At 47.6% G+C, this 110,925-nt stretch overlaps 2 protein-coding genes across 6 annotated transcripts; one reads left to right on the top strand and one right to left on the bottom strand.

The window, feature by feature from the left end:
* Positions 1-11,648: 11,648 nt before the first annotated feature.
* On the bottom strand, positions 11,649-25,435 carry CDK9 (cyclin dependent kinase 9). 2 transcript variants are annotated; one of them, XM_040404962.1, is made up of 7 exons: positions 25,065-25,435; positions 22,347-22,428; positions 21,511-21,601; positions 17,174-17,340; positions 14,143-14,314; positions 13,430-13,578; positions 11,649-12,487 (listed from the first exon to the last, which is right to left on the bottom strand). In XM_040404962.1, the coding sequence occupies exons 1-7, from the start codon at positions 25,154-25,156 to the stop codon at positions 12,125-12,127; spliced, it is 1,116 nt and encodes a 371-aa protein (XP_040260896.1). In that variant the 5' UTR covers positions 25,157-25,435; the 3' UTR covers positions 11,649-12,124. The 2 variants fall into 2 exon arrangements, with proteins under 2 accessions (XP_040260896.1, XP_040260895.1); XM_040404961.1 differs by having other exon boundaries at positions 17,174-17,352; positions 25,065-25,434.
* Positions 25,436-25,531: 96 nt separating this feature from the next.
* SH2D3C (SH2 domain containing 3C) lies at positions 25,532-81,944 on the top strand. 4 transcript variants are annotated; one of them, XM_040404957.1, is made up of 13 exons: positions 25,532-25,609; positions 32,278-32,730; positions 49,265-49,793; positions 60,293-60,332; positions 72,429-72,557; positions 72,650-73,086; positions 73,347-73,471; positions 73,556-74,094; positions 75,261-75,376; positions 76,324-76,495; positions 77,939-78,050; positions 78,928-79,134; positions 80,354-81,944. In XM_040404957.1, exons 2-13 carry the CDS (start codon positions 32,691-32,693, stop codon positions 80,527-80,529), a joined length of 2,622 nt encoding a protein of 873 aa, XP_040260891.1. In that variant the 5' UTR covers positions 25,532-25,609; positions 32,278-32,690; the 3' UTR covers positions 80,530-81,944. The 4 variants fall into 4 exon arrangements, with proteins under 4 accessions (XP_040260891.1, XP_040260892.1, XP_040260893.1 ...); XM_040404958.1 differs by lacking the exons at positions 25,532-25,609; positions 32,278-32,730 and adding an exon at positions 33,996-34,161 and having other exon boundaries at positions 80,354-80,529; XM_040404959.1 differs by lacking the exons at positions 25,532-25,609; positions 32,278-32,730; positions 49,265-49,793 and adding an exon at positions 56,979-57,120 and having other exon boundaries at positions 80,354-80,529.
* The last annotated feature ends 28,981 nt before the right edge of the window (positions 81,945-110,925 follow it).

Here is a 110,925-nt window from a genome sequence, read left to right as displayed (position 1 = left end):
TCCAGGACATCATGGAACCAGTCGTGCTACCATCATTCTTAGCGTGGACACACACAGGATCAACATCAGGAGTCATGATGTGGGGCACCATTAGCTACCATGGTCGTTCTCATCTGATATTCATGGAAGGAACACTGGCCATGATTTGGTCTCTCCAGAACATCATGGAATCAGTCCTACTTCCAACAGGATAACACCCGTCCACACACTGCCACACTACAAAATGTACTCTTCAGGGTCTCCAGCAGCTCCATCACCAGATCTCTTCTCCATCTAGAATATCTGAGACTGGATAGGGTGACGGATCTCCCAGGCACAGCAGAGGACAACCATCTTGGCTGAATTAGTTTGTAAAATATTTTATTGTACATATCATAAAGAATGTCATACTTTGAGGACAAAAATGGCTTCATATTGTGCTTCCGCACAATGCAAGATAATATTGACATCTACATAGACAAATATCAGTGAGTTTATAAAGCAATAAGAAACAATTAACATTAACATAAGACAGAGAATAAAGTCATATCGATTGCATCGTATACCTTCTTATTTATATTCCTAGGAGTAAATCACTATATTCGGCTGAATATCTCTTAATGCGGAAGACAGTTACATATACATAGCAGGATTGGTCCAATTTAGGTAAAATCTCTTAATTTTTTCCAAACCCCCCAAACTCTGTCGAACAGAGGAGTGTTATTAATCTCCCAGTGCGCTATCTGCTCTAACCTGCACACTTGATCACAGCGAGCCATCCATTAAGGGATAGTAGGCACACTCCTCGACTTCCAATTTGAAGCTATGAGGAGTCTGGCCACTGCTAGGAGATGTTGTTGTAGGCGGTTAGTATGTGGAGAGTGGCAATTTGATGGTCTTAGGCCAATCAGACAATGTTGTGGTGAAAAAGGGAAGGTCTTATCCTGCAATTTGGAAATGATATCACACACTCCCTTCCAGAAGGGTTCTATTAAATGACAATCCCACCATATGTGTTTGAACGATCCTTCAGTGTCGAGGGACCTCCAACACAACGGCGAGGAGTCGGGAAAAATCCTGTGCAGCTTTGCAGGGGTGTAGTACCACCTAGTGACCATTTTTAAGTAGTTCTCCTGCAGTCGCACACATCTGGATATTTCGTTGGTTTGTGATAAGAGTGTTCTTATTTCATCTGAAGTAAACGTGGTACCCAGGTCTTTCTCCCAACTCTTGAAAGGGGGAGCAATTGTTTGAGGAGATTCGAGTAGGGAGGCGTATATTTTGGAGATTTTTTTGCTTGGTTCCCTCCTCCCCATGGACATACAGTGGCGGAAATAATTATTTGACCCCTCACTGATTTTGTAAGTTTGTCCAATGACAAAGAAATGAAAAGTCTCAGAACAGTATCATTTCAATGGTAGGTTTATTGTAACAGTGGCAGATAGCACATCAAAAGGAAAATCGAAAAAATAACTTTAAATAAAAGATAGCAACTGATTTGCATTTCATTGAGTGAAATAAGTATTTGAACCCTCTAACAAAAAAAGACTTAATACTTGGTGGAAAAACCCTTGTTTGCAAGCACAGAGGTCAAACGTTTCTTGTAATTGATGACCAAGTTTGCGCACATTTTAGGAGGAATGTTGGTCCACTCCTCTTTGCAGATCATCTCTAAATCCCTAAGGTTTCGAGGCTGTCTCTGTGCAACTCTGAGCTTGAGCTCCCTCCATAGGTTTTCGATTGGATTAAGGTCCGGAGACTGACTAGGCCACTCCATGACCTTAATGTGCTTCTTCTTGAGCCACTCCTTTGTTGCCTTTGCTGTATGTTTTGGGTCATTGTCGTGCTGGAACACCCATCCACGACCCATTTTCAGTTTCCTGGCAGAGGGAAGGAGGTTGTCGCTCAGGATTTCACGATACATGGCTCCGTCCATTTTCCCGTTTATGCGAATAAGTTGTCCTGTGCCCTTAGCAGAAAAACACCCCCAAAGCAAAATGTTTCCACCCCCATGCTTGACGGTGGGGACGGTGTTTTGGGGGTCATAGGCAGCATTTTTCTTCCTCCAAACACAGCGAGTTGAGTTAATGCCAAAGAGCTCTATTTTGGTCTCATCAGACCACAGCACCTTCTCCCAGTCACTCTCTGAATCATTCAGGTGTTCATTGGCAAACTTCAGACGGGCCTGCACATGTGCCTTCCTGAGCAGGGGGACCTTGCGAGCCCTGCAGGATTTTAATCCATTGCGGTGTAATGTGTTTCCAATGGTTTTCTTGGTGACTGTGGTCCCTGCTAATTTGAGGTCATTAACTAACTCCTCCCGTGTAGTTCTAGGATGCTTTTTCACCTTTCTCAGAACCATTGACACCCCACGAGGTGAGATCTTGCGTGGAGCCCCAGAGCGAGGTCGATTGATGGTCATTTTGTGCTCCTTCCATTTTCGAACAATCGCACCAACAGTTGTCACCTTCTCTCCCAGCTTCTTGCTAATGGTTTTGTAGCCCATTCCAGCCTTGTGCAGGTCTACAATTTTGTCTCTGACATCCTTGGACAGCTCTTAGGTCTTTCCCATGTTGGAGAGTTTGGAGTCTGCTTGATTGATTGATTCTGTGGACAGGTGTCTTTTATACAGGTGACTAGTTAAGACAGGTGTCCTTAATGAGGGTGACTAATTGAGTAGAAGTGTCTAACCACTCTGTGGGAGCCAGAACTCTTAATGGTTGGTAGGGGTTCAAATACTTATTTCACTCAATGAAATGCAAATCAGTTGCTATCTTTTATTTAAAGTTTTTTTTTCGATTTTCCTTTTGATGTGCTATCTGCCACTGTTACAATAAACCTACCATTGAAATGATACTGTTCTGAGACTTTTCATTTCTTTGTCATTGGACAAACTTACAAAATCAGTGAGGGGTCAAATAATTATTTCCGCCACTGTATGTTCAAAATGAGTGGGGGTATTCCGGACCTGTGATAGTCTCCCTGCAGTGGCTTTTAAAATGTGGGCATATTGGAATTGGGTTAGATTCCACCTTGGCTGAACTACAAGTCCAAGATGAAAGAGCATCTGTATGACTGGCTTCCTGCATCGCAGCAAGGGGAGATGCCACCCAGTATTATGACCCTGTCGCAAAACCCAAAATAAAGAGGGCACCACCTATAAATCCAGCAGAATACAGGCTGCTCTTTACAGGAGACTAATATGTAAAGCAGCAGATGCTATAGTAATAACAATATCATAGGAAATTATGCCATTAACTCGCAGGTCATACCTCAAAGCCAGATTCCATCATTCAAGAGGACACAATGTGACAACAAACAGCAATCCTTCGCAGTATATTGTCACTTGAATGACAGTCCCAGTGTATAGACTAAGGCAAAGGTTCATGACACGAACCTTTAAACCAATAAAACACTCAGTTTTAATATTTCCAGAGAATATTTGAGAAAGCAAAGCACAGAATTCAGTGGTCAGGATTCAGTGAGTACCTCGGCACATCACACGCCCAGCCTTTACAATGCACAGTATGTGTTTATAAGTCTCCTATGTAGATATAATCTGCTATCTGCACGTCCTTTGTATTTGTGGAAGTTTTGCATACAATGGCCATAAGTCTCATTCTGTACAAATAAGGCCGGCCTTACACTCCTGATCCTCTCATGCACATGCATGCTTGGCCAAAGCAGGCTCAGAAGTAAGAGGGGAGGAAGCCGCTGCTGGAGAACATAATGGTCAGGCAGCTGCAATCCAACTTGCCCAATCCTTATCTCCTCTGACATCTGCTGTTAGGGGAGTCTGGAGAAACCTATACATATGAGATGGTTGGCCAGACCCGCCGACAAACATCTAAAGCTAGAAGATGACTGTATACAACAAGCCTGGAATTGCTGTAGGGCTATATTATAGGAAGAACAGTGCCACCTTAAAGGGGCTGTCCAGGATTTAATTTTTTTCCACCACCCACCCAGCAGTACCTGTGAAGATATCAGGACTTACCTTCTCCACGCTGCTCCATATCTCCCAAGCTGTCTTTACTGGACTCTGCATCAAAATCTACATGTATCATGTGGAGAAGTGTATGGCCAGACCTCCGGGACGTCAAGCAAACAGGACACAGGCAAAAGAGACCAAGGACCCACAGAGAACTTTATTACAAGTATACTGTAATAAAAGCACATGACAGTAAGCAGGTTAGGCAATAGTGGTAGCACTGCCACAGAACCACGTGCACTGGAAGACCAGAGACAAAACCCACAGAGTGCAGAGCCAGTGAACCCTGTTCTTCACAGAGCCCCTGGTGGTGGGGATGAACTAGGTGGAGGGCTCACTGGTTGCACCTCTAGGAAGGTCCCGGTACACTTCGTGCCCCTACCTGCAAGGAGCCACGCTAGTGCAAGCACCAGCAGAACAGACGACAGAACTGGAACCCAAGCAAACACAGGACATGGAACAGACAACAAGATGAACGGGAACCAGCACAGAAGCAGATGCCTGGACCCCAAACCGGATGGAAGCATGGCGGTCTCAGGCAGAGCTGCACACAGACTAGAGATACTGCACAGACTAGAGTTTCCCCCTCTCACGAAGGCAGGACAAAACACAGGAAGATAAGGAGAAGCACTGCAGGACAGACAAGAACAGACAAGGATCAGAAGCAGTAGGTACTGCCAGGCAGTGTCACGGTCCCTCCAGTGACAGAGAATTGAAGATCTGAAAGACTGGCTGCATGTTAGGTCATCTGACAGCCTGTTTTCACTTGTTGCAGTGTTGTTGGTAATGACCACACCTCTTGTCTCAGGTGTAGCTTGTGGTCATCACTGCTCCCCTATTTAGTCTGGACTCACACTTCATACCATGCTGTTGATATTATCTGCCTGGAGTTGGAAGAGCTGGTGTGAGTTCCTCATCTGTGTTTCTGCTCATCCATTTTCTATTGAAGATAAGTGTACTTCCCTTTGTATTTGGTTGTTCCCATTTGCTAGTTGTTTACTAGGCCTCAGGGAGACGCTGGTTCGTTCATCTGGGAAGGAACCAGTAGTCTCAAACCCTATCACTACTCCTAGGGCTTTCCAGGGCCTAGGTTTCCGGTGTATGAATATTCCCACCTTCAGGGTCTATTCATACTGACAGGAGTCAGGGCTAGGTTTAGGGTTTCCTAGGTGGTTACCTCTTCCCTTTCCCTAGCCGTGAGGCCTAGTTTCTGGTCATTTTCCTTCCGTTGTCATTCTGGTGTTCCTTCACCTACATTGTGACAGGCAGGACATAGGATAGACTACAATCAGACGCAGTAGAGCACTGCCAGGCCATCAGACGCAGTAGAGCACTGCCAGGCCATCAGACGCAGTAGAGCACTGCCAGGCCATCAGACGCAGTAGAGCACTGCCAGGCCATCAGACGCAGTAGAGCACTGCCAGGCCATCAGACGCAGTAGAGCACTGCCAGGCCATCAGACGCAGTAGAGCACTGCCAGGCCATCAGACGCAGTAGAGCACTGCCAGGCTATCAGACGCAGTAGAGCACTGCCAGGCTAAACAAGAAACAGACAAGGATAACCTAAACATCATACAGGACAGGTACAGATCAGACAAGGACATAACACTAAACACTATCACAGAACAGGTACCAACAACAAAGCATTACCAGTTGACACTACAAACAAGGGCAGATAGGAAAACCCTCCCTGGGTCAGCAGCAAGGGGCTGCACCCAGTAAGGCACTGTACAGAAGATAGACTGACCACAAGCCCCACAGCTCACAGGTAGAAATAGCTGCATTATGAGGGCACCTGATAAGCCACACCCAGGCACAGATCAGGGGACGTTAACCCCATCGGAACAGGAGTACAGAACCACAAAACACACAGGCTGCAGTACAGGATGTTGCCCCTGGCAACCAGCAGCCAGTGCGCCAGAGCACAAACAACCCGTGTAAGGCTACTTTCACACTAGCGTTTTGGCTTTCCGTTTGGGAGAATTTGGCTGAAAATGAGCAGATAATATTGCCCGAAACACTTCAGAATCCATCCTGCTGCTTTTGTCAGCAGTCACATCATCAATAACTACAAGAGAACCAGTTCCATTGGCAGCCATACATGCCCACGCCATGACACTACCACCACCATGCTTCACTGATGAGGTGGTATGCTTAGGATCATGAGCAGTTCCTTTCATTCTCCATACTCTTCTCTTCCTATGACTCTGGTACAAGTTGATCTTGGTCTCATCTGTCCATAGGATGTTGTTCCAGAACTGTGAAGGCTTTTTTAGATGTCGTTTGGCAAACTCTAATCTGGCCTTCCTGTTTTTGAGGCTCACCAATGGTTTACATCTTGTGGTGAACCCTCTGTATTCACTCTGGTGAAGTCTTCTCTTGATTGTTGACTTTGACACACATACACCTACCTCCTGGAGAGTGTTCTTGGTCTGGCCAACTGTTGTGAAGGGTGTTTTCTTCACCAGGGAAAGAATTCTTCGGTCATCCACCACAGTTGTTTTCCGTGGTCTTCCGGGTCTTTTGGTGTTGCTGAGCTCACCGGTGCGTTCCTTCTTTTTAAGGCTGTTCCAAACATTTGTTTTGGCCAGGCCTAATGTTTTTGCTATCTCTCTGATGGGTTTGTTGTGTTTTTTCAGCCTAATGATGGCTTGCTTCACTGATAGTGACAGCTCTTTGGATCTCATCTTGAGAGTTGACAGCAACAGATTCCAAATGCAAATAGCAGACTGGAAATGACCTCTGGACCTTTTATCTGCTCATTGTAATTGGGATAATGAGGGAATAACACACACCTGGCCATGGAACAACTGAGAAGCCAAGTGTCCCATTACTTTTAGTCCCTTACAAGTGGGAGGCACATATGCAAACTGTTGCGACTCCTACACCGTTCACCTGATTTGGATGTAAATACCCTCAAATTAAAGCTGACCGTCTGCAGGTAAAGCATATCTTGTTTGTTTAATTTCAAATCCATTGTGGTGGGGTATAGAGCCAAAAATGTTAGAATTGTGTCGATGTCCCAATATTTATGAACCGGACTATTTTGATGTACTTAGAATTTTTTATTTACTCAGTTTATTATTTTTCGAATTTATAGTAGGGTATCTAATAGACCCACCTTAGGGCACCTTATTTAGGTGCCTTGCATATCTGTCTTCAGGGCCATCCGAGGGCTTGCAGGAGGTTCCTGAATACAGGTTCGCCCCCATCGGGGCGGCCATTCCATTCTATAGGCAGGGATCGATAGCATAGGATGAGAATCAGGGAAAGGTCCCCCATCAGACCATCACCCTCCTGCCTAGACATCTGCCCTATCCTGTTTTGTGGAATACGAATGACTGCTGAGTTTACACAGCCTTTCTTTTGATTTAATATTTCTTTTTTGTTTTGCATATTTTGTGTTGGGTAATTTTAGCGCTTTAGGGCTATGTTTTAATCAGGGTGGTACTCTGTGAATACTCCATACTTGACTTTATACTGCCTTGGCACACTGACCCTCTGACGGGCTACTGTCTTAGCTGTGATTCCAGAAGAGATGTAAGCCAGAGAAAAAAATGACCTAAGCTATCTGGCTAGTGAACTCTTCGAGGCCGCCTTACCCTTATTTATGCTAAAAAGGAAACAAAAAGCACGGAGGACTTCTCCAATCCTTAGGCATCTCCGAAAGGTCCGGACAGTGGCAACTTATTTCTTTGGATTCCTGGGCTTATCAGAAGTGCTTGAAAAGTAATGAAAGCTAAGGATACCCAGATGGAAGCATAGGGAATCTAAAAGCTAACTAGAGGTCCGAACCTAAAGGAAAAAGGGGTCGGGTCAATAACATTCTAGGAATTTTTAATACCGGACATTATACTTAAATCTAGCATAATCTTATAAGAGAAATCTCAAATGGGTTTCTCATCAAGGGTTTATCAAAATAATCGTAACAGATTATAACAAAACATCTTAGAGAAGTACTTATCTTGACAAGGAACGACCAACTGAAGATGATTGCTGAACACCGATTCCTTTGGTGCAGAATATATTGCGAGACAGATGCTTTGATCCAAGATCCACTGGAGGCCTTGTGTTACATCTACCAGAAGAACTTTAGACGTCAAAACTCCTTCCTGGCAATCTGGTTCTAGGCTAGCGGTACCTTAAAGGAAAACTGCAGGTCTCCCGCTCCAGGGACAGGAAACCACTGAGGTTGGAGAGGGGCTCCACACCTTTTTATTCTGCAGGTTTCCTGTCCCTGGACACAGATCCTCTCTCTCTCTCTGTGGTGGGGGAAGAGAAAAGTAGCCTAAGGCTCCATTCACTCGTCCGTGGTGTGTTGCGGACCCGCAAATGGCGCATCCGCAACACACCCGCCCGGCACCCCTATAGAAATGCCTATTCTTGTCCGCAAGCTGCGGACAAGAATAGGACATGTTCTATCTTTTGCGGAGCTGCGGACCTGTAGATCGGGGCCGCGCTCCGCAAATGCGGATGCTGACAGCACACTGTGTGCTGTCCGCATCCATTCCGTCCCCATAGAAAATGAATGGGTCCGCACCCGTTCCGCAAAATTGCGGAACGGATGCGGACCCATTTGCGGACGTGTGAATGGAGCCCAACACTTACAAACAGAGAAGCAACACAAAGAGAGCAAACATTCACAGGCAGCAGTTCACAGAAGACACTGCAGCCAGCACGCAGCCCCAAGCAACCAGCCTGCAGCCAGCCTGCACAGACACAACTGTCACAGTGAACCGCACTGTGACATTGTGTATCCGACCTTAAAGGGGTCTTCCAGGAATAATGACCTATTCATGGAAGGCTTCTAGCCTTCATCGCACATTGAAAGATTCATACTTAACCGTTCAGGTCCTGGGCGCCGGCTTTCATTCCACATCTAGTTTTCTTTGAATAGGGGGAATGAAAATGGCCACCTGCGCCACTGCAGCCAATGCTGGGTCACATGCCGCTTGGGGACCCCTGAAGCTAGTCATTGGCTGCAGCGGTCCATGCCCTGACCAGAAGAAAAGGAGATGTGGATTGGAGGGCAGCACCCAGGATCTTTCAGTAGGCAATGCAGGCTAGGAGCCTTCCATTAAGGCCCCATTCACACATCCGCAATTCCGTTCCGCATTTTGCGAAATGGAATTGCAGACCCATTCAATTATATGGGGCCGCACGATGCGCGGCCCGGCTCTGGAAATGCAGACCCGCACTTCCGGGTCCGTATTTCCGTTCCCGAAAAAAATAGAACATGTCCTATTCTTGTCCGCAATCGCGGACAAGAATAGGCATATTCTATTAGTGCCGGCGATGTGCGGTCCGCAAAATGCGGAACGCACATTGACGGTGTCAGTGTTTTGTGGATCCGCAAACCACGTTACGGATGTGTGAATGGAGCCTTAGGCTACATGCATACGACCGTATACGTTTTGCGGTCCGCAAAAAAAAAAAGAAAAAATGATGACGTTCCGTATGGCATCCGTTTTTTTGGCGGATCCATTGTAATAATTTCTAGTTTGCGGACAAGGATAGACAAGAAAAAATAAATAGGACATGCACATATTTTATTTTTTGCAGGGCAACGGAACGGACATACTGATGCGGACAGCACACGGTGTGCTGTCCGCGTTTTTTTTGCGGACCCATTGAAATGAATGGGTCCGCATCCTATCTGCAAAAAAAACGGAACGGAAACAAACAACGTTCGTGTGCATGCAGCCTAATAGTTAATTATTCCTGGGAAACCCCTATAAAGAGGACCTTTAAACCCTTGTTTTAATAGCCTCATGCATTCCCCGTATAAGTTATGACTGAATTTAGAAGTTCTGAGTGAATTGCTAGCAGTCTGCAGTACGGGTACAGAGGGGCGGTAACCAGTTGGCGGTGGGGTGTTCCTGCACAGCCCGAAAATGGCAGCACTGGATTGATAAAGCGAGACAATGCAGGGTCCAGCTCCTGGCACATCTGCTGATCAGGTGTTTGAAGAGGCCACAGGGCTTTGTGAACGCTTAGGACAGTGACATCACTGCACATCGGTCACATGGCCTGAACGGGGCTCAGAAGGGTTCAGGCAGCCCCATGGGCATCGGCCCACTGGGAAGTTTCCCTGTAGATTCTATGGTCAGTCTGCCCCTGTACGGCGCTGTGCTTGGCAAGAGGTAAGACTTCCGCACTTCTGCTTAGCTTTAGCTACAAACTTGGCAATAGCATATCCAGTGCACCTGTATTGTGTTAACCAACACTGGCTGCACGCCTAGACTTGGAAGCAGCAGGGTGGCATTGATTTGCGTGCCAAGGCTTTGGCATAGATATCTTCATACCTGATTTTTTTTTTATTTGACTGTCATCTAGTGCCAAAATATTGTTATTACATTAGGCAAAAAAAAAGGTATTGCCTAAAGTAACAGCTACGCTGACAAGGTCAAGCCTGTAGTTAGTGAAGTACCCTAAGGCTGGGTTCACACGGGCGTTGCGGGTGAAGTGCGGGTGCATTGGGGGAAAATGCACGATTTTTCCCCGTGAGTGCAAAGCGTTTTAATGCTTTTTGCACGCATGTGAGAAAAATCGGCATGTTTGGTACCCACAGAAGTTCGGGTTTGGGATCGGTGTTCTGTAGATCATATGATTTTTCCTTATAGCATGGTTATAAAGGGAAAATAATGGCATTCTGAATACAGAATGCATAGTAAAATGTCAATTGAGGGGTTGCGGATGCTTGCGATTTTTACGCAGCCCCATTCACTTCTATGCTGCGATTTTCACGCAACGCACAAGTGATGCATGAAAATCACCGCTCGTGTGCACAGCCCCAAAGAAGTGAATGGGTCCGGATTCAGTGCGAGTGCAATACGTTCACCTCACACATTGCACCCGTGCGGAAAACTCGCCCGTGTGAAAAAGAGCCCTAAGAGTTTAAGGCCGGTTTCGGCAAAAACGTCCAGGTGACCGACATTTCCTGGACTGGCTGCGATTCCTCTAATCCAAGCTGACAGCATTATATAGTGATTTATGATGCAGCAAGTTCCTGCTCGACCGCAGGTCCTGTACTGTACTGACGAGAACATTTGGCCTACTGGACAGCAGACCCGTGGTCACGCAAGAACTCACAGCATCATAAGAAAAAAAAAAATAATCACTATGATGCGAGTTCTGCTCAGACAAGACACAGCTGTCCCCCCCTAGTAATAAAATGGTACAGATTTCCATAGCCATTATTCTTCTGCATGTGTTTAACTTGAGAGATCAGCAGCTTTTGGCTCTCCAGCCGTGATGGAACTACAACTCCCAGCATGCACATTTACTCGGCTGTTCTCAGAACTCCCATAGAAGTGAATGGAGCATGCTGGGGGAATTGCAGTTTCACCCCAGCTGGAGTGCCGGAGGTTGCTGACCCCTGGTTTTACCTATTGACCACCACACTACTGGTCTGAGACGACTATAATACGGTTGCATTTTATTGTCTGTAGGACAAAAGGTTACGCCTTGGACCCCCCGTGGTTTTATTCACCTAAACCTAATACCAAAAGGTTCTATAGAGATCCAAATTCGATTCCAATTAAAGGGTTTCGTATGTAATCTTCCAACTAGCAGACCCATAGGGTTATGGCGCATGAGCAGGTCTGGAATCCCCCCCGGGATCTCAGACTGATTTTAGGTGAAGGACAATGATGTACAACGACAGGAGTAGTAAGAGGAGACCGTTTAATAGTACTCTCCCTACATACACACAAGTCATACCTATAAAAAAAATGATAAGGTAATAAAAGATCAAAAACACTTATCAAGGCAAAAAACGGTTTCTTCTCATGCGTATGACATAATAGGCAGTACCCTTAATGGAGAAGATCTCCTCCACTACAAAGAGTCTATGGAACATGAATAGGTAAGAGGAAGACTCGTCCATTCACACCGTGCAGATCAGCTCAGGGTGGCACACAGTGCCAAGGTGCTAATCCTTAAGATAGACTTCCATGATACAGGAAAGAGTCCATACCGGCTGCGGGGCATGGTTTACTCTGCATGAATCCGGGTGGCGGATCAGTCCTAGAAATGAGCTACATGGATAACTTAAGACGCTTTCGATGGGCGACTCCTTTCTACAGGCAGCCGACGCTTTACGGCACAGATCCTTCCCATCTCTGAAGTGGCCACCTACCAAAAATGGCGGCTTCAAAACACCCGTTCAAATTCTGATTGGTTTGTGGCAGGGTTCCTTCCCTGATTGGCTGGTTGCTGGGGCATGTGACCGCCTCTTCTTCTCGGAGGGGCCAAATATTCAAACATGGACTGGTTGTGAGTGGAAAGCATGTTTTTCAGGTCAGAAGGCATGGGGTCGGACCAGAAGAAGTCATGGTTGAGCGCGTCGTCGCTGTCGATTCTCTGGGCCGGGTCCAAGACGAGTAACTTGTCTATGAGGTCTAGAGCGTACGCGTCCTTCACATACGCCTTTAACCTTTCCTTTACTTTCCTCTTCTGACCTTTTGGCAGCTCCAGCTTTTGGTAGAGTTCATACTTGTCCACGTTTGGCCATACCTGTAAATATCAGAGTGGATGTTACTGGGGTTTCAGAAAGTAATGCCATACTCTACCCCCACACCTAGAAGCATAACACAAAGGTTTTCTTAAAGGTGCTGCCATCAGAGTAGCCCACGTCTAAAATGGCTGATAACAGATTACATTGACCTGTACATCCAATAGAGAAGTTACATTTTAAAGGGGTTGTTCAGGATTTTACTATTGATGGCCTATCTGCAAGACACCACCACGCCAATCCGTAACTGCACAGCTCAGTGCACTGCATAGTGGACAAAGCTGGTAACTGCAGCGCCGCTGCCATTCACCCCAATGGGTGCAGCGCTGCAGTTGCCAGCTCTATCCACTACGCAGTGCACTGAGCTGTGTAGTTCAGGTGCGTCGGACCCTCGCCATTCAGATATTGATGACCTATCCTGTAGATAGACCATTAAAAGGGTTTCCAGCATTTTTGTACTGATTATCTATCCTTTGGATAGGACATCAATACATGATCTGTGGGGGTCTGACACCAGCGACCCCTGCCGATCAGCTGTTTTGAGAGCCCCTGCCTTCTCGCAGCTCACCAAGCACAGTGCCATACACGGTATAGCGGCTGTGCTTGGTATCGCAGCTTAGCCCCTTTCACTTAAATGGGGCTGAGCTGTGCCTAGGCCACGTGACACATGAACGTGACGTCACTCTGCTTAGGAAAAGCAGAGATTGTCAGGGCTCCCGGGTGTCGGATCCCCACCGATCAGATACTAATGACCTATCCCGAGGATAGGTAATCAGTATAAAAATCTCAGAAAATCCCTTTAAGCGGCGTATGTACTAAAGCTATACACCAATGTATGAAACATCCCTCAGTGCAACATTTCTGCCATTCTACGAGGGACAGTCCATGATCAGCCCTGGGTTTCCTGGGACATTAAACCTCCTCCTACAGCCGACAATACTGACCTCGGGTGTGATGGAGCCGCACAACTGGCTGATGAGGGTCAGCTGATGCTGCTCTGTATTTCCCTGCATGATAGGGCTCCTGGTCCACATTTCTGCCATGATGCACCCACCGCCCCACAAATCAATGGGTGGTCCATAAATCCGTTCACCTAGGGAGAAAAATAGGAACGTTTACTAGCAGCCAGCGCTCCGACTGCTGGGACCCCAAAATCATGAGGACTTGTCAACCCCCCTGGAAGGGAGCGGTGGCCGAGCATCTGCACTGAGCTCCAATCACCATCATCTATAGGACTGCTGTACTCGGCCTCATAGAGAGCGACTGGAGCAGCAGCGCTCATGCTCGACCTGCCGATCCATTCAATTTGGGCAAAGGGACCTTTTTTTTTTTTTTTTTTAAACTGTAGATTTGTATTCGTAAATAAAAAAAAAGGTAGATTTTCAATGACACAGAAAAAGGAACAAAAAAAATGGTACATCAAAGCTTGGGCACTGGCACTCAGCGGACCACCGAGATAGGAAGAGGTACAGAATCCGCTATTGCAGCAGTACAGATCCCATAGCTATGACCAAACATTTGGGACGTCCGTTCTTGCGACTAGAAGGTGTCACAGCGGCTGGACGCTGATCAGATACCGAGCCCCCATCTTGTGGATAGGTTTGTATTGTGGGAAACCATCTTTAAAACCTGTCGGGTTAACGGACAGACCACTTACCGAGAAGCAGCTCAGGGGGTCGGTACCAAAGCGTCACCACGCGGTTGGTGTATCTGTTGGGCTGGCTGTTTTTGGCAAGACTGAATGCCCTCGCTAATCCAAAGTCTGCAAGTTTCAGGACCCCGTCTCTGGTGATCAGCACATTGGCAGCTTTCATATCTCTGTGAAGGATCTTATTTTTGGGAGAGGAAGGGAAATAAAAAGCAAAGAAACCTTATTAAAAAAAAAAAAGGGCAACCATCAAGGCATAGAGCACTTACTAGTAAACTAAACCCCAAAAAAAAACACTGCACCCTTTAACCCCATTCTCCTCCCCCCCCCCCCCCCATAGTGCATAGTCAAATCCAACAGAAGTCAATAGGATCTACTGGGCTGTCCTAAAGGGATTCTGTCACCAGATTTAACCCTATTACGCTAGCTGACATAAGTGATGTGCTAGTGTCAGCTAAACCTACCTCGCCTATATTTATTTTTAAATCAGAATCATTTTTATTGGTTATTAATAAAATACAAATTTGTATACAATGACCAAGATCCTGTCAGTCCATCCATCAAATTGACCACACCATACTGAATCCATCGCTACGGTAACCTCAAGTCAGCGTAATATAAGTTACATAGACAGAAACGTGATGTTATGATACAGGACAATACAAAATTACTGTTCAATAACTACTTAACATCTTACCAACCTGCCCTCCCCCTTGCGTTGCCCTGTAGAGAGATAATTATGTCCTTTTTTAATTTATTAATCAAACCCCTCAAAAGGGTCATGTCGATGTAACCTAACAGTAAATGGAGCACACGATCCTCACTAGTACATCGCTTGAGCGAAGGTAAACGTCCCATTAAGGACAGTCCCTCGTCGGTGCTAATGACGCCAGGTTCCCGGTTTCTCGCCAGCCCTTCCATATGGACAGGAATTAGTTTGGACATTTTCTCTCGACATAGACCCCTCTTTGGAAGCGTAGAACTGTATTCAACCTATTTCTATATTCCTGTTGGTTGGGAGGCTTACCCCGTGTCCAATGCCTAGTGATTAAAACCCTGGCCTGGAACAACATTCTGCGAATACATAAAGAGGTTTCATCGTCTATTCCTGGGGAATCCAGTATGCCCAACGCACAGACTGTGGGGTCATTGGGTAATCTTATCGGAGTCGTTACAGCTATGATGTCTCCTATCTCTTCCCAATTCTCGGCAATCCCAAACCCTATGAAGCAGTGTCGCTTCTGTTGCTCCACAACGAGGGCATGTGGAGTCCGGTCGTACACCTATTTTAAATAGAAGTTTGGGGGTTCTATACACTCGGGGTTCCAGTCTGAGATTCGTTCAGTGTAAGACTAGTAGTTAAAGGGAACCTGTCACCGGGATTTTGTGTATGGAGCTGAGGACATTCGCTGCTAGATGGCCGCTAGCACATCCACAATACCCAGTCCCCATAGCCCTGTGTGCTTTTATTGTGTAAACAAACACTACTGCCTAACCGGCTACGAACCACTCTTGTCCCAGACTAATAAAACATAACTTTAACTTTTTTTATCTATAAAACTGGTGAAAAGATATTTTGTGAGCTATCTAAAGGGTTAAGAACACTGTGCCACATGAGAAATGCTGTGAATGCAGGGTCGGTGAGGGTGTATAGGTAGGCGGGAGTGCACCGACACCGCCATCCCAGCGGTATGAACAATGTACTATGCTGTGCCTGATGTCTACTTGGCCCCCATATCTGGGGTGTAAGCACCAAAGTCAGATAAGCCTAATGGCAATACGGGTTATCACGTCGATCACATAGGTTGCAGCAATAACTCAATTAGGGTCCAGCAGATTAAAACCTAAAAACCGCCCCCCCAACATGTTTCGCCAGCTATTCTGGCTTCATCAGGGGTATCGGGCAGACTTGAATAACGAACGCTGGTGAGAGCATTTATCCTCTGCGCTCTCACTGGAGAGCCTGATCATACTGGACCTCCTCTCCTAATGACGCCACTAACCTGTCATAATAATAACGACTACAACGATAGGCTACAACTAACTAGTTAGATCCAAACCCCCTTCGGATTGGTGCTTTCTCTCACAGGAAGTGAGAGCGCAGAGGATAAATGCTCTCACCAGCGTTCGTTATTCAAGTCTGCCCGATACCCCTGATGAAGCCAGACGTAATGTCCCTGAAACCTGCCAAATCCTTGAATTTTGACCAAACCTTGGTTAAAAGGGAGATTGTGGGAAGTTTCCTACTTATTTCCACCGAGGCAATAGGCGCTCTTTGTTTCATAATGTGAGCAACAATATCGGCTGAAGGGTCTAAGTCAGTTGTTTTAATCCACCCTCTAACATGTTGTAGTTGTGCAGCTATAAAGTAGGACCATGGGTTCGGGAGGGACAAGCCGCCCTCTTCCTTACTTTTTTTAACTCGCCTACTCCTACTTTTATCTATGCCCCGTTACACCAGAAATCTAACTTTTATAATATGCCAATTAGCCTCTAGGAGCGGGGGGGGGGTTGTTGTTCCTGCTCTTAGAGGCTCCGTTCTCCCACCTTTGTCGCCTCCCTCCAAGTCCTGACTGCCAGCCCTGTGCTCTGGTGAAATCTCACGCCGTTCAGTATTCTGCGCAGGCGCTGTGAGGGAAAGACGCTCGCAGGCTGCCAGCTTCCTCACCAGACAGATGCGAGCGCGGCCTGGCCCTGTCAATCAGGACTTGGTAGGAGAACGGAGCCTCTAGGAGCAGGAACAGCGCGCGCCCGCCCCCCCCCCCCCCTCTCCTAGAGGCTAATTAGCATATTATAAAAAAGTTAGATAAAAGTAGGAATAGGCGAGTTAGGTTTAGCTGACACTAGCACATCGCTTATGTCAGCTAGATTAATAGGGTTAAATCTGGTGACAGACCCTTTAAGTTGCATATACACTCAGACCGAGCAGGCAATTATCGGGAAGGGGCGTCTTTCTGATAAAGGCCTGTGCGCCATTTACACGCATTGACGGCTCCCATCTTATAGCGCCCCCGCGCAGGCGGTGTAGACATGGGCTCACCTTGTTCCTGTGGATGTAGTAGAGGCCGTTGAGAAGCATCTGCATGACTTTCTTGATCTCGGACAGGGTGAACTTGACGTGCGTGTTGCTCAGCAGTCCCGCTAGGTCGTGCTCACAGAAATCAAACACCAAGAAGATGCTTCCTTTGTATCTATTATACTGGTTCGCTGTGGGAGAAACTAGGTGGGCAAGAGAGTCTCGGAAAGGTTCTGGCACTCACAGCAGAAGCATAAACACAGAGCATTACTTAAAGTGGACCGGTCGCCTCTACATGCGGCAGAGAGGCCACGCCAGTAAGTGATGGGCGACGCTCTTTACCGTACTGGGAGGGGACAGATGCACTTTATTAAACTGTAGAACAACTAACCAAGACCAACATGTTCTTCCTACGGGGTGGGGGAGGCTACTATGCATCAAGTCGTTTTGTTCTCCATTTGTTGTGCAGTTTAGGCCTCAGGCACACCATCTTATCTATTGCGCGGTCCGCAGATCTGCCAAACGTGGGTCCTGGCCGTGAGCATGCCACCAAATTCCAGTAGAAATGTCCTGTTCTTGTCCGCAAAACAGACAAGAACAGGAGACGTTCTATCTTTTTCGCGGGGCCATGGACAGAACTAAATGCGATGTCCGCAATGAATGGGTCCGCTTGCGGCCCGCCAAAAACGCGGACCATATATACAGTTGTGTGCATGAGGCCTAAACACGTTCCTTCAACAGCATACCGCCATCACAGGCGATATGTGAGGGGCCGGGGGGCTCTGTACAGCTCTACATTGAGCATTTTACATCTTGGTCTTGATTAGGTTGGTTACTGATGTTAACCCTCTCAGTGCCAGGACGCAGAGGAACACAGAAGGCACAGACACCCGCAACCCATTAAAATACAACTACCCCTAAAAGAGAAAGTCGAGCATCGGTATTACACCTCTTTCACACGAGCGTGACGGATCGGCTCCGGGTGCGTTCGGTGAAACTCGCACCATTTTGCAAGCAAGTTCAGTCAGTTTTTTCCGCGCGGGTGCAATGCGTTTTGATGCGTTTTTCACGCACGTGATTAAAAAAAACTGAAGGTTTACAAACAACATCTCCTGTGGCAACCATCAGTGAAAAACGCATCGCACCCGCACTTTCTTGCGGACACAATGCGTTTTTCACTGAAGCCCCATTGACTTCTATGGGGTCAGGGCTGTGTGAAAAACGCAGAATATAGAACATGCTGCGATTTTCACGCAACGCAGAACAGATGCGAGAAAAAAAAAACTAAAAAAAAACACTCCTGTACAGACCCATTGAAATGAATGGTTTCGGAGTCAGTGCGGGTGCTATGCGTTCACGTCACGCATTGCACCCGCCCGGAAAACTCGCTCGTGTGAAAGGGGCCTTAGACAAAAGAGGTCAGTCGGTGTAAACATGCAGATTTAACAGGACAATACAAAGGGTTAAATCCACAAGACAGAAAGCATTCAGCGTCTTTAGGGCAGGTTCACATTGAGTTTTTTGGAGGAGCTTTTCAGCTGAAGCCAGAAGTGGATTCAAAAGGAAACATAAAAAAGGGAGGACTTGTACTTCTCCCCCCCCGCTGGACCCGCTTCTAGCTGTGGCCGAAAAACCTGTAGGAAAATCTGCCTCAAAAACTCTGTGTGAACCTACCCCAACGTTTCGCAGCCTCCGCAGTCCGCAAATCTAAATCCTCATCTACACACGCCTGGTACTAAACTTGTTGGGGATATTCAGTGCGGAATAGGCACCTAAAATCTGCAACAGATCTTCTACATGTGAGTGATTCTGATGACACAAGAGTTAAAGGGGTTCTCCGGGACTGGCTACTCTGTTCCAAGAACAGCGCCACACTTGTCCACAGGCTGTTCGCGGTATTACAGCTCAGCCCCATTCACTTCAAATGTAGCTGAACTGCAATACCGGGCACAACCCATAGACAGGTATGGGGCTGTTTCTGGAATAAAGAAGCCATCTTTTCCTAATCCTGGAGAACCCCTTTAATTTGCACCCACCTTGAAGTGGCATTTTAGGAGAATGAAAGTAGCAAAAATACAATTAAAGGGGTTCTGCAGTTTGTTTAAACTGATGATCTATCCTCTGGATAGCATCTGATCAGCGGGGGTCCGACACCCAGGACCCCCGGCGATCAGCTGTTTGAGACGGCAGTAGTGCCACGGCCTTCTCGCCATTTACCGCGGGCCCAGTGACATCACGACTAGTATCACTGGCCTGGGCGCGGCTAAGCTCCATTGAAGTGAACAGAGCTTAGCCCCGCCCAGGCCAGTGATACTAGTCGTGATGTCACTGGGCCTGCGGTAAACAGTGAGAAGGCCGCGGCGCTCCAGGAGCGCCGCTGCCTTCTCAAAATGCTGATGGCGGGGGTCCCGGGTGTCGGACCCCCGTCGATCAGATGCTGATGAGTTTAAACAAACTGCAGTACCCCTTTAAAAGGATTTTCCAGGACTGCTCCAGTTAACCACCCTACTTCATGTCATAGTGTCTAAATCCTGAGCCCCCCCCCCCCATCGATTAGGGGAGGCAGAAGACGATGGCTGTGCCCCGGCATACGGATTCATAGAAAGTCCAAAGATATTTTAAGAATCTGTGCACCACTCATATCACTCTCCCATGAGACCAAAGGCAAAGCGGCACACAGCACTCAACTTCTGCTCCCATGCTCTATTAGTGGGGAACTCCCAACATCTGGACCCCCCCCCCCGCTGATCAATACATCTGCCATATCCCTATGTCAGGTCGGGGTGCTGGGGAGCAGTTAAAGGGGTTTTCTCACTTCTGCAAGTGGCATTTATCATGTAGAGAAAGTGAATACAAGGCACTTACTAATGTATTGTGATTGTGCATATTGCTTCCTTTGCTGGCAGGATTCATTTTTCCATCACATTATACAGGTGAAACTCGAAAAATTAGAATATCGTGCAAAAGTTCATTGATTTCAGTAACGCAACTTAAAATTAGAATTTTGTGAAAAGGTTCAATATTCTAGGCTCAAAGTGTCAGACTCCAGTCAGCTAATTCATCCATACCCCCTGAGCAAAGGGGACCTGAGATTGTGACTTTGGGGTTTCATAAGCTGTAAACCATAATCATCCAAATTATAACAAATGCTTGAAATATCTCGCTTTGCCTGTAATGAGTCTCATATGTTAGTTTCACCTTTTAAGTTGCATTACTGAAATAAATGCACGATATTCAAATTTTTCGAGTTTCACCTGTACACTCGTTTACGACCCCCCTGCAATCCATCAGTGGTGGTCATGCACACTATAGAAAAAAAGTGCAGTGCTTTTTCCTATAGTGTGCACTCACCACCACCGCTGATAGATTGCAGGGGGGGGTCGTAACCTTGACAACCCCTTTAAGAATAATGTATACTAGGTGCCTAGGCATGGGGTGTGTGGATATTTTAGGGATAAGCCCTTTAAAAAAAGGTAAATTCACGCCGCCATTTGCAAAGTAGGTCCCTCAACTCAAGGAGGTGAAAACGCTCAAAAAGAAGGGATGAAATCTCAGGTCTCAACTTGTCGAGGGGTTTGGACCTGAAGACCTAGGACTTCTTTCGGCTACGCTTCCAGCTCCTTGGCTACAGGGTCCTAATTTGCTAAATACCCAGAGGCATCGAAGTGATTTTAATTATGCGGATGCACCTCTTTGGGCAAAAAATTAAATAATGGGCATTGCTGAGGACGAGATAGACAGATTTGGTAGGTACTGGAGGCGGCTTTGTGCCAGGTTCCCTTTAGGCCTGTAAATTTACTATTAAATGTACGTCAATTTTTGGCGTATATCTGTAGCAAAGTGGATTTGCGGCTGAATCTGCGACTTTCCCCAGGTCTAAAAGAGGGGGCATGGCGTGAGTGGGGGCGGGCTGGCCCATCTCATTTATAACATTTTCTATGCCCGTTTTACGCATAGAAAATGATCTAATTCTAAGCCAGCAAAGGAGATGGTGTAGATTTAGGCCGGCGGTGGATGCGCCTAGGTTATGTAGAGGGCGGTGCCTCTACGTAACTTAGGCGTATCATGCACCAGCGCAAAGGGTTTTAAGACCGGCCTCTAAAGCGCCAGTCTTAATACATGACCCTATAAAAACTTAAAGGGGCAGTTTTGCAGACTATGACTAGTCACCCAGAATTTCATTTTAAGATATTTTCTAGAGGAAAAAAAAAAATAGAAAAACCCCTTTAACTGCTGGCACTGAACAGGGTCTATAGCATCCAGCCAGGGACCGCGCTCGCCGGCGTCCCCCTGCTGCCAAGCACTTAAAGCATGCACGGATCCCGAGCACCGCACGTTCACATGCGCAGAATACTCTGTACCTTTTGTCCTGCAGATCTCTATGAGGTTCACGACATTTTCATGTTTCAGGAGCTGAAGAATTTTAATTTCACGGAGCGCGGTGATCGGGAACTGCGGAGAAAAGAGGATGGAAACTATTAAAAGGGGTATTCCCATCTAGATGATATACCATAAATGTCCGACGGGTGCTCCTATCTCAAGAGCAGGGCCGCGCTGTGGAGGGAGAGCAAGCCCTGAACGTGCAGCTTTCTGCAATCACCGCTGAAAGTATAGTCGAGCACGGTATCGGCCATTTTCCGTAGCCCGATAGTGATGGACGTGGACGCAGCGTGCTCTCTATTCCTGAGATAGGAGCAGGTCTCAAAGGTGGGACCCACACCTATCGGACGTTTAAAGGGTTTGTCCGGGATTTTACTTTTAAAGTCCCACCCCTAACAGAAGGGCCTGTGTAGAGACACATACTTACCTGCTTCCCTTCACTTGGTTCTGACTCCCGGCTTCTTTGCCCTGCTTTTAAAGGCCTGTCTGACATCCACATGTACAGGGTCACATGCGCCACGCCGGCCTAAGCAAGGACATGTCACTGCTGAGGCCAGTCGCTGGTTGCAGCGCACGTGACCCTGTCCATGCGGACATTGAGAGGGGGACCTGAAATTCAGTGTTGTAGGGAGCAGGTTGCTCTGGCTGGGGTCGGATTTAAAAACAAAAATCTGGACAACCCCTTTAAATGTCCTATAAGTGCAGCTCCCACCCCTGGCCGCCATCCTCACAGGGAGTGAAGACTAAGATGCAGGCGGCCGACCATAGACATAGGTCAATAAACGATGTGGATCCCATACTGTTACCCTCCACTTACCCCTTCCTTCTCATTTTCCATCAGAACTTTCTTCAGCGCCACCTTCTTCCCCGTCTGTCGATGTTTGGCCTTGAAGACTTCACTAAAGAAGAAAGACACCAGAAGAAACAGCGGGTCAGCGAGCTCCGGCACTTAACAGACACTTAGATAGTAAGCCCCGCCGAGGGGGCAGAAGTTACAGAATCTAAGCACAACTACAACTCCCAGCATGCCCCGACAGCCAGAGACCGGAAGTTGTAGTCCTGCAGGATGGATTAGGCCGGTGTACACTGTTCTGATGACTTACACAGAAGGTTGGTTCCCCGTCGGTGGCCCGCATAAACATGGGGGCGACCAGCTGTCTGTCAGGGGACCTGATCTTTCGAGCGGGCGTCTGGACAATCCCTTTAACCCTTTGGCGTTGAGGCCTATTTTCATTTTTGCAGTTTGGATTTTTCTTCCCCACGTTCCAATAGCCATAACTTTTTTATTTTTTCGTTCACCTCTGGGACCCGCACCTACAACGAGAATGGAGCGGGGAGAGCTGTGGCTGGTTTCCCGGGGTCCGTCCACCACCAAGCGCTGCTCCCATAGAAGTAAATGGGAGCGCACCGCGAATGCGTGGCCCCTGCTCCTTATCATTTCTATGGGGCAGAGGGAAATAGCCAAGCCAGCGCTCGGCTACTTTCGGCAGCCCCATAGAAACGAATGGAGGGCGGCTGAACAGGCGCAGTGCGCCCTCCGTTCTCGGTGTAGGTCCCAGAGGTGGGACCCGCACCTATCAGACAAGGCGGGCATATCCTAGCGATATGCCCCCATTGTCTGAGATGGCAAAACCCCTTTAATATTTCGGTCTACGGAGCCGTATGAGGACTTTGTTTTTTGCGAGGTGAACTGTATTTTTTTTTATTGATCTGTCTTTTTGATCACTATTTTAAATTTTTTTTTTTTGGGGGGGGGGGGGGGGGGGGGGGGGGTGTTATTGGTTTTTATTGTTTATATATAAAAGTGGATTGTTAATTGTGGCACCTGAGGGGTTAAAGGAAGGGGGCAGCACGTTCGCCACTTTCTGTACGATACACCTGCCGTGTATGGAGCGGGCCTACTCCCCCTGATCCTGATGTTAAGACATTAATATTATATGATATTTGGAAAGCCCCTTTCAGATATTTGTCCTCATTAGCAGCAGATGGACTTGCTGCCAAGACCTTTTTGTATTACCGTATTTTTCGCTTTATAAGACGCACTTTCCCCCCCCCCCAAAAGTGGGGGGGAAATGGCCGTGCGTCTTATAAAGCGAATACTTCGCTGGCCGCTATGCTGCACAGCGCGGCCAGCGAAGTATCAGTGACAGTGTGGAGGGAGGAGGCGGAGACACTCATGGCGGGGCCCGGTGCAGTGACTCTACTCTAATACACCGGGCCCCGCAACTGTTAAACATTCAATCTGATCTATGTCTAATAGTATATGCTCTGTACGGCTCTTACTGTAGTACTGTAAGTATAGCGCAGACCGGCATCTCCCTCGGTCATGCGCCGCCTGCCCGTTCATTCATAAAGTGAGATAAGCAAGCAGGCGGCGCATGAGGAGGGAGCTGGAGTGGACGGCGCATGAGGAAGGAGGTGATGCAAGCGGCGCATGACCGAGGGAGATGCCGGTCTGCGCTATACTTACAGTACTACAGTAAGAGCCGTACAGAGCATATACTATTAGACATAGATCAGATTGAATGTTTAACAGTTGCGGGGCCCGGTGTATTAGAGTAGAGTCACTGCACCGGGCCCCGCCATGAGTGTCTCCGCCTCCTCCCTCCACACTGATGCATCTGATAAGGGATCTGTAGATGACATAAGTGTAATGCACAGATCCCCCCCCCCCCCATCAGTGTAATGCACAGATCCCCCCCCCCCCCCCATCAGTGTAATCCACAGATCCCCCCCCCCCCATCAGTGTAATCCACAGATCCCCCCCCCCCATCAGTGTAATCCACAGATCCCCCCCCATCAGTGTAATCCACAGATCCCCCCCCCCCCCATCAGTGTAATCCACAGATCCCCCCCCCCCCCCCATCAGTGTAATCCACAGATCCCCCCCCCATCAGTGTAATCCACAGATCCCCCCCCCCATCAGTGTAATCCACAGATCCCCCCCCCCCATCAGTGTAATCCACAGATCCCCCCCCCCATCAGTGTAATCCACAGATCCCCCCCCCATCAGTGTAATCCACAGATCCCCCCCCCCATCAATGTAATCCACAGATCCCCCCCCCCATCAATGTAATCCACAGATCCCCCCCCCCCCATCAATGTAATCCACAGATCCCCCCCCATCAATGTAATCCACAGATCCCCCCCCCCCCCCATCAGTGTAATCCACAGATCCCCCCCCCATCAGTGTAATCCACAGATCCCCCCCCCCATCAGTGTAATCCACAGATCCCCCATAGTTCAAAAGCTACCAAAAGCACACCTTTTGGTTCAAATTTTTTTTCTTATTTTCCTCCTCAAAAACCTAGGTGCGTCTTATCATCAGGTGCGTCTTATAAAGCGAAAAATACATACAGACAGACACACACAGGGACAGAGCAGAGTGGTCACCCATGGCAGCCAATCACAGCCCTGCTTACAACTGATTTCATCCCCTCTGCAAATGAGAGCTCAGCGCTGATTGGCTGATACAGATCCAGCACGGAGCACAGTCTGCCTCGATAATCTATCCGACCCGATCCCGGTTTCTTACCCGAACGTCCCCTGACCGATCTTGGCCAGCCGCTCGTACTTCGAGACCTCATCGCAGAACGGAAACTCCAGCGAGTCGTAGTTCTTCGCCATGGCCGGGGTTGAGGAGGACGAGGGCGGGGGCTCAGATCCGGACAGACCGCGAGAATCCGTTTCCGGGCACAGGCCGCCGACCGCCGGCCTCTCCCGGTGCTGAGCGGAGGAGTTCAGGCTGGAGGCCTGTGTAAGCTTCTCAGACAGATAGAAATGAAGGCGCTGGAGACGTCTGCCGGGGACACCGCGCTCCGTATGAGACCTCTGGCTGCGATTATGGAATGTATCCTGGATGTAGAAATATCTGGAACGTATGGAACAGAGGCGAGCGGAAGTCGGGCAAATAGGAAGGGCGGAAGCGTCACCGGAAGAGGATGGCCCGAGGCGTAGGGACGTGACGTAACAGAATACACATATTAGGGGCGGGGCGCTTCGTGTGATGGTGCGGGCTAGAGTGTAGGGGCTCCTGGGAGGTGTGACGTCACCATGTCTGGTGTGGAGCAGGTCTGCTAGGTGGGTGTGGGTATGCTGTGCCCCACACACAGTATACTGCCCCCTGCTGTGCCCCACACACAGTATACTGCCCCCTGCTGTGCCCCACACACAGTATACTGCCCCCTGCTGTGCCCCACACACAGTATACTGCCCCCTGCTGTGCCCCACACACAGTATAATGCCTCCTGCTGTGCCCCACACACAGTATACTGCCTCCTGCTGTGCCCCACACACAGTATAATGCCTCCTGCTGTGCCCCACACACAGTATAATGCCTCCTGCTGTGCCCCACACACAGTATACTGCCCCCTGCTGTGCCCCACACACAGTATAATGCCTCCTGCTGTGCCCCACACACAGTATACTGCCCCCTGCTGTGCCCCACACACAGTATAATGCCTCCTGCTGTGCCCCACACACAGTATACTGCCCCCTGCTGTGCCCCACACACAGTGTAACGCCTCCTGCTGTGCCCCACACACAGTATACTGCCTCCTGCTGTGACCCACACACAGTGTAACGCCTCCTGCTGTGCCCCACACACAGTATACTGCCCCCTGCTGTGCCCCACACACAGTGTAACGCCTCCTGCTGTGCCCCACACACAGTATACTGCCTCCTGCTGTGCCCCACACACAGTATACTGCCCCCTGCTGTGCCCCACACACAGTATACTGCCTCCTGCTGTGCCCCACACACAGTATACTGCCCCCTGCTGTGCCCCACACACAGTATACTGCCTCCTGCTGTGCCCCACACACAGTATACTGCCCCCTGCTGTGCCCCACACACAGTATACTGCCCCCTGCTGTGCCCCACACACAGTATACTGCCCCCTGCTGTGCCCCACACACAGTATACTGCCCCCTGCTGTGCCCCACACACAGTATACTGCCCCCTGCTGTGCCCCACACACAGTATACTGCCCCCTGCTGTGCCCCACACACAGTATACTGCCCCCTGCTGTGCCCCACACACAGTATACTGCCCCCTGCTGTGCCCCTCACACAGTATAATGCCTCCTGCTGTGCCCCACACACAGTGTAACGCCCCCTGCTGTGCCCTACACACAGTGTAACGCCCCCTGCTGTGCCCCACACACAGTATACTGCCCCCTGCTGTGCCCCACACACAGTGTAACGCCTCCTGCTGTGCCCCACACACAGTATACTGCCTCCTGCTGTGCCCCACACACAGTATAATGCCCCCTGCTGTGCCCCACACACAGTATACTGCCTCCTGCTGTGCCCCACACACAGTATACTGCCTCCTGCGGTGCCCCACACACAGTGTAACGCCTCCTGCTGTGCCCCACACACAGTGTAACGCCCCCTGCTGTGCCCCACACACAGTATACTGCCCCCTGCTGTGCCCCACACAGTGTAACGCCCCCTGCTGTGCCCCACACACAGTGTAACGCCTCCTGCTGTGCCCCACACACAGTATACTGCCTCCTGCTGTGCCCCACACACAGTATACTGCCTCCTGCGGTGCCCCACACACAGTGTAACGCCTCCTGCTGTGCCCCACACACAGTGTAACGCCTCCTGCTGTGCCCCACACACAGTATAATGCCCCCTGCTGTGCCCCACACACAGTATACTGCCTCCTGCGGTGCCCCACACACAGTATACTGCCTCCTGCTGTGCCCCACACACAGTGTAACGCCCCCTGCTGTGCCCCACACACAGTATACTGCCCCCTGCTGTGCCCCACACACAGTGTAACACCCCCTGCTGTGCCCCACACACAGTGTAACGCCTCCTGCTGTGCCCCACACACAGTATACTGCCTCCTGCTGTGCCCCACACACAGTATACTGCCTCCTGCTGTGACCCACACACAGTATACTGCCCCCTGCTGTGCCCCACACACAGTATACTGCCTCCTGCTGTGCCCCACACACAGTATACTGCCTCCTGCTGTGCCCCACACACAGTATAATGCCCCCTGCTGTGCCCCACACACAGTATGCTGCCTCCTGCTGTGCCCCACACACAGTATACTGCCTCCTGCTGTGCCCCACACACAGTATACTGCCTCCTGCTGTGCCCCACACACAGTATACTGCCTCCTGCTGTGCCCCACACACAGTATACTGCCTCCTGCTGTGCCCCACACACAGTATACTGCCTCCTGCTGTGCCCCACACACAGTATACTGCCCCCTGCTGTGCCCCACACACAGTATACTGCCCCCTGCTGTGCCCCACACACAGTATACTGCCCCCCTGCTGTGCCCCACACACAGTATACTGCCTCCTGCTGTGCCCCACACACAGTATACTGCCTCCTGCTGTGCCCCACACACAGTATACTGCCTCCTGCTGTGCCCCACACACAGTATACTGCCTCCTGCTGTGCCCCACACACAGTATACTGCCTCCTGCTGTGCCCCACACACAGTATAATGCCCCCTGCTGTGCCCCACACACAGTATACTGCCTCCTGCTGTGCCCCACACACAGTATACTGCCTCCTGCTGTGCCCCACACACAGTATACTGCCTCCTGCTGTGCCCCACACACAGTATACTGCCTCCTGCTGTGCCCCACACACAGTATAATGCCCCCTGCTGTGCCCCACACACAGTATACTGCCCCCTGCTGTGCCCCACACACAGTATACTGCCTCCTGCTGTGCCCCTCACACAGTATACTGCCTCCTGCTGTGCCCCACACACAGTATACTGCCTCCTGCTGTGCCCCACACACAGTATACTGCCTCCTGCTGTGCCCCACACACAGTATACTGCCTCCTGCTGTGCCCCACACACAGTATAATGCCCCCTGCTGTGCCCCTCATACAATATAATGCCTCCTGCTGTGCCCCTCACACAGTATACTGCCTCCTGCTGTGCCCCACACACAGTATACTGCCCCCTGCTGTGCCCCACACACAGTATACTGCCCCCTGCTGTGCCCCACACACAGTATACTGCCTCCTGCTGTGCCCCACACACAGTATAATGTCCCCTGCTGTGCCCCACACACAGTATACTGCCCCCTGCTGTGCCCCACACACAGTATACTGCCTCCTGCTGTGCCCCACACACAGTATACTGCCTCCTGCTGTGCCCCACACACAGTATAATGCCCCCTGCTGTGCCCCTCATACAATATAATGCCTCCTGCTGTGCCCCACACACAGTATAATGCCCCCTGCTGTGCCCCTCACACAGTATAATGCCTCCTGCTGTGCCCCTCACACAGTATAATGCCCCTTGTGCCCCACACACAGTATAATGCCCCCTGCTGTGCCCCTCACACAGTATAATGCCCCTTGTGCCCCACATACAGTATAACGCCTCTTGATGTGGATGTGCCTTGTACACAATATAATTCCTCCTGCTGTGCCCCTCACAAAGGTGACTAAAAATTACAGAAAGGAAGAAAGGTGCTTCTGCATTTGTATCCACTAGAGGGTGCTGTGTCCAGCATGACCAGTAACACGACTGACAAATGACATGAAGATGCAGAATAATCCCAGTAGGAGCCACAGCAGCAGCACACAATCACGCTGGGAGAACTTCTTCTATTTCATTATAGTTGGATTATACTCACTAAGGGCTCATGCACACGACCATTGTTGTTTTGCAGTCTGTTTTTCACGGATCCGTTGTTCCCTATCTGATTATTTTTTCCCCCTCTGATTTAAGTCCTCTTCCGTTCCGTTATTACACAAAACATATCCGTAACTTATTAATCACCAAACAGATGAGCAATATGGGCTGGTCATAGCATTTCTACAGTATGGATTCGCGAAATACGGATTAGGGATCGACCGATATTGATTTTTTAGGGCCGATACCGATAATTTGTCAACTTTCAGGCCGATAGCCGATAATTTATACCGATATTCTGGGTATTTTTATTTTTGAGAAAAAAAAAATTTTTCCTACACAAATCTGCTGAAAATTAATATGTTTATTGTTAACGTGTATTATTATTTATTTAAATCTTTTTCATTTATACTTAATATTTTTGTGTTTTTTTTTTTTACTAACTTTTAGCCCCCTTAGGGACTAGAACCCTTGTCCTATTCACCCTGATAGATCTCTATCAGGGTGAATAGGATCTCACACTGTCCCTGCTGCTCTGTGCACACAGCAGCATGGAGCTGAACATGGCAGCCAGGGCTTCAATAGCGTCCTGGCTGCCATGGAAACCGATCGGAGCCCCAGGCTTACACTGCTGGGGCTCCGATCGGAGGAGCAGGGGAGAGGGGATCCTGTGGCCACTGCCACCAATGATTAATACTGGGGGGGTGGGCTCGGGTGGGGGGGCACACTGCGCCACCAACGTTTTTACTATTGGGATGGGGGTGGGGGGCGCACTGCGCCACCAATGATTAATACTGGGGGGCTTGGGGGGGGGGCGCACTGCGCCAGCAATGAAGATAAGTCTCTCATTCATATACAGGAGGCGGGAGCTGGCTGCAGAATCACATAGCCGACTCCCGACCTCTATGAGCGGTAGCTGCGATCCGCGGCACCTAAGGGGTTAACTACCGCGGACCGCAGCTGCCGTTCATAGAGGTCGGGAGCCGGCTATGTGATTCTGCAGCTCCCGCCTCCTGTATATGAATTAATGAAAGACTCATCTTCATTGGTGGCGCAGCGGCCACAGCCCCTCCCCTCCTCTTATGTTCTATCTCCTCATTGGCGGCAGCAGCAGCACAGGGGGAGGAGACACTGCTTCCTTCTCCCCTGTGCTGCGGAGGGAACACAGAACGCGCTGAGAGCAGCGCGTTCTGTGTTCCCAATATGTTATCGGTATATCGGCAAAATAGATGCCGATACCGATAACGTTCAAAATCCTCAATATCGGCCGATAATATCGGTAAAACCGATAATCGGTCGATCCCTAATACGGATGATATATGGATGTGTTCCGTGTGCGTTCCGTATTTTGTGCGGACCCATTGACTTGAATGAGGCCTCGGACCGTGATTTGCGGACAATAATAGGACATGCGCTACTTATTGGCAAAAGGGAAATACGGAAACGGAATGCACACGGAGTACCTTCCGTTGTTTTTGCGGACCCATTGAAGTGAATGGTTCCGCATACGGTCCGCAAAAAAACCCGGAACGGAAGCGGAAAGAAAATACGTTTGTGTGCATGAGCCCTTAGAGTCATGAAAGAGGACAGACATGCAAAGTCCCTGATGATGGTAACCTGGGCCCAATTAAAAGAAAATAAATCCTTGCCATTCCCGCACCACTGCCTTATTCACAGCGCCTGTAGTTTCCCGCCAGACGGGAAGTTGCTTGGTCCTGTGACTGCTGCAGCCAATCGTTGGCCCCATGGGTGATGTGCTAGAATGGCATGTCACTGCTAGGCCGGACAACACCTTAAACTAGAATTAAGTTTCCACTTTAAATTATTAATTTGCATATTTTAATACCATCTAATAATATGCTATAAATACTTGAATATACTAGAGCAAGGGGCCCCTAAGAGCATGTATGAATAAATCTCTGCCTGAAACAAAGAGGGCTGTTCTGTTCCCATTACTTACAGAGAACAACACGTGATACTCTCTTGTGAAAGCAAGCGCCGATTGGTTCCCTTGGTGGATATGAGATGGTCCAGTCTTCCTGGGGCCACTGCTCCTGGGCCAGCCTTCCTGGGGTTGCTGCTCCTGGTCCAGTCTTCCTGGGGTTGCTGCTCCTGGTCCAGTCTTCCTGGGGCTGCTGCTCTTGGGCCAGCCTTCCTGGAACCACTGCTGCTAAGCCGGTCTTCCTGGGGTCGCTGCTCCTGGTCTAGTCTTTCCAGGGCCACTGCTCCTGGGCCAGTCTTCCTGAAGCCTCTGCTCCTGGGCCAGTCTTCCTGAAGCCTCTGCTCCTGGGCCAGTCCTCCTGGGGCCACTTATCCTGGGCCAGTTTTCTTGGGGCTGCTGCTCCTAGGCCAGACTTTTTGGAGCCACTTCTGCTAAGCTAGTCTTCCTGGGGTTGCTGCTCCTGGTCCAGTCTTCCCGGGGACACTGCTCCTGGGCCAGTTTTCCTGGGGACGCTGCTCCTGGGCTAGTCTTCCTGGGGCTGCCGCTCTTGGGCCAGCCTTCCTGGAACCACTTCTGCTAAGCCAGTCTTGCTGGGGTTGCTGCTCCTGGTCCAGTCTTCCTGGGGTTGCTGCTCCTGGTCCAGTCTTCCCGGGGCCACTGCTTTTGGGCCAGCCTTCCTGGAACCACTGCTAAGCCAGTCTTCCTGGGGCCACTGCTCCTGGGCCAATCTTCCTGGGGCCGCTGCCCACAGGCCAGTCTTCCTGGTGCCGATGCTGCTCTTAGGCCAGACTTCCTGGAGCCACTGCTCCTGGGGCTGCTGCTCCTGGGCCAGTCTTCCTGGGGTCATTGCTCCTAGGCCAGTCTTTAAGTGCAAATATTTAGTGTCATGACATGGATAGGAGTTCTAGTATAGAGCGTACAGGTCACCTGCATTCAGGGCCGCAAAGAAGGGTGTAGGACCACAAAACAGCCGTTGCCTGGACCACCTCACTGTCCTCTTGACCTGGTTGTATTTTAAGGATTGTGGATGTTCCTGTATATTGACTTGATAATGACTTGGTTGCGTGGTGGTGCTGACCTCATTCTGCCTTGTAATACAGGGTTTGCTCAGAAGCCTCTATTGCTATCTGTCATCTGTGTAAGCCTTCGGTCAGCCTCTCAACTTAGTTTTCTTATGTTTAAGATCTTACAGGAAACCGACGAAAAGCGGAAGTGAAGATCTACACCAAGCCTTGCGTTAGGTTCTACAGATGACTTTAAGCGAGCCCTGTGCACCCAATACAGGTATGTAGTGTAGCATCACTGATCTACTGAGATTATCTACAAGATCACCACCCAGGAGGCGGAGGAGGTACTTCAGGCCATCAAAGGAACCTTAACACCTTCCAGATAAACATCTTTCTCAGAATTGTCCTCCTCCCTCCATCACAACCCATCATGTGGTTAAAGAGCTCTTCACCAAACCGCAGAGCAGTAGGCCTGATAGTAGTGGAAAGAGGCATGGTGCTGTAGAAGAGCCAGATGGTGACAGCCGCGTGCAACTAGTGGAACGGATGTGAGACAGCCAGCATCTTTGACTTTGCAAAAGTGGATGAAATGGGCGACGCTGCAAAGAAGCCGAACTCCAAAAAATTCAGTAAGTACACTTCATTATTTATAGGCATCTCTATTGTCACTTGACAACAGGACATGTCTCCTATGGGAGGTGACACTAAGCCTTTCCAGAATCCTGAACGGTTACCAACAAAGCCTGCAGTGGGGTAAGAATCGGGGTAAGTATCTTCACCCGTAGGAACGTCTACCACCATGCCGTACATTGGTTTGCAGTTTGCAAGGGTTCTGTTACATGGGTCAGTCGTTTCAGAGGATTTGACTGGAGGATGAATGATCGTTATTATGATCGTTCTTCCCTCATTCAGTTTGCAAATTGTCAGCAGCAGAACCATGGTTACACAGGGAAATGTGCCAACAGCAATCGAGGATTTATGGAAGAGGGAATCCCACAATGATTAACGTTCACACGTCAGAGACAATGTCTGCATTTCGTCTGGGTTTCTGTTTTTGTCCTCCATGGGATTTCCATAGCATCTCCTACCGATCGTCTTTGAAAACTACTGACAGAGCACCGATGCCACCCATGTTCCGTCTGTGGTTTTCTCTGACCCATAGGCCAAAACGGGTGTGGGTCCACAACATGGACCACAGTAGTGCATTTGTCAGTGGACAAACAAGGATGTGTCAATTAACGCACTTAAAGGGGTTGTCTCATCTCAGACAATGGGGGCATATTGCTAGGATACTGTATGCCCCCATTGTCTTATAGGTGCGGGTCCCACCGCTTGGACCCACACCTATATCGGGAACGGAGCCCCGCAAAGTGGTGGCTGGAGGACTCCGGTCTGGCCACCGCTACGCGTTCTCGCCATAGAAGTGAATGGGAGCGCACCGCGCATGACCGGCCGCCGCTCCCATTCACTTCTATGGGCCCGACGGAAATAGCCGAACCAGCGCTTGGCTATTTTTGACAGCCCCATAGAGATGAATAGAGGGCGGCTGCGCGTGCACAGTTCTCCCTCCACCACTTTCGGGGCTCTTTTCTCGATATAGGTGCGGGTTCTAGCGATATGCCCCCATTGTCTGAGATGGGAATACCCCTTTAACTCAATGGACACGTGTGCTGTCCGTGGAGAACACAGGTAGGGACACACCTGTAATTCATAGACACATGGGTAATCCCTAATATGGTGGTCCAGCTGGCCTAAAGCAAGTCACCCCACCAATCAGCTGCAGAGGCTTGTTAAAGTGAACACGTCGCCCAAAATTTATTCTGCCAGACTGTGACACATATCCTTTTTTTCTAATTTGTTTTTATTTTCTGATTAACAGCATTTAGAGAAGTGCTTTACAGCAGACGTCATGGGCCATAGGCACAGTGGTCCGGAGGGGACTCTTTGACTTCAGCGGGAGAGTTTTCTAGGCATGCTTTGTGACCCGTGCAGGGAGGGGGAGTAGATAAGCTGCGATATCACCTATTGTAAATGATGGATCCTGTGTTATTTATGCTGAGGTGATGTCTGTCATTGGAATCTTGCCTGTAATGATAAAGAGATGACTGCTGAAAAGGGATCTGTACGGACCAAGAATTGGCGCCTATTATTAGGCTTGGTGGCCAGTGCGAAAAGCTGCAGGATGGATATTTAAAAATAAAATCGCCAAAAATTCTTTCAAAATATGTTCACATTAAAAACTTGTTTTAAACAATAAGTTTTTTTTATAGCACATTCCCTTTAGGCCCCGTGCACACGGTGTGCTGTCTGCATTTTTTGCGGCCCCATATAAATAAATGGGTCCACATCTGACCGCAAAAAATGCGGATCTGATGCAGACAAAAAATATGGCCGTGTGCATGGTAGTCCCATGCAAGGGAACCTTTCTTTGTAGATATGCCCTCTGTAGGACATGCGGACAGGGGCTGTCCAGTTGGGGTCGTCCCTTTAAATGGATTTCTGCCACATCCAATCAGATCCATTGATAGTCTTGTTCAACACTTTTGATCTCTTGCGATAAGCGTCACCAGAGCTCTCTGGTAGCTGATTATCACACTGGTTTACTGGGGGTCTTCCCCTGGACTTCTGCTAGTGTCGTTTTGACTATGCATCGTCACGTATCGTGACCTCTGAGCAAAATCAAGACGATCATTGTGTGACCGTTCTGCAGGGAACAGTAGAGAAACCAAATCACTGGGTAGAATTTCCATCTTCATCATGAGTGAAGTGAGATCATCAGGGAAAGGCCGCAGGCACACGACTGTATCCGTTTTGCTGTCCGCAACTCCCGGATCTGCAAACTACGGATGCGGTCTGTGTGCAATCTTAATTATTTTGTGGACCCATTGACTTCAATTGGTCTGCATTTTGCGGACCAGGGTATTTTGGGAGATGTTTTTGCACCCGCATCTCCGTGCTGCGAAAGATAGAGCGTGTCCCCATCCTGACCTGCAAAATGCAAACCCTTTGAAGTCAGCAAGTCCACAAAAGAATGCTGCTCGCACACGGACCGCATCCATATTTCGCTAAACGGATACGGTCGTGTGCATGAGGCCTAAGGACAAGGGTATTCCATGTCCTTATCCTCCAGTATATGGTATTCAATGGAACATGCCACCCGTTCCGTACGCCTCTGTATGAGCCCACGCACATTCAGTAGCTCATTCCCCCTCACACGGTGCACGTGGAGAGAGGAAGAAGCTGCTGCCAGACTGACAAGTGATAAACTGCTGGTGGTGCACAGTCAATGATCACACTACCAAAGTGGTGCCCCCTTTATTTGGGTTCTGCAGCAGGGTATATGATGAGGCAGGGTCGCATTAATACCGGGTGGCATCTCCTATTGCTCTGCTGGCATGGTACCAGACATACAGATGCTGGATGTCCTCCTGTGGTCATTCCAAACGCTTTCAGCCCATAGGTCAGTCAAGGTGGTTGTTGGCCGCTGTGCCTGGGAGATCCGTCTCCTCATCCAGTCCCAGATATTCTCTGTGGGGGAGAGATCTGGTGATGGAGCTGCTGGAGACCCTGAAGAGCACGTTGTTTCGCTGGGGCAGTGCGTGGATGGGCGTTATCTTGTTGGACGTAGGACCTGTTCTATGATGTCCTGGATATACTGAAGGCTGGTCAGTGTTCCCTTCACAAATTCCAGATGCGAACGACCATGGTAGCTAATGGTGCCCCACACCATGACACCTGGTGTTGGTGCTGTGTGTCTCGGCACTATGCATGAGGGCAGTAGATGCTCTCCAGACCTCCTGCAAACTCTGATACCAGGCAGGGCTGCACCACTAATGAGGCCAGGTGAGGCTCAGGCAGCACCAGGTGAGGTCAAGAGGAAGGCAGCAGAAGGGCCATGGGCAATGAGCGCTTTCATTGTGGCAAAGGGGTTAGGTTAAGAAATTGGCATTGGGGGGTTGGCGCCGTTTCAGTTTTCGCCTCAGGCAGCAGAAAGGCTAGGTGCACCCCTGGTACCAGGGCAGAACCTGCTTTGCATCCAAAGCTAGGCGATACGACCAATGCTTCGCATCTGGGGCCCAGTGCCTAGGCGTGCTCGTTGTGCCCCCGCCTGCATCCCACATGCCACCGTGTAGCCCCAGAATTATGGGATAGAGTTTATTCTTTTCAACAAGTACACTACTAGCCAGATCCACAAACCTGAAAAAAAACGCTAATATTTTACCCGCTGATCGGCACCAGGAAATAGTTATTTTATAAAATTTTCAAGAAATACAATAAATTGCTTTGATAGAAGGCAGCCCCCGTATCCCCCCATCCTCACGGAGCGCTAAGTGCATTGATTTCTTTCTACGGAGAAATATTTAGACGGGTATTTTCTGCAGCGCTGGGCAAAGTGTAAGCAATATAAAGGGGCAGGATGTCGGAGTCCGTCTAATCGATTCCTGTGTAAAACCATCAGCGAAACCCTCGTGTCCACGAGGCCCCTGTGGTCACGTCTGTAATGTTATCTGCCGCACTTATTGTGGAAATACGGAGCTCTCTAGGGGGTCTCCATGATGTATCCATGTGCATGGCGCCCAAAGTAAGCCAGATTTTTTACTAGGCTTGAGATATGGGAGCCTTTTCAATAACTTCTAATCTATGGGTGGCGTTATAACCTGTGGGTGCCAGACGCACATCGCCCATAGGCTATAACTGCACGTTTCACACTTGAAAAGCTCATGACGTATCTATTAAATAGATGCCAATCTAGCTTATGGGTGACAGAGGCCACTGTTGGGTATCATCGTAGCCCCCATTTAACATAATATTTCCCAGCAAATATACCTTAAATGGAGATAAAATATGTAATGTGAACAGGGCCTATGTGCCGCCTGCTTTATCCAGATTTTGGTGTGGATTGAAACGCAGCAAATCTGCCCCCCGTGTGGTTTCATCTCAGACATTGGGAGCCTATCACTAGGATATGCCCCCAATGTCTGATAGGTGCGGGTCCAAACTCTGGGACTCGCACCTATCTCTGCAATGGAGACCGCAAAGAGAAGGAGAGCGGACCGCGCATGCGCAGCCGCTCTCCATTCATTTCTATGGGAGTGGGGAAAATAGCCGAGCGGCACGCTTGGCTATTTTCGGAAGTCCCATAGAAACTAATCGGAAGGACACTGCGCAAGCGCGGCCACCGCTCTATTCACTTTTATGGGGGTGACATAAAATAGCCGAACCAGCGCTCGTCTGTTTTCAGAAGTTCCTATAGGATTGAATGAAGGGCGTTCCAGTCGCCTTCTCTTTGCGGGCTCCATTTTAGAGATAGGTGCGAGTCCCTAAGCGTTTCCGTTTAGTCCTCATGCATTCTGAATGGAAAGAGATCCGTTCACGATGTCTTCCGTTCCGGCAGCATTCCATTTTGTGACTGGACACAAAACTGCTGCAAGCTGCGGTTTTGTTTCCGGCCATAAAAAGGGGGGGAAAAAAACGTATCCGGCACTGAAAACAACGTAATATATTTAGTGACAGAACCGTTTTGATTTCACACAACCGCATCCTAACGGAACGGATGCACCCTGATGTGCAAAATCAAAACGGATCCGTTTAATTACGGTTTTGAAATCGGATCTCAGTACCGGAAAATAACAACGCAAGTGTGAAAGTCGCCTGTAGCTACACATCGTACTAGTACTGCATGCGGCTCGTAGGAAAAGGGAAACCATCTATCGACCCTTTGAACATTGTGGTTTTGGGTGTTGATCTGGGTTCCCACTTCGTCTTGAGTGAGAACACACACACCAGTTCTCCATTCCCACCCCCGACCTGTGAACAACGCTCAGCTTCCCTATTTCTGTCACTTTCGGGAACTAGGTCAGAAAATTCATTTGTGCTAATTATATCTTTTAAAGGGGTTGTCTCGGATATTGATAGCCTATCCTCAGGATAGGTCATCAATATCTGATCGGTGGGGGTCCGACTCCTGCCACCCCCGCCCATTAGTTGTTTGAAGAAGCCGCGGCCTCCTCACAGCATAGCGCCGTACATTGTTTAGTGGCTGTGATTGGTACTGCACCTAGGCCACATGACCACTGAACATGACGTCATTGTCTTAGGAAGAGGCCACGGAGCTCACGGCCTCTTCAAACTGCTGTTCAGCGGGGGTGCCGGGAATCGGACCCCCCACCGATTAGATACTGATGACCTATCCAGAGGACAGGCCATCAATATCAAAATCCCAGACAACCCCTTTAATTGTCACAAAATATAAGATGACTTCGGTCAGCTATGGAAGATGAAAGCTACACTATAATTGGTTGCTATGGGCCGCAAGGTTGGCTCTTAGACATTTGAGGCCTAGTAACCAGTCCTTGCGTATGAAGCCTGAGTCCCTTACATTGGTGTCAATTTTCATCCATCCGTAAGGCTGCGTAGACATGCGAAAATGGTGGCACCCGTCAGACGGACATCCCAAATTAATAGCTTTGTATTTTTAAAAAAAAGGGGAGTCCTCATGAGCTCAAGCTGTAGTGGCGCCGGGATGCTGCGCCCGTACCTGGTCTGATGGGGCGTAATGCGTTACAAAAAGGGTTGGGGATCTAGAAAAAGGGGCGTGTCCCTGCAAGGAGTTTCATAGGTAAAATCCACATCATTTACCACACCAGCAAACTGGATGAGATTTTAGAAATCTCATCCACACGCTGCGGAGGAAACTCAGAAGGGGAGATCAAAACTGGTGTAAGGGAAAAGTGTCTTAGTTGCCCCTAGCAACCAATCAGATTCCACCTTTCATTTTTCAGAGCTCCTTTGGAAAATTAGAGGATCAATCCGATTGGTTGCTATGGGCAACTCAGTCAGTTTTGCTAAGTTCTCTTTTTTGTGTTTTCGGGGTCAGTGCCATTTTGCGAGTGCGCACGCAATTTCAGTCAGTTTGGTCTGCGATTGCGTTGCGTCGTTCAGTTTTTTTTTCGCGCGAGTGCAATGCGTTTTTCACGCGCGTGATAAAAAACGGAAGGTTTACAAACAACATCTCCTAGCAACCATCAGTGAAAAACGCATTGCATCCGCACTTGCTTGCGGATGCAACGCTTTTTTCACTGAAGCCCCATTCACTTCTAGGGGGCCAGGGCTGCGTGAAAAACGCAGACTATAGAACATGCTGCGTTTTTCACGCAACGCAGAATTGATGCGTGAAAAAATGTACACAGACCCATTGAATTGAATGGGTCAGGATTCAGTGCGGGTGCTATGCGTTCACGTCACGCATTGCACCCTCACGGAAAATTTGCTTGTGTAAAAAGGGGCCTAAGGGCACAGGTATAGTGTAAGTTATGCCAGATTTCGCTGCGTTTCCACACCAAATCATCCTTCCATCGGCGCTCGTTTGCATCGGCCTGATCTCACAGTCTGAACTTAGGTGGAACAATTGCTTCCGCCGTCGTTCCTCCCATATGTTTTATTGGTTATTGGCAGTACGTCCCTGATTATTCAGGGAGATTTGCTGATGATAATTGGGCATATCTCACCCTGATGCATGATGCCCTTCAGCCAGCCAACGAACACTTGCTCGTTTATCAGTCGATCGGCGGCTCGATTATATTCCTATGGATGCTCATTCGCGATAATTGGCCCGAAAATCGCCCAGTCTAATAGGACCTTTAGTAAAGCATCAGCTCATCTAGCCGCTAAATAAACGCTGACAACCCAAGGTTTTTTATTTTTATTTTAGAAGAAAAAAAAAGGGTTTTTAATAATTATATTATTTTTTTTTTACGCCACACCAGCGGAGCGGACCCTCTGGCGCGCTGTAAGTGAATGTAATTGCTGTTTTGGTAGCTCAGCTGCCGCCGTCTTGAGTACATGGTGTGGAGCCTGCTATCTTCATTGGGGGTTAATCACCTAATTGTCTGTGATTGCCCGCCTCTGTATGGCGCTGATGGACTATCAATGTCCTCTTCTTTCTCGGAGCGGCCTTTTGTTTTGGGCGCGGGTGTCGTCTAAATTCCGAGCACCAATTTGTCTTCTGACTGACTGTAAACATATGTAAATGACACGACACCCTTATCCCTGAGGATATGAAAAATGCTAATTACCGGGTGTCTGCAAGTCGACGAACCCTTATTACCATGCGCTGATAACGGGCGCACGTGGAATCCATTCATGCGGGGTATTCACTAGACTTGGCATCCTGCCCTTATTGTAACACCAAAATATTTCCCCTCACCGACTTTACACGGTAAAAGAAAAGTACCTAGGATATTTCCTAAAGGCAGGATTTCCTGACAACCTTTGTGCTCCTTTCGTTTGTCTGACAACTGGGAAGCCCGGAGTCAACTCTCAGACCCAGATCACCTCAAGCATGTGCATCCTCTCTGGGGGCTGTATTACCCCTGTAACTGGTGCTAATATGTCAGCCCCAGTTACTGGAGAAAATGTAATGCTAAATGACCCCCAAAGGTCTTGTATGGCCTTATGGGGGGCACAAAGTGTAAAAAAAAAACAAAAAACGCCACCACACTCCACAATGCAGCTTCTAGCTGAAGCCCTGGCGACCCTAACTCATGCATCCCGTATATCAAAATGACCATTATAGAAAGGGGAAATATTTTAGTTGCATGTTTGACTATTAATTATATTAATAAAAAATAAATAAAAACAGACTCATTTTTCCCCTTTTTTTTTTTTTTACATTTTTCCTTTTTATTAAAAAAATTACTCAAATAAAAATGGCAGAAATAAAGCCCCATGTATCACGCAAAAGGCACAACAATTATTTAACGGTACATAACCAAACGAAAAAAGTTATGGCTTTTAAAGATGTATTTAAAATGAATGGAAAATTCGACTGGTCAGGAAGGGGGCTAAATGGCCCGGTCAGTAAGTGGTTAAAGGGGTTTTCCAGAGTTCAATATTGATGGCCTATACTTAAGATAGGTTATCAATATTTGATCAGTGATGGTTCGACTCCTGGTACCTCTGCCAATCAGCGGTTTGAAGAGGCCACGGCCTCTTCCTAAGCCAGTAATGTCACATTCAAGTGAATGGGCCTGGGCTGCAGTTCCAAGCATGGCCACTATACAATGTACGGCGCTGTGCTTGGTGAGCTGTGAGGAGGCTGCAGCGCTTACTGGAGCACCACGGCCTCTTCACACTGCTGAGTTTGCGGGTGCCCCACAGATCAGATATTGATGACCTATATTATTATTATTTATTATTAAAGCGCCATTCATTCCATAGCGCTGTACATATGGAAAGGGGTATACATACATAATACAGACAATTGCACTGAGCATGAACAGGACGAGTTACAGACTGGTACAGAAGGAGAGAGGGCCCTGCCCGTGAGGGCTTACAATCTACATGGTATGGGAGAAGGACACAGTAGGTGCGGGTGAAGTTGGTCATGGCGGTATAGAGGCAGCAGGGTCACTGGTTGTAGGCTTGTCTGAAGAGGTGGGTTTTCAGGTTTCTTTTGAAAGATTCCACTGTAGGCGAGAGTCTGATATGTTGGGGTACAGATTTCCAGAGTATGGGGGATGCACGGGAGAAATCTTGGAGGCGATTGTGGGAAGAGGTAATAAGAGGAGAGATGGAGGTCTTGTGAGGATCGGAGAGTGCGTGTGGGGATGTATCGGGAAAGTAGCTCAGAGATGTATGGAGGGGACAGGTTATGGACGGCCTTGTATGTATTTGTTAGTATTTAGAACTGAATTCGCTGGGCAATGGGGAGCCAGTGAAGGGATTGGCAGAGGGGAGAGGCAGAGGAGTAACAGGGTGGGAGGTGGATTAGTCGAGCAGCAGAGTTGAGGATAGATTAGAGGGGTGCGAGATTGATAGATGGAAGGCCACAGAGGAGAATGTTGCAGTAGTCTAGGCGGGAGATGATGAGGGCATGTACAAGCATTTTCGCAGACTCAAAGTTTAGGAAAGTGCGGATGCGGGAGATGTTTTTCAGTTGGAGGCGGCAGGTGGTGGAAAGGGCTTGGATGTGCGGTCGGAAGGAGAGGGCAGAATCCAAGGTCACTCCAAGGCAGCGGACTTGGTTGACCGGGGAGAGTGTGCAGCTATTGATCGTGATAGATAGGTCTGTTGGGGGGGTTGAGCAAGATGGGGGAAAGATGATGAGTTCTGTTTTTTTTTTCTCATTCAAGGTTTTATTAAATTTTCCAAGGTTAATAGGACAGAAGCAAAAAAGCGTATCTGAACATACAGCATGTGGCAATAAGTCGAGAACAGTCAAATATCAGAAAATATCAGAACATATTCAGTAAAAAACAGGCATTGGGAGGAAGAGCATACAATGAAGACAGCAGGGGGGACACACGAGGGGAAAAAAGGGGGAAGGAAGAGGGTGGGGAACAGACACGAGCGCTGATTACAGGTGTGCAGCCCGGAACTCACTGGAGGTGTGAAACGTCTCCCATGGGCTCCACGTCTTCACAAAACAGGCGGCGGCCAATGGGGAAACGCAGATGAGGTCCTCCATCCTTTGGTGGAGAGCAATTTCCTCAAACCACTCCATATCAGTAGGGGGGGGGGGGGGGGGGACTTCCAGTGGCGGGGAATGACCCTTTTGGCGGCTTGGAGCATATATTTCAAGAGGGAGACCATATAGGCTGGGATGGTGAGGTCGAAGTTGAAGGTGTTCAAAGGTATGCCTGGGGCGAATGGCGGAGGGTTCTAGCATGATGAATTCTGTTTTATCCATGTTAAGTTTTAGAAAGTGAGAGGAGAAGAAGGAGGATATGGTGTAAGTGTAGATAGAGAAGAGCAGGGGTCCTAGGACAGAGCCTTGCGGGACACCAACAGAGAGGGAATGATACGAGGAGGTGGTGTGAGAGTGGGAGACGCTAAAAGTCCGGTCTGTGAGGTATGATGTGATCCAGGAGAGGGCCAGGTCAGTGATGCCAAGAGATGAGAGAGTTTGTAACAGAAAGGAGAGGTCGACAGTGTCAATGGCAGAGTACAGGTCAAGGAGAAGGAGGACAGAGTAATGTTTTTTGGTTTTGGCTGTTAGTAGGTCATTAGTGACTTTGGTGAGGGCAGTCTCAGTTGATTGGTGGGGTTGGAGGCAAGATTGTAGCCGGTCAAAGAGGGAGCAGGAGGAGAGATGAGAGGACAGTTCAGAATGGACATGTTGCTCAAGTAGCTTTGAGGCATACGGAAGAAGTATTGCTTGTATGTGGTGAAGTGATCCTTAGAATGGGATTTCTCCCATCGCCGCTCAGCAACCCTGGAAGCTTGTCTGAGTTTTTTGGTCAGGTTGGTGTGCCAGGGTTGTCTGTTGTTTTTCGGGTTTTGTTGTGTGTGAGGGGGGCAACAGTGTCCAGAGCTGTACTTATTGTGGTGTTATTTAGGGTGGTGGCAGCATCTGGGTCTTGGAGGGAACAAATGGTAGAAAGCGACAGAAGAGAGTCAGAAAGCAAGCGAAAGTCGAGATGTTTGAAGTTCCTGTGGGGTTGTGCTAGTGTGTGGACCGGGGGAGCAGCAGAAGAGACCAGTGAAGAAAAGGTGAGTAGGTTGTGGTTGGATAGGGGGAGAGGCGAATTAGAAAGGTTAGATAGGGAGCAAAGGCGGGTGAAGATCAGATCCAGAGTGTGACCATCTCTGTGGGGGGGAGCTGAAGACCACTGCGAGAGGTCGAAGGAGGAAGAGAGAGATAAGAGTTTAGAGGCGGATGATTGGCAAGTGTCAATAGGGATGTTGAAGTCACCCATGATGATAGTGGGGATGTCGGCAGAAAGAAAGTGTAGGAGCCAGGTGTTAAAGTGGTCAAAAAAGATGGTGACTGGGCCTGGGGGGTGGTAAATGACAGCTGCTTGAAGGTTGGAGGGAGAGTAGATGCGAACAGAGTGTACTTCAAATGAAGTGAGTGTAATGGAGGGTGGCAGTGGAGTTGGGCTGTAGGAGCAGATGTCTCATAGGAGAAGACCAACTCTTCCACCATGTTTGCTGCTGGGGCGGCGGGTGTGAGTGAAATGAAATCCGCTATAAGAGAGTGCAGCAGAGGAGAAGGTGTCAGAGGGTGTCAGCCATGTTTCTGTGAGACCCAGAAAGGAAAGTTTTCGAGAGATGAAGAGGTCATGAATGTAGGAGAGTTTGTTACAGACAGAGTGTGCATTCAATAATGCTCCTGCAAGAGGAACCAAAGGAGCAGGGGTCAGAGGAATGGTTATTAGGTTTAAGGGGTTTCAGAAATGTATAGAAGGAAATTTGTAGTAGGAGGTAGAGGTGATAGTGGGGATTTCCTGAGGGGGGCCTGGATTTGGAAAGATATCACCAGCAGTAAGGAGAAGCAGAGAAAATGATAATAGGTGAGAATAAGAGAGGGCAGGAGGTATCTGTGTGTGTTTGGGAAGGAAGTGTTTTACATTACCAAACAGGTTTGTGCAAGCGGTCAGATGAGAAGGTAAGATGGAGGGAGAGATGAATAGTTCCTTGCTGGGTGAATGGATGTGGGGGTATTGCAGGAGGTTCGAGAAAAGTGGGAAGAGTAAGATGAAAGATTGAAACATTGTTTGCATTAACTATTTCTGTAATTACCTTTGGTCCCCATCTGGTATAATTCGGTATGTGCACTTAAAGAGTTGCACTTGAAAGATGTTGCATGAAAAGACCAAGGTCTGAAAGGCCTAAGGACTTAGATTTATCCCACTCAGTGTTCAATCAGGTGTGACCAAGAGGGGAGAGGGCTACATATGGCCTAATCAAGGGAGGACCAGATACAGGGGTGAAATAGCCAATGTAAACAACTACTGAGGGGATGAGAAGGAAAGATGAGTGGTGTGGACAATATCAGACTCTGGAAAAGTTGGGTGCAGCAGTTAGGTTCAGTGCAGACATACCAGGGGATAATATTGAAAAAAGGTCATCAGTACTCCTAGAGCATTTCCCTCTAAGTAAAAAAAAAAGGGAATTTTAATTATTTTGCGCCATTTCTTAGTTGGATATGATCCTGGAAAAGCTGCGTGACCATTAAAATGATTGCTATAAGAGTTTTCACAGAGATCCCTCACTCCTATAGCAACAGGACTGGCTCCAGGTCTATGTTTCTTCTAGAAACAGCACCACAACTGTCCAAAGGTTGTGTGTGGTATTGCAACTTAGCCACATTCTATTGAAAGCTACAATACCAGACACAACCCATGGACAGATATGGCGCAACCATTTGTTTCTTGGCCAACAAAGTCATAGTGCCCCCCTGTCTATCTGACTCTCAGGCTGACAAGCATGGGGCATGAGCCCCTCAAAGCAGAGTAGGCTTTGACACTTGCCCAGGATTGCCAGGTGCTGATGCCAGCCCCGTGTATGACTGTATAGCTAGACAGGTGTGTATGTCAACCAGTATGTCACCTGTAATATACAGTAGGGACCTAATGTATATCATGGGTGGGATTTTATTTTTATTTTTTTTAGAAGGAAATGTCCTTTCCATGGGTTTTCTGTTCAAGCAAAGAGCACCTCCTACTCTGTAGGACTCACTGCGACCAATTGACTTCATTGGCTTCTGCTGTAATTCCACATTTCCTCTGTAGTGTCACTGCTGAGGAGATGTTGACACACTAGGAGTTTCCCCCCAGGCCCCCAGGGCCCCAGCAATCAGCTCCTGCTTTATGAAAGGGGGTTGCAATGACCCGGAGAAGAAAACAAGAGACCTTTTGTCACTTCTAACTGGTTGAGTTGTCTCAGTGTTAGGGAGGGGCGCACTGTTTTTGGGTCTGCATCAGAGGTGTAAGGGTCCATTCACACGTCCGAAAAATGGGTCTGCATCCATTCCGCAATTTTGCGGAACGGGTGCGGACCCATTCATTTTCAACGGGGCCGCAAAGGATGCAGACAGCACACCGTTCCGTGGCCCCGCAAAAAAAATAGAACATGTCCTATTCTTGTCCGCAGCCGTGGACAAGAAAAGATATTTCTATCATAGTGCCGGCCATGTGGGGTCCACAAAATGCAGAACGCACATGGCCGGTGTCCGTGTTTTGCGGGTTTGCAATTTGCGGACCGCAAAACAGTTGTGGACGTGTGAATGGACCCTAAATTGAAGCTTTTGGGCTCTAATGTAATTCTGTATAAAGGGGTGTACACAGATCTCATAGGGCCCCATTTAGTATGACCCCCTTTTGCCCCACTCAATTTTCTAGTACGCATGTGACAAGAACTCCTGGTCAACGCTCCAGATTTCTGACAAATTTATGTGTTGTTGTTTATTTTTTAAGTAATAAGAAATTTTAATAAAAAAAAATTGTAATAAAAAAAGTCGCCCTCCCCCTCACCCATCTGACGTCTATGTCGAAAAAAGTGGAATAGATGCTTCATAAATTTGGCGCTCATCCTGACACCAAACAACTTACAAAAATACCTTGATAAATCTGTTTCCCTTCTATTACCAAAGCTGTCTGCCTGCAGCCACCACTAGGGGGAGCTCAGTGCATGAGAATGTATGCAGTCACCATTTACTGGAAGCTGAAATAATCTCTTTGCATTGTACTCCCTCTAGTGGTGGCGGACAGACGATGTTGAGGGAGAAATTAATTTTTACCCCACATCCTGTTCTCCCAGGAGATAAGCCGTCGTCGGAGGTGTCTGACAACAGCTCTCTCCACATGTGGCCAAACCGAACATGTATGTGTATGGGGGAGTCGAGACACATAGCTGTCGGTCAAACATCATTTAGCTGGCCAGCTTTATGGGGTAGAGGGGTCATTTGCCCCCTTTAGGTACCAGGGCTGGGTGACCCCTATAGCTTTGCCCCTGGTCTCAATCAGTCTGCGCATTAATACACTGATAAGAAAATCATTAGCTAGAGGACAACCACCGGACGGCCATATCTCATCTATCTGCACCACCTAGACCCTGCATTCAGTACCTCCAGGCAGCAACATTTTAATGGGACCTTCTAAGGTCAGGTTAAGGTTGAGGAGGTCGTACAGGTTACAGTGGTATTGATTTGGCTTCACGCTCTGTGACTGTAGATATGCAGAGAATCGGGCTGTAATGTGATGATTTGGAGGTTTCTGTGCTCCTTGGGCCCATCACCATAAATTCAGCCTTCTCAAGGCTCACCTAACTCACCCGTGGCCATACACAGAGGGCAGCAGGCGGAGGGCGGCCGTGGGCCATTGCAAAAGAAAACATCTAAATTGTGATTAGCAAAAAATTGCAATTATTTGCCACATTATTTTTACCCTAAAATGAGTAAAATTGGCTTCTACCACCCTTTCTATGGTTTGCCCTACTCGTTATGCCTTATGATTGCTGCCGTGGCTTCTCCGTGTCCTGCCCACGAACACGTGCAATATCTTCCTGCTGTACCCCACTGATAGGCTCTGCCTGTAGTGTGGAGATGATCCCTCTTTTTTAGTGTTTCAGTGTTAGCAGCATTGCTCGCCTTCTCATAAAAATCCTATAATTTTATACAGTGCAGCTACGTCCGGATGTATGGAGCGAACATCCTCTGACGGCACGGCGCGCCGACAGGCTCCAGACCCCGGACTGAGTGCACAGGAAGCAGTCTCAGCTAAGTGGCTCTTAAAGCGCTCTCTACCGATCAGTCAATCAGTCAATTCCCCCACTAATCAATCATAAGGATAGCCGTATACCGAAGCAGCAAGGTCACGTCTCTGTATGGGTCAGATTGTCCGAGAGGTCAGCAAATAGTCATGTGACCTAAGGGACGCCATGACGTATAAGGACCATAGTTCAAATGTACTATTTATGTGACGATATCTCTATGACATGAATGTGTCTGAAGCTGCCCGTACACATGACGACTGTCTGTCCCGATCCTCCTATGTATATGCATGCTCGGATCGACCAAGCATGCATGTGTTGTTATGTTATCTCTATGACATGAATGTGTCTAAAGCTGGCCATGCACATGACAGCTGTCTCTCCTGATCCTCCTATGTATATGCATGCTCGGATTGACCGAGCGTGCATGTTTACTGAATGGGGAGACAGCTGCTGCCAGGCACCTCCCCAAGAAAAAAAAAAAAGAAGCCCCACACACATTAGATGGTCGGGTAAACCTACCAAAATCAGCAGGTTCAACCAATATAGTTCTAATGTGTAAGGCCGGTTAAAAGGGTTCTTCTCCCCTTTGGACAGTATCTACTTGTTAGAAGAGTTCTTAACCATAAGCAGATCATAGAGTGTCCCCCTAATCGGACCTCTAGCAAGCAGATGTAATCTGTGATTAAACCTGCCATGTAGTGTTCAGTTTCCCTGCAGCGCCTCCGCAGAGGAAATGAGGCATTACACAGTTCTCATTCAAATCAATGGACTGTCTGTGTAATGCAGGGCAGGACGGGTCCTCCAGAGACCCTCTTTGTAAGATCTCCACAATCTTTTCTGGTCCAAGACCCGCATGGTCAGATTAACCGATACCAAGGGCCACAGTAAACTTATAAGGCTATCCTCATGGTTTAACAAAAAGGGGCATTTTCATTTTCAGGTAGGAGAAGCTGTGTGCAATGTTAGGTGCTGAAACGGCCAAGGGTTTAACCATTCCCACAAAACTATAATGAAGATAGCCACATGCATGCTCGGCCACCTCTTGACCTCATCTACTCCTTTGTGGAGTGCCACACAGGTCAGGAGACCCCTCCATTCTGCTATGATATAGCGGTGCCAGAGATGGTCACACAGTGCATCAGTAGTTACCCATACCTGCCATGTACCAGTCTCACATGGATGATAGACAAGCATATTTCTGACCAGAATGGTGGTGTAGACTTCATGTGGTGCCCTGGCCGCAGGTTGTGCCCCATGCTTGGATTTTATACCCCACCCCTCGAGTTTCTTATAGAAATGAATGAGCCTGCCCTCCCTGAATTCATTGGGCGCCGATTGGCACCAAAAGAGGTAGCATTTAGAGTAGGTTCCCATCCTAAAGAGGTCACCTTGCCGTGGTGGGTGGTCACAAATGATTTTGGTGAGTATAGCATTAGTCCATATATTGTGTGTAGAGTGCTGCTGCATCGTGCTGGATACTGTTGAAATTATCTATTTCTAGATAAAGATTGAGAAAGTTTTGTATATTTTTAGGAACATTTTGGCTGGTCGCACATAAAGGGAAGTGACACTTCTCCTTTATTGTCCCAGTTCTCTTGCGTCGCCGAACTTCGTTCTATATTACGTTTGCAATAATCCCGATAATTGTTTTCTCATTTCTTGCAGAATTATTTAAATTCAATGTGTTCGGTAGCCTGAGCAGCCTCCCCAGGGCTTTCCGCAGAAGAGATTCTCAAAATCCAGAGGCAAGCAACAATGGCAGCTCGGACCACGTCTTTGAGAAGACGCAAGATGACCTCACCACCTTACCCAGGAGCCCTACTTACGCCAGGTCCAGTGACATGTACAGCCACATGGGGACCATGCCTAGAATCAGCAAAAAACTCTCAAAATCCAAAAAAGAGAAAAGTAAGGGCCGAGCGTCCACCATGGCATCGTACTCCGCCAGTGACCTGCTGGATGAAGGCGCCAATGAACTGATAGTGGTTCCCTCCCTAAAGACGCAAAGAAAGACGGAGGAGACTGCGTTACAAGATGGCGTGGGAGACCAGAAAGAAGATATCATAAAGGATGACTCCACGGGACGTCCAAGTGACCCCGGTCCTGACAGCCTAGAGGTGACACCAGATGTCCTCCATCAAGATATAGCTGAGGAGAATGAAGTGGTACAGAGCAAAGAGAGCAGCGACGAGAGGTAAGAGCAGAGGTCTCCATGGTGGAATAGTATCCTATATTCTATTACTATTGATGGCCTATCCTCAGGGTATGATCTGTGGGGGTCCGACACCCCGCGCCCCTGCCGCTCAGCTGATCTGCAAGCAGCTCTGGTGCTGGACCTCCACAGCTCCATCTGCTGGTTGTCGCAGTGCTGTTCCCATTGAAGTGAATGAGAGCAGCCCTGCAGTAACCAGCTCCATCCACTACACAGTCGTGGCATTGGTAATCAGGCCGAAACGCTTCTGTGCGGTACCTCGGATTTTATATACTGGATTTTATATATTTTAATAAAGATAGATTTGTTCTAGAACAGGGATTCCCAACCTACTGTTGCAAAACTACAACTCCCAGCATGCTTGGGCAGCCTACAGCATTGCCTGGTGGGAGTTTCTAGTTTCGCAACAGCAGGAGGGCCACAGGTTCAGCATTCCTGTTCCAGAAGATCACTGGAATTCTTCCTCTTTTTACCGGAGCCACTCAGGTACAGCGGATGTAGCGGGGTGTCAGAACCCCCACCGGTCCTCAGGATAGGCCATTAATAGTGAACTCCTGGAGTGCCCCTTTAAAGGCCCAACCACATGGGGGCGATGAGAGTGCAGACAATTACACTTTCAAACACTCGTGTTTCATTAACCCATGTAAAGGTGCCCATTGTTGGGTGCGAGGTGTATATATAGGGCTAGGACAACAAACTCAATCCTTTGGGGTCATTTCATTCATCTACAGAACTCCGGCTATTGTGAAACTACAACTCCCAGCGTGCACACTTGCTCAACTGTTCTCAGAAATCCTATAGAAGAGAATGGAGCATGCTGGGAGTTGTTAATTCTTAACAGGAGGAGTGCCGAAGGTTGCTGACCCCTGCTTTGCAGAATCTATCTAGCGGGGATTATCTAAGCCTGGACATACAATAGCTCTTCTCAGAAATCTTGTAGAAGAGAATGGAGCATGCTGGGAGTAGTAGTTTCCCAACAGAAAGAGTGCCGAAGGTTGCTGACCCCTGCTCTGCAGACTGAGATTATCTAAGCCTGGACATACACATACAATAGCTGTTCTCAGAAAACCTGTAGAAGAGAACGGAGCATGCTGGGAGTTGTAGTTTCACAACAACTGGCCCCTGGTCTGCTTGCACATACACATGACTGACAGCTATCTCTCCCGATTCCTCCATACACATGCGTGCTCAACTAGGCCAAGCATGCATGTCTACTTAGTATGGAGACGGGATGACGCTGATGCCAGACTACTCTTGCAGTGGCTTATGTCCTTGAGAACAAAAAGATTGGGCAGTTGAAATCCAACATGCCCGATCATTATCTCCCGCTGAATCTACCATCAGGAGACAGTTGGGTGGCCCCTCATAGACATTAAACAGTTGGCCAGTCCTGCTGAAACGGATGGATGATTTATAGCAGCTTCTCACCCGGTTCTGGGTGGGGTGCACCCTAGGAAGACATAACCACAGAGCTGACAGTTGTTTTCGACGACACGGTGATAAAAGCCGAATCTGCCCCCCCCCCCCCCTCCATATTACCACATCCTGAGAGCACGCCACGCAGGAACCAGAACTAGGAAAAAGTGTGCACCACCCCGCATCAACACTTGTGTAAGGGACATGCGAGGGGAGGGGTCATTTTAACTATATCTGCTTCTGGGAAAGCTGAGTGGCGGCCCTGCAGAGTCTGACACTGGTAGAACTGATTGGATGGTGTCACACTGTGCAGGGACACACCCTCAACTGGTAACACCCATCTGGACCTCCACTGCAAACTGCTAGCAATTCATTACTAATTTCTAGCAGGAATAATAGAGGAATGACTAAATAGATGCTCCAGAATTGTTATTTCATGCGGAGTACAAGCTGTTACTAAATCGGACATGTTAGCAGAGGCAAAAGGGTCCTCTTTAAATATCTGTGAAATTCCATGTCGGCACTGGACGAGCTCCAGGATGCAAAGAATGCTCCTCGTCCTGCATGTTTCTATGGTGTGGGAACTGTCTCCTGTGGATTCTGGTGTAATATGGTTCTCATGTCCAGTGCTTTATAAAGGGGCCTAAGTGGCCTTGACCTACACATTGCACAGTGGTCTCCATGACATTAGGGGAGATGTGACACCGTAACCTGCTGCCTCAGCATCTGAGTAATGTGGGCTGGAAAGTCACAAGCCGTAGGTGTGAGACCTTCACATTCAAAAACATTATAACGGAGGTTTACGATTTCTACTCTCTTATCCGCCATCTTGGTTTTGGCCTGTTCATCCAAATGCCACGGATGGAAGGGAGGGCACTTACTGTACAAATGTGGCAGAATCACTGCGGCGATATACGGGTAAGTACTGTCATTTTTATGCAAACGTGGCAAAGCCAACAATTATCTTGTGTGTATGGTGGTCCCCCGACTCCCCACGTCAGTTTTCGGGGGGGATAGAAAGACCAGGCATGTTGGATTTCAACATGCCCAATCCTTCCTTTTTTTAGAAGACAAGCTGCTGGCCAAAGGAGTCTGGTAGCAGCTTATCCCCCTTCCTATAAAAGCACATGCATGCTTGGCCGTGTCAGGCATTCATGTGTATGGGGGAGTTGGGAATAGCTATCGGCTGGCTGCTGCTGACAGTGATTGGGCCCCAGCGGCAGAACACAGGAGCAGGGGCATATCCGCATTGCCATCTACACAATGTGGCATGAAGATCTACCCCGTCCTCTGTATAAAGAAATACTAGATAGATATGACATGATTCAACAGGGGGCAGTATTTTTGTGCAGTGGTAGTTTATCCTGATGCCACTGCCATCCCATCAGTCGCACATCTCAGGTGGCGGATCAGGATTATTGACCCAGGCGTCTGCTATGATTACACTAGGGTGGACATGCCATAGCGCAGTGTGGACCGACACAAAGGAAATGTGTCCTGTGTAACCCAGAGCTCAGAACCAGACTGCAGGTTAGATTAGCGGGTGTGTCCTTCTCCAGAAATACTGCCCGTCTTCTTTGTGGGCTGTGTCTGCAGCTCAGCAGCATTCTATTAAAGGCTGCAATACCAGACTGGACCTGTGCACAAAAGTGGAGCTGTTTCAGGAAAAAAAGCAAGTTCAAATCCTGGACAATCCCTTTAAAGGAGGTATCTAGAGATTCTATCAAATATAGTGCCTGATACACAGTCATACACAGCGATACACAGTCATACACAGCCTGATTCACAGTGATACACAGCCTGATTCACAGTGATACACAGTCATACACAGCCTGATACATAGTAATACACATCCTGATACACAGCCTGATACACAGTCATACACAGCCTGATTCACAGTCATACATAGCCTGATTCACAGTCATACACAGCCTGATTCACAGTCATACACAGTCTGATTCACAGTCAGATACACAGCGATACACAACCTGATACACAGTCATATACACAGTCATACACAACCTGATACAGTCATTCACAGCCTGATTCACAGTCATACACAGCCAGATACGCAGTGATACACAGCCTAATACAGTCATACACAGCCTGATACACAGTCATGCACAACCTGAAACAAAGCATGATACATTCATACACAGCCTGTTACATTCATACACAGCCTGATACATTCATATACAGCCAGATACACAGCCTAATACACCGTCATACACAGCCAGATATACAGTGATACACATTCATACAAAGCCTAATACACAGTTATACACAGCCTGATTCACAGCCAGATATACAACCTGATACACAGTCATTCACAGCCTGATTCACAGTGATACACATCCTGATACATAGTGATACACAGTCATACACAGCCTGATACATAGTGATACACAGTCATACACAGCCTGATACATAGTGATACACAGCCTGATACACAGTCATACACAGCCTGATTCACAGTGATACACAGTCATACACAGCCTGATACATAGTAATACACATCCTGATACACAGCCTGATACACAGTCATACACAGCCTGATACACAGTGATACACAACCTAATACACTGTCATACACAGCCTGATTCACAGCGATACACAGCCTGATACAGTCATACACAGCCTGATACATAGTAATACACATCCTGATACACAGCCTGATTCACAGTAATACACAGCCTGATTCACAGTGATACACAGCCTGATTCACAGTGATACACAGCCTGATTCACAGTGATACACAGCCTGATTCACAGTCATACACAGCCTGATTCACAGTCATACACAGTCTGATTCACAGTCAGATACACAGCGAGACACAACCTGATACACAGTCATATACACAGTCATACACAACCTGATACACGATCATTCACAGCCTGATTCACAGTGATACACAGCCTGATTCACAGTCATACACAGCCTGATTCACAGTCATACACAGCCAGATACGCAGTGATACACAGCCTAATACAGTCATACACAGCCTAATACAGTCATACACAGCCTGATACACAGTCATGCACAACCTGAAACAAAGCATGATACATTCATTCACAGCCTGTTACATTCATACACAGCCTGATACATTCATATACAGCCAGATACACAGCCTAATACACCGTCATACGCAGCCTGATACACAGTCATACACAGTGATTTACTGTCATACACAGCCTGATATACAATGATACACAGCTTGATACAGAGTGATACACAGCCAGATACACAGTCATACACAGCCAGATACGGAGTGATACACTGCCTAATACAGTCATACACAGCCTGATACACAGTCATGCACAACCTGAAACAAAGCATGATACATTCATACACAGCCCAATACATTCATATACAGCCAGATACACAGCCTAATACACCGTCATACACAGCCAGATATACAGTGATACACATTCATACACAGCCTAATACACCGTCATACGCAGCCTGATTCACAGTCATACACAGCCTGATTCACAGTCATACACAGCCTGATTCACAGTCATACACAGCCTGATACACAGTTATACACAGCCTGATTCACAGCCAGATATGCAACCTGATACACAGTCATTCACAGCCTGATTCACAGTGATACACATCCTGATACAGTCATACACAGCCTGATTCACAGCCAGATATACAACCTGATACACAGTCATACACAGCCTGATTCACAGTAATACACAGCCTGATACATAGTGATACACAGTCATACACAGCCTGATACAGTCATACACAGCCTGATACACAGTCATACACAGCCTGATACATAGTGATACACAGTCATACACAGTGATACACTGTCATACACAGCCTGATATACAATGATACACAGCTTGATACAGAGTGATACACAGACTAATACAGTCATACACAGCCTGATACATAGTGATACACAGTCATACACAGCCTGATACAGTCATACACAGCCTGATACACAGTCATACACAGCCTGATACATAGTGATACACAGTCATACACAGTGATACACTGTCATACACAGCCTGATATACAATGATACACAGCTTGATACAGAGTGATACACAGACTAATACAGTCATACACAGCCTGATACACAGTCATGCACAACCGGAAACAAAGCAGGATACATTCATACACAGCCCAATACATTCATACATAGCCTGATACATTCATACACAGCCTGTTATATTTATACACAGCCTGATACATTCATACACAGCCGTATACATTCATATACAGCCAGATACACAGCCTAATACACCATCATACACAGCCAGATATACAGTGATACACATTCATACAAAGCCTAATACACAGTTATACACAGCCTGATTCACAGCCAGATATACAACCTGATACACAGTCATTCACAGCCTGATTCACAGTGATACACATCCTGATACATAGTGATACACAGTCATACACAGCCTGATACATAGTGATACACAGTCATACACAGCCTGATACATAGTGATACACAGCCTGATATACAATGATACACAGCTTGATACAGAGTGATACGCAGTCATGCACAACCTGAAACAAAGCATGATACATTCATACACAGCCTAATACATTCATACACAGCCTGATACATTCATATACAGCCTGATACATTCATACACAGCCTGATACATTCATACACAGCGTGATACATTCATACACAGCCCAATACATTCATACACAGCCTGTTATATTCATACACAGCCTGATACATTCATACACAGCCTGATACATTCATACACAGCGTGATACATTCATACACAGCCTGATACACCGTCATACACAGCCAGATATACAGTCATACACAGCCTAATACACCGTCATACACAGCATGATACACAGTGGTACACAGCCTGATACATTCATACACAGCGTGACATAGCGTGATACATTCATACACAGCCTAATACACAGTGGTACACAGCGTGATACATTCATATACAGCCTGATACAGTCGTACACACCTGGTACAAGGTCTGCTACACAACATGATCCACAACCTGATTCTGCTGCTTGAAAAACAGCCCAGAGTGTCAGCAGTCCTTGCGATATCTAGCCATATTGAGCCATTGCATGCTGTCAGTACACGGCTTCCAATACTTTCCTATAAAAGAAAATTTGAAAAAAATTGTGAATTTCAAACTCCCAGGAATGCTGGCAGAACACGATTACACCTAAATTATGTCAGTGCAATGCACACAGTGGTGTTCATGGTGCCTGGATTCTGCTTACAGTGCCCGGGGTGTAATACTTCCACCAAGGGTTATTATAGGATAACCCTGTAATATTATATATTAGGTAATTGTCCTTTGTGCAATTTCCTACAGTCACCAAACCCAAGTCACTCAGACTTTCACCTAGTTTCCCATTTCCTCATCCATCTTGCCATGCCTCCATCGACACTACAATAGACAGAAGCGTAGGATTCGTGACTCTGCATTAAGTTGCCTCCAGAGCTGCGCACCAGGCAGTTAGAGATGTTTCTTTCCAAAACTGTGAGGTTTGTCCGGGTCTATCGTCGCCAGATCTCCGACCTGAATCATTTTCTTTCAAAATTTGAATCTCACCTCTGGGGACTGTTCTTTTCCTGTCTATGTGCATTTGGGGAGGAGGCCCTGGTGATGCCCTGAGCATGCTGATGACCTGGAATTCCTTCAGTTGCCAGAATGTAGAGGAGCCTTCCCCCTTGTTCAGCTGTACATTCCATACAGGGCAGCGGAGGGAGGGACGAGCCAAGGAGGAGGGAGGCTGGAGGGGTCCAGGACTCACTTTCCCAGGTTCGCAAACAGTCGTTGGATGCTCAGGAGCTGACAACTCATCCCTCTGAGATGAATTTGGATTTCAGAGCCATGACGGAAGTGGGGAGAAGATGTTACCCCATGGGCTACTGGTAAGCAATCTGGTATGGTGAGGAGAACGTTGCATACTGCCATAGATCCGATATACGTCTACGAGATCGAGACGGACCACGAGATGTAGCAGAGCTGACCTCCAGATGTAAATAGTGTCCCATATAACGGGCTCAGCTCTGCTACATCTTTACTGTAGCGTGAAGAACATCTCACCGGAGAACTGATCTCATACAGGAAAGTGACTTTGTGAGGTTATCTTATGGGATTATTATGTCATTTGTATGGTTCTCTTCTACCAAGGTGTCAATCCTTTAGATACGGATGACATGGGTGGAAAAATCGCCATGATTGGTTGACCTGCGCTGACCATGGATAGCTGGTCATTCATGGTCAATGGCCAACACACCCAACCGGATTTTGGTCTCTGAAGTTAGTTGATGGCTCCACATATATAGTATATACCGTAGTGTCAGTCTCATTGTCCATCAGCCCAAGGACAACCACCGAAGTACAAAGGCCAGGTATCCGCTGGGAGTTGGATTCCCATCGTTTGCACACCTGCCAGAAAGAAACGCTATAGCGGACCTACCCCCTTGTCATTGACACAATGCCCCTCTGTTATTCCTACATGCCACGATAGCTACCCTCACAGCTCGCACCTCCGTTCTCTGGGATTCCCTCTTTCCCACGAACATACTTATCTCGCCAAGATCATCTGGTTCCAATTAAAATTCTAGTTATTTATAGGGAGGTCGCAAACCCCCTGACAGAGCGGTGATCTCATTCTGGGCTTTGTGTGTAATGGGATTTACTGTGTCAGCACAGTACTGTTCCCGGTACAGACAATACAAGTCTGAAGACTTGGGAACCCGGGAGTTTAAAGGGGCTCTCTGCATACCATATGGCACAATCCTTATCTGGAAGCAATGCTGCATGTTCTCCTTATACCACCGCATGGACTTGGTCCTACTTGTGCGGTAGGTAGAACCTGGAGGCGGTAATCTGATTACCTACTACTGTGCCCTGATACAACTTACCTGCCAGGTAGATCACTCTAGGTGCAAATTTAAAGGGGATATTGGACTATTGTCTGCAGTAATACTACAGATAAGGAGTCCCGACCTCAATTTTTTTGACCCCTCTTCCCCCCCGCCATCAGCTCTGAAATGTCCGGACAACTGTACTGACATAATGGAGAGGACTCCTGTGTGTATGCAAAGGAGTCCTGACTATGGCCTCATGCACACGACCGTGGTGTGTGTTTTGCGGTCCACAAATCGCGGATCCGCAAAACATGGATGGCGTCCGTGCGCGTTCCGCAACTTGCGGAACGGCACGGACAGCCTTCAATATAAATGCCTATTCTTGTCCGCAAAGCGAGGACAAGAATAGGACATGTTATATTTTTTTAGCGGAGCAACAGATGCGGACAGCACACGGAGTGCTACCCGCATCTTTTGCGGCCCCATTGAAGTGAATGGGTCCGCATCCGAGCCGCCAAAACGGCGGCTCGGATGCGGACCAAAACAACGGCCGTGTGCATGAGGCCTAAGCATTGCTTTGGGAACTGACAGCAGGGGGCAGTAGTAAAATAAAAAATAGCGATCTGGGCTCCATGTTTTACTGCAGATAATAGTCCATGAACCTGGTGACAGGTTCCCTTTAGTGGTCTGTAGTAGGAAATTGTATAGACTCCAATACAAGACCACCCAAAAAAGTTATGCATAGAGGAGGACTGTCCTTGGTTTGTTCCCGGACTTCCCTTTTAACATGCATGCTCAGCCAAAGCCAGAGACTGTTAATACAAAGGATCGGACATGTAAAATCCAATATGCCCCACCCTTGACGTCTGCCATAGGCAAGCCCTCGTACACATCAGGCTGTACCCGTATTGGCGCAGGAATATTTTCCATACATGTAAAAATCTATATATATTTTTGCATCGCCCTTTTATCGTAAAAAGAGAGAATATTAGACTGCGATGCACCCTTGTTGGTAAACTGAGAATGTCTACCGACCATGGACATCAGCCTAAGGGGTCCCCCCCAAAGTAAGCCGATCATTGGGTGTCCCGCTGCTGGGACTCTCAGTGATCATCTGTGTCCTGAGGGGGGGCGGCCGGGCAGCAAGTGTTTAATCTCCTTGCAGCACCCCTACAGGGGAAATAATGTATTACAAATTTCTTATTGATGGGCTGTTGGTGTAAAACACGAGCATGAACGGAGTACCCCTTTATGCACCCAGAATTCCCTATAAGTTTTTAGTTTTTTTTCCCCCTAAACCAGACACCCCCTTTAAGATCTACGGAAAACCAATGTGCATAATGCCTATGCTGTTAGTGCAGGTTCTCCTTTAAATACCAGTTTACCTACACTATAACGTATAATCCATTACTGGTTTAGTCACAGCCAGTAATAGCCTAGCCCAGAGCTGCATTCACAGTTCAGCAGGCTTCAGAGCAGAAATCTTTTGCCATTTTTTTTTTCCTTTGGTGATTTGCAATCTGGTAAGTGTCCTCTTTATGTAGTGAACAATTCTATTTGGCCATAGACATATATCTATTGGCCAGGACTCCCCTAGGCTCGGCATGCTATAAGACCCCCGTTGAACCCCCATATGCCGCCTAATGCTTGTTCATAGGTACGACATGTGGATATATATATATATACTCTGTGCACGCAGCCGTCATCGTGACTCAGGTAATAAGCCTGTGTACGTGTAAGTTATTATTTTCCCCCTCTTGACATTAGAGGATGCAGGGACATCAGGGAGGAAGCCTTCCATTGTCCACATTCATGGATGAAGCATGGTGTTTCCTGCCCATCGCCTCCATCCAGGAGGAGTCACACCCTGGTTCTTGACCCTTTAGTGATTCACCCCGGCCCGGAAACCTGACTGAGAACAGAACATCCTCTGCCCTCCTAGCCGAATGGGTCCGCAGGGAGATCCAGAAATGGAAGAGCGCGTAGAGCGACAAAAAAGCAAAATGGCCGATTTCCTGCGGGGGAATCACACGTTGGTTATTATCTCACATGCAGCCCAAGGATTTCATGATAGGGTTGAAAGTTTATCATGAAACTTTCATATACTGTATTATTTATTATAAACCAGCTGCAGTACCAGATATGGCCTGTGGTCAAGAGTGGCGCTGTTTCTTAAAAAAAATGCACTATAATTTTTCCTAATGTTTCTTCTCTCTCTCTCTTGCAGCACTTGTAATAGCCTGGATGGTGGAAGTGAGTACGTGAAGGTAAGGATCGGTCGGTCTCTTATCACCATATGTTTATCCCGTGTCCGCCACCCGGAGGATTAGCAGCTCCCAGTATACAGTCAAATGATATCGATGCTGCAGACAGCATTATCTGCGTTCGGCCTCATGCACACGGCATACGTATTTTACAGTCCGCAAACCGTGAATTCCTTCCGTGAGCATCCCGCATTTACCTAGTTGAGCAAGAATAGGACATGTTCTATAATTTGCGGAACGGGGAGCACGGATGCAAACCGCACACGGATGAGGCCCCGTAGAAATGAAAGGGTCCTTGTGCGATCTCTGATTGGACCCAAAATACGGTCTCCTTGCATGAGGCCTTATACTGTAAAGGGGATGTCCAGGATGTTGCAAAAAAAAAAAAAGAAGAAAAGCGCCACCTTTGTCTGCAGGTAGTTTGTGGTATTGCAGCTTTAGCCCCATTCTCTTCCATTGAGCTTCAGTTTGCAATACCAGATGCAACCCCAAGGGGTGGCGCTGTTTTAGGACGAAAGCCATGTTTTACCGATCCTGGAGAATCCCTTTAAGTTGGTTCACAAGGATCGGATCGTTATATGTTTATATATCGTCATATTTGTTGAAGCTTGGGGTGTACATTGAAATGGGGGGTGCCACAGCAAAGATTACAATGGTGCTGATTAGCGCCATCCTATCCATCCGGACCAGGAGGACACGATGCTTCCTTGACTAAATCTCCTCTCAAGGCCAAACCTTCCAAAGTGGGTGAATCTAATGGGGCTCTCCCCCGACAGAAGGATAGGCCAGGGTACAATGAATCTTATCATGGCTGATCCATTGTTCCCCAGGGGCATAAGCCATTGCCAGAGGTGTCTCCATTGCCAGAGGTGTCGGCCGAGTCGAGCATGTATGTGTACGGGGGAGTCGGGTGAGATACCTGTCACTTGTCCCCTTCTAACAAGTCCCATTGCAATGAAGCCAGGATGCGGGTGGTCTAGTGCCAAATTATGCTTCCATATGGTGTAGATGCCCCAGTCTGGTATGGTGGGGAGGGAGCGTTGCAGAGGCGTTGTCGGATGCTCATGCACTAGGGTCTAGAGGAAAAAGCTGGCTGAAGGAGACCGTCAGATGGTCAGGAGACACCGTCTCATGTGCAACCCCAACAAGGATCTGACAAAGATGGAGGTGAGAAAAGATGTTGTCAGACAGGTCAGAGGCGGTCGGTCACAGCTTTGAGTTCAAGGCGAGGGCAAGTCATGGTCAAAAGCCAAGGCTCAAGAAATGTTGGACCCATGCATGTTCAACAGCTATTTTTCCTGAGCCCCCCCCCATACACATGCATGCTCACTCTGGCTGAGTATGCATGTTTCGTCAATGGAGAGAGGGGAGTAAACTGCTGCCAGAAGCTTCTCCTGAAAACAAAAGGGTCCTTCTTCCCACAACAGCCGCTATCGCCCTAATATACGCCAGGCGAATTCACCTGCGGCGAAATAATATATTAAAGGAACTCTCGGGATGAGTTTATATTGTGTAATGCTAAGCGCAGGGTCTGAGTGGGCGGAGCAACGCGTACGTCTTTGATGTTTTCGAATCTGTGTCATGCTCCGCCTCTTCATCTCCTGCACTAGACATAACACAGTCATTTACTAAGAGCGTCATTTTTTGGATGACCTTTTTAGTCCTTTTTTTTTACGCAAGCTTTGCTGCCGGAGGATGCGCCTAATTTATGACGTTGGTGTGCGTCTTGTTATAAATTAGATGCATCTTTGGTAGTCTTTGCGCCTGCCGTAAAATCTATGCCCTAGTAGGTTTTATCTCTTTTTCCTGACGTAACTTTGCCATAGCAGGAATGACGGCTCTGGCACGCCCCCGCCACTCTCTCCACACTCCTTTGTCTCGAAAGGCGGGTAAAAACGCCAATTCTCATTTACCAACAGTTTAACGCTTCTTTTTGCTGTAAAATTGTCGTTTTTGAGACTTTTTAAATGGTCGTGCGCCAATTTTACGCCAAAGAGAAGCATAAAAATGTTGGTCAATGACCAACTGGGTTGTCCGGGTTTTTAATATTGATGACCTCTCCTCAGGATAGGTCATCAGTATCGTATTGACGGGAGTCCAGCACCCAGCAGCACCCTCGTCGATCAGCTGCTTGAGGAGGCTGCGGCGCTGGATAGTGGCAGTTCTTGGTATTGCAGATTAATCCCATTCATTTGAATGGGACTGAGCCGCACCATGTGACCGATGAACGCTCACCAGAGCGCCGCAGCCTCTTCAAAACTGATTGGCGGGAGTCGGACCCACGCCGATCTCACATTGATGATCTGTCCTGAGGATAGGCCGTCAGTATGAAAATCCCAGACTACCCCTTGGGGAACCAAATTTCTAACAGTGTATAGGTCAGGCATGGCCAACCTGCGGCTCTCCAGCTGTTGTAAAACTACAACTCCCACCATGCCCTGCTGTAGACTGTCCGGGCATGATGGGAGTTGTAGTTTTGCAACAGCTGGAGAGCCTCAGGTTGGCCATCCCTGGTATAGGTCATCCTCCGGTTGAGAGGTTAGAGCGCTGCAGCGCGCGGCCTGAGAGCTCTCTTCCGCTCATCCCCTCGGTGACACTGAAGATGAGAGCTTCGCTCTGTGCCGCCACATGTCTGCTCGCATTTGTCGCAGCCTCACAGAATAGAGCATCTGTCAAGTGTATCTGGGCCAATGAGGACAGACACTTGTCTGTAGACTTAACCTTGCCAAGAACTCGGCCCTGTAAATTTACAAGACTTGGCAACAGGCAGAGATGCCGCCTCTCACAAGCTGCGGGCACATGTATAGAGGGATATCGCTGCTCTACTGTTTGGGTACTATATGGTGGTAGAAAGTTGACTGTATATGGCAGCATTATCTTAAAATGTGTTGGCTGACCAGCCCTGGTCCTAACATTGATTACGTGGCTGGTTCCCCGGAAAACTACAGGGGTTATATAGGGTCTGCAGCGCCGCAGGTCTTGGCACAGAGATAGAAGGGCTGCACTGAAACCCCCCCCCCCCCCCCCCCCCCAAAATATCTCACTATTGAGTATCTGCACTTGGAGTGCATGGCATTGGGCACCGGGGCGGGCATACCATGTGTGCAATCTGTGCAGCTATAAAACAGGTAAGGCCCTGTTCACACTGCAGATTTAGCAAAGGAAAAAATCTGTTTCTGCTGTGGGTTTTCAGTGGGAATGCCACGGAGCTCCAATGAATTGTGCCAGCTGACGCCCGCTGCGTCCCTCCAGACACCATGCCAAGATAGGACGTACTCATTCTTGGTGCGGTCGCAGCTATAAAGCGCAGCTGCATGTAGTGCATCGCACATTGGGAGGCAGATTTAGCACAGCTTCAACTGGCAAAAAACCCTGTGTGAATGGGGCCTTATAGGGTGCCCAGTGCCCACTGCCACCTTAAAGGGGGTTATCCTATGAAATATGAAAATTTGGACTTACTTACAACCAGCCCTGTACCACACATGGATCCGGAGATCTCCCCGTTCATTGCTCCAGTTGCTCTGCTAGATTTATTCAAACTGTCAGCTCAGGGGCTGTGTCCTTTCTCAGGGGACATGTCCTTTCTGCTGCAGCTAGGGGCAATTGAAGGCTGGAACTGAGCGCGTGCTTCCATCTCGATGAGCAGGACAGAGAAATTAGAAAAAGAACAAACAGCAGGTGGCGCTGTACAGATAGAGTTCATTGAATAACTCCGATACAAAATTTTTAATTGCATGCAATTACAAAAGTATTCAGATTCAGGTTCAGGTTCTGGTGTGAAAAATGTTAAATATTTTTCATGGGACAACCTCTTTAAGAGCAGCTTCTCACTATCAGACTCCGACAGGCGATGTTCCTGTCCGCGTGCTGCTCGAGTCTGCACAGACTACGCCGACGGCACACAGACCGCATTGCAATCGAGGGGGGTCATTCACACATCAGCTTTATAATCCAAGTCTTCCCAATGCTGCGGTGCAGTCGGAGATTTCCTCGGACTGCACCCATAGGACTCGGAGCTACCAACATGTCATCGGTTGGCCGCGCTGCGTCGATAAAACACACAGCGTCTGAATACAGCCTTAGGCCTCATGCACACGAACGTATTTTCTTTCTGTGTCTGTTCAGTTTTTTTTGCGGAGCGTATGCGGAACCATTCATTTCAATGGGTCAGCCAAAAAGTTACTGTGTGCATTCCATTTCTGTATGTCCGTTCTGCAAAAAAGTAGGACGTCATCTGTATTTTTTGCGGATCCGTTTTTTGTGTACAGCAAAATACATACGGTCATGTGCATGAGGCCGTAGGCTCGTTCACACGACCGTGCCGTTTTTTGCAGTCCGCAAATAGCGGATCTGCAAAACACAGATGGCGCTCGTGTGCCTTCCGCATTTTGCGGAACGGAACAGGAGGCCTATTATAGAAATGCCTATTCTTGTCCGCAAAACGGACATAATTTTTGCGGGGCCACGGAACGGAGCAACGGATGCGGACAGCACACAGAGTGCTGTCCGCATCTTTTGCGGACCCATTGAAATCAATTGTTCCGTTAACGGACCGTATGCGAAACGCAGAAAACGGCCCGTATACGGAACGCAAAATACTTTCGTGTGAACGAGCCCTTGTGCTGCCCGTTGCCGTATTGCGGACCGCATTTGCGGATCCACAATACATGTGCCCCGTTCCGTGTGCATTCCGCATCACGGATGTGGACCTATTCACTTCAATGGGTCTGCAAATCAGGAGATGCGGAACGAAAGCACTACAGAGTGCTTCCTGGGGTTCCGTTCCGTGCCTCCGCACCGCAAAAAGATAGCACATGCTCTATCTTTTTGCGGAACGGACGGATCGCAGACCCATTCAAGTGAATGGGTCCACGATCCCCATGCGGCTGGGCCACGGTCGGTGGCCGTGCATTGTGGACCGCAATTTGCAGTCCACAGCACGGGCTTTACACGGTCGTGTGAACGAGCCCTTAGGTTGCAGATTTCATAGGTCGCAGTTTCTGGGGAGACATGTAAGAGAGGAACTGTATGATAAACTGGAAGAGGAAGAGACCCACACAGTCTCATTACACGGGGACCCCCGGTTGTCTGTCCTCCTGCTGGACCCCCTCAGAAAGCCTTCGGGTCATAGGTGAATAAAAGGATCACGCCCCCAATACAGAGATAACACTGTCCATGAGAGATAGATCGTAAGCATTCTCAACTAATATATTATAATTTTGTCCATTTACACGCACCAATAATCACAAGTAAAAAAAAAATACTCCATGAAAATGCCCTTTAAGTGACTATTTTCTTAAAGGGACCTGGACCGCAATCTGAGATGCTACCAGTAACCTCACATTCCTGCCCTGCCCTGCCCCCCACCAGCCGAAAACTTCATTCATTCATCCACCTAGTAACCCTCCTTCCAAGCCTAAAATCCCTAGAAAGGGGGAGGTGTAAGCCTGGAGAGGCGGAAAAAGGGAATTGGGAGATAAGAGCCAGAGAGGGAGGAGGAGGAGGAGGAGAGGCTGTGGCCGTAGCCGGATTTCTACGAGCGCTCCGTCTCCTCCCATGATGCTCTTTTGACAAGGGATGAGGTAATGCTTGAAGCATCAGCCTGCAATCCAACAGCAGCATCAGCACCAGTAGCCAACATCAGTTGTACGAGACGCTCCACCGCCGGCGCACGCCGACAAGGGGATTTATCACTCAACCTCCTATTGGGTTTTTTCCTTATTTTCTCCGAATTTGGATGGAGGATTTGCTCTCACCATGACCGAACGCTGCAGCTTGTGGAGCGCCCTGTCAGCAGCGGCATGCTGCTTCTACCGGGGGTCTTTTATGCAGGTACAGGTAAGAACCTACAACGCCTAAAAAAACATCTCATCTGTAGGCATCGGTCTTCTATGACTTCTTTCCATCGTTCTCCGTCGACCTATCCATCCTTAGATGCCAGGCACAGGTAAGACTGTTCACAGGTGGAGGGGCATGACGTCTTCTCGCCAGCTTGCATGGGTCCACCTGCCCGTCTCCACTGAAAAATTGAATCTAGACGCAGGATATACTTATTGGACGGACTGAGGTCCATAAGTTGCTGTGGAGATGAACACGTTGCGAATCACATCTAGAGATGGGGTGGAAAATGACTCTCTATGTTCTTTGAGGACATCACCCGATTGCCAATGGAGGGAAGTTTCTTGGGTCTTCAGTAGATGCCTAGACCAGGTGCAGAGAACATGCTCAGGGTTAAACACGTGTGATATATGTGATTGTACACATTGATTGTACACCAATTGTATGTTGGCAGGACAGGGTGAAACATTTGGCATGGGTCTTGGAAATTGTGGGCAAAGAACCAATTTTCCAAATCAATTGGACGTTCTAAGGTTTGAAGTCCATGAATTGGGGGTTCGTAAAGCACATTGCAATTGGTGCTCCTTGGGCTTGTTAGACCAGAAGCCTTACATGATCCAATGTCTTGAAATGCGTGGTACCTGATGTTATTGCAGAGTCTAGCACCGCCGGTACCCTGCGGCAGAAGGTGCCGCGTCCGACAGTTGAAAGTTCTGGATCAGCTGGGGGGATGAACCCAGAAGTGATTCCTGCCGTTCTGGCATGGAGAGGGTTACTGATGGAGCAATCCATGAATGACTGGGTGTTACTCCGGTGACGTCAGCCTCCCTGCACCTCCGCCAATAGCTTATTACCAGGTTCTCGGAGCCATGACATCATTTCTAACCAATGGCAGCCCAGACAGCATATGCGGTACCCCACAGATTGGGGGGGGGGGTGAGCTCAGGTCCCCCCCAAATGAAAAAATAATCACTACAGGTGCATCGGGGGCCATTGTTCTATCAGCGAAGAATTGAATGACTCCTAGGGTTTTCGATGGGATCCAGGATGGGGTTAAACGGCTGACGCCATGTGTTCTTCTGCGTCGATGATGGCGTCCTCGGGGGAGAGATCAGTCACCGCGTCCCCTCGGGACACAGCGAGACGTGCAAAATGAAATGAGCTAGAAACATGGAGCGCTTACAAGCCGGGTGGCCAGAGGGCACCAACCGTATTCCCCCTTCTTATGATTACATATAGGGCCAACTACCATCACCCTATATACAACCGCCATATCCTACGCTGTATAGTAATATAGCCATATCAAGCATTTCTGCCCCAGAACCCCCGCCCCCCTCCCTCTCCATGTAGTAATGGATGGATGGTGAGGGTTTGTGACAGTAGACAGACCCAGTCAGAAGGAAGTTGTCAGACCGCACCACGGAGGAGAGCCGCAGCCTTGACGGGGGGAGTGGGTCGTCATGGCAACGGCATCTACTTAAGCCTCGGCCTCTCCGGGGAATATTTAGGCTGAATGTCCCCACCAGTAATTAGAGCGGCCTCCTCTGTAGCCCCTTTAGTCGCAGCGTGGACAGAACCACGGGGATAATTGTGCTGCGGTGTGCAAAGGTTGTCTAATAGAGAGAGAAAGAGACAGCTCGTTTTAGGAGACGGGGGTCCGAGGAGGCTGCAAATATTATGCGTAATGCCACGAATATTGGGGGAGGGGGGGGGGGGATGCGCGGTAGAATATATCTTTTGATGCAAGCAACTTATCTTAGCATTTTGTCCCATGTCAGGACTATGATTTTTATTTGACCATGCCAATGTTTCCTGGCATTGCCCATTTCTCTCCTTACATGAAAATTGATTTAGGCCTCATGCACGCAACCGTCTCCGTATTGCGGTCCGCAAACTAGTCCGCAAAACACTGACACCTTCCGCGTGCAGTGCGCATTTTTCTCAGGCCTAGTTCACACGAACGTATGGCTTTTATAGTTTTTTGCGGTCCGTTTTTTCACGGATCCGTTGTTCCGTTTTTGAGTTCCGTTGTGTTTCCGTTTCCTTTCCATTTTTCCGTATGCCATATACAATATACAGTAATTACATAGAAAAAATTGGGCCGGGCATAACATTTTCAATAGATGGTTCAGCAAGAACGGATACGGAAGACATACGGATGCATTTCCGTATGTGTTCCGTTTTTTTAGCGGACCCATTGACTTGAATGGAGCCACGGAACGTGATTTGCGCGCAATAATAGGACATGTTCTATCTTTCAACGGAACGGAAATACGGAAACGGAATCCTTACGGAACACATTCCGTTTTGAATGCGGAACCATTGAAATGAATGGTTCCGTATACGGACCGTATATGGAACACAAAAAAAACGATCGTGTGAACTAGGCCTCACCCCCATTACTAGAAATCACTATTCTTGTCTGCGGAACAGGACATGTTTTATAATTGCGGATGCAGATGGAAATCCGTGTGCTGTCGGGTTTTCCTTTACGAACGCATGGAAATAAATGGGTCCGTGTGCAATCCGGAAAAAATAGGGATCGGACATGGATGCGAAAAAAAAAAACGTTTGTGTGCACAAGGCCTTATGCCAGCTTCCCCCACCCCACATACAGTCCTGCCATTGCCTGTATTTGTAGTCCCCTGATCGGGTCCAAATAGTCTAGAGAAAACACCGCCATAAATCACGTACTCGCCAACAGTCCTGAATTTGCAGTGTCTGTCCCTAATTTTCAGAGAAAGTCATAAGATTTATGCCAGTAACCCCCCCCCCCCCCCACTACCTTATTCCTTGCATTGCCTATCGTATTTGTAGCCCCCCCATGTACACTGAGGGGGCCTTCTTACAAGATTGGGTCCTAATAGTCTGTAGAAAACACTGCCATAAATCACAGACTTGCCAACAGTCCTGAATTTGCAGGGTCTGTCCCTAATTTTCAGAGAAAATACAAAATTTTAATATCCCCCCCCCCCCCTCTTGCGTTGCCTATAGTATTTGCAGCTGCCCTCGGACCCAGAGAGGTCAGGGTGGAAATGTGCAACGCAACTAATATGGGGGGAAATGCTGACGTAAATCACATGCCGTGAGCAGCTGCTGGGTAGAGACCCCTCGGATTTACTTTAATTAATCTGACGATGGGGTGGGAAAGAGTTGTTACTGTTTTCCGTAATTTCCCAGTGGGCTCGCTAGCTGCAAATACGTTCCATTTAAGCGATCTCCAGTCTGTATTAAACAGCCACATTTTATCCAAATCTCCCAAGACTGCAGATAATAGGATTGTAAATTCAGATAAAACGCCGCCGTGGCGTGCGCGCGCGGCTAAAATAACCACGAACACCAGAAATATTAATTTGTATGTAATTCCTACCAATATGGCCGTGGTCATGCCTAGTTATGGGGCATTAGAGGCAGGGAGTATACAACTAGACCGGTGTGCCGTTCCGGACTCCAGGAAAGTTGGGCGACGGCACGTGCGAGAGCTGTAAGGATGGTTGTAATCTGTGCGTTATGCGGCGCGCAAAGCGCATGGTCGACCTCTATTAGGGTAGAAAAAAGGTTAAATTGACCCCAAAGAGCTTGCAATCTGATTCTCTGGCGAGCACATCAAGGCTGTGCTAGGGATCCAGCTGACTCAGAGCATTACATCATTGCTTTTCCAGTGCAGGGAGGGGGGGGGGGGGGGCGGCGTGCTCAGGTGTCCCCGTGGCCACAAAAGCTCATTACAATGCAGACGATGCCGTCTGTATCATTCAAGGAGCCAGACCAGCTTTGATATCCGATTTTCTGCGGAGGGGGAATTATCTTGGCGTGGGCTACGGCAGAGAAATGCAGGAGCTGCCACCTGGACTGATAAAGAATAAACGCTTTAAACCTATTCCCCGCCGTACACACGAACCGTCAGAGCCATCGCCCCCCGTGTGTGAAAGGGAATTACCAGGCTGAATTAAGTGGTTTACGTTGATCCTGTTAAACCGGGGGCCCCATAAGCAAAGGCGATGAATGACATTTCTCTAGATCGCTTGCTATGGTGAAATCCAGATTAGTGACGTCATCACGCAGTGTCACTAGTTCCTAAAGGGATCTGTTATTTAAATCACATTGTTTTTAGAATTTTTTTGTAAAAAAATTTCAACGTCCCTGTCTATGTCTAAAGGGTCACTGAGATTTGGAAAAACTGGATATGTCATAGACAGGGGTGTAACTATAATTTATAGGACGCCATAGCAAAATAAGATGGGGCCCCACCACGTAATGTAAGAAATTAAAAGCAATAATTACAAGTATATATATATATATAATAGCGCCATATATCAGAAACCCCACCTTATAGCAAAAAGCCGCCATATTGTTATTCCTCACAAAAAAAAGAGCAATGATCTTGCACCTGATAGGGCCCCTCAACCTGTGGGGCCCCATAGCAAATGCAATGGCTATATATAGGTGATAACTTTTCATTCTGATGATAATGAGATGACTGCTGAAAAGTTACCTGTACAGAACAGGAAGTCTTTATTATTAGGCCTAGTGGCCACCGAGAAAACTGCAGAATTTTAAGATTTACTGAGTTTTGGTAAAACTTTGGATATGTCATAGAGACATATCAAAAGTTTTAATTGGTGCAGGTCTAAACGCTGAGACCCCCACAGATTGCTAGAACGAGGGGGTAGAAGCACAATATGCGAGCGCTTCTCTCTCCTCGTTCTAACCATCAGTGGGTTCCTCAGCGCTCAGACCCCCACCGATCAAGCTTTTGATATGTCTCACACTGGCCACTATGTTAAGACTTCTTGTTCTGTACAGGTAACTTTTCAGCAGTCATTTCATTATCATCAGAATGACATATATCACCTCTGTATAGATAACAAAGGATTTACTATTGACAATAGGTGATATTAAAGCTTATCTACTCCCTCCTGACCTCTGCACAGAGCCTGGCTAGAAAACGCTGCGATAGAAGTCAATGAGGTCCCCTCCTGACCGTCATGTCAGTGGCCCATGTGGATGCTCTGAAACAAGAGAAAGTCTTGACGGTGCAAAAAAAATGCAGGATTTTTAGGACTTTAAAAAAAATATATAGGTAGGAACATGGAAAATAAAATTTAAAAAATCACCAAATTTAACTAATAGCTAATTTGCTGATGACACATTCCCTTTAAGATGAAATCCTCCTGCTTCACATTGGGCTTTGTCACCTAAGTGGTGCAGAAGGGAGAGAACGCACTGCCGTAGTCCCTAGTCTCCAAGCTGTGTATATCATAAGGAAATGATGAGGCACAGTTGCACGTAGGCCCTGGTACTTAAAGAGGACCTCTCGCCTCTCCTGACATGTCTGTTTTAGCAACTACTTGCATCCCCCATGAAATAACAATTGTGGAGCATCTATTCTTATGACTATCTTGGGCAGACTAGATGGGCCAAATGGTTCTTATCTGCCGACACATTCTATGTTTCTATGTTTATGTTTCTATGTTGTGCCCTTCCTTCATGATTCCTACTAGAAGTTATAAAGGAATTACTAGCAGTTTGCAATGAAGGTCTGGATGGGTGTTACCAGTAGGGATTGTGACACTGGCAGAACTGATTGTGCAGGGACACACCCTCAACTGGTATCACCCATCTGGACCTTCACTGCAAACTGCTAGTAATTCCTTCGTAACTTCTAGCAGGATCAACCAAGATAACCGACAATACAGCTTCCACAGTGAATATCACTCTCTTGTACATCTTGCTAGGCCACCCAACTTTCCCAGACTCCAAAATGTTAAAAGGGGTTGGCCCGGATTAGAAAGAACATTGCTGCTTTCTCCCATAACCCTATCGCCATGGGTTGTGTCTTGTATTACTGCTCAACTCCTTTAAAATGAATGGTTGCTCTTGGTAGAACATGGTTTGTACACGTAGCATGTGGCAATAGCAGAATAGAGATGTTAGTGCAATATGGACTGCGCAAGATTACTCCAGGTTTTGGCCCAGCAGTCCATCCTTTCATGCCTCATCAGATGGTGAATACAGTCCACCATGTTGATCGGTGCCAAGAACAAGCCATCTTTCCATCTGCCCACGTTAGTCCTGGCACACATGTCCCTATTAATAGCGAGGCTGCTGTATTCATATAGTCTCGGTCTATAGAGAAGAATCGCTGCGTTTGATCCAGAAGGCGAGGCTATAGTTTAGATCTTCTCCTACATGACAGACGGCGCTCCTCTAAAAAGCTGTAGGCCCCATTTGTGACCGATAATGTGCTTCATGTTCCTACAGTTCTCCAAGGAGAAGTACATCTTGGATACTCCACCGGAGAAGCTGCACAAGGAGCTCGAAGAGGAGCTAAAACTGAACAGCTCAGACCTGCGTAGCCACGCCTGGTACCACGGGCGCATACCACGAGAGGTAATGTGGCGTTTAACCTCTTTCATCACTGCTCCTACTAAAGGCCATGATGATTGAGGGAGTAACTTGGGCTTGTCCTTCCATTGACTCAGGTGTCTGAGAGCTTGGTGCATAGGACCGGAGACTTTCTCATCAGGGACTCGTTGACCAGCCTGGGTGACTATGTGCTGACTTGTCGATGGAAGAACGAGCCTCTTCATTTCAAGATCAACAAGGTGATGGTGAAAACCAGTGACAGCTACACCCGTATCCAGTATCTCTTCGAACAGGAGAGCTTCGACAACATCCCATCCCTGGTGCGCTTTTATGTCGGCAGCCGAAGAGCTGTCTCGGATCAGAGTGGCGCGCTCATCTTCTGTCCTATCAACCGGACATTTCCACTGCGATACCTGGAAGCCAGCTATGGACTGTCACCGGGAAGGCCAGGTACTCAGAGCCCACAGAAGGGACATATGAAGAGAAGAAGCATCACCATGACTGATGGTCTCACTGCCGACAAGATCACCAAGAGCAATGGATGCGCAAACAGGTAGGGACGTTTCCCAAGAATAGTCATAGTCTAATAACCATTGAGATCGAGAATGTCCAGTCCCTGTATATGGATGTAGCCAAAGATTTCAAGGTTCTTCCAAGCCAGGAGAACGTAGGGCAGAAAATTTAGATGGGGGATGAGGTTTGGAAGACGTCAGCTAATAGTCAACAATTCTGACCATTTATAATGGTCCATCAAGGGTGCAGGACATACTGGCTTCTGATCGTATGCTATATAATGTTATCTTCTCCTTCCAGCACCTCCTCCCCACATCACAGAGATATTATCAGAAACTGTGCAGTCAGTGTGGACCAAATCCAAGACCTACACTCCCCAATGTCCCCCATTTCTGAGACCCCTGGATCCCCGGCCTATGGTACAGGTAGGTACAAAGGTGAAAACCATAGTGAGGGCCGTTGTCCTCCTGTCCGTCCATATCAACCATAACATATATGCCTTTGTTCAGTCGTTAGGGTGAAGCCGCAGGGACCTCCAGCAGGAACGGTGACTCCCGGTTCTCCGGTGCTGAGAAGATCCAGTGAACCTTACGTGAATCCAGCAAATAACAAGGCCACATTAAACATGGCTGAAACCTCCCATTCCACACCCAGTCACGGCTACCCACAAATCTCTCCCTCGCCCTCTATAAACAGTTACAGTGACCCCGATAACGGACATTACTGCCAGCTACGCCCAGCCTCCCCGACACATGACACCCACAACAAACCTCTGCCGACCAAGAGCTACGTGGAAAGGTTAAAAGTGGATGAAGGCGTTAGGGCAGGCATCAACCATGCGGTGGAAGATACTGACAAGGACAGGCTCTCTTTTACTGCCCCAAGTATAGAAGCCAAATCTTCTTTTAACCCGTCCGCCTTCAAGTCCATGCTGATCCCCGCAGACAACAAGCCCCTGGAGATGTGCATCCTGAAGAAGGTCAAGGAGCTGTTTTCGGAGGTCGATGCAAAGACCATTGCCCAGCATATCACCAAAACAGACTGCGAGGTAAGGAGCATGGATTTCATCAAAGAATCCGCAAAAAGCCTCTAAAACAGGGATGCTCAACCTGCGGCCCTCCAGCTGTTTCAAAACTACAACTCCTAGCATGCCCTAATAGCTGTAGGCTATCCAGACGTGCTGGGAGTTGTAGTTTTGCAGCTGGAGGGCCGCAGGTTGGGCATGCCTGCTCTAAAGGGACAGCCAGCCTATTGCACAGCCAGCCTATTGGTTTTAATGGGCACTGTGTAATGCTTAATTTCACCTGTGGTGGCGCCGCAGGATATTTAAAGAGGTCACCCCCTCCTGACATGTCTGTTTTAGCAACTGTATTTGCATTCTCCATGTAATAACAATCCATCTACTCTTACAATTACGGTATGTTGTGCTATTCCTCTATTATTCCTACTAGAGGTTTATGTATGAACCACCAACAGTATGCAATAATGATCCACCTGGGCGTTACCAATTGGAGGCATATCCCTGCACAGTCTGACACCGGCAAGCACTAGTGTCAGACTGTGCAGGGTCACACCCCCAACTGGTAACACCCAGCTGGACTTTCATTCCAGACTGCTGGCAATTAATTCATAAACTTCTAGTAGGAATGAGAGAGGAATGGCACAACATAGAGTCATGGCGGATGCAAGTAGTCACAGACGTGTCAGGAGAGGTGACAGCTGTCCGGTTCGCTGTGGGGCCCCAACAGAGTGACACCCTGTGATCAGTTTACCATCACGGGTACCCTTCCAATAAAAAAGGATTGGCAAAATGGACAGTCCCTCTAAATAAGAACAATGGGCAGGGTTTTCGAAAAATAGATCAGTCTGATTTATTTATTTATTTAATTGAGGGAGGGGGCGAGGGTTAAAAAAATTAGGTTAAAATAATTTAGTAATTTGAAGTCGTAGCCTTATAATCATAGTCAAGGCACACGACCTTAAACTCTGTAGGGAAATACGTTTAAGGTTTGGCTTCGATGAGGATTATTTTTAGTTACAGCAGTGATGTCATGATGATGTCATCCAGGTCTCATTAACGCTGGCACTACTGAAGTGAAATGATGGCCATTACCGTGTTTATTACCACCCCCTTCGGGAATCCTTCCCACAAGATGAGGCGACAATCTATTTGCAATTAAGAGAGATTAATCTCCATCTTCGTGTCGCTTCCAGGTTGCCAGGATACTCGGTGTTACCAAGGAGACGCAGAGGATGATGGGAGTCAGCTCAGGCATGGAGCTCCTGACGCTGCCGCATGGCCGCCAGCTGCGGCTTGACCTTCTCGAAAGGTGCGTGGAGAACATATAATGAATGGCACGTGTGGGTGATGTGATCAGCAGCGTCACGCTGATTGGCAGAGATAACTTGTAGTAGAGAGTCCTCTCCTCCTAATGTTACGCCAAAAACCTACGCCAGCCCCTAGATTTTCCGGCAGGCGCAAAGACTACCAAAGAGGCGCCTAATTTATAACTCGGTGCACGCCCCGTCATGAATTAGGCGCATCTTCCGACAGCAAGGCCGGTGTAAAATGTACCAAAAAGACCATAAAAAAATAACGGTTTCAGTAAATGACCACCACTCCGTTTAGCCACTTTTTTAAGGCCCCATACACACGACCGTATCAGTTTTGTGGTCCGTAAAGACGGATGCGGTCTGCGTTGCATCCGCATTTTTTGCGGACCCATGGACTTCAATAGATCCGTAGTCCGGAGTATAGGACAAGCTCTATTTTTTGGGCAGAACATACAGATATGGAAAGCACACAGATCATCCGTGTGCTTTCCGCCTTCACATATTTTCGGAAGTCCCATAGATTTTGGGGTGGCAATATGCAGGCTTAACCACTCAACAGGGGACCCCTGTTCTCATGATTAATGGGGGTCCCAGCAGTCAGAGCCCCACTGATCAGACATCTATCACCTATCCTGTGGGGAGCTAAATATTTGGCATTAGGATAGCCTATTTAAAGTGGCCACGCACCATAGATGTATATTGGCCAAACCCTCCATTATCGGAAAGGGCTGAACGACCTTCTAATGTTGGGGGAGATAAGGATCGGCTTTTGGATTCCATCTTGGCTGATACTTTTGTTTTCGGGGACATATGCCGCCGCCCGATGTGTCTGGCAGCCGCTTACTCCCCGAGTAATTATGTGTACGGGGAGTTAGTGTCTCGTGGACGGCCAGCCCTGTGGGCACACACCGCTAATAAAGACCTTTAACAATTGTTTCGTCAGATTTCACACCATGTCCATCATGATCGCCGTCGACATCTTGGGCTGCACGGGAAGTACGGAGGAGAGGGCTGCGTTACTGCACAAGACTATTCAGCTGGCAGCCGAGCTGAAGGGCACGCTGGGCAACTTGTACAGCTTCGCGGCTGTGATGAACGCTCTGGAATTGACACAGGTACATCAGACACTCGCAAGGTTTTCTCCCCTGACTGTAGGAGATCCCCACCGATGGCTGAAATGAAGTGGGATCGGCTCTCTTCGGCAGCTGAAGTCGGGATTATAGAAGTGTAGGAGCCGCTGAGGAGAGCCAGTCACGAAGCTCTTCTGCCACTTCATTTCAATGATCACGGGGGTCTCAGCACTCAGGCCCCCCACTGTTGAAAACTTCCGACATGTCACTATGAGGGCTCATGCAGACGGCCGTTGCCCCGCAAACAGCAGATCCGCAATATGCGAGCGCTGGCTGTGTGCCGCACCCTGCATCACGGATGCGGACCCATTGACTTGAAAGGGCAAACAGCGGTCCCCAATGCACGGAACGGCCGTGTGCATGAGCCCCTTCTCTATAGATCCCTGTCAGATCCCTTTGGCGACAGATAATTGAAAGGACTGGTCACCTCTAAAGTACATTCTTGTATTCCATAGTAATATTTTGTAGGATATTGTAGGATATTTTTTTAGACCTCTGCATTGTGCCCTTCACCTGTTGCACCATTCCCCTTGTTGATAGGTCATTTAACTGCACATTCTGATACTACCCTACACTAAACTACAGCCTATTCCCAAGGGTGATATCATACATTTCCAGGAGTAATAACAGAGGAACCACACAATGCAGATGTGTAAGGAAACATGCTCCAGAGGGAATGGAGGGAATGACTTAAAGAGCACCTGTCACCTCTCTGGATATGTCTGTCTTAAGAACTACTTGCCTTCCCCATGTAATAACCATTCTGAGCATCGAATTACTCTGTGATGCGTCATTCCTCTACTATTCCTGCTAGACTTTAAGAATTTATTACTAGCAGTTTTTAATAAAGGTCCACATGGGTGTTACCAGTTGCACCAGCATGTTCTTGCACAGTCTGACACTGGCAGCACTGACTGGATAGTGTGCAGGGACACCCCCCCCCCCCCCACTGGTGGCCCCCATCTGGACCTTCATTTCAGACTTGTAATTCAGTCATAATTTCTAGCAGGAATAATAAAGGAATAATAGAGTCATAGGAATAGATTCTCCAGAACTGACAATACATGGGGGTTGCAAGTAGTTACTAAATCAGACATGTCGGGAGAACAGATGGTTTTTAAGCACCTGGCCCAAGGAGGCAGCCATGTTTTTTTTCTTCTTACCTTTCCATTGCAGCATCCACAACTGATAAAATGATTATTATACTTCTGTTATATCAGTTTGAGGTACGTGACATAGTTGTGGTGGTTCCCATGTGATGACACATTTGTAAACTCGCAGGGGGAGGGGGGGGGGGGGGCATACATAATCAGGTCAATGAGCCTCCTGCTGGCTTTTATTAATGGCTTGGAGGAAATGCTGCTGTAACCCAGCAAGATGAATGCATCTTCCACACAAAGACTGACTGTTCCTCCATCTCATTTCCAGATCGCAAGACTAGAACAGACGTGGATCGCCCTGAGACAGAGACACACAGAGGGAGCCATATTGTATGAGAAGAAACTGAAGCCGTTCCTGAAAAGTATGAACGAAGGCAAAGGTAACCCTGGTTAACAGCTTGTATTCCTGGTGGGCTGGGGTGATGTAAGGGTTGATGGGGACGGTATAGGGCAGGAAACAGAACCTATAATTTAATTGTACCTAATCTAGTTAGGTCCACATTATTTTTTTCCGATACAGAGCTCCAAATCCCCTGCAGTTACACAATAAAATTCTGACTGCCTGAAGCCACCACTAGGGGGAGCTCAGACTGAACACTATCCAATGATAGTGAGCTCCCCCTAGTGGAATCAGAAAGAATATCATCACTTAACTTGGCTTCTCAGTTAAAGGTGTCTAGGTACTAGGAAAGCTCCCTAATCAATTAGTTTGCATATTTACTCCAGACCCTAAGGGCATTGTAATTATAATTAAAGGGGTTTTCCAGGAATTCAATATCGATGACCTGTCCTCAGGACAATTATAATTAAAGGGGTTTTACGGGAATTCAATATGGATGACCTGTCCTCAGAATAAGTCATCCAAATCTGATTGGTGGGGTACAGACACCTGGCACCCCCGCCCGTCAGCTGTTGGATGAGGCTGACCTTAATACAATATAACAAGCACAGCGCCGTACATCATATAGTGGCTGTGCTTGGTATTGCAGCCCAGTCACATTCCTTTGAATAGGACTGAGCTGTCCCTAGGCCATGTGACTGATGGATGTGACGTCAAAGGCCTAAGTAGAGGTCGACGCTCTCACCGAGTGCCGCGGCAGAGGTGCCAGGAGTGGGACCCCCTCCAATGAGAAATTGATGACCTGTCCTGAGGATAGTCCTCGAAAACCCAATTAATACTACTGGAAACCTGTAAGACACTGATCTCTACTTATCTGCCATTATCTATATGATTTTTTTTGTCTCGTCTCCCTACAGAGAGTCTCCCGCTGAGCAACACCACATTCCCTCATATCATCCCTCTCATCACCCTTCTGGAGACAGACTCCCCCCTGCTGGACGGCGGAGAGCCATGGGACAGCATTGACAATGGGGTAGAAGTGGTCATGTCTCATCTAGAAGCGGCCAGGATGGTGGCACATCATGGGGGGCTCTACCGCACCAATGCCGAGATGAGGCTACAAGGTGGGAACCTAATAGTCAGGTGGAGCTCTAATCTCAGAGATATGGCCACTTTAAGAGCTCCTAAGGGGGGCTTCACTCAGGTCTCCTGACTCCAGGACTGCTGACTATTTATCAGTGGTGGACATATTGGTTGTCATCCAGCTTTCTCAGATATTACTAAGAAAAGACTGCATAGTGCAACTTGACTGAAGAGAAGAGACTTTAAAGGGGTTGGGTCATCTCATACATTGAGGACATATCGCTTGGATATGCCCCCTAATATCTGATAGGTGCGGGTCCCACCTCTGAGACCGACACCTATCTTTAGAACAGAGCCTGCAAAGTGAAGGAGAGTGGACCGCGCATGCCCTGGCTCCCTCCATTCATTTCTATGGGACTGCCGAAAATAGCCAAGCGATACCCTCAGCTATTTTTGGAAGTCCTACTGAAATGGATGGAAAGCGCACCGTGCACGCGCGGAAACCGCTGCATTCACTTCTATGGGGCTGACGGAAATAGCTGAACCCGCGCTCGGCTATCTTCGGCAGTCCCATAGAAATGAATGGAGGGCGGCTGCGCATGGACTTCCCATTCATTTCAATGAGACTTTCAAAAATAGCTGGGCACAATGCGCGGCTATTTTCAGCAGTCCCATTGAAATGAATGGAGGGTGACCGCGTATGCACAGCACACCCTCTTTCACTTTGCGGGCTCCGTTCTAAAGATAGGTGCGGGTCCCAGAGGAGGGACCTGCACCTATCAAACATTGCTAGGATATGCCCCCAATGTATGAGATAACACGACCCCTTTAAAGTCTCAAGTTGCACTATGCCAGGCATGGCCAACCTGCGGCATTGGGCTGGGCATAAAGTTTTCAATAGATGGTTCCGCAAAAACAGAGCGGATACTGAAGACATACAGATGTGTTCCGTATGCATTCTGTTTTTTTTGCGGACCCATTGACTTGAATGGAGCCACGGAACGTGATTTGCGGGCAATAATAGGACATGTTCTATGTTTGAACGGAAATACGGAAACGGAAGGCATACGGAGTACCTTCCGTCTTTTTTGCGGAACCATTGAAATGAATAGTTCCGTATACGGAACACAAAAAATAGAACAGAAACAGGAAAAAAAAAAACGTGTGTGCAGGAGGCCTTACTTTTACATTTTTTGTATGGATAGTATTTTTTTTCTATTTTTTATTGCTTGTCTGATTAGGTTTCTTCTTTACACCCAGGTTTCCACCCCAGACCAGATCTCTTGGAGGTCTCCAGCACTGAATTCCAGATGCGGATGCTTTGGGGCAGCCGGGGAGCGGCTGGAACTCAAGCCGAGCGATACGACAAGTTTGACAAAGTTCTCACCGCTCTCTCGCACAAACTGGAACCGTCTGTGCGCTTCAGTGAATTATAACAAAGACCCCAGTGATCTAGACTGGAAAACCCAGGGGTGAAAGTGTCCAAAGCAATGAATCAAAGACTTCTTACGGAGATGGAAATATAGCACTTTTTATGACTTTTCTTGTGGGAGGGGGAGGGGTGTCGATATATCCGCACCACAGTGCATGCTGTTACTTGCAACATGGAACGGTTTAAAATAATTTCCAGGGAAGATAACAGCATTGTATGTGCTTTTCAGTTCACACAAGACCAATCTGATACCATGGGTGGCTTTGATATGGGAGGCTCTCGTCCACCATGTTGGAACTGGCATGGTCTGTAGGCAGACAGAAAGCCAAAAACGATATGCACTAAAATCAAAAACTGCTTATGAGAGAGGACTGTAGCGCCACCTAGTGGTTGTATGACGTCATCCAAAAATCATTAAACTGAAATCTACCCTAAAATTAAAGCACATGGATAGGAGACGATTCAACACGCCTTCCCATTGACTGCAATAAAGTGGACCATTAAGATCATCGATACATCAGAGACTACCATTTTATAGGAAAGAAGGGGTTAATAATATCTGTACTACACGACACATGCAAGGCCGTCAGTATATTTTTATAATAAAATCTCACATTGAAATGTAACCAGAAGGAAAAGGAGAAGCGGTGGGGACCATAAAGGGAGGTCTTATAGCTGCTCTGGTGGCGGGGAGCGTGTCCTGCTAACTTTGGGCAGATCCTCATGCAACTTTGTCTTGATGAGCTTTACCAGGCTCCTCCTACTCACCACCTTGCAACTTTTACAACTACGGGAGGGATGGAGGGTCAAAGTTACCTTCTCTTGTAAAATGAGCAGCAAGAGAGTGATGAGACCTCTTGGCGACATGAGCAGATCTGGGGGTGTACCTAGAGATAGATCTGTAACTCAAATTGGCCCCTGTGCAGGCGCTTCCCATGTTCACGACCAAGGGTCATGGCCACTGTTGCAGGGGGAAGGTAGAGGATTTGTGGCATGAACCACCATTATAATGGCTGCCGGCCATTCTCACCAATCAGGGGCTGGCTTTCATAGTCGTTTGTGAAATATAAAATGAAAGGAATAATCTGATTGGTTGCTCTGATTTTGGGTGGGTAAAGCATTTGCACATCTGTACATAGGTGTCATTTCAATGTCGTCCCGATCCAGCTGTGAAGAGTCCTCATTTTTGGCAAAAAAATATGAGATCGGAGATGAGACCCATGCGGGCAGGCGGCCCCCACCTATAGACTGTATATGGACTTATAAAGGATGAATGTCAATTGGATGGATTTCCCATGTATATAATCCCAGTCTGTAAAAATCTGCTCACCGCCTGCGCTGTACAGAGCTGTCACTTCGTCTCATTGTACATAGCCATCCGCTATCGATTCCAGCTCATTTGTAAATAAATGTATTGATGTAAAAGGCTGGGACTGCTTCTTTAACATCCGCATCCCTAGTGCACTATTCAGCAGGATTCTTACTGTCAAACTGGGACCAATACAGGTCACAGCAGCACAGAGTATTTGCAGCAGGCCGTGATGTTGAAAACCCTATCCGCATACAGCGTACTGTAAATTGCAGCAAATTTTTGAACCTCCTGTAAAAGTCACACGGCCAAAACCTGCTGCGTGCGAATCATGCCATGCAGTCCACTGCCACTACCGCTACAGGCGCGGGGGCGGCATCGGGACACGCTCCATCCACAATCTCCACGGCGTATTTCAGTATTACATAGGGCAGAGAAAAAAAAGCCGCGTGGGACCCGGGGGGGAGGTGGAGCAGGAGGAGGAAGCGGGGCGGGTCTGTGGGCGTTACGGTGTTAAACTGGCATATCGGGAACACAAGGAGAGGTGACCTCATAGTATAACCTTAGTGATCTCTACAGAAGCGGATTTTTATTGGCAATATGCATGGCAGAGCATGCTGCAGGACGAGATGATCGTGATCCAGTGATAAAGGTGATTATGCTGTGCCGTACCTCAGAGTATACCAATATTACCGCTGGCATGCCGGGAACACACAGAGGGGTGACTTATATAGTGTCATTAGGATAGTTTTTATGGGTGATTATTGACACGAATCAATAATTAATAATTGAAACCAATTTGTGTCGCAGATAGGTGTATCATGTAGTTATCTTACTTGTCAAATTGTTACAATAATTCTCATAGATACAACTTCATAGATGTAACAATTTCCATTTTGAAGGGGTAAAAGTGGCGAGCAGGTACCCAATGAGCACGATGGTGATGTGCGGGACCAGGGAATCAGTCATTAGACAGGCCTGCCCAGGACACGAGGGCGGAGAGATAGAATGGCGTGAAATTACAGTAGTTTTCAAACACAATATTTGGGAAAAAATACATAAAGTTATAGCAGTTTATATCCTAAACGAAAAACAGGGAGAATTGTAGCTAGGTGATAGACGCAGCGAAACCTGACAATTAAAAGACATTTTGAAGTTGAAAACATCAAACCCCCCCTAAAAATTAAAACAGATCAACCGACGGAAACTGAATTATCCACATTTATACACCAAGAAGTTAGACCAAAGTCCAGTTTCTTCCCCCTCCAAAGTCAGGGACATCATATCCCTACTTTTTTTGATCTTGTGTCCTCTGACATCAAAACAATGACTTCTGTACCAATTATGGCAAATAGAAAAGAAAACCTTAGCAAACCGGAAAAAAAATGCCCTAAAAAAACCTGAAATATCATTGTTTGCCTGGCGGACAAGGGGGTGGGGGGGATAGTCATCCAGGACTATATAGACTATGAAAGGGAAGCACTGATCATCCTTAATGATACCGTTTATTATGAAAAAGTGTCTGAAAACCCTTTTTCTGGTATAAACAAAGACCTCACCAAAATGATAAAGGATGCTTACGATAATAACTATATAAACAAAAAAGAAAAAAAAATTATTACCCAGAGCCCCCTGCACCCCCTATTTTTATCACCTTCCAAAAACACATAAAAACGCAAAAAACAAAACGGCAGACCTATTGTGTCAAATACGAAATGCGCAACGAGCAACCTTTCACATTATCTGGATCTATTTCTGCAACCGTATGTACATTCACTACCCAGCTATCTTCATGACTCCAGCCGGCTAATCCGGGAACTAGAAGATATTACTTGGAAAGACTTATACGCATTATTCACCATGGACGTTACTGCCTTATATTCTAACATCCAACATGATTTGGGCATACGGTGCGTTAGAACTACCCTAGAGGGAGATCCCAATCTAAAAACACCCCAAGTATTCTTCCTCCTAGAGAGCCTGCGTTTCATCCTGGAGAATAATTTCTTTCATATATAACAGCGTAAGGTACCATCAATGCGGGGGTACCGCTATGGGTACGAAAGTGGCGCCGTCCTTTGCGAATCTTTTCCTGGGGGAGTTCGAAGATTATACATCCAAAACACTGTACCTCCTATACAACAACTCATTTACTATAAGAGATATATCGACGACATCTTCATTATCTGGGATGGCGACAAAAACACTGCATTAGAATTCTGCAATACCATAAGTAATACAGATTGGGGAATCGCCTTTACCCCCAAACTATTACAGAAGTGAGATTGAGTTTCTGTCACGGATGGTGTACAGGAAACAAGACAACGCAACACAATCAATGACTCACTGGATCCACAACTAAGGAACAAAAGGGAGACCCCTGCAATAGACCTGCCACTCTCCCTCACTGCTCAGCCTATGCGAACACCCCAAAGGTGGATGGGCGCATATCCACGTACCTCGGCTATCTAATACCTGAAGACCCTACAATAGTGAGGGGACACGACCACTGGCTCCCTACACTAGACACGGAGGGAGTCAGGGTCTCCTGAAAATCCAGCAGACAGAAAATCACAAATAAAGGAACAGTACTTATCTTGCAGAGGACTGGGAAATAGAAACAGCATGCACACACACACTCCAGGAAGTTGTATAAGCCGCACACTACTGCATTATGGGGAGGAACTTAAAGGGCAGCAATCAGTCCAACTGCATGACAGCTGAGATAGACTAACGAGATGAGGAACAGAAATCAAAACAAAGAAACTCAAGGAGGAGGATCTAGAAGGCTCCTGTCAGAGCTTCTCAGCTGTCTGGTTGTGACAGTTTCTAGACATCATCATCTCCATTAGAAATAACCAGCTGTCCACTAAAACAGATTTCAAATCTGTTGATACGAACAGCGGGGCTCCAATATGTAGGCCGCACAACTCAAGCTTTACACTGCAAAGTTACTTTTATTCAACCAGCGAGTAATTTTTTGACGGGAAATGACATCGGTGTCTCCCAGAAGATAATAAGACGATGTACAAGAGGCATGATTGTGGAGAAAAAAACATTTCTCAGCTTTTATTTACATTTCAGCAAAAAGTGTCCAGTCCAAAATTATTCCTACCCTTCTCAATAATCAATAGAAAAGCCTTTATTGGCTATTACAGCAATCAGACGCTTCCTATAATTGCAGACCAGCTTCTTGCAGGTCTCCACAGGTATTTTTGCCCATTCATCTTTAGCAATGAGCTCCAAATCTTTCAGGTTGGAGGGTCTTCTTGCCATCACCCTGATCTTTAGCTCCCTCCACAGATTCTCAAGTGGATCCAAGTCTGGACTCTGGCTGGGCCTCTCCAAAACGTTAATGTTGTTGTCCGCTAACCATTTCTTCACCACTTTTGCTGTGTGTTTTGGGTCATTGTCATGCTGAAATGTCCACTGGTGCCCAAAGCCAAGTTTCTCTGCAGACAGGGCCGGCGCTACCATAGAGGCAAGGGGGGCAATTGCCCCCGGGCCCCCGACTCCTTAGGGGCCCCCAGCGCCGGCCCGGCCGCAACTACTACTATATCTATAATTCTATTGTGTGCCTGTGTGGCGCCGCGCCTAATTAAAACTGGGCTGGAGTCTGGAGTGGAGGGGCCCCCCGCCGGCCGCTGTGCCTGTGCTGCGCTGCTTGTCTCTTTAAGAGATCTGAGAGGCATGCACAGCACAGGCAAGGCAGGCACGTCTAGCGTCCGGCTGACGTCTGTTATGTTGCCACAGGCTCCGCCCCCCCCCCCCCCCCGCCCAGAGCAGAGAACTTGGATTGAAGGAGAAGCAAAGCAATGGCGTACCTACCATAGGCCTCTTTCACACTTGCGTTGTCCGGATCCGTCGTGTACTCCACTTGCCGGAATTACACGCCGGATCCGGAAAAACGCAAGTGAACTGAAAGCATTTGAAGACGGATCCGTCTTCAAAATGCGTTCAGTGTTACTATGGCAGCCAGGACGCTATTAAAGTCCTGGCTGCCATAGTAGTAGTGGGGAGCGGGGGAGCAGTATACTTACAGTCCGTGCGGCTCCCGGGGCGCTCCAGAATGACGTCAGAGCGCCCCATGCGCATGGATGATGTGATCCATGCGACACGTCATCCATGCGCCTGGGGCGCCCTGACGTCACTCTGAAGTGTCCCGGGAGCCGCACGGACGGTAAGTATACTGCTCCCCCGCTCCTCACATCACTTTACCATGGCAAACAGGACTTTACCGTCCCGGCAGCCATGGTAACCATTCAGAAAAAGCTAAACGTCGGATCCGGTAATGCGCCGAAACGACATTTAGCTTAAGGCCGGATCCGGATTAATGCCTTTCAATGGACATTAATTCCGGATCCGGCCTTGCGGCAAGTGTTCAGGATTTTTGGCCGGAGCAAAAAGCGCAGCATGCTGCGGTATTTTCTCCGGCCAAAAAACAAAAAAACGTTCCGGTCCGGAACTGAAGACATCCTGATGCATCCTGAACGGATCAGGATTCTTCCGGCATAGAGCCCCGACGACGGAACTCTATGCCGGAAGAAAAGAACAACGCAGGTGTGAAAGGGCCCATATGATTATGCAGACCACGCAGCTGCTATGGGGCCGGTGAGGAAGGTGGGCCCCCAGCGGAGGAGAGTCCCCCCCCTGTCTATCTTCCTAACTTTCTCCTGCCTGCTAGCCCCGCCTCCCGTCTGCTAGCCACGCCTCCCGCCTCCTAGCTCCGCCTCCCGCCTGATTCCTCTGGATTGCCACAACCCCACCAGTAATGAAGTGACTACTTGTAGGTGAGGACAGTGCAGAGGTGTATGTGTGGAGGGGTCACTCAGCTTTCCCAGGCTATTCCTCTGCACATATGCCATTCAGAACAGGAGGAAAGCTGGGTGCTATTATGTAATGTGACTCAGCTTTCCTGATGTCCTGCATGGCACAAGTGCAGAGGCATGAGAAGGAGTATGAGGGGAGGTGGGAGTTGTATTAGGCTACTTTCACACTAGCGTTCGGGGCTCCGCTTGTGAGCTCCGTTTGAAGGGGCTCACAAGCGGCCCCGAACGCATCCGTCCAGCCCTAATGCATTCTGAGTGGATGCGGATCCGCTCAGAATGCATCAGTCTGGCGGCGTTCAGCCTCCGCTCCGCTCAGCAAGCGGACATCCGAACGCAGCTTGCAGCGTTCGGGTGTCCGCCTGGCCGTGCGGAGGCAAACGGATCCGTCCAGACTTACAATGTAAGTCAACGGGGACGGCTCCGTTTGAAGATGACACAATATGGAGCAATTTCAAACGGATCCGTCCCCCATTGACTTTCAATGTAAAGTCTGGACGGATCCGTCTGACTAACTTTCACACTTAGATTTTTTTCTGAAATACTATGCAGACGGATCCGGATCCCATCGTCTGCATTATAGGAGCGGATCCGTCTGTGCAGACACCAGACGGATCCGCTCCGAACGCAAGTGTGAAAGTAGCTCAGCTTTCTCAGACTATTCTCGTGTCTCTCCACATGTGCCATGCAGGACAGCAGAAAAGCTGGGTGCTATTACATCATGTAATGTCACTCAGATTTCCTGCTATCCTGCAAGGCATAAATGCAGATAATAAGAACATGGAAAGGCAGGGGGGGAGGGGGTCACTCAGCTTTCCCAGAGACTCCTGTCTCTGCACATGTGTCATGCAGGATAGCGAGTAATGTCAGTGTCTCCCAGCTGTCCTGCATGACACAGAGGATGGGGGGAAGGGGGGCACTCACTTCCTCACACTTTTCTCATGTCTCTGCGCATGTGCCATGCTGGACAGCAGGAAAGTTGGGTGGTATTACATCATGTAATGCCCCAGATTCTTGTCAATATATGCTGAACACCGCCGGGAGCCAGGGTGGGCGGGGCTAATATACTGGCACTGGGATGGGTGGGATGGATCCGAACCAGTTTAATCAACCAACCTACCAGTGACTGGTTGGTTGATTAAACTGGATCGGATCCATCCCAGGCACCATCTCACCCATCCCAGTGCCAGTGTACTAACCCGCCCTGGTTCTGTTTGGACAGTTGGACTGGAGAAATGTGCATTTGGGAGGGGAGGGGAGGGGGCCAGTTACTGGTAGGTTGGTTGATTAAACTGGGTCGGATCCATCCCAGGCACCATCTCACCCGTGCCAGTGTACTAGCCCGCCCTGGTTCTGTTTGGAGTCAGTTGGACTGGAGAAATGTGCATTTGGGGGGATTTTTACTTGTACATGTTGCTTTGCCACTTGCATTTGTTTACAATAAGGGACGTTAAAGTCAGCAAGTGTCATGTGGGGGGGGCCCTTATTGTTTTCCGCCCCAGGGCCCCATTTCACCTAGAACCGGCCCTGTCTGCAGACGCCTGATGTTGTCGTTGAGAATCCTCATGTATCGCTCTTTTTTCATGGTGCCGTTTACTGTGATTAGGTTCCCTGGTCCATTGGCTGAAAAACACAGCATTAGGTTCCCACCACCATGTCTGACAGCGGGGATGGTGTTCTTTGGGTTGAAGGCTTCTCCTTTTTTACACCAAATGAAGGAAACATCATTGTGACCAAACAATTAAATTTTTGTTTAATCTGACCATAACACAGAAGACCAGAAGTCTTCTTCTTTGCCCAGATGAGCTTCTGTGTGCCTTATCTGGAGAAGTGGCGTCCTCCTTGGTCTGCAGTGCGCAGTGTCCGTTGGATTGTCTGCCTTGAGACATTGCCACCAGCAGAGCCCAGATTCACCAGGTCGGCCTTGGAGGTGATCCCTGGATTCTTTTTCACCTCTCTAACTATCCTCCTGGCAAAAAATGTCAAAGGACCCTTGTCCCATGTGCTGTTTTCTTCTCATGTACCATGTCCTTTTCTAAAGTCAATTCTGTGGATTTTCACTGCAAATTTCATTTTCCAGTGAATCTGCAGCAAAATCTGCATTGGGGTTGTCCAGGATTAGTAAAACATGTCTGTTTTCCTCCTAAAACAGCGCCACACCTGTCAACGTATTGCAGCTCCTTTTAAGTCAATGCAACGGAGTTGCAATACCACACTCAGCCTGTGGACAGGGGTGGCACTGTTTTTAGAAGAAAGCAGCTGTGTCTTTTTGATTCTGGACAGCCCCTTTAAATACGGATCTGCAGTGGAATTTGAGGCGAAATCCAAAATAGATTTTTTTTCACATGTGAATATACCCAAAGGCCGAGTTCACACACTGCAGCCATATTGGGGCACATTGACTAAAGTGTTTGCACCTGTTTTTAGTAAAAAATAAATAAATGCTGTTTTAGACAGTCTTATTTTTTTAGTCGTATTTACTACTGAAATTGCAACTGTTTTGGAGGCTTTTGGGCCTCGTTCGACTATTTAAAAAATTTTTAGGCCCCTTTCACACGAGCGAGAATTCCGCGCGGGTGCAATGCGTGATGCGAACGCATTGCGCCCGCACGGAATCCGGACCCATTCATTTAAATGTGTGTACATGAGCGGTGGTTTTTCACGCATCACTTTTGCGTTGCGTGAAAATCGCAGCATGTTCTATATCCTGCGATTTTCACGCAACGCTGGCCCCATGGAAGTGAATGGGGCTGCGTGAAAATCGCAAATGCGAATGCGATTTTCACAGATGGTTGCTAAGAGATATTGTTTGTAAACATTCAGTTTTTTATCACGCGCGTGCAAAACGCTGTAAATCGCATTGCACCCGCGCGATAACAACTGAACGCGATCGCAAACAAAATTGAATGGCTTTCTTTGCAAAATCGCTGAGTTTTCACTAAACGCATCCGCAACGCTCGTCTGCAAGGGGCCTTAGACTTTCTTAGTTTCCTAACTTTAGCTACTTTTTTCCGATCTATTTATGTAGGGGCACCTTTTTTTACACGTGAATTTGTTGCAAAAACAGTCTAAGCCCTTATGCACACAGACGTTGTGCATCCGTTCCGTGCATTGGGGACCGCAATTTGTGTTCCCCAATGCACAGGCAACATCCGTGCGGCGCCCGGGACGGATCGAGACCCATTCAACTTGAATAGGTCTGTGATTCATCCGCACCGCAAAAAAAATAGAACAATTCTATTTTTTTGCGGTGTGGAGGCACGGACAGAAATACCACGGAAGCACTCTATAGTGCTTCCATTCCGCATCTCCGTGATTGCGGACCCTTTCAAGTGAATCGGTCCGCATCCATGATGCGGAGTGCACACGGGCCAGTGCCCGTGTATTGCAGACCCGCCGTATGTGCAAGAGGCCTAAGGCCTCTTTCACACAAGCGCGACGGATTAGGTCCGGGTGCGTTCAGGGAAACTCGTACCATTTTGCAAGCAAGTTCAGTCAGTTTTGTCTGCAATTGCGTTAAGTTGTTCAGTTTTTTTTTTGATGCGTTTTTCATGCGCGTGATAAAAAACTGAAGGTTTACAAACAACATCTCTTAGCAACCATCAGTGAAAAACGCATTGCATCCGCACTTGCTTCCGGATGCAATGCGTTTTTCACTGAAGCCCCATTCACTTCTATGGGGCCAGGGCTGCGTGAAAAACGCAGAATGTGGGACATGCTGCGTTTATCATGCAACGCAGAACTGATGCGTGAAAAAAAATGCTCATGTACACAGACCCATTGAAATGACTGGGTCAGGATTCAGTGTGGGTGCTATGCGTTCACGTCACGCAACGGACCCGCGCGGAGAACTCGCTCGTGTGAAAGGTGCCTAAGGCTACATTCACTCAACCGTATGAATGAGTCCGCATCCGTGCCGCGGCCCCGCAAAAAAAATAGGACAAGAAAAGGCATTTTCTATGACAGCCGCGGCGCAAAACACGGACACCGGCCCATGTGCTTTCTGCAATTTGTGGACCGCACATGGGCCGGTGTCCGTGTTTTGCGGATCCGCAATTTGTTGATCTGCAAAACACCACGTTCGTGTGAATGTAGCCTAATTTCTACTACACCCCAGGGCTCGCATACTTTTCTTTGTCTGTTTACAGTGGTGAAGCGCAAGGTTTTTTTTAATTAAAAGTCGTACTTTCCTGCAGACATGCGACCTTTCTCTGCAAAGATGTGACTTTTTTAATGTGCAAATAAATTAGACCAATCTAAGTGAATATGAACCTGTCATACTGAAAAACAACCACCAGAGGTCAGAATAATAAGAATACGCAGAGTCTAATTCATCAACGACTGTACGACTTTTAAAAAAAAGAAAAAAACGAATGAAATACACCTAATTTTATGGCCAAAAACAGGCGAGTTTGTTAAATGTGCCCCAGTGCGTTTTCCTGATATTGTGATAAGAAAACCTCACTTTCGGTGTGTCTTCTGAAAACCGTGCCTATTAGTTCTTTCCACAGGTTCCCAGCAGAGGTGATCAGGGCGGCTCCCTTACTAATGACTACAGCTGTGGCCTCTGAGGTAACTGCTGTCTGAGGAGCATAAGGGTGCAGTGTGGGCACCATGGGCTAGGACACTCCACGCCTTGGGTCGTTTGGCAGGTACCAGCAGGTGTGATGGGCTGTAATTCATGTGGAGGCCTCCACCCTGGGGAAGAAGCAGGTGCTGTCACCATGTGGAGGCCTCCACCCTGGGGAAGAAGCAGGTGCTGTCACCATGTGGAGGCCTCCAGCCTGGGGAAGAAGCAGGTGCTGTCACCATGTGGAGGCCTCCACCCTGGGGAAGAAGCAGGTGCTGTCACCATGTGGAGGCTTCCCGATAATGGCCGCCGTGGAGAGGACAGGTTGTATGGACTTTGTATGTTAGCGTATGTGTGCGCGCCCATGTTTCCCAGGACATGGCGATAGCCCTTGATATTTTGAAAGGATGGTGGCACTGGCTGCTCCTCCATTGACTTATAATGATACGAATAATGGGGGTCATTTATCAAAAACCAGTGTTTTATGCCAGACATTGATAGCCCCTGAACTGCCATGTGCTTATTAGGGTGATCCTCCGGCAGTCAGTGGGGGCCATTTATCATCGTTGTTTGCGCTTTTTTATTTTGTCTAATTTTTAGTGTACTTGGCAGTTTTTACTTTTTAGTCACATTTACTCTGTTTTGCTCCTGTTTTTTCACTTTCAAGTTTTTTTTATTTTAGATTGATATTGGGGGCGTAGTTTAGTTGACATTTATGTTTTAGACTGATTTATCTAAGTGGGGTGTTTTTTTTTTTTTTTTTTTTTTTGTGTGTTTCGTTCCTCCAGAATTAGTCGCACATTTGGTCTTTTTTCTGTGCATCTTCATGGGTGTTGTAGATTTGTTTGCCAGGTATTTGTGGGGCCATGCGACAATTTTATTAAGTCACTTCGGCTTATGGCTGCCACTTTTTAAATCTACTATGCCACTTTTTTGCAGCGCATTCACATCACCCGTCAGAAGAACAGATTATTATTATTTTTTTTATTTTTTTTTAAAGGATCCATTATTTGCTGCCGTTTTTGTCAGTTCAGTTAGTGATCCGTTATTTTAGACGGGAGAAAAACGCTAAAACGCCTACATCTGAAAGCCTAAGCCTCTATGGTAGGTTGTAAACCGCAACGGTTCCTGTCGGCTGCCATATGTACCTCACTGTGAGGTTTCTGTGGTGACCTAAGTTCTGGATTCGCAGCCTGATAGAACGTTAAAAAGAACAAAAATAATAAAAAGGTATTTATTAAGAACCAGTGTATAAAAAGGCGGGCATATATACCCTATTGAGTCAACAACAGGCATCCAGGTAACCATGCGCGCGTCGCAAACCTTTGTGTGCTATAGACTCGCTGGCCTAAACAATAGTGAGTTTGTTTCTGTGAATCCATAATTACTATTGGAACGTATACGGTTTAACAAGTTGCTTTTAAGTGTGTTGTGACCCAAGTCCTGGGACTATGGGGGCCCTGGTGTTGCGGCTGTATTATGGTGGCCTAAACTGGCTTAGGACGTAGTAGGCCTCATGTAGTGTCCTTGTTGCCCATAGCAACCAGAGCCCTGGTATCATTATCCGGTTTGGTTAGTGCTGAACTCTGGTCGCTACAGGCAACAAAGCCGAGTTTTTCATCTGTGGCCATTTTGATATTTGAGGCCCTATATAAATAACTTGTCTCCCTCGGACAAGAAAGTGCATTCAGGGTGCCATTCTGGAAGGCTGTGGGTGAATAGTGGATAGGTGGGCTTTACAGAAAGGCCCTGGATGAGGAGAGGTTTAGGGGTCGTCCAGGATTAGTTAAACATTCATGTTTATTTCCAAAGATGGCGCCCCACCGGTCGATGGGTTGTGTCCAGTATTGCAGCTCTATTGAAGTGAATAGAGCTGAGTTGTGAAACCGCAATCCATGGCGCTGATTTTGGGAGGCGGCCAAAACAGATTTTTATTTTATTTTATTTTTTAGTCCTGGACAATCCCTTTAAACAAAATGGCGGGAGGGAGACGTGCAAGGTGAAAGGCTGTGGAGAAAGACCGCCAGTGGTTGAGAACCAGACAGGAGAAGGTGTAGGGGTGCAAGGACGAAGAGGGCAGGTATCCCCATTTGCTGGCTATAGAGCATTGAGGGGCTATTGAGTTGATGTGCGTCACCCAAACCTGTCGGTTTTGCCGATATCGGTCAACCACCCAATGTGTATTGGGGGACCCCGCGAATTTCCCCTGACAACAGTTGCTGTGGAAGAGAAGGATCAGGCATTTTGTTTTTCAGGGAGATAAGCCTACCGCAAGGGTTGTCTGGCAGCGACTTTTCCCTCTCTCCTATTGAGAACACATGCAGGTGTATGGGAGGATCGAGAAAGATAGCCGTCAGCTTCAAGTGGCTCTCCAGGATTAGTAAAAGATGGCGGCTTTATTCCAAAAACAGCCGCACACCAGTCCATGGGTTGTGCCTGGTATTGCAGCTCAGCTCCATTGGAGAGAATGGGACTGAGCTGCAATACCATATACAGCCTGTGGACAAGGGTGGCGCTGTTTGGTCTTAGCATGCCAGCTGAGGGCAGGATTGTGAGCCCCGAAGGGGAGCCAATATCGCCACAGGGACCAGCGGAGGTGCTGCTAGTCCGTGCCTTAGTGTTACTAGTTCTCTTCACCTTCTAATTTTGTGAAAAAATTGCGCAAGTAGAAAAAAAGCTATGTTGCGTATAATCTACACCAATGGTTCTTGTGCTCATCCTCGGGGCCGTCTGCCTAGTTTTACTATTATCCGCAGCCTGTTGCTCTCCAGCTGTTGCAAAACTACAAGTCCCAGCATGCCCTGTAAGCCTGTGGTTTCTGTAGCACCTCACGCTTTGCCATAATGGGTGGATCGGTCCCTCCGAGCTCTCATTTATCCAGACCTGCCCGATGTCCCCTTTATTTGGAGACTTTTCTGATCTGGTTAGCCCGTGGTGACTGGCACATGGAAGCTGCAGCCTTATAGCACCATGGTAGAATAGGAGTTGTAGTACATCCAACGGTATCAAAACACCGTTCCAAACAATTCGCCGTGCAAAGCTTCCCAGATAGCAATGTATGGATATAAGCAAGAATGGGGGTTGTAGTACCCCTTTATCTTTCCAAACTCTCTGCAGAATCTAAGGCTGGCAATAAGGCTCTTGCATACGTGTCTGTATTTTCCAGCTGTGGGGTACATACAGGTGAAACTCGAAAAATTTGAATATCGTGCAAAGTTCATTTATTTCAGTGATGCAACTTAAAAGGCGAAACTAATATGAGATAGGCCTCATGCACACGACCGTTTTCTTTTTTTTTTTTTTGCGGTCCGCAAAAACGGGTTCCGTTTTTCCGTGATCCGTGACCGTTTTTCCGTCCGTGGGTCTTCCTTGATTTTTTTTGGAGGATCCACGGACATAAAAAAAATAGTCGTTTTGGTGTCCGCCTGGCCGTGCAGAGCCAAACGGATCCGTCCTGACTTACAATGCAAGTCAATGTGGACGGATCCGTTTGACGTTGACACAATATGGTGCAATAGCAAACGGATCCGTCCCTTATTGACTTTCAATGTAAAGTCAGGAGTTAATATACCATAGGATCGGAGTTTTCTCCAATCCGATGGTATATTTTAACTTGAAGCGTCCCCATCACCATGGAAACGCCTCTGTTAGAATATACCATCGGATTTGAGTTACATCATGAAACTCAGATCCGACAGTATATTCTAACACAGAGGCGTTCCCATAGTGATGGGGACGCTTCAAGTTAGAATATACTACGAACTGTGTACATGACTGCTGCCTGGCAGCACCCGATCTTACAGGGGGCTGTGATCCGCACAATTAACCCCTCAGGTGCCGCACCTGAAGGGGTTAATTGTGCGTATCATAGCCCCCTGTAAGAGATCGGGTGCTGCCAGGCAGCAGGGGGCACCCCCCCTCCCTCCCCAGTTTGAATATCATTGGTGGCCAGTGTGCCCCCCCCCCCTCTATTGTATTAATATCATTGGTGGCCAGTGTGCTGCCTCCCCTCTCTCCCCCCGATCATTGGTGGCAGCGGAGAGTTCCGATCGGAGTCCCAGTTTAATCGCTGGGGCTCCGATCGGTAACCATGGCAACCAGGACGCTACTGCAGTCCTGGTTGCCATGGTTACTTAGCAATATTAGAAGCATCATACTTACCTGCTGCGCTGTCTGTGACCGGCCGGGAGCTCCTCCTACTGGTAAGTGACAGGTCTGTGCGGCGCATTGCTTAATGATCTGTCACTTACCAGTAGGAGGAGCTCCCGGCCGGTCACAGACAGCGCAGCAGGTAAGCCACCTCCTCAGACGAGCTCCACTCCGCCCTTCGTTCTCCACCTCTGCTCACAGGATGCGGGTTAACCCTTTCAGCACTCTAATTAGTAAGAGCAGTTCCTTTTATTCAATAGAGGGAGGGGGGGGCCCTGTATGAAAGTAGCCTACGGATCACGGACACGGATGCCAATCTTGTGTGCATCCGTGTTTTTTCACGGACCCATTGACTTGAATGGGTCCGTGAACTGATGTCCGTAAAAAAAATAGGACAGGTCCTATTTTTTTGGACGGACAGGATACACTGATCACGGAGGCAAGTGACAAACGGTGCATTTTCCGAGTTTTCTAAAGACCCATTGAAAGTCAATGGGTCCGCAGAAAATCACGGAAAACGGAACAACGGCCACGGGTGCACACAACGGTCGTGTGCATGAGGCCATAGACTCATTACAGGCAAAGTGAGATATTTCAAGCCTTTATTTGTTATAATTTGGATGATTATGGCTTACAGCTTATGAAACCCCAAAGTCACAATTTTGAGGTCCCCTTTACTCAGGGGGTATGGATTAATTGGCTGCAGGGCTGGCGCCACCTGTAAGGCGACCTAGACAGCCGCCTAGGGCGCAATTTAGCAGGGGGCGCCGGCCCCGTGCGGTTTTAAAAAAAAAAAAAAAAGCGTTGCCGCAATTTATTTATTTTTTAAGTGTGGCGGGCGGTGGCGGCGGCGGGCCCTCCCCCACATCGGGCGGCTGCCGCACTGCCCAGAGAGGACTGACAAGAGGAGGGAAGCGCCTCTAATGTAGCGTGGCCGAGCTCTGTCCGGTCTGCGGTACAGGAGCTTTTGGTTCCTGTACCCGGCCGGACTGACAGGAAGTGCTCACTTAGATGATAGTGACTAGGAAGTCCCCAGTGCCAGACCAAGAGCCAGACTGCAGCCAGAGACCAGATCATCTTATTGTCCAGGTGGTAAGTAGACAATGCAATATGTTTATTATGTAATTGTTTAGTTATTAATACTACATTGGAAACTAATTTACCTCACATTAAGGCTCCATTCACACGTCCGCAACATGTTTTGCGGATACACAGAGCCGCGGATCCGCAAAACACGGAAAGCGGCAATGTGCGTTCCACATTTTGCGGACCGCACATTGCCGGCACTAATAGAATATGCCTGTTCTTGTCCGCAAATTGCAGACAAGAATAGGACATGTTCTTTTTTTTTTTTTGCGGAACGGAAGTGCGGATCCATCGTGCTGCCCCATAGGAAGGAATGGGTGCGCAATTCCGTTCCACAAAATGCAGAATGAAATTGCGGACGTGTGAATGGAGCCTAAAAGGACACTATAGTCCCAGAACCAGTACAGTTTAATGTAGTGGTGCTGGTGTCTATAGCCTGTTCCTGCAGAGAACAGACACTGTGCAGTACTGGTGTAAGGGAGCACTATAGTGCCAGGAAAACGAACTCATTTTCCTGGCACTATATAGTTGTTAGGAGGGGGGCACCCTCGTGTCCCCCTCGCACTGGGCTGAAGGGGTTAAAACCCCTTCAGCCACTTACCTTTCGCCAGCGCCGGCACTGGGAACTCTTCTTCTCCCCGATCCTCCTCTCAGCTGCGCATGCGCACGCATTCAAAACTATGTTCCGCGTCTTCCCACTGTAATTTTCACAGTGAGAATCGCGGAAGCACCTCTAGCGGCTGTCAGGGAGACGGCTACAAGAAGCTTGATTAACCCTAAGGGAAACATAGCAGTTATTTTAATTTAAATGCTGAGAAAGGGGTGGAACATATGTGATGTCATGATAGGGGCAGATCATCTGATAAGGGGGGGGGGGGGGGGCAATTTTTATCTTGCCTAGGGTGGCAAAAATCCTTGCACCGGCCCTGATTGGCTGACTGGAGTCTGACACTTTGAGCCTAGAATATTGAACCTTTTCACAAAATTCTAATTTTAAGCTGCATTAATGCAATTCCTTTTAATTTGCATTACTGAAATAAATGGACTTTTGCACGATATTCTAATTTTTCGAGTTTCACCTGTATTTAAAGAGGTTGTCCAGGCTTTTTCACATTGATGACCTATCCTCAGGTGTCGGATCCCCGCCGATCAGCTGTATGAGGAAACATTGTGTGCTGTGCACACGTGCCGTCTCCCTTCTCTCTTCCTTCTCGATGCTGTATGTCTATGGCACAGCATGCGCAATCTCGTCAAACAGTTGATTGGCGGGGTGCCGGCAGTCGAACCCCCACCGATCTGATTATTGATGACCTATCCTGAGGATAGGTCATCAATATGAAAAAGCCTGGACAACTCATTTAAGATACAGCTGGCCAGGACCGTGTGGAAGGGCATTTTACAATCACTGCAGTAAAGTCTATCAGCTTTAAACAGCAAATACCTGTCACGGTCTCTCCCGTGACAAGGGTCAGAAGATCTAAGAGACTGGCTGCACGTGATGTGATCTGACAGTCTCTTTGGTTTCACTTGTTTCTGTGTTGTTGCTGGTTCTGACCACACCTCATGTCTCAGGTGTCGCTTTAGTGGTCATTCCAACTCCTTCCAACTGACTAGGTGGTGACCTTTCCCCTTTCCCTTAGATTCCTCACTCTTCCTAACCTCCTTATCACAAACTCCCCATCCCGATGCCCCCCACAGTGTCATCCTGCTGCCACCCCACTACTGTGCCCACTGTGCTCTCCAGAGCCCCAAAATACTATACTGCAGAAATAATAGTGCTAGGGCCCCTAATGCCCCAGAAAATATTAGTACAATACAAAATAATTGTGCCAAGCAGAGTGGCCTCGACACTTATAGTGCCCTTATAGTACCCCAGTAGTAATAATGCCCCTATAGTGTCCCCAGTAATAATTGTGCCATATGATGACCCCCAATATTAATGCCCATATAACTTCCACAACGCATACAAGAAGATATAAAAACAGGCTTTCACTTGAAATCGTGATACCAAGAGCAGTTGCTTCTGGGAGAGTTGCCCACTTACAGTAGATGTGCTTCTGGTTGGTGGTCTATCTTGGTGTCGGTGGATCCTGCACAGTACTCCTTGGGAGGGGTACAGATTATACTCCATTAACAGGTGACTTCAAACAAAAAGATAACCTACTTTGAATACTAGGTGTCCCCCATCCTATCTACCACCTTCTATGACTATAATTTCTCTCACTTCTAGTGAGATGCCCCCATCCGTTTCATTAAGAAGGACTGCTACCTCATTAATACAGACTACTGGATCTGTCCCATTGTATTCCTATGCAGATTGTTGGTTATGTTTTGTTTTCTGTAAAAACGTTTGAAAAACCTTCAATAAAAACAAGGTTTAAAAATAATGCCCATATAGTGTCCCCTATAATGACTGTAACAATAAGGTCCTTATAGTCCCTCAGCAATAATAATCCCTTCAGTGCCACCAGCAAGAATTATGTCCCCTGTAGTGCCCACAAGTACTTATAATTGTTGCTATGCGGGGTGGGCACGGGGCGGCCTTATCACTCGCCTATCTTCTGCTCTTGGCCAGCAACCAGACTCCTGTGTCCTATACTCCAGGTCTCAGCCTGGCTGCTAGGTGTCTTTTTGTGTGTGTATTAGTTTCTATTCATTGAAACTCGCCTGCAGTATTGCAAGGGTTAATTACCGTTTTGCTCTGTGTTCAGCTCTTTGACTAATGAGCACATCAGTCCTCCTATATATATTTGCTGGGCTGTTTCTTCCAACCCTTGCCTGAGCAATCCTTTAGATTTGTTTCGCTTGTTTGCTAAGCCCTGCAAAAGAACTATAATCCATTTTCATCTGGGTCCTGACTTCCACCTGGATCTTGACTCTCTGCTAGAGATGAGCGCATTTCATATTTTGAAATTTGTTCACGCTTCGCTTGGTGGTAAAAGCAGAATTGCGTTATGGATTCTGTTACCACGGACCATAACGCAATTCTAAGACGGAATGTCTTTAGAGGCATTCCGTTATTCATTCCGTCATAATAGAAGTCTATGGGCTGCATAACGGATCTGTCCCGTTTCTGTTATGAAGGAGAGGACTCCCCTGCATAATGGAAACTGGATGGATCAGTTATGTAGGCCATAGATTTCTATTATGACGGAATGCTTATAAAGGCATTCTGTCATAGAATTGCATTATGGTCCGTGGTAACGGAATCCATAACGCAATTCTGCTTTTACCACCAAACGAAGCGTGAACAAATTTCAAAATATGAAATTCGCTCATCTCTACTCTCTGCCACCTGACCTGACCTGTGCCTGTTCACTGTACTGACCCCGAGCTGCCTTCCCTGACCTCTGGACTGTTTGACGGATTTGCACGTACTCTGCCTGTCATGACCTCTGCCTGTTTCCTGACTGTGTATTCTCTGATCCCTCTGTGCTCCTCACTGGTGTCTCTGACCTCAGCAGCCAACCATATCTGGGCTATTCCAAGTCTGGTGGCTCCTCTGCAGTAAAGGCCAGATTCCTGTATAGGGGTAAAGGATGAATACCAGGGGACTGCCCTCAGTAATAGCCCAAAGTGAAACCACTTGATAGGCACAGTGGACCCACACTCACTGCCGCTAACAATAATAATGGCCCCTTATAGTGCCTTCAAAATTGAGTGACCCCTGTAATGCCCCAATATTAAAAGTACTCCCTATTATGCCACAATAATAATAAAAATGCCCCAATAGCATGCTTCCCAAGTGGAAAGAAAGAAAACTGTCCCATGCCAACGCAGGCCTTGACCTAAGAAGCTTTTATCTCTGAGCATGTGGTTGCGATGATGTCACCACTTTACAACCACCTGTGCTGTTTATACATGACCTCATAGGTTACCATTTGGATGCACTCGCCCTGTTATATGACCTTCTCCTTTCATTATAATGATTGCAGCTTTATGTCATACTAGGATGTATCAGGTAGGAGGATGTAGTTATCTTTGATGTCAGTTACTTTACTTTTCTTTCCCAAAACTATGGATTATATAAAAATGGCTTTTACTTTGGGGGGAAAAACTGTCCCCGGGTCCTTCTGCCGCCCTTTTTGGAGTAAATCTGCTCTTTTTCCCCAGGTGAAGGATGTCCCTATGTTGCTCATTCTTCCACCGCTGTGGATTTAGAGGGGTGGTCTTCCCCAGTGTGAAATTGTCAGGGGTCTTCTTGCCATTGTCAGTGCTGGAACCTCTATATGCATGATGCCACATATTAAAGGAGGGGCGGCACAGTGACATCACTGATGTGGTCCTCCATTAGTACTTGCGCGCAGGTCTATTGTAAATTCATTCTGTGCAAGATTATCGCATTATAAGGGTGGGTTCACATTACGTTTTATGCCTCCGTGAAAACCCCCCCCCAAAAAAAAACATACAAAAACGAGGCACATACCGGTACTTTTTTTTATTTTTACAATGGAACTCTATGGTGAACGGATGCCACTGTATATGCCATACAGTGGCATCCGTTCACCATAGAGTTCCATTGTAAAAAATCCATTTAACATATACATTTTTGTATACATTAAACGGATAGGAAAAACGTGATGTGAACCCACCCTAACGTCTTACTGTTTTTCTACTTTAGAGAAACCGAAATAGAAGCTCCGAGGACCTGGAGGCGGCCGACGACTCCTGCACTTATGACATAACAGGTCTCTGGTTTTTTTTTTTGTTTTTTTTTTAATATGCAAAGGGATTTCTCCCAAATAAAGAGAACCATCTCGCTAGTGCCACCTTGTGTTAGAGCTCGGGCATCGCACCTAGCCAGCCAGAATCCTACTTCAAACTGATGAGGTGCAGGCACCCCGAAACAGCTGTCTACAGATGGATATCTGGTATCTTCCATGGTCATGTTCCATGGCTTGTTAAAAAGTCGGATTTTGACTTGAAGGGAGCCACTTCCAGAAGGTGGCGCTAGCAAGTAAATCCTAACTGTAAATGGGTTTGTCAGTGATTTGAAAATTGGCAACATGTTCTGAAATTCATACAAAAACTTTCAATCATATGAGTGAGGTTTTGTAAACCCCATTTACATGTAGTCATTTATTATGGATTTTTCTCAACAAATCTGTCATGTGTGAACACGGCCTAAAACATTAAATTATGGGAGTAGGTTAGAAATGTCAGTGGAACGGACAGGAGACTATCTTAGCTTTTGTCCTATATCCCTCCCCCTTTTGCATCCACTGTCCTATCTTTGTCTACAAACCCCCGTGCCCGATGTTGCTGGTAGGTGACTTCAATTCGGTTTTGGATCCGGAACTGGATAGGATATCTCTCTCCTCTGAGCAGAGGCCATACTCTGTCCCTTTTGGGCAGCATCACTCAGGAGCTTGCATGGGTTGATGTTTGGCGCTATCTGTACGGGAAAAAAAGTGCGTATTCATGCTTCAGCCGGACGTATAGGTCAAGAATCGACTTAGCCTTCGCAAATGGGGCTATGTCTGATCAAGTGGTGAAATATGAATTGCACGGAATCTCTGACCATTCTCCGGTTCTCCTTCTGCTCAGGGGGGTGAGGTTAAATACGCGTCCCAATGGAGTCTTTAGACTGAACCCTTAGGCCCCTTTCACACGAGCGAGTATTCCGCGTGGATGCGATGCGGGGGGTGAACGCACAGCATCCGCACGGAATCCTGACCCATTCATTTCTATGGGGCTGTTCACATGAGCGGTGATTTTCACGCATCACTTGTGCGTTGCGTGAAAATCGCAGCATGCTCCTCTTTGTGCGTTTTTTCACGTAACGCAAGCCCCATAGAAATGAATGGGGTTGCGTGAAAATCGCAAGCAAGTGCGGATGCGGTGCGATTTTTACACATGGTTGCTAGGAGATGATTGGGATGGGGACCCGATCATTATTATTTTCCCTTATAACATGGTTATAAGGGAAAATAATAGCATTCTGAATACAGAATTCATAGTAAAATAGGGCTGGAGGGGTTAAAAAAAATAAAAAATCATTTAACTTGCCTTAGTCTACTTGCTCGCGTAGCCCGGCATCTGCTTCTGTCCCCTTTACTGAATAGGACCTGTGGTGAGCATTAATTATGTCAAGGACCTGTGATGACGTCACTCCGGTCATCACATGGAACGTCACATGATCTTTTACCATGGTGAATCACCGGAATGACGTCACCACAGGTCCTGTTGCTGCACAGAGATCAGATGAAGCCAGAAGGAGATGCCGGGCTTAAGTGGATTAAGGTGAGTTAAATTTTTTTATTTATTTTTTTAACCCCTCCAGCAATGTTTTACTATGCATTCTGTATTCGGAATGCTATTATTTTCCCTTATAACCATGTTATAAGGAAAAATAATACAATCTACAGAACACCGATCCCAAGCCCGAACTTCTGTGAAGAAGTTTGGGTACCAAACATGCGCGATTTTTCTCACGCGAGTGCAAAACGCATTACAATGTTTTGCACTCGCGCGGAAAAATCGCGGGTGATTTTCCCGCAAAGCCCGTGTGAAAGATGCCTTATTGGTTGGAGGTTATTGGTGAGCGGGATTTGATCAACGAAGAGATCCTTGAATTTTGGCAGCGTAATGAGGGCTCCACTCATATCCATTTTGTATGGGACGCTTTGAAGGCCTACATTAGGGGCCTTTATTGTAGTAAAACAAAAAGACTACGAGCGGAGTTCCATAAGCAGGAAAATGCAATGGGGGAGACGGTTAGGAGGTTGCAGGGTGCGTTGACTAAATACGGTACTGATTCACACCATATACAACCGAAAGAAGCTAATCAACAATATAGGTCTTTTATGGTAAATAAAGCCCAACATAAACTCTTTTTTTCAAGGACAGAGACGTTTTAGGGAGGAGGGAAATACAGGTAAATTGTTAGCCGCATTGGTCGCCAATCAAAGGGTTGGGACCAAAATTAGGTATATTAGGAAAAATCGGGGCCAGATAGCGAAGGATTCGGATCTGATTAGACAGGAATTTGCCAACTACTACTCTACTATATATAGATCCGAAACGGCATGCAGTTCCTCTAAAATCGATGACTATTTGGACCAATTAGAAATGCCCTTTCTTTCACCTCAGGAAACTGGAATGCTCGATCACCCCATACAACAGGCAGAATTGGAAGATGCTCTTCGGTCGGTTAAACATAACTCATCCCCGGGGTGGACGGTTTGCCATTTGAAGTCCTATAGATATCACGCTAAAGTACTCCTCCCTATTTTGTTGCAGGTGTTAAGTGAATCTCATAGATATGGTTCTCTCCCTCCATCTTTTAGGGAGGCAATCATCATCTTAATTAAAAAAAAAGATAAGGACGTTAGTGAGGTTGGGTCTTATAGGCCCATATCACTCCTTAATACAGACTATAAGATCTTTGCAAAGTTTTTAGCAAACCGTCTGAAACGGGTGATTGCAGCCCTGGTTCATCCTAATCACAGGATTTATACTTGGGAGACAGATCCAGGCAAATCTGTATGGGGACGTATTTGAACCTGTCGGTGGGGGGGGGGGGGGGGGGGGACCGGACCACTCTTTCCTGTCTTTGGACGCTGCCAAAGCGTTCGACAGGGTAGAGTGGTCCTTCTTGTGGCGGACTGTGGCTCACTTTCGACTGGGGTTTACCTTCATTGCAATGACTCAATTGTTATACACCCAACTAATCGCCCGAGTTAATATTGATGGGGTTAATTCCTCCATTATTGAGCTTCAACGTGGCACGAGACAGGGATGTCCCCTTTCTCCCTTATTATTCACGCTATTTATGGAGCCGTTAGCTTGCAGGATTCGTTTGGACGGTCAGATTCGGGGTAGGGGGAGAGAGTGACAAAATCAGGCTTTACGCCGACGACGTCATACTCTTTTTGGATCAGGACTGGAATGCTGTCCCCTACGTTATGCAGGTGATAGAGGAGTTTAGTCAACTGTCTGGTTATTTAATTAACTGGGCTAAGTCCTCACTCCTCCCGCTGAATCGAAATGCCCCCGACGGAGGCTCCCGGGTTCGGATATTGTCTACGGATGATTCCCTGGATTATCTGGGGATAAAGATAGGTGTCCCCATAGGTAGATTTTATGAGTTAAATCTTTCCCCGGTAATAGATAAAGTAAGGCTCCATTCACACGTCCGCAAATGGGTCCGCAATTTTGCGGAACGGGTGCGGACCCATTCATTCTCTATGGGGACGGAATGGATGCGGACAGCACACAGTGTGCTGTCAGCATCCGCATTTGCGGAGCGCGGCCCCGATCTTCAGCTCCGCAAAAGATAGAACATGTCCTATTCTTGTCCGCAGCTTGTGGACAAGAATAGGCATTTCTATAGGGGTGCCGGGCGATCCGCAACACACCACGGACGTGTGAATGGAGCCTAAAGGGGAAAATTGGAGCCTGGCAAAAATTGGTAATATCGCAAACCGATCGTCTGGCATTAGTAAAAATGATCATATTACCGCTGGTTTTGTATCCGATCTGTGCTTCCCCTATCTGGATAGACGATGCTTATTTTATTTTATAGATTGGAAGTCTTTAATAAATGACCTAATTTGGGGGAGGAAGAGGGTCCGCATAAGCAGAGGTATCTGTGGCTGGCTGAGCCAGATGGCGGACTATCACTCCCTTTCTTTCAAGGCTATTTTTTCTCTGCGCAGTTACAAAGATGTTGTAATGCTGGAGAGAATGCACTAGGGCAGTACTTAACTAGGGTATTAGGTAGGTCATTGGATAATATTTTTATGCACTAAGAAACCGCACATTTTGGCACCTTGGACACTAGATGCCCAATCGTGAGAACGCTACAGAGGGTTTGGGACACATTGAAAACGACCTTGCGGGTGACACACTCTTTTTATTTTACCCCGTTGTGGGAAAATCGGAATTTAGATGAATTTTGGAAAATAACTGATTACACTTATTGGAGTTGTAGGGGTATTACCAGAGTGGCTCATTTGTTTGTTGTAGACGGTTTTAAAGTTTTAGGAGACTTTAACTTCACAAACACTTTCTTAGATCGATTTATGTACGCACGTTTAAAACATGCCTACGACGGCACACTTAACAAAACCTATAGGATTACTGCACAACATTCGTTTTTTGATTTGTTTTTCTCACGCAGGGAAAAAGATTAAAATGGCACAGATTTACTTGAAAATGCCAGATTCACTGTCCATGGTGTTTCCTTTTAAAAGTATACCTAAATGGGAGCAGGAATTACAAATCTCCCCCCTCCCCTGGTCACAGATTTTTAAAAATATGAAAAAGGTAGTATCGGCAGCCAGCTATAGTTTGATCCAGTTTAAGATTCTTCACAGGTTATACTATACACCGCAAATGCAGGCTAAATTTGCTAATAACCGAGCACGTGATTTATTTATTTTTTCTGTAGAAAAAGTGCGGCAGACCCAATGTTGGATATGCAGTGTGATAAAGCGTTTTTGGGAGCAGGTATTTAAAGCATTGCAGGGGGATCTTCCCCCAATCCTCTGCACCAGATATGATCTCTGCAATTTTGGGCGTTTATATACCTGACAGTCCTAACCCTTCTGTACATCAATTAGCTTGGCTGAAGGGCTGTTTGATTGCAAAGTTTCTGATAGTCAAGAGATGGGGTTCCCCCATTTCCCCTGTACTTGAGGAGTGGAGACGGATCATGTCCCAAATAAAGCTCTATGAGGAGGTTGAGAGGCGGAGTAGGTGAGGCATGTGTTATTATGCTGCTCTGCAGAAGTGAGTGGAATTGATTAGTTCAGCTTGAAGGGTGGAGTATAGGGACGGGTACGGGGTGGGGGGAATACGGGGTCCGGGCTATCAGAGACAGCAGCTAAGGGGAAGAGGGGGAACAGTGGGGCTTAAAGGTATTAGGCTTGAGTTTACAGTGTTGGATTGAATGCTACTGGTTATGATAATATTGAAATGATATTAACATCTTTGGCATATGTGTATAAGCTTTGTCTTTCTTTTCATATTTTTGGCTTATTTTTATTCCTTCCACTCTGTTTAATAGCTTTTTTGTAACAATCATTGAAGGGAAAAAAAAGAAATGTAATCTTGGTGCCATTTGTGAGATCTCCAATTATGTGCAGCTTTAGGCTCTGTTCACACAACATTTAAGGCCAGAGGTATAAGTTGGAGTGGAAAATCTGTAACGCAGCCCCCACCTACCAAGTGCTTTCTTTGATACTGGTGTCTTCTTATGAGTAAGAAAGGGTTTTGGGCCTCCTGGATCCAGTAACGGCAGCTACCTATACTCCTGCTCCCCTTATACCTACACCTGGTTGCTGCTCCCCTTATACCTATACACCTGATTACTGCTCCCTTTATACCTATACACCTGATTACTGCTCCCCTTATACCTATACTCCTGCTCCCCTTATACCTACTCCTGATTACTGCTCCCCTTATACCTACACCTGATTACTGCTCCCCTTATACCTATACACCTGATTACTGCTCCCCTTATACCTATACTCCTGCTCCCCTTATACCTACACCTGATTACTGCTCCCCTTATACCTATACACCTGATTACTGCTCCCCTTATACCTATACTCCTGCTCCCCTTATACCTACACCTGATTACTGCTCCCCTTATACCTACACCTGGTTGCTGCTCCCTTTATACCTATACTCCTGATTACTGCTCCCCTTATACCTACACCTGGTTGCTGCTCCCTTTATACCTATACTCCTGATTACTGCTCCCCTTATACCTACACCTGGTTGCTGCTCCCTTTATACCTATACTCCTGATTACTGCTCCCCTTATACCTACACCTGGTTGCTGCTCCCTTTATACCTATACTCCTGATTACTGCTCCCCTTATACCTACACCTGGTTGCTGCTCCCTTTATACCTATACTCCTGATTACTGCTCCCCTTATACCTATACTCCTGCTCCCCTTATACCTACACCTGGTTGCTGCTCCCTTTATACCTATACTCCTGCTCCCCTTATACCTATACACCTGATTACTGCTCCCCTTATACCTATACACCTGATTACTGCTCCCCTTATACCTATACTCCTGCTCCCCTTATACCTATACACCTGATTACTGCTCCCCTTATACCTACACCTGGTTGCTGCTCCCTTTATACCTATACTCCTGATTACTGCTCCCCTTATACCTACACCTGGTTGCTGCTCCATTTATACCTATACTCCTGATTACTGCTCCCCTTATACCTACACCTGGTTGCTGCTCCCTTTATACCTATACTCCTGCTCCCCTTATACCTACACCTGATTACTGCTCCCCTTATACCTATACACCTGATTACTGCTCCCCTTATACCTACACCTGATTACTGCTCCCCTTATACCTACACCTGATTACTGCTCCCCTTATACCTATACTCCTGCTCCCCTTATACCTACACCTGATTACTGCTCCCCTTATACCTACACCTGGTTGCTGCTCCCTTTATACCTATACTCCTGATTACTGCTCCCCTTATACCTACACCTGGTTGCTGCTCCCTTTATACCTATACTCCTGATTACTGCTCCCCTTATACCTATACTCCTGCTCCCCTTATACCTACACCTGGTTGCTGCTCCCTCTGCACCCCTTATACCTGTACTCCTGTTTACTGCTCTCCTTATACCTATACTTCTCTTTACTGCTCTCTTTATACCTACACCCCTGATTACTGCTATCTTTGCACCCCTTAGAGGTATGGTCAGGCTTTCCGATGCAGTTGTGGGAGCCAAAACCAGGCGTGAATTCAAAAAAAGAGAACTTATGTCTATCCTTTTATGATACACTTCTGACTTTGACCTCCAAAACTACATGCAGGAACCTTACAGTGTGGCAGTACCCTTATAACTACACCTGTTTACTGCTACACCATATAGCTGCACCCATTTACTGCTAACTCTGCATCCCTTATACCTACAGCCTTGTTTAATTTTACTTCTGTATCCCTTATACCTACGCCCCTGGTTACTGCTAACTCTGCACCCCTTATACCTACACCCGTTTATGGCTTCTGTTTACAAAAGGACATATATAGATACTTTTGACGGACACCATAGTGGCATTTGTCACCCATGGGGTACAATTGTGTGTGAGGGGGCAGGGTGCAATTTTTAGAGGCACAGTTAAACAACATTTTATAGGGCACTGAGTGTATGTCATTTTGGTGGCCATAGTAGGCGGCAGTTTTTAGGGGTACGCTGTTTTAATACATTTTTTTGGTTGGCCCCTGTATTGCACATTTATTTTTGAGTGCACTATAGTTCTGATACTATTATTTCTCTACAGTATATACATGGCAGGTGCACTGACTAGGTTGTGTTTCTATAGAATCCAAAGATATCTGCAATAAACTCTGCAAAGATGAGTTGTGGTGGGAAGAAGTCGTCATGATGGACCGCGCCGGAAGGAGAAGATGGGGAAAGTGAATGGTGACCATTAGAGATGTCACCGGATTTCACGGTGTAATTTGCATCTGTGCCTGTCCCTACTGTGATGACTGAATATATGGTCTGTAGTGTGAGCGCCAGTTCTTCTGACCACTGACGTAGGAATAGGGCTGCATAGCATGGGGACAGCAATTTTGCCAGGGATCATAAACCTTCGGGCCAAACTCCACTCCCAGTTTGCTCCGTTCACTTAAAGGGCTTCTGTCAGCCCACTAAACCGTTTTTTTTTTTTTTTGTTTAATAATAATCCCTACACTGCGATTTATCCATACATAAGTAAAATAATAATTTTCGTTCAGTAGAATTTGATAAAACGCTATTTTTATAATATGTAAATTACCTTGCTACCAGCAAGTAGGGCGGCTACTTGCTGGTAGCAGCCGCCCCCTCCGCATTGTGATTGACAGGGCCAGGGAACGGAATCGTTCTCTGCTGACCCTGCCTGTTTTCATTCAATATCTGGCGCCTGCGCCGCGGCCGTACCTGTCTTCAATCTGCACAGGCGCACTGAGAGGCGGCCACTCACTCGGCCGCTGCGGCGGGTGTAGATGTGACGTCATCGGCGCAGGCGTATTGAGGATGGAGCGGCCGCCTCTGAGTGCGCCTGCGCAGATTGAAGATGGGTACGGCCGCGGCGCAGGATATTGAATGAAAACAGGCAGGGCCAGCAGAGAACGATTCCGTCCGCTGGCCCTGTCAATCACAATGCGGAGGGGGCGTCATTACGATCGGAGGATGCGGCTGCTACCAGCAAGTAGCCGCCCTACTTGCTGGTAGCAAGGTAATTTACATATTATAAAAATAGCGTTTTATCAAATTCTACTGAACGAAAATTATTATTTTACTTACGGTATGTATGGATAAATCGCAGTGTAGGGATTATTATTAAACAAAAAAAAACAAAAAACTGTTTAGTGGGCTGACAGAAGCCCTTTAAATGGGAGTTCTGCTGAGCAAATGTGCATGCTGGTATTTGTAGTTTCACAACAGCTGGAGGTTGCCGAACCATGTGCTCAGCATGGCAGACTACACCCTGTATGTATAGATCTCTAGTCTCTCATCTGCCGGGAAACATTCACTGATGCAGTACTGACTGGTTATGTTTCTCCCTACAGTCATGGTGGATCCACATTACAGCTGTCTGGATCCAGTCTGTCCTGCACACAGATTGGTTAACAACCTGATCTTCCTGCAGCCTATACTACATTGTGATGCAGTTCCTGAAGATGCTACGTGTGTAAGGAAAGTCTATCATTTACCACTCATTTATGTGTTAGAGCTCAGGACTGTACAGTGCCAATGATCTCACCGTGGTTTTCTCGTTCATCCCCTAGACAATTAAAGGGGTTGTCCGGGCTTTTACTATTGATGACCTATCCTCAGAATAGGTCAACAATATCAAATCGGAGGGGTTGTTAACACCCGGCACCCCTGCCTATCAGCTATATAAGACTCGGTGCACACATATGCTGTCTCCCTTCTCTCGTCCTGTTTACCGCTGCTGTCTGTCTTTTCCGATCTGATATTGATTACCTATCCTGAAAACAGGTCATCAATGGTAAAGGCCCGAACAACCCCTTTAATTAATTTCTGGTATCTTTAGAGCAAAAGGAGCTCTATGTGCTGTGATATGATAACACTCGGGCTGCCTGCACCCTCCGCTACAGGCAGCATACTAAAGAGAAAATTTGTTCTTGCCCGTAATTTTGATATCCTTGAGTCCGTAGCCAGCACATACTGGGAAATACTGCAGGACAATGAGGAAAGGGGGGTTTTCTGGGACTTAGGTCATCAATGTCAGGGTGTCTACCACCCAGCAGTGTGCAATTCACGGAAGCAGTGACATGCCAACTACCCATGTTACGACTGCAGCCAATCGCCAGTCTCAGTGATGATGCCTGTATGTATGGCATGAAACCACTGAGAATACAGACTGGCTGCAGTGGTAATGTAGATAGTGGGTGCTGTGCAGACCTGTGTGAATTCATGACAACAGACAAACCTTGTCTAGTTAGAGGACACA

The sequence above is a fragment of the Bufo bufo genome, chromosome 8, assembly GCF_905171765.1.
Source record: "Bufo bufo chromosome 8, aBufBuf1.1, whole genome shotgun sequence".
Classification (NCBI taxonomy): Eukaryota; Metazoa; Chordata; class Amphibia; order Anura; family Bufonidae; genus Bufo; species Bufo bufo.
The sequence above is the reverse complement of the archived record's forward strand: the minus strand, read 5'-3'. Positions and strand labels throughout refer to the sequence as shown.

What these genes read in the sequence shown, in the direction of transcription:
- SH2D3C (XM_040404957.1), top strand. Translation starts at nt 32,691, where the DNA reads ATGGGCGACGCTGCAAAGAAGCCGAACTCCAAAAAATTCA. An exon ending in AAAGAGAGCAGCGACGAGAG is followed by an intron (nt 49,794 to 60,292) that starts GTAAGAGCAGAG and finishes TCTCTCTTGCAG; the next exon opens with CACTTGTAATAGCCTGGATG. An exon ending in AAGTATGAACGAAGGCAAAG is followed by an intron (nt 78,051 to 78,927) that starts GTAACCCTGGTT and finishes GTCTCCCTACAG; the next exon opens with AGAGTCTCCCGCTGAGCAAC.
- CDK9 (XM_040404961.1), bottom strand. Translation starts at nt 25,156, where the DNA reads ATGGCGAAGAACTACGACTCGCTGGAGTTTCCGTTCTGCGATGAGGTC. An exon ending in TGGAAAATGAGAAGGAAGGG is followed by an intron (nt 21,602 to 22,346) that starts GTAAGTGGAGGG and finishes TTTTCTCCGCAG; the next exon opens with TTCCCGATCACCGCGCTCCG. An exon ending in GCGGCTCCATCACACCCGAG is followed by an intron (nt 12,488 to 13,429) that starts GTCAGTATTGTC and finishes TGATATTTACAG; the next exon opens with GTATGGCCAAACGTGGACAA.